Source organism: Ursus americanus, chromosome 11 (assembly GCF_024610735.1).
Source record: "Ursus americanus isolate L20-20 chromosome 11, mUrsAme1.1.p, whole genome shotgun sequence".
Classification (NCBI taxonomy): domain Eukaryota; kingdom Metazoa; phylum Chordata; class Mammalia; order Carnivora; family Ursidae; genus Ursus; species Ursus americanus.
This window is the reverse complement of record NC_142137.1, coordinates 32,683,169-32,827,347: the sequence shown is the minus strand read 5'-3', so window position 1 is coordinate 32,827,347 and position 144,179 is coordinate 32,683,169. Positions and strand designations below refer to the sequence as shown.

Genomic DNA, 144,179 nt, shown 5'->3' with positions numbered 1-144,179 from the left:
TACCTTATTTTCTTTTTCTTTCCCTTCCTTTACATTCATCTGTTTTGTTTCTTAAATTTCACATATGAGCAAAATCGAATGGTATTTGTCTTCTCTGATCTTTTCTGTATCTTACACCCTTTTTTATTTTTGTTATTTAGCCTCGGTATTTCCTACTGAACTTTTTTCAAGATCAAGAATATTCTTCAGCTGTGACTAATCTATTGTTTTACCCACCTTTTGCTTTCTTAATTCAGTTTTGGTTTTATTTAGTTCAAAATTTCCATTTGATGTTTTCTTGCAGACACCAGTTCTTTGATGAAATTATTCTCATCTGTTTACTTGAGCATAGTAATCATAGCTATAAAATTTTCTGGGGGGCTTGGCTGGCTCAGTCAGAGGAGTGTGTGACTCTTGATCTCAGGGTCATGAATTCGAGCCCCATGTTGGGTGAAGAGATTACCTAAAAAAAAATTTTTTTTAACTTAAAAAACAAAAAGTTCTAATACTGTTTCTAATTTTGTCTTTTGTCTTTTTCCACCCTTTTTTGCTCCTGTGTCTTGGTTTGCATGATAATTTTTTTATTAAATCCTTAGACATTGTGTATGAAAAATTCTAGAATCTCTAAATGTTAATATTTTTCTCTTTAATGGATTTGTTTAATTTCTAGAAGGAAGTTAATGTAGGTATATATTATCTTAATTTAATCAAGGATTGAGACAAGTCAAGACTGGCTTCCAATCTTGGTAAGACTTTGTCTATATCTCTGATTTACTATTAGAGAGTAGTCCCTTGGGGATCCCAACTGAAAGGTTTGGATTTTTACCCAGGTCTTCCCCCCCCCTTTTTTTTTTTGACAATCCCTGAAGTCCAATTTTTATCTCTCCAGTACTGTGATATTGCCAGTAGCTCTGTTCAGGTTCTCAGCCTCCTGACAGTTGCTTTATGTTTTCCTTCTCAGACTCTCAGTCTGCACTGCATTTGATTTCAATGAATGCCTCGGTGCACAAAGAGGCTCAGACTATTTGGCTTACTTGTCTTTTCTCCCCTTCTCCCTTGTGTCTTGGACCCTCTCCAGATCCATTATTCCTACTTATTCCTTTGAATCTCATCTCCCAAACAAACTTACTGCTTCCCATTGCCAAACATTCTCTTCACATCCCTCATATTTCCCTCACATGGCTCCCTCCACTGACTCAACTCCTATGCCAGTATTTTAGTCTGATTGTTAAACATGCAGTACTTGCATTTTAAGAAGTGTGAGCGGTAACTTCTCGGAGAATCTAACCCCAAGTAGACACCATCTGTGAACTGTGCCCATACCTAGTGTGTATTTCTTTCATAGAAATTCATTGAGATATTTGTATACATATAGATATAAAGCCATCCTCTACTAAGGATTTTACTAATCTGCAAAATCCTTGAGGGAAGGACTGTTTTCATCTTTACATACCCAGTACCTTATTATATTACATGACTTATAATGGAAAGTCAATAAATATTCATTGAATAAATGAACAAATTTCTACTGATATTTCTGTTCTAATATACTAAGTTGTTTCTACTCACATTTATAGCTCTATGATAGTTACCTGATGACTTGTGGACTCAAAATGCTCCTTAGTTCAATTTGCCAATTCTACTCCGTATAGATAATCTAAATAATCCATCAAAATTCAAAAGCATCTTGCTTTTTAAAAAACTGCAAGTCTGACTTCTTAAACCCATCATCCTATATGAGAAACAGGGAGACTTTATACACAGCTCTTTTGCTCTTGATAATTATTGTGGCCTGTTTCACTAATTAGTAAGATTACTGGGAACAACTTAAAATTTTTCTGCCGAATTTGTTCATTATCATGAGATGCTACCTCCTTAGAGAGGAATCACATACAGATTGAGTTTAATGGATCTCATTATTTTGAGGCCTTTTTCCTAATGTCTTTGTAAGAAATTAGTACTAATATGCTTTTGAGGAGCAACGTCTGATCCTAGAACCTGAAAATCCAAGCCATATGTATTCAATTCCTCCAGTGCGCTAAGGACAGTACAGATTATACCTCTTATATTCACTACTGAATTCCAAGAGGTTTTCACAGAGCTTGGCATATAGTAAGTTCACAATATACTTTTGTTGAATTGATGACTAAATCCATGATAAAATGTTGGGTACAAGTTCTATAGTTGTTAACACAGTGGAGATAATAATTTTCCTCTAACCCATCAGTTACAGAATTATTAAGAGTCCCAAAGACACAACTGAATGTGATGAATAATGACTTTCAGAAGCAAGATCGAATATAAAATCCAAATCACTGTTTTAAGCAGATATAATTTAGGATTTCTACAGACAATTCCAAACTACCTTATTTAACATGTTATTTCATCTTTTAATAATATTCTTGTTCAAGAATTAGGCTGTTTGCAGGAAACGTACTAAAATATTTACAATAGAACTACTTGATTGGTTGCTCCAGCCATTAGAGTTTTCTGGGCCAAGGTCAACTGTTCTATGCTGTCTGGTACATAACTTTGAATTTTAATAGAATACTTACAGAAACATCTGAGGAGATCCCTAAAGAAATATTCATTAGAAAATTTTGATCTATTCTATAATTGCTTCTGTAACAAAGATATAACTCAAACTAGTTGATTGTCATAACAAAGATTTCAACTTTTCCTTTTATTTATCTGGAATCTAAGAGTGATAGATATATGCTCAGTGACTAGCAGAACACATTTCTTGCCAGCACTTAACCATCTCGAACTGTCAGGGGCATGGCAGGCCCTGCTGATGGATGTTAGGAGTGTTCGGAAGCTGGACATCACAATCACCTGCGCAGTGATCTGTATCAATGCAGATCTCAATCACGCCGTATCAGGAGAGATGCTCGGGCTGCCTCTGCGGAGGTTCTGATCGAGGATTGCGCAGATGTTTATATATTTGAAGTACTTCTCTGATACAGAGATTTGCAAAATCATGAAATCATAATGCTGAAGAGGACTTCACTCAACGTTAATTCATCTCAAATTTCGGGCAGAACAACTAAGCCATCACGAAGAGGTAAAACGCTTTCCCTTTTGTAAACAGAAACCCCTTAACCAATGTCCCTTTACAATGTATCATTTTGTTTATCACCCACTCTAAGATTCGCACCTTATGTATTTGCATACTCTACATGCTTTCAAATGGGATCAGAACATTTGCAATTAAAAGATGAAAACCTTTTCTTCCCAGATATGTTCATCTTAGTCTACATCCATGGAAATGGCGAGTTCTGACCATTTTAGGTCTACCTAAGAATATCCTCAAACACCTATCAGTCGATGAAGCACAGATTTGGGAAGAGCTTTTTGCCTCTTTGTTACCATAGTTGTTATTGTCCAACACAAACCTGTGAAAGCATCTGCACTTCAGCTTGTTTACTGTGCCTTCTCAATGCCTACCAATGCAAACAGACAGATTAGGAAAATAGGCAGCCAGTCCTTTTAGCGGGGCTTGTGAGTACCACACAAATTGCACCTCAAATGCCTTCAGGTGTGGAAAGAACTGCATCTTCTTTTGTGTAATTGTGAGGCCAATAATTAGCTTCCAGCTAAAGAGGGACTAGCAGGACTTCCTCTCTGATCAGAAGAGAGATAAGAGTGAAACACTACCTGACGGAGTTTGTCCGCGGTCCTCAGACAAAATGACCATTTTAATGGGCTATGGTAAGCTCATTTACCTTAGAGGTGAAGGAAAACCCTGCACGATGAAACGTTCCCAAGAACCAGGGAATTTAAAGCAAGTATCAAACATATTTATTGCACTTACTGAATGACAGGGAAATTGGTAGATAAGGGGCAGTGAGCCAGCCCCGACACAGAACAAAAGGAATGCTTTTTTCCCTCGGCGCTTAGGAACCCAGAGGGAGGGGAAAACCGGGGCCAGCCTTACGGTTGAAGAGGGGGCGTTGGACAAGTAGTGTGGAGCATGGCACACAGATTGCAACTGCTGACTTCCTTCATCGGAGCGTGTCCGCAGGCAACAGTTGAAACTTGCGCTGGGGAGGGGCTGTCTTGAAGCTGATGTGAGACACCTAAAACGCAGGCTCAAATGGCAGTCACCCCTGGTCGTGCTGAGGATGCCTTGTCAAGCGCCCTGTCACTAGCTTCCCCTCAGTAGCTTTCTTGGTCAAATACTCAGAAACCTACAGTGGAAATAGAATACCTCTGCCCTTTACGCTGCACATGAAAGGAACAGAAAAGAGGCAGGAGTGTTCTGATCCTTTAAAACAAGCTCCCAAGCACTCTACTGTCTTAAAAAGCCTCGTGAAGTTCCCTCGTGCACGTCCGAGGGGCACCGTGCGCGGTGCATTCACTCGTGCCGGCTCTGCTCTTCCCGGCCGCCTGCCGGGACAGCCGCTTCTCTGAGCCCCTTGTGCCAGGAGCCGCACGCTCCCGCCTGGCAACAGCGTGTCCGCAAGCGCCCTGGAAGCCAGCACTTCATGTGGGTTGCGGGTAGTCAGGGAGAGTCTCAGTTCGACTCCCTGCTTTTCCATAAATAGTCTTTTGTCCCAGGCATGTCACTTTTTTTTTAATTGGTCATTTTTATTTTTATTTTTTCAGCCATTTTTATAACAGATATAGCAGTGTAATACATTTTTTAAAAAGTTATTCACAACGTATTTTTCTAGCAAAAGTAAAACAATCGGAAATTTAAATTAATTTAAAACTATTTTTAGTGAACTTAATTTTTAACTGTTTCTTTTTTTTATAATAATTTTTTATTATGTTATGTTAGTCGCCAAGCAAGTCATTTTGCCTCCGGGCCCTCTGCGTCTCTATCTGTAAGTCAAGGGTGTTGCACTGGTTGAATTTTAAGATGCATTCCATCTCTGTAATTTTAGAATTCTGCATGGCAGAATCGTATCGGTAGGCAATATTTATATTTGAAATCCTCCCTTGTTCCTTTTGGCCCTTTTATATCCCTTCATGGAAGAAGCTGACTTTCCGTGTGTTATTCATTTCTTTTGAAAGAGTTCAACAGATTCTGTTCTTGTGTAATTTAACATTTTAATTGCATACAACTTGGCTTTTAGACATTCCCAAGAATTTAGTTACCACTTACACCTCATCAGGCTTAAACCAGCTCTGATTTTATTTCCAGAATTATTTACACCAACGAGAATACTTGGATAGAAAATGTAAATGATAGTTTTGAATAGAGATTTAAAGTGTGTTTTTGTCACTTACACCAGGAGAGACTGGCTGAGCTGTTTTGGGGAAGCAAATCCTGCCAGTATCCCCGCAAGGTGTTCTCCATTGTTTTGTAAGACAGCCCAGGGAGGGGAGATCAGCGCTTAAGCTGAATCACCCAGCTATCCAGCACAGAAGTGGAAGGATAAGGCTGGTCGAATAAAGGGGTGGGTGTGTGTGTGTGTGTGACTGTTACCTTTTTATCCGAACCAGTCCTCTGGATGTGTTCTTTACCTTTTCATTTTCTTTACAGTTTTTATTTTCATCAAAGTTATTTATATGATTAGTTGAAAAGATGAAATTGCTCTGGAAGTCTTATTATAATAAATTATACAGCCGTTCCTGGTTTCCTGCGCCCCTCCTGTTGATTCCAACTGCTCAAGCCAATTGCCTCCCATTCCTCACTTCTCCTGCCATCTGCGTCCATTTGTCCATGGAAGCTTCTATGGCTATAAGTTGATTATTCACCTGTGGACACATAAAGTTTGCTGATACTGACCGTGCTCGTTTCTTCTCTTCTTCCCGGGTTCATGGGGAAGAGTCCTAGTCTCCCCAGGGGTCACATTAGGACCAAGAGAGATCTCATGTGAGCAGAATATGACAGAGCAGATAAATCTACCCCTTTTTAAAGATCTTTTTTTTTTTTTTTCACCTCAGACACATTCCACCAGATTGCCCCTGGCTTGCTCCAAGCAGTGCTGGCTGCTGCTCTTTCGACTTGTTGCCGCCATCCTAATGCATCCTTCCTTAGGGTCCTGGAACTTCCTTCACCTCTTTCCTGGGCCGGATGCCCGATTCCAGAATCTCACAGCATCTTCTCAATTTGAGGGTTAACACGCTCAAGTAGCTCCCTGAGAAAGGTGCCCATTCTCTTGGCCCTTATAGACTTAAGCACTTTTCATATTTTTTGCCCTCATTTTAGTCAGGTTTTAGAAGGAAACCAAGATTAGTATGTCTATTCGATCTGTTTCGCTCAACCAGTAAGAGGCAGGCCAATGATTTCTTTGTGATATCAAACTCAACTTTAGATAAACATCAGCACTAGTGTGAAGTGAGCAAGGCTTACTTGACCCGTTGGGGATACGGCCATGTTGGTTTCCTCATAAACAATGGTACAGTTTTGTTCACAGTTATTTAGATGTTAGATTTTTTCCTGTGTTTTCTAACCCCACACCAGAATTATACTCTGTGCTTTCTGCCCTCAAACCTAGTCCTTCTCTCTTATCTTACAATCAATCAGATTGTAAAGCTCACATATCTTTGGTTTCTCCTGCTCTCCAACCCTGCATGTTCAGAAGGTTCCTTTCTATCCTACCTTTTTGCATTTGGTCTCACCTTCTTCTTTTTTTTTGAAGTTGGAAATATATAAATATATTAAATGCCTTTTCTCATAGGTCGTTTGTAGAATCAGTTTTTAACCAAAATTATGTAGATGCCTTTTTTGGGCCAACATTTGTTTCAAGAAGCCATTAGAAGGCCATTTTCAGAGTTGTTCTCTCTCTTTACTTATTTTTATTTGTGTGTAGTTGAAACACAATGGTACATGGGTTTTAGGTATACAATGTAGTGATTTGATAGGTTTACACATTACGCTGTGTTCACCACTGGTGTAGCTACTGTCTGTACCCTTACATCACTATTACCCTATCATTGACTGTATCCCTTATGCTGTGCCTTTTAGTCCTGTGATACAGTCATTGCATAACTGGAAGCCTGTGTCTCCTTCTCCTCTTTACCTATTTTGCCCAACCTCCCACCCCACTCACTTCTGGCAACCATCAGTTTGTTCTTTGTATTTGTAGGTCTGACTCGATTTTATTTGTTTATTCATTTGTGGGGTTCTTTTTTTTTTTTAGATTCCACTTACGAATGGAAGCATATGGTATTTATCTTTCTCAGTCTGATTTATTTCACTTAGTATAATACCCTCTAGGTTTGTCCATATTGTCTCAAATGGCATGATCTTATCCTTTTTTACGGCTGTGCAATATTCCAGTGTGTGTGTGTGTGTGTGTGTGTGTGTGTGTGTGTATCATATCTTCTTTATCCATTCATCTACTGATAGGCGTTTAGGTTGCTTCTATGCCTTGGCTATTGTAAACAATGCTGCACTAAGCAGAACTGAGGTGCATATATTTTTTTTCAAATTATTGTTTTCATTTTCTTTGGGTAAATACCCAAAAGTGGGATTAGTGGATCATATGCTATTTCTATTTTTAATTTTTTGAGGAACCTCCATACTGTTTTCCACAGTGGCTATACCAATTTATTTTCCCACCAATAGTGCACAAGGATTCCTTTTTCTCCATATTCTAGGCAACACTTGTTAGTTCTTATCATTTTGATTTTAGCCATTCTAACTGGTGTAAGGTGATTTTGAGGTTTTGATTTGCATTTCCTTAATGATGAATGACGTTGAGTATCTTTTCATCTCTCTGTTGGCCATATGTACGTCTTCTTTGGAAAATTGTCTATTCAAGTCCTCTGACCATTTTTTAAACTTTATTTATTTATTTATTTATTTATTTATTTGTTTGTTTGTTTATTTATTTATTATGTTAGTCACCATACAGTACTTCATTAGTTTTTGATGTAGTGTTCCATGTTTCATTGTTTGTGTATAACACCCAGTGCTCATTGCAATACGTGCCCTCCTTAATACCCGTCACCCGGCTAACCCATCCCCCCTCCCTCCTTCCCTCTGAAACCCTCAGTTTGTTTCCTGGAGTCCATAGTCTCTCATGGTTCATCTCCCACTCTGATTTCCTCTCCTTCATTTTTCCCTTCCTTCTCCTGATGCCCTCTGTGTTATTCCTTATGTTCCACATATAAGTGAAACCATATGATAATTGTCTTTCTCTGCTTGACTTATTTCACTTAGCATAATCCCCTCCAGTTCCATCCATGTAGATGCAAATGGTGGGTATTCATCCTTTCTGATGGCTGAGTAATATTCCATTGTATATATGGACCACATCTTCTTTATCCATTCATCTGTTGAAGGGCATCTTGGCTCCTTCCACAGTTTGACTATTGTGGACATTGCTGTGACACACATTGGGGTGCATGTGGCCCTTCTTTTCACTACACCTGCATCTTTGGGGTAAATACCCAGTAGTGCAATTGCTGGGTCATAAGGTAGCTCTATTTTTAACTTTTTGAGGAACCTCCATACTGTTTTCCAAAGTGGCTGTACCAACGTGCATTCCCACCAACAATGTCAGAGGTTGGGGGTGTAGCTCAGTGGTAGAGTGCGTGCTTCACATGCCCAGTTTTTAAAAAGATTTTATTTATTTATTTGAAAGAGAGAGAGAGACAGCTAGAGAGAGAACTCAAGCAGGGGAAATGGGAGAGGCAGAAGAAGGCTACTGGCCGAGCAGGGAGTCCAACACGGGGCTCGATCTCAGGACCCCGGGATCATGACCTGAGCTGAAGGCAGATGGTTAATGACTGAGCCACCCAGGCTCCCCTCCTCTGCCCATTTTTTAATCAGATTTTTTTTTTTTTGGTGTTGAATTGTATTCCCTTTTTATATACTTGAGATATTACCTCCTTTCTATTTTTATTGCAATTCCTACACTTTGTTCAACTCTTGTTATGGCTTAGCCAGATTTCTGGGCCCTAACAACAACAAAAAAATAGGGTGATTTCAGCTGTAAGAACTGAAGGATGGACTGAAAGAGGCATTATCTTAATTACAGTTTAAATTTAATTAAAACTGATCAATTTTTTTGTCTTCCCAATCAAGAAAGAAGTCTAGATGTAGGTAGTTGCTGGATTGGCTAGCAGCTCAATGATGTCATCAAGGACCCACAGGCTCTTGCTATCTTTTATTCTACTATTTCAATGTGAGTAATATCTCCCTAGTAGTCACAAAATGGCTGCAACAGTACCATCATGTATTCTTCCCAGTTCCCTAGTCCCAGTTTGACTTATCCCTCCTGTGTTGAGGGAAATAACTGCATTCTTCCTTCTGTTTTATTTCATAGTGGATATATTTACTCTTTAGGATCATGAGTTTTTTAATGGCAGCAACTCATAACTGTATGTATCTTTGCAGTGTCTTGCTCATAGGAGGTGTTCAATAAATGTACACTGAGTTAAATTAATTTATATTGTTGAACTCAAGGTACTTGAAAAGAACTGTAACTCCAGACATTCCACCAACCTTCAAAGTGTCCTAATGAACTTATCTCTCACTAACATGAGCTAATCTCATTCTTCTTGGAGGGATTTTGCTCTGTGAATGGTATATTGATGTTTGGCTGGAATGCAATTTACAGATTTGGAATTCCAAGAAGTTCAAAGTAAACAGAATAGACCAATTGAAGTGATTTAAAACAAACAATATTAGACATGTGCTTGCATTCTGAACAAAGTCAAGTGCTGAAGGAACACTTACGGAAGGTGTTGATTTCTCATTCTTCTCATCCTTAGATAGCTTTAAATGTTGGAAACAAGAACTGTTCTTTCATATTACTTTACTTTTATTAGGTCATTCAACTGATTTACTCATTCACTCAAAGGGCACTAAACACATACCAAGTAAAAACAATTTATTATTTTTAATACAGGGACATGTAGATAAGTGTATTAAGAGCTATGACAAGTGCACCAATAGCTATAACTTAAGTGTATTTGTCCAGTTACTTGAGTAGGGTTGGCATAAGATATGAGAGACATTTCTTCAATGCAGGGTTTCTTATGCCAGGTATGAGATCTCAGTTTCTTCCTGAGCTTCCTCTATCCACAATGGATCTTCTGACATGGAAAATTGAGCCCCACGGAGTTAGGTCTTTGTTTGGTTCTAGATGTTTCCCACTAGTGACTTGACTTTCCTGAGCTAAAGAAAAAACTGGTGTCTGCTTTCCTGTAAACCTTTGGTAGGATTTTCATACAATTCTCCTGGTCTGCCATTGCTGCTTGCACTCATCAGAAGTAATGACTTACTTCTCAACCTCCATCTAATTAGAAAGACATCTACTCTATGAGATCATAAAGTTTTTTTGTCTTTATTCCTAGCCACTGATCATTCACAATAAATCATTTTCTAATTAAATATTATGTAACAGGGAATATCTTTTCATTCAGTATTCTTTTATTATATAAACTTCCTTTGCCTCAGTTTTCTCCTCTGTAAAATGAGAATAATAGCCATACCTAGCCGAGGGTTATTGAGAAATTAAGACATGTAAACCATTAGAACACTTCCCTATAAATGGTACATGCTCAATAAATGCTGGCTAGTACTAGATTTTAAATCATAATTAACATATTTTTAAAATGTCTAATTTCCTACAAAATTAAAGTCAAACATCATTGAATTAATGAGAGACACTGATTAGATTTTGTATCTTTGTCCCATCTGAAGATTTAGAGTGATGTTATTAAGAACTTGAAAAATAAATAGGCTTTTCTAAAACTTTCTCCTCTCCGAAGATCCTTTTGGTCTTACATCATGTTTGAAGCAAGTATACATTGCTACTATATTTTTAAAGCACTAATGTCATTTTCATTTTTAAAATCGCTATTAGTATTTTATATGTAAAAGATCTTAGGTACATTTATACATGAGCTACCAACATTGTAGCCAAATTTGGCTAAGTTTTTTAATCAGTTAAATTTATTTTTCAAAGGAATACAACTTAGTTATTAAAAATGCATTTGGTTGTTGTTAACAATTTTCATTTGATTCATCGTAAGACTATTATTTAAACTATTGGAATTCTGTAGTTTGGATTTTTCATAATTACAATTAGGAATTAATAGTAGATTTTTATATTGCAAGCATCTCAAGTTTACATATTTCTATCCTGTTTTTTTCCTGACTTCTCTGCATTTTGAGTTTTTTTTAATCATTTTAATAGAAATAGAAAATATCATTTATAACAGAAGAAACTTATTGAGATTCTCCATTAAAAGGAAGATGTCAGCTTCAAGTAAAATGGAAATTTTGAGAATGAATTTTGTCTATTTAATGTAGAAAAGGGTATTTAGTCTTGAACATTTAAAAGAACAGGATTGTCTTTCTAAGCTAGTCACATTCTTGTAAAATAGCCACTTTTTGAAACAGAAACATCAGGATTGTTTAGTTTTCTGTGAAGCAGCGTGTTTGGTAAACAAATGGAGAGACTGGGAACCTTTTTTAGCTTCCTGCAAAACCTTTAGATGCATGACTGCACATCATCTCTCCAAAGAGAAAATACAAATGAGATAACAACTTAAAAACTGTCGAAACACACACATTTGTCAGAAACATGAAAATTATGGAAATGACCTCTTACTACTATGAGTTTTTTATCCTTCATTAGACTTTGACTTTATTTGAAAGGGTAGATTTTTTCCTAGCTGTTTCAGGGCTTCTTTGATGTATCAGTGGGGGGAAAAAAAAAGAACAATAAAGTTTAAAGTTAATTTTTCTGATTCAGAGATTTATCTGAGTTTAAAGTGCAAACTCCCAATTTTTTCCAACGAAATGCAAATATACAGCAAAAGATAAAAAATCATATCAACACTGAAATTAAGATTGATAACCCATTTCCAGGAGATGGTCAGAAATTTTATTTCCTTCCATAGAGGGGAAGGCACAGGATTAGGAAAAACAGCTGGGGAGCTTCCAAGTTGGTGAACCCGAGTTGGAGACCAGGGAGAGTGATATGCCTGGAGGTTGGGGAAGCTCCATGCTCTTTCCCCATGCCTTGCTTGTATATCTCTTCCATCTGGTTGTTCCTGAGTTATATCTTTTTATAAAAAAACAGTAATCTATCTGAGAAATTGTGCCCTGACCTCTGACTGCTGGCAGGATATGGCCTCTGCTCTTGATAAAAAATAAAAACCCAAGAAGTTCGGTTTTAATAGCTTGAAAGACAATGCGGTTATCCTGCTGTGATGCCCCCAAGGAACCCTGACTCTGACCTACAGATTCTAGAGCTGGAAAGATAACTTACCCCTCTGTCTTCTGCCAAGGTATGACTTTCAAGCTCCTCCACAGCCAAAGTCTGAGATATTTGGACTTGAGGAAGAACAATATTGGGTTCAGTGGCACACTGCTCTACCATGAGGCTTTTCTGAAGTGGAAATAGAAAGCAAAGGTCATCTTGGAGAAGAAACAGAATTATTGAGTGGATGTGATGACTAGACTGGAGTGCCCAGCAGGGAAAAACAAAATCGTGGAAGTACTACAATCGTGATGATCCTGCCTCATCAAAACACTTGGAATTGATACGGTGATCCCCTCGATATTTTTTTCCTAATGAAAAGTTGAGAAATGATTGTCTATTCTGTGAGTGATTCTGAGTCTAGAATGGCTCAGTTAGTTCTGGAAAGTGGTGCAGGGCATGACTTCCAAACAGCTACCTTGGAGATATTGAGGGTCCTGTAGACCTAGATTAGTCACTGAACTGGGGACACTATGTATGGTAAGGAGAGTTCCAGCTCACTTCTACTCCTGGCTTCTAGATGTCTTTGAATATGTCCTGTTAATGTTGTTCCTGGGAAATGTCTGTCTCATCTACTAAATTATGGGCAGAATTTAAGTTAAAATGTACATGAATACAATTTGAAAACTGAAAAAAAAAAAAGCAGTTGGAAGCTCACCCATCCTTCACTAATTAAAAATATTTACCTGCATGGAGAATTTTATACCACTCCCTGAATTTTGGGATCTGCACTGACCAACACTGTAGACACCAGCCACATGTGACTATTGAGCATGTTTTCAGTGTGGCTACTAGAAAATATAAAATTACATTTGCAGCTGTCATTATATAAGACAATGCTAGTCTATAGTCTATATAATGGCTTAGATAACCATGGTCTGTGCTCACTGTAAAACTAAGCAGCATATTTTGACTTGGTAGAGCTTCTGTTTGAAGTGGCTAGAGTAGTTTTCTTCCTCATTCCCTAGCGACTTGGTCCCAGAAAACAAGACAGAAACTGGGGAAGGAATAAGGGTGGTGATTAACTACTGATGGTTTCTTACCTCAGGAAATTTGCGGAAAAGGATAACAAAGAAAAAGTCCTGATAGCAGTAAATATGTTGAAAATGGTAGTTTTTCATTTATGACATCACTGCAACATGTTTTAGAACCAGCTAGGGTAATAAGAAAAGGGCCATGCTACACAAAATACTTCTATTCAATGGGAAGTAAAGTGAGAGCTATGCCTTTCAATATACTTTTTAATTATAAATCTGAGAAGTAGGTTTATCAGTCCCCACAGAGAGAATAAGAACTAAGAGTCATCCTGGTATTCCATCTGTTGGTAAATTTCAAGTCCAGGTAGATTTTTCTTCATTCAAACATAATTAAAGATTGGAGAAAAAAGAAAAGAGAAAAAACAAACCACTTGGACCAATAGAAGAAAAATCCTGTAGAACAAGAGAGTAGAAGCACCATACTGAAGGCTTAGTGGAAGAGCATAATTCTGAAAAAAAAAAAAAAAAAAAAAAAAAACAACTTCCAGAAGGTTTAAAATTCACTTCAAATACTTAAGTTTCACTGGAGCACTTCAGGAACAAATGACTATGTGGGGCCTTTAAATTCGGAGCCAAAGACAAGCTAATAATAATAATAATAATAATAATGGGAAGTTTCTACATTGGCTCTAAAAGAGATTTTTCCTTCTTATAGTCACCCAGTTGATGTCACTGAAAATGAGATTCTGATCCTACGGTTGATAATTACATGGTTGATTGACATTACAACTTTGTCAGGTTTCACGCGAAACCTTCACATGATTTGGTTGGAAAGAATGAAACACTGAGATTTGAAATGGCTAAGTTTTGAAATGGCATAGCTCAAAATGCCTCAAACCTCAATCCCTCTGGGCTTCCTATACCAGTAAAAGTAGTCTCTGTTGAGTAGCTGATCTTGCCTTGCTTATGACTTCATCCAAGGTAGCTAGTTTGGAAGAGAATGCCAAGTTTCCACATAATCTATCTTTATTAACCTTCAGTGTCTTCGGATCAATAGTAAGAGCTAGATAGCAGCATATTCCAAGGGGCCAATTACAAGGCAACCCAGGAGGAAAAGGCTTACATTCCAAGAGAACCGTAACATTTTTCTAATTTATTTTGGGTAGGACCTGGGAAGTATGGCTTCCAGTACGAAAATATGAAAGTAATGGCTTCTAAGAATTCTAGACCAGATAGAATAAAACACAATTTTAGAGTTTATTGATATAGTTACACTTAACAGAGATTTTGGATTTTGTGTTCTAGCTTGGGGAGTTTGGAATTATCTTAATTGTTTGCTTAGTTGGTAAGCCAAACGTGGACTCAATAGTGGTTTGAAATGGATAAACTTGAGATATCAAACTGTGCCCTAATTCAGAAGATGAAATACAAATGATTAGGGATAGAAAGATGAATATAAGGCAGATTTATCATGTTATACATAACCAGTTCACCTTCCAACCCCATCCCCTGAGAGGGCTTAGAAGACACACCCTTCATCAAAACATAGAAAAATGCATTAGATAACAAAAGCCGATTCCCTAGAAAAGTGGTGTACTAGCTCCCTTTGAGGCTGGAAGGAAGTGTGATACTGCCTTCGAAATATGTTTTCAGATTTCAGTTGAAATAATGGGATCCTGGGGCAGCAGAAGCTTTGGATCAACATTTAACTTCAAGTATCAAAATGGGTATGAGTACCATAATAGGCATCAGGCCTGGGATTTTTATAACAGCTAATTGAACACTAAGACTGAATTTCATGGATAGCCCTCCAAAGTCTAAATTAGTCCTCGTAACCAAAAGAACTCTAGACATAACGAACCAAGACCTGACTTGAGTCAATCGACAGACTCAGAGATTTCAGTAAATCTACCTCATAGTCTTCCTGAAAGGGATCTGAAACCACTTCAAGAATCAGAAAATACTGATGGTTAGATCAGGATCAGAGGAAATATCCAGAATTTTGGAGGATTGCAGACCCCTAGTTTGGAATTACTTCCTGGGAACCCAGAATGTTACCTGTGCTGGGCTATCCCATTTAGAGTGGAGGCTGATAGAATTCAGGTGATAAGTGGAGAATAAATCTCACAGTAGCGGAGAGATTCCATGAAGCTATTTGGTGTTTGTTTCGTCAGTTCCTAAATGTGTAGTTGGAACATACTTCTCAGCATCTTTCAGAATCCCCAATTCCTGTCTTTGTCTCTCTAACGTGTGGAGTAACACAGTAGTACTGATAGAAAGCATGAAGTGGAAGGCCCTGGAGTTCCCATTAATTGAGAAAATAGTAAGCCAAAGCAGTATTTATTCCTAAGGAAATCAGGTGATAGTACCTTGTGAAATAATTGAGTGATGGATCTTAGAGAATAAGAATAATTATTACAAGTTTAGGGGCGCCTGGGTGGCACAGCGGTTAAGCGCCTGCCTTCGGCTCAGAGCGTGATCCCGGCGTTGTGGGATCGAGCCCCATATCAGGCTCTTCCGCTGTGAGCCTGCTTCTTCCTCTCCCACTCCCCCTGCTTGTGTTCCCTGTCTCGCTGGCTGTCTCTATCTCTGTCGAATAAATAAATAAAATCTTAAAAAAAAAAAAAGAATAATTATTACAAGTTTAATCAACTGTGACTTCAATTCTAGCTGCTGTTGCATTGGAGACTCTCGTCCAAGATAATCCTCAATAATCTTAAAAGTGGCTTGTTTTATGTGGCAAGGGTAGCTATATACGTCTACCAGATTACTTCAGGGCTATGTCAACACTGTGATTCTAGAAATTAGTCTAGACTGAGGGGCTTGATAATTTTTCCCTATCCACTTTTCTTGAAGGACAATTGGTCTGAGGTACAAATTTGTATTGATTCATGAACAATAGCTAATGATTTAGGCACATTATCAGGGTATCAGAAAGGGCAAGATTGGAGGATTGGTGACAAGGAGGTCTAGTGAAAAGATTTGTGGATGGATCTATTCGGTTGGATCTAGAACATGACAGTGTTTGCCTTGCATGTGGACCCCACTGCAGAAGAGTCTCTCGGTAATCAGGTGAAAGGTTAATTTACTTGCCCAAGTTCACACAGTTCCTACATGAGGAAAATGAAATTGAAACCTAGGCAGTTTAGCTCCAAAGTCAACATTAGGTATGCTGATGCCAAGCACCCTCCAAGCCTTCCTGTAAGAAATTTAGTAGAACTGTTGGTGATGCAGATTCCTCAGTGAAGGGCATTGGTGAGGAGAGTTGCCTCAGAAAGGAGATAGGGGAAGAAGAAGGCGGGGGTAGGGAGACACTCCCTTTTGCTATGTATGCTTTGAGCACTTGGAAGGAGTATAAAAACGTGATTAAAGAAAGTGTGTTTAGATATATGAGCGGGAGAATGTTTGGCCAAATCACAATCCACATGTTGTTGCCTTTGTACCAAATTCACTTTTTGGACTCTAGATCACATCATGCCCGAAAGTCAGAATCAGGTAAGGGTTTGGCCAGAGAAGTGGAGCCATTTCTCTAGAAGTCACTACTGGGAAGAAAGAAACTAAAGTTCAAGGTTCAGTTCCTGTTCTCCCGGTGCTGGATTCAACTCTACTGTTCCTGGAGTTCAGCTAAGTAATTCTTTGCTGGTTTATCATTTGGGAGTCCAGCACCAAAGTGAATTAAAGATTTCAACACAAAAAATGACACTTCACCACCCACAAAACTGGAAAAATATATCACAGAATATCTAACTAATCTCAGAATTGACAAGGAATTTAAAATCATAAAAGCAATTCAAGAAATAATAAGATGTATGGGATGGTATACATGTCGCATATTTCTAAACATCAAAAACAAACTTCAAAAGAAAATGGAAAACTTATAAAATGTATTCATGACAAATAAGACAGGCAAAATGTCCTTAATGATAATAATAATAATATTTAATGACTAAGAAAAACCAGGATTCTCCATAGTGAAAAAAAAAGGGAACTAAATCAACAGTTAAATGCTTCACCACAGAAGACACTTGCATGACCAAAAAATGTATTTTAAAGTAAACTCATTCATAAGAAAAGAAATGTGATTAAAACATTGAAACTCCATTTCTAATTAATTAATCTAAGACTAAAATAATTCTCAATGCTGGCTTGGTTTTGGTGAAACAGGCATTCTTATTTGTAGTTGGCCCAAGTATAAATTGGTTCAGTTTTTCTGGAAAGCAGCACAGCCATGTGCTTCAAGAGACTTACACCTAATTATTTGACCTGGTTATTTCATTTCTAGGAATCCATCCCAAGGACATAATCGTAAATATGGACAAATATTTGAGTACAAGGTTATGTGCTATAGAATTTTTACTGGGAAAATTATAGACAACTCAAGGAGTAAACCACAGGGAAATTGTTTAATAAATTATGGTCTGGCCACGTAATACAAAAATATATGAGGCCATTAAAACTTATATTTTTAAATAGCATCCATAAATAGCTTGAAAATGCTCATGATAAATTGTTAATTTAAAAAATCAGTAAATAATCTAAACAGATACAATTTAAGCAAGTAATATAGATACAAATGCTGACATGGAACTACATTTAAAGTTAGCACTGTTTATATCAGACGGTGGTGTGCTGTAGACAATTTAACTTTTTTATAACTCTCATATTTTTAATACAATAAACATATGCTGCTATTATTACCAGGAAACAATATGAATTTTAAAATTACCTGACCTGTTTTATTCATCGTTGTGATGTTCCTTATTCTTACCTTTTTTTTCTTATTCTTAGCTTCTCCAATATTTTAGAGTACTTTGGGGAATAGCCATGAGATGAATGAATATGCAGAAGTGCTTTGAAATTTCTTTGGAGAGGTCATCGGTGAATTATCTGTTTTTGAAATGTTTTAAAAATAGTTTTGCTCTTTTGGCCCGTGTCATCTTTCCATTATTTGATATTTATTTTTTTTAAATACATAGCAGCTTCTTTCCTAAAATATTTTAAGGCAGTTTGTAATACAGAATATATGCAATAAGTTATTTTGTAAGTAGAGGAAATGTTACAGGCAAATGGAAACTTAAGGCTAGGAGAAAAAGGAAGAAGCACGTAAGCTATTGGTAGTCATTGCCATAATTTCTGTGATTGAGCCTTAGACATGACTCGTGCGTGTGACTAGCGTAAAAGAAAAACCATTGAAAATGTCGTAGGTCTTATTATCAGGAAGGAAATAGCATGCTTGGAGAACGGGCTAGGAGCGGGTGGAGCAAGGGGCATTAGAATGTTTGGGGAGTGGAGCATGTGTAGTTTGAAGTCCTCCTTCAAAGGTGATTACGGTTAATGCTTCTGTGCCAGACATTCTCTCATAATTAATGTCTGGCAGAAATGGGTGTTAGGAGAAGACTCTCCATGGGCCTCTCATGTTTCTGCGAGTTCTCCAACTAGAGGTGCTGATTACCTTTATCTTTACAAGGATTTTTGTACAGGAGACAGCCTTTCAATAGAGAGATAGTGTCTCCCTCTGGAGCAGAAGACGGGTTTGCTTCCTGTCCAATATGTTAAAGATAGTTTCTTCCTCCGGAGCAAAAGTCACATGGATTTGCTTGGTGCCCATTATAAAAGATTAGGGCTCTCTAAACATGGGGCTTTTCAGCTGTGATTCAAATTCACTGTGTGTGCCCCATCCACCTGCACCCCTGTCTCATTTCCCCGGGACTTGGGAGGCGAAGAGAAGTGTGGCAGACAGGGTGCTAATGCTGCCTGCTGCGCCGTGAGTAGTAAAGTCCTTGCATGTTGACCTAGGATGCGTGTCTTTCGCTGGCATCTGCTGACTTACTAGCTTAAAAACGGTAAAATTGCAGGCTCTCCACAGTTTTTGACACTGATTTGAAAGAGGAGGCTTTTCTTGAAGCCCCAAGGCTCACAGGCTTGGGCGAGTCTGAGAATGTATGCGTCCTGAAGTGAAAGTAAGAGAAAGGAGAAATCATTGATAGCTAGTGAGGGCCCCAAATAGATCGACTTAAAGGAAGCCAATTACGGGGCACGGTATATGAATTAATCAAACAGGTTAACAAGGTAGGTAGTAAACAAACCCTAGTAATTCCTAAAGATCGTTTACTACCAGATATTAGATAATGGTTGAAGCAATGGCTCAAAACTATGATTATTTTTAAATATCTTCTTATTCACGCTGAAGACATCAAGCTCGAAAGATGTCTTCTTTTTGTGTAACATTTTTGTACATAATGACACCAATGCGAGGCTTGCTTAAGTCTTCACACTTCAAAGAAATGACCTTTAAGCCACACTTAGGGAAAGTAAGCTAAAATCAGTGGGCATTCCAGTTGCCAAGGACACTTGTAATCATTTCCTTAATTGTCTTTGACAATCTTATCATTAAAGTTGTGGGACATTAATTAATGATGGAACATCTATCCTGGAAAAATAGGCCTTGGAGGCACAATAGAGAGCTTATTCTCCGTACATTCTTGGGGAACGCTGTTTCTACAGTGTGGGTCATCCATGTTGCAAGCGTTGCCCGGATGGCATGTAAACATTTGGAGCACTCGATTGTATGAGAATTGGATTGAATAAAATCAATGCTGATAATGCTGAAAATATGTTCAAAACCAATGTTCCCTAAAGAAGCTTTTATGCCTAGATTAGTATCAGTGTTTAATTGACAGCCTCTTCACTTGGTTAATTACTTGGTCTATTGTGGCAGGGAGAGGGAGAAAAGGACAAAAAGCATTTGTGTTATGAATAGTTGCCAATAAGGGAATCAAATGAGAGAAAGCTGAACACCCTGCCACAGAAAACTATATTACATAAAGTCTTCCTTGTATACTGTATGAATTTTTTTTTTGAATGACTGTCCTTAGAAAAAATGGAAATTGTTGAAATAGGCCCTGTCTTTCAAAACACAAATGAGCACCTTTGTGTTTTTAAGATATCGTGGAGGACAAACTCCGGGGCAAACTTGTTGCCTTCAGGTACCTTCTGCCGTGAATAAAAGGATACAGAAGCTGAGATATAAAAACATATGTTGAGGGTTTATTCTTTGTACCTTTGAACTTCTTTATAAATTAAATGGGGTTTTTTTCACAAAAGGAAACAAAAGAAGTTGAGATATTGTGAAAACATATGCACACATTTATTCTTTATACCGTTAATTTATAATACTAGAGTTTATAATACTAGATTTTTTTGGAAAGAATTTACAGCAATCCCTATTTATTCTGCAATAGTACGTTGATATTCAAAGGCATTGAAAATATAAATAGATTCAGAAAAGGAGCCAGTTTTAGTCGTCTCCTTTCCTGGTACATCCTCGTCACTCTGACCTCGAAATGAAGTTGCTCCAAGGCTGAGTCTAAGGCTGAGCCTATGGTCCTCTGCTCCTCTCTTTTTCCAAATACTTCTTTGGTGACCTCATTTAGTCTCATGGCTCTCACTATCATCCATGTACTGATGATGCCCTTCATTGTATTTCCAGCCTGTGCCTCTTCCCCGGACTCCTCTTGGATGTCTGTTGAATATCTTAAACTTACTGTGTTCAAATCTAAAACCCGCGCAGTCCCCTTCGGCTCCGCACCTCCCACTGTCCTCCTGTTTATTGCTCCATTTTCTCTCCACCACCCTATCACCCCTACCACTGGAATAGATCCCAGAAATATTGCGGGTTATTAAAAAATCTCTCACCACTTTAGCATTTCTTACCTATATATTACTATAGTCCTCTAACTGAGACCCCTCTCCTAGTCTCTTCTCCCTTTCATACTATTTTCAGTTGCCTTTCTTTAAAACCTAAGCACTTTACACACGCTACCTCATTTTAATTCTCATAAAACATTCTGGCGTGAGTACAGTTATACTAATTTTATAGATAACCTGCAGATCAGAGAGGTTAAGGCATTCATAAGGAGCAGAACCCGACTTTAAGTCCAGCCTTCCTGATTCCTATGTTTATGTTCTTTCTATTAAACCGCAATGTGTATGATATTCAGGATATTAAACACCTGTTAACTTAATGAAAACATTAGTCAGACCAGTTGTTTTCTGTCATCAGATACTGATGGAATGAATACTTCATTTTCAGGCATTGGTTTTGTTAGAAACAAACCTGTATCTAGACTTTAATAAGCCTTTTGCTTCATGTGGGCTGGAAGCTGAGCAAGTCACTGTTCTCTGTGGGAAAAGCAATGGGAACATTGGACAGGGAGCCAAGGAAAAGCAGAGGGAAAGAGCATGACTTGGCGCTACCAGTCAAAACTTGATCTGTGCCACGGATACTCATTCAAATGAATTTATGGGCTTTTTAAAAAGATCATCATTAGTGCCAACAGTCAAAGCCAAAGAGTCATGCCATGCTGACGGATGTGAGGGACACTACAGAACTAAGTGGCCAGGCAAGTCCTACAGTTTTATCCCAAAGTGCATCAGACTTGGATTAATATTTGGGCAAGATGTTTATCTTTGTTTCAGCTGAAAAAGGAAATAGACCTCACAAGTCATCTAATTTGTCCTTTTTAATTTAGGCCTAGATTGGTCTGTGTCCAAATGAATATCTTCTGTGTGCTTAGAGATTTCTAGACCAGAATTACCCTCCATTGCCTTATTCCACCAGAACGGCAGGGATCATTACACTGATTGTATGCTGATCTCTGCACATAAATGTGATATCAGAAGAAAGTCAAGATTAGAAAACATTTACTGAGCACTTATTTTATGCAAAGTAGGTGTCATTATTCCCAGTTTGCAGACGAGAAAATTAAGACTCAGATGGGCTAAATAACTGTCTAAGGTCATACCGCTAGTTCGTTGCACACATCCTCTCTGAGCTCTACGCCACCTGCAGCCTAATGTTCTTTTCTCTTTGATTATTAAAATGAAAATCTAGGACAACAACAATAACAAAGTAAACACCTTGCATTTTGATAATGACATTTTATTTACATAGAAATCTAGTCATTCTACCTTTGTGAAAACAGGACCTCATACACCGTTGACATTATATCATAATGCCACTTCTGCGGACTCACGGCTGTCACTTTATCCATCGAGAATATATTAATCAGACAAAATAATAATTGAATGTGCTTACTTTGTTTATTTTCTGTGTATCCCCACTCAGAACATTCTTTTTAATCCATTAAAATGAGTTTATTCTTACTGAAAGTGTAGTTTCATATCCACCATGCTTAAAGTCCAGTTTAAGAATTGGAACCACCAGCCACTTTAATAATAGAAACATAGCAGAATGTTATAGGACCAGCCAATTCTCTAAAGAATACATTGATACCATAAGATCTCTTCTTAAAACTGGTAGATGCAAACAAAACTGCTTATCTAATTTGTTTATAATCCCTGTCTAATGCATCTAATTTGACTCTCGGATATCCTCGGATTTAAGATTTACTGTGCCAAGATTGCAGTGAGATTTCCTAGACATTTATCACCAATGAAAGAAACGCCTGTAATGTTTATCCCAGAAATTCACACACAGAATTACAGACCTGCTCCTCATTACAGGTTAAGAGGCACGTACATGGGGAATTCAATGCCTCCGTGATATCAGGGCCAGTCTGACAGACATGGCTGTGTTCCTGCCAAAGGCACAGGTCTCTATTTCAAAGCAGGCAAAGAGAAGACAAAAGTAGAGAAAGAAAAGAGCTAGGTAAGAAGTCAAATGAAAAAATGATTAATAACGTTTGGTGGGTAGCAAAACCAATCACATACCAGTTCTATGATTAGTACAAGTTATAATTTGAAAATACTAGTCGGTATCTGACTAATTTGACTATAATTGTCTACATTATTCATTACATAATTCCTTAAGTCTAGAATTTTATTCAGTTCCTACACATACATACACACACACGTATAACAAATAAAATTCTAGATTTTAAATATAGAATTCTCACCTCCTGGTCACTCTTTAAACCTTACAAATGAGCTGATTTTTTCCATCTGAGGAACTGCAACTGTTCATGTCAAGGTCACCAATGTTCTCCACGTTGCCAATCCCAGTTGACACCCCCATCCTCATCTTAATTTGATTTATTAACAGTGTTCAATACAATTGACTACTCCCTCTTACCTGAAACACTTTCTTCTCTTAACTTCTATGAAACATATGCTTCTGATTCTGGAGATGTCCTATGAAGGGAATTAAGACTGTGGTGCCTGACTGTCTGGGTTTGAATCTTAGCTCAAACACTCACTGACTCATGGCAATTTCGTTTCTTTGACTATAATTAACAATCTCATATGCAAAATGGAATGATACTAGCATTTACCTGGTAGGGCTGTTATAAGGATTCAATGAGTTAATATTTATAAAGCATTTAGAAAAGTGCCTGGCACATAGTAAGCACTGTAAGAATGTTAGCTGTTACTATTATGAGCTGTTCCTGACTACTTTTTCTTGGTCTTCTTTGCTAGCTCAACTAAGCTACAAACATTGGCATTCCCTGATGCCAGATCTCTACCTATGCCCTCTTCTAGTCCCAGGGCTTCAAATTTCATTTATTTGTTGATGACTCTCAAATATAGATCATCTCTCCTCTGGACTCCAGAGTCCCCTATTTAACTGCCTAACTCAAAATAGCCTAAACCATAGACAAATGTAACAAGAAGACCTAAGGCAAAGTTGTTATAAGGAACACGTTGGATTTAACAGCTGAAAGATACCAGTACAACCTCAGAGTCTTTACATTTTTTTCACCTTTTCATCTTTAACCCATTAGCTAATTTCCTGGTCACCAGGTAGCCATCACATTTACATCCAACAATGTCCAATGCAGGGTTTCTCAACCTAGGTGATATTGACATTTGGGTCTGGATAATTCTTTGCTGTGGGTATCGTCATATACATTGTAGGATGCTTAGCAGTATTCCTGACCTGTAATCACTAGGTATCAGTAGCGTCCAGATGTTGCCCAATGTCCCCTAGGGCACAAAATTGCTCCCAGTTGGGAATCACTGGTTTAATGAAAGAAGAAACTAACTCTTTTTGTGAGTCTCCTTTTAAAAATAAGGGAACCCTTCCCAGAAAACTACCCCATAGGTCTCATTGTGTGAGTCTCTGTCTCTTGCCTTTTCTTGAACCGGTCACTGGCCAGATAGATTGGGTTGCTATAACTGGTTTATAGAGACTAGCATTTACTCTAGGGTAGGAGTAGACACTTGTACAGAATTGGCTGGGACTTCCGGAGAGAAGAGGGTGTTGGTAGGAAGGAGCAGTGGCCGGGTCTCACCTGCTTTGCGTTTGCACTGAGATTAAAAGTTAGTCCGTGCCTTTCTTATCTTGGCCCCCGTGCCTTTCCTCATCACTCTCTATTCCAGCCACACGGTCTTCTTTCTGTTCCTCAAATACACATTTCCCCTTCCCATTTCAAGCCCTTTGCTAGTTGCTTTTCTCCAGTGCTTTTTATTGGTGGTCATTTCTTGTCATTTAGGTCTCAGATCAAGTGTCACTTCCTCAGTGACTCCTAACCCTAAATCAGCATCCTTCTGTCCAGTTACTCTCGATTTATTTTCTACATGGTACTTGTTATTTTTTAAAATGTACTTGTGCATTTTTGGCTTCCACCAACAAAATGTAAACGCTACAAGCAAGAAAATTCTTCTTTTTGTCTTTCATCGTATCCCAGCACTGAATACAGGACCTGGAATATTATAAGAACTCAATAAATATCTGTTGTGTGAATAAAGGAATCAATGAATGAGTAACCTGAGAAATGTGTTCTGGAGCATATGGGAGAAATCACCCGAGAATCTCTCAGAAAGAGCTGAGGGACAATTCAGTGTGATAATTTTCAGTACTCAGTCTGGAATGGGCTCATTCCATAGACTTTGGAATATAAAAAAATATATAACCTGACCTCCACTTTGTGCCAAGATGAAGTAACAAGGACAGAATTTAACGTCCTACCTTAAACAGCTAGAAACCAGGTAAAATATAGGAAACAGTTGTTTTTACACATCGGACGCCAGGCAGCACAGGGCAGCAACTCTTAATAGATGGGAAACAAACCAGAGGAGCTCTACCATGCCCTGCTTAATGCCTGGGGAGACTCTGGGTCACCTTTCAGGGAAAGGAAGCCCAGGCAGACCCCAGTAGTTTCCCATAGTTGAAGAGACGGAGTTGGGAGTTCGGGGATACCAAAGTCAGTAGAGCTTGCAAGACAAAATACTGGAGAGGAAAATGCTGCTTAGAGACAGAATTTGGGAAATCTGCAGAGTCCCTCTGCCCACTATGTATACCTGAGGACCGATCAGTACATGTGTGTAAAGAGACTGAAGCTTTCGGGGGGGAAACACCCTAAAAGAGGCAGGTAGAGGAATCTTAGGAGCTGTCATTCAGAATAGTATATGTTCCAACAACCACAGTATAAAACCCTTGTAATATATACGGCATCAGGTAGACGGCTCTGAAGCGTATTGCCTCAGTAGTGCAGAAAACTTGCTTGAGTCTGAAGGCTGCCCTTACCCTAGCTTAGTGGCAAGCCTTGAAAGGGCAAAATGATTTCCAAGTAACTTAAGTGCCTATCAGAATGGAAACGGAGAATGCTTAATGGAATACAAGAATATCCAACACTCAATAAGGTGAAATTCACATCTAGCATCTAATAAAAAATACTAGGCGTGCAAAGAAGTAGAAAATGTGACTCACAAGAAAAGCTATCAAAATGAATGAATTCTTGCCATTTGCAATAACATCGATGGAACTAGAGAGTATGCTAAATGAAAAAAGTCAGAGAAAGACAAATAGCATACGATTTCACTCATATGTGTAATTTAAGAAACAAAACAGAGGAACATAGGGGAAGGGAAGGAAAAATAAAATAAGATAAAAACAGAGAGGGAGGCAAGCCATAAGAGACTCTTAATTATAGGGAACAAAGTGAGGGTTGCTGGAGGAGAGGTCGGAGGGGGATGGGGTAAATGGGATGGGCATCAAGGAGGGCACTTGTTGTGATGAGTACTGGGTGTTATATGTAAGTGATGAATGACTAAATTCTGCTCCTGAAACCAATACTACACTATGTATTAACTAACTTGAATTTAAATAAGAACTTGGAGTAAAAATAAGAAAGAAAAGCCGATGAATACAAATAGATTTAGAAATGCCACAGGTGGCAGAATTAATAAGTAAGGACACTATGGTTGTTATTACTATAGTCCGCATGTCCCAAAAGGAAGAGGAAAGCTAAGGCTGTCAAGAGACATGGAAGATATTTTTTAAAGGCAAAACTGGCATTTTTTAATGAACACTATAATGTGTCTAAGATGAAAAATACAATGAATGGGACTAGAAACAAATTAGAAACTGCATAAAATTAGTAAATTTGAAGAGATAATAAAAAATAATTATTAAGAAGGGAAAAAATCCCGAAAAAGCTCTACGGCTTTAGCGATCTTTGGAGCAACTTTCCACATCCTTACATACATATAGTTAGAATGCCCCAGACAGAGGGGGCAGGTAACAGGAGGAAAGGTTGTGAACAAATAATGCCTGAAAATTTAAAAATTTGATGATAAAAGCAATAAACTCACAGATCCCAGAATTGCAATGAAACCCAAACACAAGAAACATGAAAAACTATACCAAAGTACAGTACAATCAGATTGCTTCATACCAACCAAAAAAAGACAATCAGTTTTTTTTTTCAAAAAAAGATACATTTGCATTCAGAAAATAAAAATAAGAGACAGTGCACTTGCGATGAGCACTGGGCAATGTATGGTACTGTTGGATCCCTATATTGCACCCCTCGAAATAATGTAACCTGTATGTTAACTATACTGGAATTAAAATTTAAAAAAAGACAGTGGAACAACATTTTTAGAGAAACTTTAAAAAATTAGGATATAATTTACAAATTCATCCTTTTAAATTGTACAATTCAGCGATTTTTAGTAGAGTCACCATTCTGTGCAACCATCACCACTATCTAATTCCAGAACACTTTTATCACCCCAAAACCATTTGGTACTACTTTTTGTGTGGATATATATTTTAATTTCTCATAGGTAAATACCGAAGAGTGGAATTGCTAGATCATTATGGTAGTTCTGTTTAATTTTTCATGGAAGTTCCAAATTGTTTTCCACAATGGCTACATCATTTTATGCTCCCACAAACAATGTATGAGGGTTCCTATTTCTCCACATCTTTACCAATATGTGTTACTGTTTATCATACTGATTACAGCCATGCTAATGCTATGCAATGGTACTTGGGTTTTGAGTTGCATTTCTCTAATGATTAATGATGTCGATGATCCTTTCATGTGCATATTTACCATTGGTATATATTCTTGGGAGAATTACCTATTCAAACGCTTTGCACAATTTTTAAATTGTGTTGTCTTTTTATTGTTCAGTTGTAAGAGTTCTTTATATATTCTGGATACAAGTCCCTTATCAGATATATGATTTTTCTGAATATTTTCTCCCATTCTGTGGTTTATATACAAACATTTTTTGATGTTGTCCTTTGAAGCACAAAAGTTTTTAAGTTCAATTTATCTATTATTTTTCTTTTGACACTTTTGCTTTTGGTCATATTAAAAAACCATTACCAGGGCGCCTGGGTGGCTCAGTCAGTTAAGTGTCTGACTCAATTTCAACTCATGTCATGATCTCAGGGTTGCGGGAATTAGGCCCCACATGGGGCTCTGCACTGGGCGTGGAGCCTACTTAAGATTCTCTTTCCGTCCTTCCCCACCTGCCTGCCACTAAAAAAAAAAGAAAAAAAATATTACTTAATCCAAGGTAATGATCATTTCTGCCTATGTTTTCTTCTAAGAGTTTTAAAATTTTAGCTACTATGTTTAAGTCTGATCCATTTTTGTGGCAAAATACACATAACATAAAATCTGCTACCTTAACCATTGTAAATCTGCAGGTTAGTGGCATTAAGTACAGCAACATGGTTGTGTAGTTATCACCATCACCCATCTCCAGAATTCTTTCCATCTTGCACAATCAAAACTCAATACCCGTTAAACTATAACTCCTCATTCCCCGTTCTCCCAGCCCTTGGCAGACACTGTTCTACTTTCTATCGTTATGGATTTGCTTACTCTAGAGACCTCTATGGGATCATATACAATTGTACTTCTTATGACTGGTTCATCTCACTTAGCATGATGTCCTCAAGGTTCCTCCATGTTGTAGCATGTGTCAGAATTTCCCTCCTTTTTAAGGCAGAATAATGGTGTGTGTGTGTGTGTGTGTGTGTGTGTGTACCACATTGCATTTGTCCATTCATCTGCTGACGGACACTTGAATTGCTTTCATCTTTTGGCTATTGTAAATACTGATGCTATGAACATGGGTGTACAAATATATACTTTAGTGTCTGGTTTCAATTCTTTTGCTTGCTCATATGGTAATTCAATTAATTTTTTTTTGAAGAACACCATACTGTTTTCCATAGAAACTGCCTCATTTTACATTCCCAACATCAACAGTGCACAAGAGTTCCAATTTCTCCACATCCCTGTCCGCACTTGTTATTTTGTTTTTGTTTTTTTTTATAGTAGCCATCCCACTAGGTACAAGGAGCATGAGAGACTATGGACTCTGAGAAACAAACTGAGGGCTTCAGAGGGGAGGGGGGTGGGGGAATGGGATAGACTGGTGATGGGTAGTAAGGAGGGCACGTATTACATGGTGCACTGGGTGTTATACGCAACTAATGAAGCATCGAACTTTACATCAAAAACCAGGGATGTACTGTATGGTGACTAACATAATATAATAAAAAATATTATTATAAAAAAAACCAAGGTGGTATCTCACTGTGATTTTGACTTTCATTTGCCTAATAATTAGTGATGTTGATCATCTTTTCATGTGCCAGTTGGCCATTGATAACATATCTTCTTTGGAGAAATGTCTTTCCAAGACCTTTACTCAGTTTTGTTTGGTTTTCTTTGTTGAGTTATAGAAGTTCTTTATAAATATTCTGAATATTAACCCCTTACTGGATGTATGATTGCAAATATTTTCTCCCATTCTGTGGGTTACACTTTCACTTGTTTGTGTTTTTTGATGCACAGAAGTTTTTAATTTTGATGTAGTCCAATTTACCTATTTTTTCTTTTGTTGACTGTTGTTGTTGTTAAGTCTGATCCTTTTGAGTTAATATTTTATTATGGTGTGAGACAGAGTTTCAAATTCATTCTTTTTCATGTAGCTATCTAATTGTCTCAGTTTCATTTGTTGAAAAGATTGTTCTTTCCCCCATTGAATTGTCTTGGTGTTTTTGTAGAAAACCAATTAACCGTAAAAGTAAGCGTTTATTTCTGAACTCTAAATTCTAGTCCATTGATATATATATCAATCTTTATGTCAATGCCATACTGTCTTGATTATAATGGTCTTGTAATAAGTTTTGAAATGCGTGAGTCTGAGTTCTCTAACTTGGTTCTCTTTCAAGATTGCCTATCCTGGGTTCTTTGTGTTTCCACAGGAATTTTACAAAATCTTGTCAATTTTTGAAAAAAAGAGTAGCTGAGATTTTGATGAGGATTGCATTGAATCTGTACATCACCTTGAGGATTATTGCCATCTTAGAAATTTTATTTTTTTATTTATTTTTTTAATTTTATTTATTTATTCGACAGAGATGGAGACAGCCAGTGAGAGAGGGAACACAAGCAGGGGGAGTGGGAGAGGAAGAAGCAAGCTCACAGCAGAGGAGCCTGATGTGGGCCTCGATCCCATAACGCCAGGATCACGCCCTGAGCCGAAGGCAGACGCTTAACCACTATGCCACCCAGGCTCCCCGCCATCTTAGTAATTTTAAGTCTTCCAATATATGAACATGGTATGTTCCCATTTATTTAGATTTGCTCTAATTTATTTCAATGATGTTTTATGGTTTTCAGTGAATTTATTTTGGTAAATTTATTCTTAAATATTTTATTATTTTTTGAAATTATAAATGGAATCACTTTCTTACTTTTAAGTTTGTTCACTGCTACAGCAGAGCTGAGTGTGGAGCCAGACATGAGGCTCAATCTCATGGCTCTGAGATCGCGACCCCAGCCAAAAACCAAGAGTAGGTTGCTCAAGCGACAGTGCCACCCAGGTGCCCCTCTAAGAAGTTTTTAGATTGCTAACTCAACCTCTTTACTTGATACAGATCTATTCCGATTTTCTTCCTTAGTCAGTCAGTAGTTTTTGTCTTTTTAGTAATTCATCAATTTCATCTAGGCTATATAGTTTGTTGGCAAACAGTTGTTCATAGTATTCCTTTATAATACTTATTATTTCTGTAAGGTCAGTAGTAATGTCCCCTCATTCATTCCTGATTTTTAGGAACTTAAGTTTTCTCTCTCTCATCACTTTAGTTAAACTTACATAAACCTTGTTAATCTTTTCAAAGAAACAAACTTTTGGGGTGCCTGGCTGGTTCAGTCAGTGGAGCATGCAACTTGACCTCAGGGTCATGGATTCAAACCCCATGTTGGATGTAGGAATTGCTTAAAAATTTTTAAAAATCTTTAAAGAAAAAGAAAATAATAAACAACTTTTGGTTTCAGATATAGCCATTTATGGTCAAACTTCCCTCTAAGCACTGCTTTAGTCGCATCCCATGGGAGTTGGTGTGTTGTATTCGCACTCGGTTTATCTAGAAGTTCTTCCTAATTTTCCTTTTGATTTCAACTTTGACCCATTGATTATTTACAAGTACGTTGTTTAAGTTCCCCATATTTGTGAATTTTCCAGATTCCTTTCTGTTACTATTTTCTAATTTTGTTCCATTGTGGTCATAGAACATAGTTGGAATGATTTCAGTACTTTTAAATTTATCGAGGCTGTTTTATGGAATAACATATGTTCTCTCCTGGAGAATGTTCCATGTTTACTTGAGAAGAATGGGTACTCTGCTATTTGGGGTGTGATGTTTTATAGATGTGTGTTAAGTCTGGTGGTTTATGTGGTAATGAAGTCCTCTAATTCCTTGTTGATCATCTGTCTAGTTGTCCTATCACTGAAATAGAGTACTGAAGTATCCAACAATTGTTGATTTGTCTGTATCTCTTTTCAGTTCTGTCCATTTTGGCATTATGTATTTTGGGACTGAATTGTTAGGTGCTGTGCTAATAGTTATTATATCTTCTTGATGAGTTAAAGATCCTTTTTCATTTTTTATTATTGATAATTGGGATACCTAAAATATGTAAATTCACACACGGACATATCACTATTTGTAGTTTCGACAAAAGCTTATGCCCTACCAATATAAAAATTCTAATAAGTTCTATTTCATGATTCCCGTCAAAAAAGAAAAAAAAATGTGAATTTGCAGTACTCTGCACTGTATTACCAAGCACATTCTCCAGGGGGATAACTTCTTTTTTGATTAGGTATTAATGAAAATTGAAAACTTGGCTTATAATTTCACACATCAGATAAGAGGAAAAGTTTTCTAAAAACTAACTTCTTCCTCTAAATACTTAAGACCCCATTTCTCTTGTACTGCACATTCCTTGGGTAGTGGGGTTATGGAACACTATTAGAGAATTTTCTCTGCCAGCAGGCTATTTTGTTTGATATTTCCTCTGTTCCTGGCCTTTGGTGTCACAATACTGGGTGAGTTGTCCCAGCAGGCAGAAGGAATATTTGTAGGACTTAGCTGCACTCAAAAATGAGTCTACATCCCATAACTCTATCTCACTAGACCACAGCTAACTGCATCTTCAATTCAACTTCCTGTTAGCCAGACTCCAAAGAGGATCACATCTACACGACAATGCCACCCCCAAGCTGAAAGTCAGAGTGACGGAGGGAAAGTCAGAATGGAAAAGGATAGTACTCACCTATTGTGGTTAAATTATCTTCTTTTGATGATTCTACAAAAAGAGAGGACACATATACACACTGCTAGGGCCTTCCAGGATCTTGGAAGGAGACCTGCTCAAAAGTGAGGGACCTGAAATTGAAGCTTACGTAGCTTGTTGTAAATCCACTTCTGGTCCCAACTCAAGAAGCTTTGTAATAGGAACTGTCATTCACGCACAAAAGCCATTCCATAGCTGAATGTTAGTGCTCTTCTTTAAACCATCACCCGAAACTCTTTTCTCTTACACCCTCATTTTGTTAACCATATTTACTGAGCACCTACTGTCCACCATTGTTCAGTACTCAGCCCTGGACATGCAATGATGTGTAAGGTACACACAGCTTCCACTCAAAGAGCTTAGAGTCAAAGGCAATGCCTAGCCCTCCCTAGCTAGAACACCTCGGGTTTGCCATCAGCCGTCTGCCTTCTTAGGCCTTGTCCTGCTGTGACTAATTCTTCAGGCTACTTTCAGGCTAAGCCCGGCCTGCATCACCACCCCACAGCCCAGTTCACAGAACCAACGTGCCTTCCTATCACACCGGACTTTAGGGTCGGATTCCTTACCCTCAGTTACAAGGCTCCTATTGCACTCCCCGGAACGATTCAGCGAGTTCATGTCACTGTGTTCCTATCCCATTACCCCCGTTCAGCTCCGAGAACTTCCTTCTGCCATGTGCCCTTTCCGTCCAGATACTCCTCTTTGGATCTTCGTTACCTCACTTGCAGAATTACTTCATTCTGCGCAGAACGCTCCTCACACTGGTGAACTATTTCACTCAAAGCTGCCTGTGAATGCCCCAAGTCCTCCCTGGATCAAGTGAGATAGCATATCTTCATCACTTACCCTACACTGCGGGGGAAAATTATAAATTCACTTTCCACATGAAATCAAATCACTCATTATCATTTAGTCCTGAACAGGGGCATGATATAATGCATTTAGTAATCATTTTTTAAATACATGGTTTTAGGTAATACTTTCAATGCTCACTTTCAGCTAAGAAATCATTGTTTTCTAAGTGGAATTTTGGAGGAAAAAGACTTAGAAATGATGAAGTCTGGTCATATTCATGCAGAACAGCAATCTTTATTGTATGATTCAGAGCTAGAGTTCATTGAGGTGGTGTTTGGCTGGCTGAGTTAGGCTGCCTCCCCAAATTAGCTTTGCTTTCCAATCCAGATGTAGACGTGTGAAATGGTCACCAGCCAAACGCAGGACACACTGTCTGGCTGCAAAACATGGTGACCTATCTAGCGGAAAGATGAAACTCGACACAGACCTGGAGATGGGCTCACACTCCACGCCAGGTGCTTAAGAATCTGATAAGAAGCACCTTTAAACCTTGAGGGGAAATAGTGAACTTGAAAACGTACTAGCTGAAAGGTGCAAAAGGCTCCGCCCAACCTTCTTTGGGAAGGCAGTCTCCGTCCTTGAGGATTTCGTAGAGTAAATCTCTTATCACTACCACGGCCCTGCTAATGATAATCGGGGCTCATGCAGACTGAGCCAAAATCAATTATACGCAAATCAAATATTCCAAGTGCGTAAACAGTCTCTGTGAATCGATGAGACATGTGTGGCCCTGAGGATGAGGGGATAACAGGTGTATGGTCGTTGTTTTCTCAGGGCTGGTCACATGAAAGGAGAAAGCAATGATGCGTGAGGCTGTATTTATATCCTGTATTCAATCATGGAAAATGCAGCATTCAATTTCATTGTCCACCCATTGAAAGTAAGTCTGGAATAATTCTTTTAGGAATCTCACAAGTTATCTGGACACAGAATTTAGCCCTTAATTATTCAGCTCTGTTGGCTTTTAAAATGTAATCCTGGTCAGGAAATAAAGTACTCTGAGATCCGTGAAGCGGGGATAGTTAAGACACATATATTTTGTGAGAGTCTCTTAGAAATAGTGGCACGGTCCCATCTGAGCAGGCACAATGCCTCTCTTAACAGATGGCTGGGAGAGGAGGCAGCCAAAAGACCATGTATGAACAACAAATGTGCTTGCTAAGGGCAGGAGTCCAAGTGGCGAATGTCGAAATTGTTTTCCATCCTAAGCTTGCAGGCCTGTGGCAAAGGGAGTGGGGAGTCAGTTGACTCTCGTACGTTAAAGTAAAATGACCAAACAGCTCCCATGACTATAGGGAAGGAGACCAGCAGACTTGGGAGTGGCAGAGCGTTTTGATCGTGGCATTACAAACGCTTATCGTCCTTGTACCCTGAGATGGAAGTTCCTCTTGCTATCTGTTAGCATCGTACTTTATCTGGTTTTTATTTATATAAGCTAAAACGTGAGTGTCGCACATACACAGGCAATTTGGCATCTCTAGAAATGAAAAGTATTTCCGCTAGAGGGATCGGGTACAGAGTTACGTTGCTCAAAAAGAGAGAGATTATTTTTAGGAGGGGAGCTGGCTTTGAGGGTTTCTACCTTTCTTATTGTGCTCTAAGCAACTTCCCTCCAAGTAAATGTGGGAATGACTAGTTTATTATCTTCTGTCTTGTTCAAGTGCTATAAGGATGTAGTGAAACATCTTAAGTTGTGCTTGCATATGTCAAGACCTCTGGTAAAAAAGTGCAATTTATGTGAATTTTAAGGCTATGTTGTTGAATGATAATTCTTACATGAATGAGAATTTTTCAATAGAGTCTATGGATGGACCCAAAATTGTAATAGAAGCAGCATTTTATTGAAGTCCAGTGTCAACAGGTGAAGGGAGGGTGTGTGGGATGTGCATGTGTACATATGAGGATGGGCACTATATGCAAATAACTGTACATGCATGAATAGGAGAAAGTGTTAGTTTTGCTGAATTTAGTTATTTTAATTCTTCAAACAGCTAGATTGATTGATTTTATTTTTAGTATTCACCAAAACATGAAAAAAGAGCAAAGAAATAGATAACAGGTCCCATTGTAAAACGACACCCTTTATTTTTAGACTTCCATTGTGAGACTTTTCAGTTCTTAGAAGTGGTCCTGCTTTTTTACAATATTATATAGTCACAGTGAGTGAAGGGAAGAGGGAAGGAAGATCCATTTCGTGGTATCTGTGTAAGTCTGTGTAAATAGGCCTAGTACTGCTTCTCTAAGTGTTACCCTCCCAGCTGATGTCTACACCCTGTCCCCCCCCAAGAGCATTTAGGGAATAATCAGTTTCAACCTATTCTTTATCAAATTAAGTACACTCTCTATGATATTATTACTGGGCTCCATTCAGGTTACATACAGGGTAGAGATAAAGGCATTTTTAAAATATCATGTACTTTCATGTGTTTTAAATAAATGAGAATCTTTACACAAAACAGGACTGAGTTATCTGCTCAAGAATTCTCTCATCTGTGGAATCTAAATAATGCAGCAGACACTTACTGATTATCCTAAGATACTGAAGCAGTTTAGTGAAATACTTTCACAGGACTTCTTTCCTGATCTTGTTGCTGCATTTCGTACTCTAGGATTGAAAATCAACCATACACGGGGCGCCTGGGTGGCACAGCGGTTAAGCGTCTGCCTTCAGCTCAGGGCATGATCCCGGTGTTATGGGATCAAGCCCCCCATCAGGCTCCTCTGCTATGAGCCTGCTTCTTCCTCTCCCACTCCCCCTGCTGTGTTCCCTCTCTCACTGGCTGTCTCTATCTCTGTCAAATAAATAAAATCTTAAAAAAAAAAGAAAAAGAAAAACAATCATACTGACAACTCATGTTATTTAAAAATATTTGATATAATTTACGCAATCCAGATATTTTCTCTAACTTTTCTCAAAACCTAAGTGTTACTTATTATGGTAACAGTACTGAGTTGCTCATCTCTGGTTTAAAATAATGTGGCTTGAAAACAATGTAGTTTAAAGTGACCTCTTGGTCATTGTTGAAATTGCTAACTTCTGTTCAGAATCTAGATTAGAAATTTAGGTTTTTAGTTACCTTAAATTTTATAGAACTATAAAATAGCGTTAAAGCTTACATAGTTCTGGAATAAGAATAGAGGTTTTATAAAAGTAGGCTATGTAATTTAAAATGCTGAGAAAAATCTGTTTAATACAATGAAGCATCAAGAACCAGAACTTGGATTATTTAATTATTGAGGCAGTGCTGCCCCCTATTGGTAGTATTAGAAAACTTGATTTATTTGTTTATTATTGTCACTACCTAGCACAAAGCCAGTTAATATAGGCTCAAGTTCTCAATCCTGCTTGCACATTAGAATCACCTGGGAAGCTTTTTAAACAACCCCCATTCCCAACTCCTAAAAAATACTCTTATGTATGCACGTAGGGCCTGGCATCAGTCTCTTTTGTAAGCTCCCCTGAGATTCGAATATGCATCCTATTAAGAAATGCTAGTTACAGCACGGAGACCAAATATTTACAGTTAGAAAAAATTGTACCCTTGCCCCAAGAGCATTTAACACACTCGTAAACACTAGTCTCTGCAACCTGTTCTGCACTGACATTTTCAGAGACATAGTTTCTGGTCCCCAAATGTCCTGATTAACCATCCGCCAGTTCAGCACACATGCACAGCAGTAGACAGAAATGTACTAGCAGAAACACATGCATTCCCAGTGGCAGAAGCCAGCTTATCCTTCTGCTTCCTCTGCACCTCCTCTTACTGCCAACTTCCAACCCAAACACAGCTTTATTACTATAACCCGGAAGGCTCTAAACCAGATGCCGGTCCTGTTGGGAAGAAGGAGAAACAAAAATAGGAGGATGGTATTGAAATTGAAAACAGGAGGAGCTGTTTTTTGTCTTGAGGTGTGTGTGTGTGTGTGTGTGTGTGTGTGTGTGCGCGCGTGTGCGTGGTCTGTGTGTGTGCACATTTGTGTGTGTGTCCACGTCTGTGTGTGCATTTCTGTGTCGGTGTGTGTCTGTGTTTCCTGTCTTCTTCACTGGAATGGAATTCCAAGAAGAGAGGGATTTTTATCTATTTTAGGACAACGTTTGGCATGCAGTTGTCACTTAACAGGTATCGTTTTATAGACAAACAAATGAATGAATGCATGACTGAGTAGGCTTATGAGCGACACAGGGTGAGAGAGAGTTGGATTATAAATAAATGCTCAAGGTTGTGCAAGAAAGAAGAGGGAAACCCAAGCTGCAGGAAAGAAAACACCTATCCAATTGAAAGACTGAAAATACACATCGCTGTTTGATGAAAATGATAGAATGAAAAAAACAAATCTATAATTAATTTGTGGAAATCTGTGAATTATATCAAAACCCAACCATTCCAAGCCTTAGAGGTTATTTAAGAACGCATGGCGAGGAACAAAACTAATGGGTCACCCCTGGAGGAGACTAGAGAATCAACTCATGATTTTGATAACTGGCATTAAGAGAGAAATAATCAGTCGTTTACCTTGCCTTTCCTATCCAAACTCTATCACTGGGTAACCAAATGCTAGTATACTTCCATAGAACTACTCCAATTAATAAATGAATAAGAAGTTGTAGAATTAGGCTATCATTGTTTTTCTACTCGCAATGAATGAATGGTTTAGGCACTGAGCATCGACAGCTGGCGACAGGACAAAAGGAGTGATAATCAGATATTAGATGCTTCTAGATGGAAGAACACACCGCTACCTATGAAACAGTCTTGGTATAAAGAATTGAGCCTAAGTCTGCCAACCTCTAGGTCAAAATAGCAATATTTTTTTCCAAAAATGCAGTATTTTATTTTTACCACAGTTACACAATATTCAGAAATGCAGAGGAACAAAAGCACCCCAAGCCCATTAAACTATACCACAGTGATGCAAGCAGCAAAATGCTGTCCTAATTGAAGGAAATTCCATAGGACAAAAACCTGGGTTCATAAAAAATAAACTGCAAAAAAGGAGAGTCAGTGGAGGAATCCATACATTAAAATCTCTTAAAATGCACCCTGTGTGGACCTTATTTGGAACTTAATTCAAACAAACGGTAAAAAATTAATGACATTTATAGGCAATTGGGATTTGAACACTTACTGGATACTTATTATTAAGAACTTATTAATTTTTACGTGTAATAATGATACAGTTATGTTTTAAAAAATCATCCTCACCTTTTAAAATAAATACTGAAATATCTATGGCTGAAATAATATGTATGAAGTTACTTGAAAACAGTACAACTGAGGGAAGCTACTGGGGGTGTAGACGCCAGATTGGCCCCACAGTTGAAGTTAGATGGTGAGTATATGGAAGGGAGTACCATCTTTTCATTTTGGTGCCGGCCTGAAACGATCGATAATAACACTTCGAAAAATTCTCATGAAAAAAGTGCTTCCCCACGAGGATAGGAGAGGGATGTTCATCCCAGAGCTATTTTAGAAATGGAGAACGAAGAAAGAAAGAAGGCAGAAGGAAGGAAATATTTTTAATAGTTTCTATTGTGGCCCTGGTGGGCTATTTATTCTTACTGTTTTTCTCTGAAGGTCCATTTAAATAATATAATATTGCCATCGAAGTCAGCATGCCACGAGCATTTTCATTTGCACTGAGGGAGAAAGAAGCATTTTCTGTGCTCGGGGGTCGTGGGAAAGAGAAAGAGGAGAGGAAGTTGTGTAAGGGTTGCTTCACTAGCACGTGGAGAATATTTACTCATTTTTTCCAGGAATATTTTTATATTGTTGCTATTTAGAAGGTGTTTCTACTCGGGGCCCTTATATTTTTCTTTCCGGTGGGAAGTAACTTAGGCTGTTGTGCTTTTTCATCCTGTCCTGTGCCACGAACGGTCAGCAGGCTGTAAGGAGGCTCCGCTCTCCCATCGCATCGAAATGCCATATCGCCCTCCCCAGCAGGTGCTCGGCTCCTAGAGGACCAGATAAGATGACCGAGCTGGAATTTCGATCTGGTCCTCTACTCCAGTGGATCCAGCAGAGGGAGCAGTGAGCGTGGATTTGCAGACCCGGGAGGACGGGGCTGCTTCAATGGGCTAGACTGTAGTTAGACCCACTGTTCCTTTAAGCGCTGGTTCCCTGCTTCACCTCTACTTTGCAGACCCTGGAGCCCCGGCGTGGTGAGTATCCACAAGCAGATTCTATTCAGTCTTTACTCCACAGTCGTACAAGATTCTTGTGCTAATGGGGAGCCGGGGACATAAATCCAAGATTTTTCTCTCTGTGTGTGATTTTAATTCTTCCTCAGAGCTGAAACTTCCATTCTCTCCCTTTATTAATTCTCCCATACCCTTTTCCTCTTTTCTATCTCCGTTTCCTTAAAGCCTGGCCAACAGTGAGGCAGGAGTTTACTTTTGTAGTGTTCACGTCAGGTTAAGGACAGAGGCTCAGATGGGAAATCTGCTGTGTCCAACCGGGCGTCCCTTTCCAGGCCTCCATGATAGAGGGTGCGGGCATAAACCTTTCCCAGAGAGGCCGGAGGGCAAGTGGGGCAGCTGCTTCTTCCTTTGCATTCAGTCAGCACAGGTAAAGCCGTAAGGCGTGCTTTCTGTGCAGAGCTGCGGGGCCACCAGCTCGGGTGGACAGGCTGAGACACTTGGCACCTTCGCCACTCCCAGCCTTTGAAAATGAACCAAGCCACAGAGAGAAAGGCTTAAAGGGACCATGAGAGCAGCTGATCCACTCTGGCCTCGCCGTAACACTCTAAGAACACACCAGTCGAGTTCCGTCAAATCCTCACTCTATAAAAAGCAAGAGAGACCAGCACGAGCTTAGCTGCTTGGTGACAATGAATGTGGTTTAACTCCTGGGCCTCAGCTGCCTCCTCCCTTGACCATTCTGCCCGCAGAACGCAGGGAGAAGAAAACCCGAGACAGTGTATCCCATTAAAATCATTTTGTTGTTGTTGTTTAGGGCAATGTAAATTAGTTCTCACAATGTCTCTTGTAGAGAGAACTTTCCCTCTTGCATCAGAAAATCTGTATTCTAGGTTGGGGCTGCTCAGACTTCAGCGTGCATAGGAATCACTTGGAGATCTTGTTGGACTGTGGTTCTGGAGGAGGACCCGAGGTACCGAAAGGGTCCAACCTGGCTTCTCAATGTGTGTTCCACGGACCAGCCCCACTGGCGTCGTCCAGGAGCTTGTTAGAAATGCAAAAATAAAGATGTGCAGCCATTTTTCTTCTCTGTATGTTCAAAGATCTCTGATCTGAGATGCTGCTGACAATGATAATAATAATAATAATTTAAAATTTAAAAATAATAATTTAAAAGTAGCTCTCATTGGGTGCATATTGCATGCTAGCAACTATATACTATTCACTGTAATGCAAATACCGTTGTCTTTATTTTACATATGAAAAGCTAGGGACACTGGAACTGGAGCACCTGGGTGGCTCAGTCTGTGGAGCCTTCGACTCTTGGTTTCTGCTCAGGTCATGATCTCAGGGTCGAGGGATCGAGCCCCGAGTTGGGCTCCGTGCTCAGGGCAGAGTCTGCTTGGGATTCTCTCTCCCTCTGTCCTCCCCCCTCACTTGCACGCAGGTACGTGCTCTCTCACAAATAAATAAATAAATCCTAAAAAAACAAAACAAACAAAAAAAACAACTAGAGCTCAAGGAGGATAAGTAATTTCTCCAAAGTCACATGGCTGGTAAGTGCCCCCATCCAATCTATCAGTGCCAAAGCTAGAGCTGCCTTTACCACTCCATGTTGCACTAACTGAGATCTTTTACCGCCCCCCTGAGCCCTGGAAGATTCCCTGACTGCTTGCTTCCCCAGCCTCACCCCTTGCTTGATCTTCCCACTAATTTTTTTCCATTACACTTGCTTTGCCTGCAGCCTCTGCATGTGACCTTGTGCAACACAGCTGGTTACAGCAGTCCTTCATTCTTGGGGCATTCTCTATACTTGGCTAAAGTGGGAGAGATCACTGTGGCCCCCTGAGCAGTTGACCAACTGTCTAATCTTAATTTTAGAGGAAATAAGTTTCTTTCTCTAGTGCTTTTCCCTACTCTCTCCCCAAATGCCTACATATATTCATCCAATAAATACTTCTTGAGTGCTCACTCCTCACCAAATATTGTGTTAAGCCTAAGGATATAGTTTTTTGTTTTTGTTTCTTAAGATTGTATTTATTTATTTGAGAAAGAGGGAGCGAGAGAGCACGAGAAGGAGGAGGGTCAGAGGGAGAAACAGACTTCTTCCCCTCCCTGTGGGGCTCGACCCTGGGACTCCGGGGTCATGACTCCAGCTGAAGGCAGAGGCTTAACTGACTGACCCACCCAGGTGCCCTCTGAGGGTACAGTTTTAGTAAAATATACATGGTCTTTGCCTCCATGGAGCTTTATTCAATTATGATTTCTTGGTAAGTTGGCTTCTGTTCTGGTGGGTCTTTCTGCATGACAGTGAAATTAAAATCTCAGGTGTAAAGTGTGGAAAAAAAAACAGGACATTTTAAGTTTTGGGCAGAGTATGGTACAATAATGAGAATAGATTGGGAGTTTGCATACCTGACTTCTCTCTTTCTTCTCTTCCTTTCCTCCTTCTCTCCTCCCTCCTTCCTTTTTCCTTCCTTCTCTCTATTCATCTCATTCTTCTGCCCTTCCCTTACCCCTCCTCTCTTTCTCATTAAATATGTGCCCAACGTCGTGGATACAGCAGGAATCAGGTATAAGAGATCCCTGACTTCACAAAGCTCTGAGCCCAGTGGGGAAGACAGACATTGCCCCGGGCTGGATGAAGGCAAAGCATAAGACACCATAGGCACAGGTCATAAGCAGACCTTAGTTTGGGTCTCACATGTGGAAAAGATAGGTCCTGATTAAGCTGCCAGAAAGTTGTGACAAGTCATTCAATTTCTCTAAGACCTTGTTTGTCTGTTTTTAATTGTAAACATTTTGTGTGTGTGTGTGTGTGTGTGTGTGTGTGTGTGATAGAGTTGAATTTAACAGTCCTTTTAACCCTTGAAGTTCTCATGTTCTATACAAAAGCTTTACCACGAAATAGATACAACGATCATTATACAGAAAAATCATGCTTTTTGTTCATATATAAAAATTTATTGTACAACATTATAATAAGAATGCATGCTTGTAGTTTAGAACTCTTCAGAATTGAGAGAAGACACTATGACCCCAAGATACTCTCCCCTTCAAATTCAGAAATTTTATTTTTCTTATTTTAGAGAGAGAGAGCAGGAAGAAGGGCAAAGGAGGAGGGAGAGAGAATCTCAAACACACTCCCTGCTGAGCACAGAGCCCAACTCCGGGCTTGATCTCACAACCCTGAGATCATGACCTGAGCTGAAACCAAATCAGAGGCCCAACAGACTGAGCCCTCCAGGTGCCCCCAGAAATGTTCTGATACCACAGTTCTCTAAGTAGTGCCACTTTCCCTTCCTTCTCAATTACATGACTGGACTATAATCACCTGTCTGGTGAAGATAGCAGTCAAATAAAACGGTAGAATTGCATTTCTGAAACTTGAATTATAATTAAAAGTTATTCTTAAGGATTCCTTCCCCAGTGTTAACTTAAATCGATTTTTTTATGTAATAACATTAGTTATGCATGTCAAGCCACGATACTAGATACAAATCTTAATAAATAAAATGAAATTTCAAATCATATATAAACAAAATTACAAAACCAAAACGATTCATAGTAACATTTAATTTAATGGGACACATGGTTTTGTTTTGCTGAAACCTAGGGTCTACTTGAAACATGAAATGATGCTGGCGGTGGGGCTGTGGGCTCTGGCCCTGGGCGCACGGCCACTGCTGAGCCAGTGCCAAGACTCAGTTTTCCAGGTTTTTTTGGTTTTCGATCTACTGTGATACTTTTCGTTCATACAGCATGGACATCGCTTGGCCTTCACCTGGCATGAATGAATCATTTAGGTCTTCTTCTATTCTGTTTTCATTAAGACATAAACCATGGAATCACATATGTACACCAGCTGTAGGCACCAAAATCCAATGGCAATTAGATTAGACAATCTGGATCGTTTAATTGAAAGTGATCATCCAGATGACTCAGAAAAATTTTCTATTATATTTGAAAGATATTTATAAAATCATATAATTTTATTATGTATAACATATATTTAAAATTTCATATATGTATAGTTACATATATGTATACATACACATAATTATATGTATGATTTAGAATTTATATAATTATGTTTATAAACGTATAATTTTTTATATACAACATATGTATGATTTTATATATGTGAACATAAATATGTATTATATTATAAATGCATAGATTACGCATGTATAACTTTTAATATACACGTGTATAATTATGTCTATATGTGTATACTTATGTGTTTATAATTATATTATGATTTTAAATGTGTAAATATGAATATAGAAATATATATAAATTTTATATGTATACATTTATATAAAATGGAGAGCTTACTTGAAGCCATGTCTGAAGTTGCCAGTGTGTAAATAATCAGCAAAAGAAAACACTGGAAGACGTTAGTCAGTGAGTGATTCATAAAAGCCAATCTGAAGAGTGAGATCAAATTTACAAATTTTATCTCTGGAGAAATTAGAAAAATGAGGACCATGAAGACAGATTTCTGTTGAAATGATTTGCTATACTTTCTGCGCGGGGAAGGCCTTTTTATTCTGAAATCATTTGCTTCCTAACTTTTTTGGCAATGACACGGACTTTCAGCTGTAAGATGGGAGCACAGTGTTGTTGCTTGAAAGAAGCGTCGTCACTGCATTGAAGAGTTCGAAGCCCACTCTGAGTCGTTCCAGATCAGCCTGACAATCGGTCGCATCTCCGTGAAGCTTTAAAACCTGGTCAACCCGGAGAATTTGCACCAATCCTAGCACTGACTCCTTGCGCGCCACCACCAAGCCTCGATGACATCCCCTCCCTGCGTCTCGGGGTCCTTACCGGGAAAGTGGAACCCCTTTAACAACCTCCCAGGACTGCAGTAGGATTTGGGGAGAGGGCAGAATTCACCTCTCTACAAGGAGCAGCAACCCAGAAGAGTTTGGACGGCCCTCCTCTCCTCCCCTGGTCAGCCTCTGCAGGAGAAATGTCACTGAGACAAAGTTTCAATCCAGAATCCTTTTACTTCAAACTTGAGACGCCATCAACCAACTGGCACCTGCAGAAACAAAGGGTATTTCACGTTCGTTCAGTTATTCCCCACAGGATCTCAAAGTGTTTGCACGACTATTTTCTCGAGAGGGGGGCAGGTTCCACAACAACGCTGGGGGCTGTAATTCCTCCAGGACTAACGGTGTAGTGAGAGAGCAGTGACAGCACCGTGGTCCCCACACCCGGAACACCGCCCAGGGGAAGTACTACGGTCAGGATTTCATTACACGTCCTCTCTGCTCTTGGATTCAGTGAAGCACGAGCCCGCAGGAAGAACTTGAGCACAGCCCTGCTCTTGCCTCCCAGTGACTTTTTTTTTTTTTTAAGATTTTATTTATTTATTGACAGAGATAGAGACAGCCAGCGAGAGAGGGAACACAAGCAGGGGGAGTGGGAGAGGAAGAAGCAGGCTCATAGCGGAGGAGCCTGATGTGAGGCTCGATCCCATAACGCCGGGATCACGCCCTGAGCCGAAGGCAGATGCTTAACCGCTGTGCCACCCAGGCGCCCCATCCCAGTGACTTTTTTGGTCCTCTGTCCAACCTCAGCTTCCTTCGCTCTGTCCCAACCAGGACTGTGACCCTCCATATGACGACGTTCTCCTCTCGGGGACCATGACAGTTTCTTCTTCCTACCCCTTAGCAGTTAAAACTGCTGTTCCTATCAATGTTGTCAGAATGTCCTAACCACATGAGAACATTATATTCTTAGCCAGACTCAGGCTCAGCCCCACTTCTTCAAGGTTTCTGAGAGGAGGAATGCCCTCTGACTTCTTCTGAGACAGCCTTCTAACTACGTCTGGCTTTTTAGTTACTTTAGTCAGTGTCATCTCTGCTTTATGCTTCAAGAATAACCCTGAGTTCCTGCTCACAGCTCAGCTCAGTTTGTGGCTTCTAACGAGGTCCTCTGGGCTGGGACCAGGTTTTCCTGTTGACACCACGGCTCACCATGGCTCAACACTACAGACAGAACAGCCCGTGTGAAGCCCTGAGTCCAAAATCGTAGCCCCAGTTCTGCTGCCCACCGACCTGCTGATCCTGACAAGGGGACCTTCTGAGGCGCCGTTTCTCATCTGTCAAGTGAGGAGAACTAGAGCAGGCCTAGATCAAGGGATCTCCTACCTCAGCACACGTAAAAATCATCCCAAGGATTGGTAAAAACTCCAAATTTGCCAGATGTAGATCTCTGTGTTTTTAAATAAACACAAAAAAATCTGATTAAAAATTGGTCATTGAACTTCACCTTGACAAATCCTGGATCTATAAGATTTTATCTGTGACTGTACTGAAACTCTCACCTTCTGGTCCAAGTTCAAGCACGCTCAGGTTCCGCATCTGAGCACCTGTTTGCTCCCCTCCCCCCCCCACCTTCCTTCCACCTAGGGGAAATCTTCCCAGACAGTTTCTGAAATGTGATTACCCTTTTCAGTTCTGGGGGTTTTCTTAGCTGATCTAAGCCAAGAATTGTATTAAGAAGGTCAGCCGGTAGTACTAATTTACGGGTGTGAATGGTTACTCCACAGTACTTACTGCTTGACAGAGGAGATTTTCAACATACTTTTGTTAAATGAATTACCAATTTAATGAATGGAACCATGATGAGAGGGAGAGCTGGTTTTAAAAAAGAAGGAAGAATTTTAATCAATGTTGATCTCTAGGGATATTTTGGACATTAAAATTAAATCAAGATCTTCAGACATAGGTGAGTGGGATAATTTGAAGTTGAGGATTCTCTCACAGTCCCTACCAAGAATTAGGGCATCAGAGCACCCGAGTCTCCCCCTGGGGACCTGAGACATTTTTCACAGGCTTTCTGCACAGCCACTTCCTCTTCCTCACTTGTTGGATCACAGACATGTTCACACATGGTTTTCTGTACAAGTTCCTCTGTTCTCGCAACAAACGTGGCCCTCACCTTCACTGCTATTCTCCACAAATCCCATCATGAGCTCCGGGCTCGGAATCTTTTGGTGGCTCTGGATTGTTCTTGGGATGAAGTCTGAGCTCCTCCATGTGGTACCTAGGACCCTTCAACATCTAGTTTTCTGCCCATCTCTCTAGCCTATGTCTTGTTCCACACCCTTCCCACACATAATGACATCCCAGTATTCCAGCTGTCTGGAATGACTGGCAAGAATTTTGTGATTCTCTGACTGGTTTTCTTTTCCCCCATTGCCAGCAATGTCCTTCACACTTTGTCTAATGAACTCCCAATTAATCTGAGAGACATAGGTTAGATATCTCCTCCTCGGTCGGCAGAGGAGTGGCCTAACCTGTTCCCTCAGAAATGTCCATGCCCTAAGCCCTGGTACCTGTGAATACGTTACTTGCCAAGAGGGACTTTGCAGATACAATTTACATTACAGACTGTAAAATAGGGGTATTAACCAGCATTAGCCAGGGGGGCCCACTGTAATCACAAGGACTCTTAAAAGCAGATAACTTTCTCTGACTGGAGGCAGAAGAGAGATGGAGCAGAGGGGGAGTTGCAGAGATGCCAAGCATAAGAGAGACTTGAGACCCCAGTACTACAGGCAGGCTACAGGAAAGCCTGAGAAGAAATAAGAGTACTATGTGGAAACGAAGACCAGAATCTGGTTGCCAGCCAGCAAAAAAGGGCCGGCTTTAGTCTGATAACCACGAGAAACTGAATTTGGCCAACAATTGGATTGAATTTAAAGTGATTTATCCCCAAAGCTTCCAGAAAGGAACACTGCCCTGCTGACACCTTGATTTCGGTCTGTGAGACTCTAAAATGAGAACCAGCTGAGCCCACAAGCTACAGACCTGAGATAATAAATGGATGTTGTTTTAAGATGTTAAATTTGAGGTAATCTGTGATGGCAACAATAAAAACATAATAAATCCTCTTCCGGAAAGTCTTTCCTCAAATCTCCTATAGCCACCCCAAGTCTATGTTACATGTCCCACCTAGATTTCTGTGGTTTCCATATGTTCCTCATTGAGAACTTAGCCCACTCTGCTTCACTTTTCTGTTTACTTGGTTGTCTCTTCCACTACATTTTTGAGTGGCCTGAAAGCAGGGGCCATATTTTTCAGATTTATATAAGTAGCACATATACAATGGCTGCTCAATGATTGTTTGCCAAGTGAGTAAATAAAGTAGATGTTCAATTCACTCCACAGATATTTGTTGAACACCTACTATGGGCCAGAAATTATTCTAAATGCCAGAGTTACAAGAACAAACAAGAAAAAAAATCAAAGAGGGGTTAGAGGAGGCAAACAATAAATGTGAAAATGAAGAAATGAGTAATTTCTGACAGTGATCATTTCTAATAAGAATATAAAATAAAATATAAAATAAAATAATGGGATAGAGTTATAGGGTGGGAGACAGGCTACCTTAGCTAGAATGATCAGGGAAGGTCTCTCTGAAGGGACCTTGTGCTGAGGCATGAGTGACAAGGAAGCAGCATGTGATGATCTGAAGGAAGGAGTGTCCCAGGCACATGAGAACACCCCGTGGGAGCAAAGTCTCTCAGGAAGAAAGCACAGACGATGAGCCAAGAAACTTAGGTGGAGAGTCCAGAGCCTTGCAAACCATGAAGGAAAGGCTTTAGACCATATTCTTTTTTTTTTTTAAAGATTTTATTTATTTATTTTTGACAGAGATAGAGACAGCTAGCAAGAGAGGGAACGCAGGCAGGGGGAGTGTGAGAGGAAGAAGCAGGCTCATAGCAGAGGAGCCTGATGTGGGGCTCGATCCCGCAACGCCGGGATCACGCCCTGAGCCAAAGGCAGACACTTAACCGCTGTGCCACCCAGGCACCCCTAGACCATATTCTAATCCAATGGGAAGCCTTTGGATGAGTTTAATTTACATGATCAGATTTATGATTTTAATAGTTTACTTTGACACCACTATGAAGAATGTGGGGAAAGGGTGGGAGCTAGAAGACCCTTCCACCCAAGTAAGAGCTGGAGGAGGTTTGAGCTAGCATTTTAGCCGTGGGGATGGAGAGAAGGGGTCAGACAGGAAGTATGTTTTGTAGGCAGAAGTGACTGGCCTTGCTGATGGATTAAATGAGGATATGAAGATTGAGAGGTACGAAAAATGACCTCTAGATTTTTGGCATAATCAACCAGGGGTGGCGGGTACAGACGGGGAGACTAACCAGATTTTGGAAGGAATGGAAGAGAATCAAGAATTTTTCACTGGACATGTTTGAGAATGACAATTTGTCACCCTAGTGGAAATCTCAAAGACAAACTGATGTATTAGTCCAGAATTCATTGGTCAGAATTCACTTTGAGCTGGAGATATAAACACGATATTAATGACATATCAATGGTGTTTAATGCCATCAGATAAGATATCATCTAGGCAGTGTTAGTAAAGAGGGTAGGAGTTAAGGACCGAGGTCTGGGATGTTCTAGCATCTGGAATAGAGGAAGGCAAGAGATGTAGAAATAAGATGGAGAAATAGTAAAGTGGAAGGAAAGGGAGAGTGTGATGTCCCCCAAAAACCTACAGGAAAAAGTGCTTCACAAAGGAAAGTAACCAGTTTTATCATGTACTGTACCGGCAAGAAGTCCTAAATATGAAAACCTTAAAAAGAATCGGCCACAGAATTTGGCAAGATATCAAAAATCATATTTTGATTTCAATGTAATAATGTTCTGATCCGGGTCTCTTCACTAGCCCCATTCAATTAATTCAATTCAATTCAAGAAACTAGTTTTTTTAAGTACTGTGCTGGGCAATGTAGGGGGTGAAAAGGTGACCAAAATAAAACTTTTTCCTCAAAGAACTTACAGATTAATTGAAAATACAGACTTATCAGAAACTAACTAACATAGTAATTAAGCAATTAATTCTGAAAGAGAAGAACAGAGAGAATTGGGAAGTCTCCAGGGAGAAAAACATTTCAGTTGAGTCTTAATTAGTAGTAGTATTTCAGCCAGCTGAAAGAGAGGGTTTTCGTTGCCGTTTGTTTGTTTTGTGTTTTCTAATTGACAAAATAGAGATAACGTAGATAAGGCATAAAAGTTTCTAAGCTAGAATGGTGACACTGGGAACAGAAAGGAGGAAAACATGAGAGATGATGCCATTAGTGGCCGTTGCTTATATGCATACTTCAAAGGGGCATCATCTACCCCATTTTACAGAGAAGGAAACTAAAGCACAAATTATCCAAGAAAAACAGTCTGAAAATGAACACAGAAATTAGATTGAATTGTCAAAGAATGTCCAAGACTTCAATATCACCACAACACACACCATGAATGCACACTAGAATGGAAAGTGGGTGCCTCTGATACGATTGCAACGGGGAAACTTGTCCAACTACCTCAAACTGAGGTCCGAGACACGTCTTTGAGTCACAATGTTGAGGCTGATGTTCAACCATAGAGTTCTACAGTAGCTAACGGATAATACTGAGGACCTACATAAGGAACAGGTAGAAAACTTTTCTTTCTTTTTTTTTTTGGAGTTGAAAAGAACAATTTCAAGGCACATGACATATCTATCATATGCGGAATAACAGAAGCAGTTGCACAAAACGATTTAGCATGAGTAAGGATGGCCCAGGGTGATCCCTATTAAAAGTCAAGTATATCATTGACCACCCATTCCATAAGCATGAGTAGACTGAGGCTTTGAATCTCAAATGGCCATGCTGGGAGCAGAGGCACTTAATAGAGGAGCTAGAAAATGAAAGTCTGGTCTCTCATGTCCCCGGAGGCACCTCTGCGAATGCTAAGTCTCTTTGGTGGAGAAAACAACATGGCAATATGGAAGGAGTTGAGACAGCAGCAAATAGGAGGCCTGGTTCAGCTTCACAGGGGGCTATAGACCTTATTTCATAGAAGATTAGGGACGAATGGTCTTAAAACAGGCAAGTCAACGGTCCTTTCAGTAGAGAACTTTTTATGCCATTATTTGGACTCTATAAATCTGATGAGACTTCCAAACAAGCACTCGATCACATGCCTTTTCCAAACAGAACAATCAGTTTAGGCATAGCAGTCGGGGACGATGGAGACTTCTCTGGTTGTTCTGTTTGGTTTTGCTTTGTTTTTGAGATCCTGTTTTATTTAGCTCTGTGTCCGTGATAAGTCTGACGTGGCACTTGACAATAACCCATAGAAGTGATAGACGAAGGAGCTGAAATTCTCCTTCCTGAATAACGTGATTCTACAACGCTGTCTCCTTCACCCCCATGTGCTGTTTTAAAGACTTCCTCTTGTGCAGACAGTAACACAGCCAGCTTGAGATGCTAAGTGATATTTAACCCTTGGCATTTTCTTCTTGGCATTTGATTTTTGTGATAAGTAGGTCTTTTTTCTCTCAATGAGAACTGATTGACCCTTATGTTCCCCCTAATGCAGTAGTAAAAGATTTAATAGAAGGGGAACATGGTTGCTACAGTATATTTTCAGGCACTAAAGTTGGAGCAAAATGGACTATGGGCCAGGTGGCGGTATCTACAACTGTGCTAATAGCTCCATCAACAGATGTTTAATGTACTTAGAGTTATTCTCCACATCCTACTGTTGCTAATACATTTCCTCCCATACCTCCTCTCAACACAAAAATTTTGAGAGGAAAGGAAACATTAATAACCCCAAAGTGTTTAATTTTAAAGGATATTTAAATCTTAATACTGGTCATAAGGTGACCTATCTGACCACTGGATGGCTTATTGCAGGCTCCAATAATTTTGTTGCCATCATTAGTAAAAGTTGTTAACCAAGGGAAGGCTTAACAATGTATAGGTCTTCTCCTTTATTTACCCTTGGATTGCACACTGCTTTGAAGTTATTTTTTGATGGATCTGAGATCTAGAGGGCTACACAGTGACGCTTTAGCCTTGGGTGCGGCCGAGGCCAGCCAGCGGCCTCACCATGTACGAGGAGGGTGCTGGCCTGCCAAGGAGAGCCCCTGCTTTCTGTCCAGAGTTTTCAGTTCTCTGGGCAGTCCATCAGGTCAGGCAACCAAGATGGAGTGGACAATTTTAGGGAGTCACCAGTCAATTACCGGGGCATGCAGCTATTGTTTTACTACAGCGGGGAAGAAAGAATGAAGAGGTGACTCCCACCTGCGGCAGCACCGTCCATGAATACCTTGGGAGGTTTCTATATGGGATTATCCAGGCTCCATGTTGCTAGATACAGAGAACAGGGGCTTGAGGGCCGGGGGTGGGGGGCTGGGGGGCTGATGAGGTCAAGGACAGAAGAGGCACTATGAGAGAGGAAGGTAAGCAGGCAGGATAGTTTGGGAGCATGTGGTGGTGGCCTTCTAAAAGCTTCCTAGAGCAATTCAAAGGGAGTGTGGCAAGAGAGAGAATGGACAAATGTGGGCCAGCCCTTACAGGAGCCCTGTACCCAGGCAGCTGTGGGATAGATCCTCGTGGTCATGTACCCCATCCTTGTCTCTCCATGTCATCGCCTTTATTTCTTTTCCTCACCTGATCAGATGGTCAAGTATTAGTATTTTTAGGTGGAGGAAGAGGCCTACACATAATGCTGCTGGCTCGTGAAAGGCACGGTGTAGGCGTGCTTGGGCATTGCCATTTGACAAATTTCTATCAAATTCGAAGTATTCTCAAGGTGGGTTAGATATAATTTGGTTCCTTGGTAAATGAGTACAAGAAAAGAAAAGGCATCTTAAAACAAAATTATAGCATGTCGATTTCTATAACATTCATTTTAATTAAGTTAGAGGTCAACCGCAATAGAAAGAGTAACTTCCTCTCTGAAATTAGACTGAAATAGAGACACCATAGGGTGGTTGAAAGAGTTTTGGAAAGGAAGCCAAGATGCCATCTCTGGCTTGTTCCTGATGAGGCCTTCAACAGTTATGAAAGGTTGGGAAGGTCACCCAACCTATGTGGTCATCAGTGCAAGTCCACGGCCACTACTGTCCTTTCTAAACTGGCAAATGTCTCCAGATCCTAATCATTAGGTTTTGTTTCTGCTTGAGGGAATGCCCACTGACATTTCTGCCTGCAACTAAGAACAAAGGACAGGTTAAAGTAGAAGCAAAATCGAGTAACAAGAATCCTTGTGCTAATGCAGATTAAAATTGTAGAAGGGCTCTGTTGTAGGCAAGATCCTCTTTCTATTTAGTAATATTAGCAATTATAATTTAAAATATTTTCAATGTAGTGTAGACACAATGATTTGCCTAATTAAGGCATGAACTTGAGAAGAGAAAAGACATCTTAAAACGAAGTAGCAGGATGTGGGCTTTCCATAATAATTTAATTCCACAATATGAAAAATATCAACAATTAGCTCAGCAGGAGAGCCTGCTCCCTTGAGAAGCAAGGGATGCGCTGACTCTGAGTGGGTCTTTCTAATGAAGAAAGGTGCAGAGTAGAAGTAGAGAGGAAGACAAAGATATTGAAACAAAGTAATATTTGAAGAGATTACAATATGACTTAGCTCAAACCACAAATAATAATTATAAAAACAATGATGTGAAATAGAATGGGAAAACGTGATTGAGATATAAAAAAGTAAGAATGTTTTCTAATCCTTTTTACCTCATGTCAATAAGACAAAATTCATAGGCTACATACTCTCTTTCTTCACTTAGCTTTTTCTGGTTGTAATATCTTGAAAAACACAGAAAATATAAAGAAAAAAGCACCCTAAATCCTATATCATAGTAACACTACTTACATCTGGTGTATTCCTTTTCAGATACATACATCTAAAAATAAAATTGGGGTCATACTTTATAAATGGTTTTATATACTTCTTTTCCTACTATTGATTTCCATGAATATTTCCCCACAAGATCAAATAATATTTAAAAGCCTAGTTTTAAGTGGGCCTATGGTATCTGTTGTCTGCATGAAATCGTTCCCTTATTGTTATAAAAATGTCACTATTTGGGGCGCCTGGGTGGTTCAGTTGGTTAAGCATCTGACTCATGATTTCAGCTCAGGTCACAGTCTCCAGGTTGTGAGATCGAGCCCCGCGTCGGGCTCCACACTCAGCATGGAGTCTGCTTGAGATTCCCTGTCCCTCTCTCTCTGCCCCTCCTCCCCCCAGCTCGTGTGCTCCCCCTCTCTCTAAAATAAATAATCTTTAAAAAATAAACGTCACTATTCATCATCCCATGGTAATGGGCAGTTAGAAGCAACAGACTCGATATTCACAGAGCAGCGTGCACAGATCTTAATCCTAAGTGGGAAAAAAAGTAGGAAACACGATACTAGATATAACATAAAACCATTCGTGTAAGTAAAAACGTGCATTCAAAACAACAGTTCACAGTGAACATGAGCAGGACTCAGCACAGTCATTCTGTGACAAAGCCTCAGGCGTATTGACTGACGCTGAACATATTGTACCCGCTGTGACTTACAGTTCCACTCCTGGGCAAAGACCTGACAGAACTATGGACATATGTTCACCAAAAGATGAACCAGAAAGTTCTCGGCAGCACTATTAGCAAACGCAAAGCCAGAACGTACACAAATCCCAACCATAGGATGGAAATGAACAGTGAATAGTCACCAACTGCGATGTTACACAGCAGTAAAAATAAACCACCTTCAACTGCACACAAAAACATGAATGAATCTTGAAAAACACAACGTTGAGCTAAAGAAGCCAGATATGCAGGAGAGCAAACGATTTGGTCCTGTTTACAGAATGCACAAAACTAGCAAAAGTAATCTCTCCTGCTAAGTCAGGAGAGCGGCTCCCCGTAGCAGACAGTGAATAGCAGGTGCCCAAGAAAGGCTTGTGGGGTGCTAGCCACAGCGGCTCCTTCTCCCGGGGCCGATGGCACAGGCGGGCTCAGATTGTGAAAATTCGCCAAACTGCACACTTAGGATACGTGCAACTATCTATATTTTTATGATATTGCAGTACAGAAGTTTTTTGTTTTTTAAGTTAGACATTAAATACATTAGAGTGGCTGTCTACCGAGGAGGAAATGAAAGAACGAATGAATCAACTCTAAACGTATGGTTTTCAAGAATTTATTGCAGAGGAAGAACGAAGAATTTCTGAATTTTATTATGGGTTTTAGAAGAGTGGGTTGTTCACTCTTTGCTTCAGGGCTTTTTAGAAACCGTGTGGCAGAGGATAAATGACGAAAGCAGCTAAATAGAAGTCTTGTTGCTAAGAATTTGGGTAATTAAATCTCAATACTTCTCCAAAAGTGAAATCAAGAGTGGTAATTGTGATTCAGAAAGCAACCTCCTTTGCCTAATGTAATGTTTGAAAAATTGCACTTTTTTAGTCATTTTCATTTTTAGAACATGGTATTTATTTCCCTTTGCTTTTTCTTTTCTCCACATTTTAACCTCAACACGAGCCTTTCCAAGTGTTGAACATCATCACAGGCACTTCCTACTGGAATGGGACATTTTTCCTTCCAGAACAACCTAAACAGATTAGAAATCACAAAAGGCTTCTGGTTTTAATTCCCTGCAGAGAGTTGCTAGAAGAGTTGTTTTAGGTTATCCTGGTGACATTTATTAAGATCAGAAGGTGCAGAGATAAGACCATCAGAAATGTTTATCTTATTTAACTATTTAGATCCTCGCACACCTGCTTAGCTCAGTGACCCTAACTATCCTATAATTGCCTATATTAAGTGTTTGGTGGGTAGGAGGCAAGAACATACCAACTGAGGCAAAATGCATATGGTTTCCTTTTACATCAGTTTTTGTGGATGGTTCTAATTCCATTTCCTGGATAAGATGAAAAGAATTTCACTAACTGAGTCACTTATTATATGAGTATATTGCTAGGCATGTAGGAAAGCTTTCACTAGGCACTCTAATTTTATTTTTCAGTAGTATAAATGTAATTGGAATCAAAATTTAATCTACAAGTAATTTTTTGTCTCCTCTAACTCTTTCTGTTCTGGAAAAAAGGTAATAATTTTTATAAAGAAGCTCAACTTAAGTTTTACCCTCTCGTGTGACTTTTTCAAAAAGCAACTTTATAAAACATCTAGCAATTGAATCATGTCTTAATATGCCATTGCTTTTTCTTTGAGGTTTAAGCCCAAACTGACAATTTAATGTTGGACATGTGACTTATGAACATATAATTTCAGAATGACGTCTTTTTTTTAATGACATCCTTTTTAAATGAACTGCAAACTCCTCCCCGTGACAAACTCCTTCTCTGTATCCTTATTTTTTTCTAATTGCTCATTTTTGCTAAAATTGCACACTGTGCCGTAATATTGGGTTCCATAATACGGGTTCCTCTCGTGTATGTCCTCTACTGCGTGGGGAAATAGAGGCACATGTATACGACTCTTCGTTCCGAGGACATGCAAGGAGTAGGAACACAGAACCGTGCTGTGTAGTTTACTGAAGCCCACGGAAAACCCTACTGCAGTAGCTATGCAAAGTTCTGGTTAAACATTGCCCCAGCGTTTGCACTGCTCCGTCTGTTGTTTTTACGCTAGACTCAGCCCAGGTTGGAGGCAGTATTGACTTTGTAATTAAACCATTTTACCTTCAGAATTTTGTAATCACTGCATTTAAAGCCATCTGTTGTGGTAAGAGGGTAAACTTCTTTTTCCTTTCTACCTTGAAAGAAAAAAATCTACAGTCGCCTTTTTTTTTTAACTTTCAGAGTCCTGATTTTAGGGCTTTAATCTGGTAACATATCCGTAGGGAAAAAAAGGAGGAAATTCTCTCTGAGTGATAGAAAAGGAAGGCTGTCATAGAATTCACAGTAAATACAGACAAAATACCCGCTGCTCTTTTCCAGGAGTCTATTGTTGCCTCTTGTACAAGCAGAGCTATTGTGAATTTATTAGAGGAGGCTTGGGAGATATTAAAGACAGGTTTTGACATATTTCATAGTGTTAGAAATTTTCCTTGCTCACTTGCCACGATATCATCAGGACTCTAAGAGTGTCCCTTGCCGTGGGTAGCGTGGTTCTTATTACAGTTGAGTAAGGAGGGCTCATGACACAAGCAGAATGGTCAAGGAAGGGGAAAATACTCGTTAAATAAGTGGCTTATGAATTGTATTGGCTTTGTGGTGAATGCGGAAGCTCTAGGCCTTGCCTTTCTCTTCCCCGAAAGAAGAGGAGGAAGAATGGCCTAATGTGCACCTCTGTTAACCCTTTTTAAGGGGCCTGAAATGAATCCCATCCCTCATACCCACATGGTGCAGCGTGTCTGAACTACCATAAATCGCACCTTTTGCATTTAGGAAATGTAGCAAAAAAAGGGAAAGTCACTTACCTCCCTAACCTGAGGTCCTGTCATCTATAAAACAGTGAAAATAGAAGTATTTCTGCCACAGGGTTGCTGTGGGGTCTTTACAAGAAAATGTGGTAAAACGCCTCACATGGGGCCGGGCGTGTGGGAAGCACAGAGAAAATCTGTCTGTCTCAATCAATTTCACCTGTAAGTTACAGTGTACGTTACAGTGTAGCTCATCAGTCAAAATACCTGGGTATGTGGTTTGATAGTGGACCGTGGGGGGCGCCTGGGTGGCTCAGTCGTTAAGCGTCGGCTCAGGGCGTGATCCCAGCGTTCTGGGATCGAGCCCTGCATCAGGCTCCTCCGCTATGAGCCTGCTTCTTCCTCTCCCACTCCCCCTGCTGTGTTCCCTCTCTCGCTGGCTGTCTCTATCTCTGTCAAATAAATAAATAAAATCTTTACAAAAAAAACAGTGGACCGTGAAAGCAGTTTCATAGATCTCTTTGGCTGACATCTATTATGTATGTCCATCTGGGGGGAGAAACAGAACAGGGAACTAACTGCAACTATCATAAGATTCATTATTAACTGACTAGTTCTTCCCCCTCCCCCAAATAATTTGGAGACTGAGCAAAAAGTCCAATTCAGAGATTCCTCTTAAATGGCCCATGGCAAGCCAGCAACAGCTGACTATCCCTCGGGACTGGGTGCGATGGGGGTGAGGAACAGGGCACAGCGTCAATCCCAGGCAGACTGTATTGTCTCAGAATGCAGGCTCTAACCTCATGATGTCTGGCTTTAACTCAACCCCGCTGCTTACTAGATACGTGACTTTGGGGACCCCAACTCCTGTCTCCAGTGTCTGGTTTCCCCATCTGTAAAATGGAGAGAACAGAAGTACTTACCTCCGAGAGCTAATGCGCAGATTTACTACGGTGATGCCTATAACCTGCTTAGCACCATGCCTGGCACGCAGCAGACACTGAGTAGATTGATTTTTTATTTATTTTTATTACAAGAGCGCCGTAATAAATATGTGATGACTGCCTATTGAACATCGGTTGCCACTGACGTCATGAAGTTTCAGAAATAGTTAAGAGAGGGGCGCCTGGGTGGCACAGTCATTAAGCGTCTACCTTCGGCTCAGGGCGTGATCCCAGTGTCCTGGGATCAAGCCCCACATGAGGCTCCTCCGCTATGAGCCTGCTTCTTCCTCTCCCACTCCCCCTGTTTGTGTTCCCTCTCTCGCTGGCTGTCTCTCTCTGTCAAATAAATAAATAAAATCTTAAAAAAAAAAAGAGAGAAATAGTTAAGAGAATCCAATTTCTCTTATACATTTACTCACCCTCTGCCAAACTCAATGATTATTTTTTTCTTTTATAGAGTTATCGTGACCATATTAATAGGAGCTATTATTAAAACCATGCTTATGTCAGACAACCAATAGGTCAATGATCCTTTTTACCCTAGAATGGACAATGAGTGATTTACCTTTAGCAGCACATAAAAATTACTAGGCACATAGAAATGACTTAAGGAGGGTGCATTCAGTTGAGTGTATCAATAACATAGTTGACCCTTGAAACCATGGATGTGAGAAAATGTTTATAGGATGGTTCTGATTACAAATAATATAAAAAGACCAGCAAAAACTTCATAAAAATGTATCCTATTTAAGTTAAGGAAAACAAAAGATGTGTAATTTTATTTGTCATCTGTTATGATGGGCTTGTAAGTATTCATAATAATCCGAAACAATTCCGATACCTATAAAAAGTATTGTTATATTCTCATAACAATGGATATGTAACTGTTTAATGGGTAAAAAACTTCAGAAAATCTATGAAAAAAAAGTAAAAGTATGTAAGCTTCAAAAGAAACTAAAGCTAAGATGAGGAAAAGAATTTCTAAGAAACGGAAATTATTTTGGCAACCACCAGGATTTCTAACTGTTCGAACATTCCGTGGATTCAAAACACCCTATTTCACATGCCAAAATCAGTTCATGAAACAATACCTTCTAGAACCATGAATATCAAAGAATTTCTATCTTCCTTAGAACTCAATCTGGTTTCCAATCCCCATGGAGCAGGAAATTTCTTCTGGTTGAGAAATAGGTGCTTTCCCCAGCCAGCCAAAGCTTAGCAACAGATTCACGGTGCCCCCTTGAGCTGGGGACACACTGCGTCTCTCCGAGCACGGGAGGTAGGGAGAGGTGGGATGGAAAACCTCGAAGTCTTTCTGGAGGGAAAACTGGGTGTCCAACACAAATCCCAGCCGAAGGGTCAATTTGGCACTGCTTGGGGGGGGGGGTCCAAGTATTCCTTCAGGCGTTTCTGTGAACATATTAATAACATGCTATCATTAGCCTTTGTCCAGTTCAAATGCTTTTCTTATTCTTATCAGCACAGATAAAATGAGGTAAACCAGATGTGAGGGAAAGCACGGGAACCCATCAGCTGTGCCTCAGCCACCCGATTGTTCTTCTGCAGTCGCGCTCCTCTTGCCAGTCAACCCGTCCCAAAGTCCACCGCTTTGATCTCAGCCTGACTCTGTTTGACAAGGCCAGCTGCAGATGCTCTTCATGGAGACAGCAGATTACAGACAATACCATGGGAAAGGATAGCTATCTTCTGGCCGTGGATACACTGACAGCTATCTCTTTAATCTGGGATCTGCTTGTTTCGAGGAGTCGGAGTAACGAGACGGCCATGGAATGGAAGGCATCTACTTAACCCAGTTAACAAGATCTCTCTGAGAAAGACCAAATCCAGCAGCAACAACTAAGTAGAAATTGTATACGCCATAACATCATAGAGACTCATTTTCAAAAAGTGGCTAGAAAGACCGATGATGCCCCAGCAGCTAAATACGCCCCACTTTGCTCCAGAACACATCCATTTTCAGCTGTTGCAAGGGAGCAACAGTAACAGAAGCAGATGATGGGGAGTTCACTGGCAGGCATGTGATAGAAATCTTAAAAATCCATTTTGACCTTTGCTATCCCCATGACTTAGGAAAGGGGTCTTGATTTCCCTTTGGCCAACTGCTACGGAAGGAAGAGTGTCATTTTAACAATTTAGTTCAAAGTGATCTTTACTACAAGATGTAAGTCTTCAAGTTGTCAGAAAGTGCAAAGCCCTTTTCTTGGTTGAAATTATACTATCAGAATTGAGCAAGTGACTTTGTGGATGTCAAAAGAATGACCTTTGAGTTTGATCCTCCTGTGGAGATGGGCATGTTGCACACTGCTCAAGTCCCTCCCTGCCTCAGCAGCCCTAAGATGTCAGATAAAACAGCATTGCGTCCATGCTAAACTCAAAATCTCAGTCATTTTTTAAAAAAGATTTTATTTATTTATTTGACACAGAGAGAGAGCACAAGCAGGGGGAGCGGGAGGCAGAGGGAGAGGGAGAAGCAGGCTCCCCATGGAGTAGGGACCCCATATGAGCTCCATCCAAGGACCCTGGGAACATGACCTGAGCCAAAGGCAGACGTTTCACGTATTGAGCCACACAGGCGCCCCCAAAATCTTAGTCCTTAATCTTTTAAAGTTAATGAATAAAACTGAAGCCCTTTCTCAGTTTCACTTCCCTTTAAAAATTGAAAGAAGATACACTTATCTTTAAGACACGCAATCTCATGCTGAGTGACGTCCCTCTAGAGCTAACTCCATGCTTCTCCCCCACTCTTATCATTCCAGCCACTCTTCTTGTCGTTCAAATTTAAGAGCTTCTCACATTCTAAGCTTCCTATTTATTTACCTCTACCAAACACATTCTCCAAAAACTTTTACTTGTCCAAATTAAGCAGTTACTGTTCTAATTCTGGTTTCATCTGGAAAGGTACAAATAGTCTGGTATGTTTTGGTTTTCATCTTGCCTTGGGCAATTGCAACAATATCTCTAAAATTTACTTCGTGCATATCTGTCATCAACTGATCATTCCCCTTGACTTGGGACCAGTACAATGGGATAATGCAAAGAGTTTCCTTAAGAACAAGTCAAGTATTCAGGGTTTTCTGTCTACATATCTGGTTCATCAGGTTCAAACAGGGCTGCTCAGAGGCAGAATTGTCAAGAAAACACAATTTAGCCCCAGGCCGCTAGCAAAATATTCAACATTTTTTGTGATAGCCACTGTAACTACACTTTCATTACCAACTCCTAAATCTTGATAGTGTATACATTACAAGATGTTTTATATTTTTTCTAATTACAAGGTAATAAACAAAATTTAATAATTATAAGAAATCGTAAAACAGAAGGTCACTTGTAATTTCCCCCACCCTGGAAAAATCACTATCAACAAATTGAGGCCGAATTCCCTCCCCAACATTTTCTTAGTTATAGTTATAACCCCCTGCAAAATATATGTTTTCAAGTAAAGTGTGATATCGTGTACAGTAATTTGCGATCCGCTTCCCCACCCCCACCACATGGAAACGTTTTCATGTTTCCTTGTGTTGAGGAAGAGCACTAGGTTTGAAAACTTGTTTTGGAGGGGGTAAAAAAAACATCTCATTTTGTAGAGTGTTTGCTTTCAGAAATATCTAATGTTACTCCAAATATCTACTGAATGTGTTAAGCTCAAACGCACAGCGAGAAGACATTGCTCAGTGAAATGATAGCATTTCCAAAGGCTCAAAGAATATGGAGAATTCTAAGCGTGACTTCTCATCCTTACTGCAGGTGGGCAGACGGCCGCGTGGTTGCATGGATCCCGGGGAACTGGTACCCTACCAGGGATCCCCGTGAAGTCATGAGGAATAACTGCCTCTGGCTCTTTCCCTGTTCTTTCTTTTCACCCTCATCCTTTTCTTCTTTTTTCTAGGTACATATTAGATGACGTTTCTAGTTTGAATTCATTGCAGGAGATTATCATTTCCATGACAGTAAGAGTGAAGGATTTATTGGGAACCACTTCCATCCCACGTTCATGCTCTTTTTAAGAAGTGAAGAATTTGAACGCATGGAATGCACTTGTACTCAGAGACGATATGCAAATTCATATAAGAATATCTATCTTGTCTTAAGTCTTCTTTCTGTTTCTCTCTTTTTTTTTTTTTTTCCTTTCTTTCTCTCACTGTGGTAACCAGGGCATAAGGGCAGCTGGAACATGTGGCCTTTTATTTGATCAAGGGTAATGATCAACCAAGCCCGGAGGAGGGTAGGCCAGCTTTCCTAGCTCACCTGTGAAATAGAATCTTTTACATGCTCTCCAATTGTGAGTCCATCTGTGCCACCATTAAGAAGGAAAAATGTACAGAAATAAAGGGGCCCCGAACACAACAGGAATGAATATTTAAAGTTCATTTGAATATGCATATGGAGGGGCTGCCACTCGATGAATGGAAATGTGTCCTTTACTCCTTTCTGTGAATCAAAAGAGCCATGGATGGGTTGCTTTTGTTGTTTGCTTGCTTATTTTCATGTTCCTCTCTTGCCTCATCATTTTTGTCTTTGCATTTACCTTTTTTTCTTTTTTTAGATTTTAAGCAGGGGGCACAATTCTCAGGATCATTCCAAGAAACATCGACACATGCAGTTATATGCTTGCTAATCATAGTTTCCAGAACAAATGGTCTTCGTTTGTTGAAGAAAGACAAAGGGGAATTCATTCCTGGGCTTTCTCAATATTTGCTGCCCTAATATGTTTCTTCCAGCACTTGAGGAAAATTTGTACAGTATCTAGGAGTTCCTATGACTCCTGACTATTTTTCAAATACAAGTCATTCAAAATGATGTTAATACATCAGATTTCCCAAGTTTCTGATGCAACAGCTCATTAAACACCACTGAGCTTCCGGGCCATTCTGATGCTACAAGCACCTTTCTTGCTCATGTCTAATTCTAGATGCTATTTCTGGGGCTTAAGACTCAGATTTTAATTATTAGTACTGCTCTCTGTGCAACAAGCACTGGAAAATAAAATGAAGTGTACCTGCCAACGGCTGTTGGCTCTGGAAACCCCACATTATCACACGTCAGGGCAATAGTGCTTGGTGCTTAACAAGACTTGTTGACAGACATACTGATCACTTCAGAAAAGGCTTCTAGAGCTGCTAGTGGAAAGAAGTGATAGTTGGCTGTGGGATGAGGGCAGTGAATGAAGAATTATCTTGTCAGCTATGAGCTTCAGAAGGGAAAGATGGGGAAACAAACAGGAGAGGGTCATCGTTGCAAAGTGAGATGATTAGGAATGAGAAGAAACAGAACAAAGACATCAAGAAAAATCACATGTCATTCTAACAAGACTGTTTTGATGTTACTATTTTCATATTATGACTATTCTAAATTTTATATGCACTCATGAAATTAAGAAGACAAAGTGTTAAATTTCCAGGTGAAAAGAACAAGCACATTACAAGCATAGCGGACAACTTCACCACACTTCGAAGCCTCCCTCTGTCCTCCAGGTCGCGCATGGAGATGGAGGTGTGAGTCTGAGGGCCGGACTGGGGTCAGGAATGGAGTAAGTATATCTACTGTGTACTTTATAAAAAGCTGAAAGTTTAATATCCCCCTCTAGATTAGCCTACATATGTCTACGTCATGTTATTCCTGTATCAGAACTTCCTACTCCACCGAAGGACCAGGAGAACAATATATCTTTGCATGTTCTCTGTACATGTGTGTAATGCATTGGCTTAAAACCTACCCTAATTCAATTCAGGAAGTCAGAGAATCCTATGAGATGTGCCCATTAACTTGGATTTTGCAGAAATCTCCACCTCATCGTAAAGCTTTGTGACTGTGTTGCTTTGATAACTGAGCTTGACTTTTGGATGAGGAAAACCAGATCATGTGGTCATTTTATTACTGATGTAGCAATTAAGAAAGAAGAACAAAATCCAGTAAAGAAGTCTTTCTGGATAGATTCTGCTTTCACTCACCAGTCACTAGGTCCATCCCATCTTTCTTCTGCCAAGATTTTGTAGGAGAGCTTGGAAGAACAAGACTCACAAATGGCTGGGTCCTGTTGCCAGTACGGCCCACGCATGTGAACAGATAAGGACCAGCATGTGAATAGAGAATGTTAGGCGGGGTAGTAAGGAGACAAGACGAGAACATCTCTTCCAGCACGTCACTCCTTCATTACCTCCACCTCTCCTATACCTTCAATGCCTCCCACTCTGCCGGTTGCTTCCCTGTAATCCATGCTTAAACTTTTCCCACTCAAAAAGAAGAAAACCAAACAGCCTTCTTTTAACTCTATAGAAAACGTTTTTAAAGAATGTTCCTTACTCACTGTCTTCGTTTCCTCACTTCCTATTTACAGCTCAGTCCAAATCATACAAGCTAACTTTTGCCCAGAACCCTCCACTCAAATTGCCCACCGATTTCCACCTTCCCAAACCCAATAGATATTTTCCAAATGTTTCTAACGGAGCATCTACACTGCATTTGTCCCTGCTGACCATCACATATTCTTGAAACTCTTCCACTTTCTTGACCTCTGGTCACAGCTTTCCCCTTTCTCTGCTCCCTGCTCTGACCATCAGTCTCCTTCATGAACATTCTCTGTATCTTCTCTTTGAATGCAGGATTTTTCTCAGGGATCCTCTTTTGGCCCACTGTTCTGCCTACTTATGATTCTCCCTGGGCAAAAACTTTGTCACTTACAGTTTTAAGTAACACCTTATCTTAATGACCAACAAGTGCAAATTTCCAGTCTTTGTAGTTCCCCCAAGTTTCAGGGCAGAAACAGGCCCGTCCCGGCATACTTCAAAAGTACCTCAGAATTACTTTGCATAAAATGATTATGTTTCTTGTGACCCTTCACCCATATATCCCTCACAGAAACACCACACTTGCTCCTATTTCCTAATCCCTTGTTGGCGGTCACCACAAGCCAAGTCTCAGATCAGCTCTTCTCTTTCCCATCACCTTGCCCACCAAGTCCATCCCCCACAGCCAATTAATCAAGTCTGTCTTCTCTTGTTTTGAAATCTGTTGAATTCATCACAAGAGTTGAGGCCTAAACCACCTTTTACCTGGAATATTGTAGTATCTTACTCACTGATCATATACATTGTAAAAACCCAAAGAATCCCAGGCACGGCTTTTATATGACACACAGGGCTTTATCCCATGAGTTATTCGTACTCCAACAGAAGCACAAATGCATAGACCTGCCTCAGAAAAAACAGTCCAAGCATGAGTTGGTTTCCTTAACATAACTTAGAAAAGTCCTTAATTGTTGGACGCTGCTGTTTGCACTGACGTTGGCTGGAAAATTGGATTTTATTCCTCCATGGGGATGTGTGGAAGATTCGTCCAAATCATTGCTTCTATCCAAGGGAATGTGTGATGCATCTAGCCTGGAGAGCAGAAGGCAGATAAGTTGCTAGGCTATTGAGAGGTGTGTTTGCATGGATAAATGCTTTCAAGGGACGGAGCCCTGTGTTTATAACCTCATCAATATTAACTGAACTTGAAAAAATGAATTGTGACATTGACATTGATAGGGGATCAAATCATGACCTCCACAGTGCCTGAATTTCACTCAGCATGGCTGCTTGATTTAGCCTGCTTCATTCTACTTGCTTGTGTTCTCCATTGGGCATTGCGTCCATCGTCTCCTGCGTAGACCACTGGCATGTCCTCAGGGATAGGCAAACATGGATATTCACATGTCAGAAGTTCTTTTTTGACGATGAGACCAACAAGACTGTTTTGTGACTGTCTATTCTAAAGGAATCATAAAGCAGTTTCTCTTTACCTTCATCATGAATGTTAATGGAATTTGTTTAAGAAATGATTAGAGAAGGGGCGCCTGGGTGGCACAGCGGTTAAGCGTCTGCCTTCGGCTCAGGGCGTGATCCCGGTGTTATGGGATCGAGCCCCACATCAGGCTCCTCTGCGATGAGCCTGCTTCTTCCTCTCCCACTCCCTCTGCTTGTGTTCCCTCTCTCGCTGGCTGTCTCTATCCTGTCGAATAAATAAATAAAATCTTTAAAAAAAAAAAAAGAAATGATTAGAGAAGACAATTTCGGTGGTACAAACAAGCTTTATTTAACACTTCATGAAACAACAGTTTCCATTCAGAGAACTGCAGAATGGAATGGAAGGCAGGAAGCTTTTACGGGATAAAGAAAAAAGAGCAAGGAAGGGAGCAATAAAGGGCAGAGCTGGCCTGGTGTTTAGGGATTGGCTGACTGGTTATCCTATGTTATTGGTCAAGTGCAGCATTTACAGAAACACTTAGTAATCTAAGTTTCTGTTCGCTGACATGGAACTCTGGGCAGGAGCAGCTCCATCTTGGGCCTGGAAATTTATTTCAACAAATATATTATATAAGGTTGTTGTGAGGCTTAAAGTTCATATCTGGTATCCATATGGAAATAATTCCCATTTAAGAATATTTAAATCATGTAGTCATCCCCTAAGAATTTTCTTTTAAACACTTTCAGTATGACATCCCTTTTCCCCACTTCCAAAGTAGGCACGTAAAAATCATTGTGGGGACATAGTCATAGGCTAGGCACGCCAACTCCCAGACATGCTAATAGCTGACCGAGAGGTCGCAGGGCTTTTGCCTCCTGGATATTGACGTGCGAAAAGCACCTGGGAAATTTAGTTCATCATCTGGATGATTTTGTATGTTTAAAACAAAAATCAGCTATATGTGGTTCATGCTGGGATTCTGTGAAAACAGTGCCAGATTAGAAAAACTTCTAGACCGTGTTATTTCCGGTGAATCAGGAAATTACTATCTCTTTCTTAAGTCTAGATGTCTTTTTTCAGTCTAAATTTTCACCTGTAGGAAATTGATTCAGTAAATTTACCGTATAGCCGTCTGAAGAAATTCTAACAGCTACCAAAAATCTTCTGGCAAGGGAAACAAAAGAACAGGAAAAATGTTCGTCATCTAATACCAAGTGTAAACCAAATACGCACAGAGATGCTCTTAGGTCACACATGCAAAAATTATGTTTATAGACTTTATTTGTAAGAGGAAGATTCTATGTGGATTTGCCCTGGTAGTTTGCATTTTTGAACATCTTTTACTTTGGAACTAGAAAAAAATATTTAAATTTCTGTAAGGGAAAATCTTATGTCCCCATCTTATCTAACAAAACCATTTATTACTACCTAACTGCCTCCCCAGAGATGGGAACATTTGCTAATGAGACCTAAACTGCCAATAATATACTTCTACCACATACGTATATCCATAAACAAGAAATACTTTATTTTATGGTTTTTTAATTTATATAAATCTTAGATTTTACCTATTCTCTCAAACTTGCTTCTTTCCACTCAACATGATTATGTAATGAGTTATTCTTGTTAATATGTGTAGATTTAATTCATTCATTTTGCCTAAAGTATAGTATTACATTGCATGAATTTTTTTTTCGTATCCACCTATTGATGGTCACTTAAGTTCACTCTAATTTTTTCTTCTCTTACAAATAATGTTAACACCCTACCATCTGTCTTGTTAAGCCAAAGTGCAAGCATTTATTTAGGATGTGTATGTGGAGCTCGTGACTTCCAAAGGCATGTTCCAGTCAACCAATTAACTAATCAGTGAGTTAATCAATGTTTACTGAGGGCCTAGACTACTAACATAAGTAACTAGATCTTAGCTTTTAGAACAGAATTGCATTTCAATTCTATGATTCAAAATCAAATCAAATCTAAAGACAAAAAAAGCAGCACAACTTTCTTCTCCAAGGAATGCTTCAGATTGGTGACCACACCAGGGCAAGCCCAGTCTCGGTAAATGTTCCTACTTTGTGCAGTTCTGGGCCCCTGTGGACAGTGATCGTTGATTCACCCTGGCTCTGGCTTCTTTGTGTTGGTGGGTACACAGCATCTTGAGCAATGAACCCAAAGGTGATTCATTCTATGTTCAAAATGTTCCTTAACATGCAATTTTAATCAAGCATGTGTTTATTGTAGAAATGCATCAATAATCCTAACAATCACCTCAGCCATCCCAGAATTTAGAGTCAAGTTCAAAAGACAGAAAAATAACATGTTAAGTGTCATGTTGGAGAAGTAAGTCTAGGATCTTAAGGGAGCTTTTAGGAGGGACACTAACCTGGACTTTGGGGTTTCCAGGGAAACCTCTCAGACAACGCAACATCTACACTGGGAGGTTGAGTAAGAATCATCCATACGCAGGAGAGGCAGACGAAAAGGAAGAGAGTTTATGGTGTTTATTGAATTCTTGTGTATTAACCTGTTTTAAATCTCCACCTTAGCCTCAATTAAGCCTCTGTCTGCCATACGTCATCGAGGCCTATCAAGGTCTATTTCCTCAGCCTTTCAATATCACTTTGTCACACATTAGAAAGGCAGAGGATTGAGCCAAAATTTTCCATTAAATAAGGTTGCCTTCAATGTTGTTTGTGTCAAATGCTAATGTCCTGAAATATTTTAAGGCCATTAAATCTATTGATTTTTATAAGCATTTTATCTCTATTGACCATTTATCATTCATATTCCTACACTTTCTACTCTGACCATAGAACATAAAGGAAATCCCAGTACCTACATGATGATTACCTTTGACATCTAAAAATCCTATGAACCTGCCATCTGCAGACAAAGTTCCAAAGAGCATATGCACTATATTGATTCATATTAGGTCCAAGCAGGAAGAGTGCAAAAGCCCTAGGCCTATGCTAATGAGTTTGGGCCTTGTTCTGAGACCAAAGAAGAGCCGAGAATGGTCTTGAGCAGCGGTGTAGTCTGTTTAATCACTTCTGGAAGTGATGGAGAAATGGACTGAGTTGGGGCTAATACCATCATCCTGATAAGAGATGCGAGTTCGCATTGGGATGTTTTCCGTATGAGGAGGATGGGAGAGCTTAGAAGGGTAAGTAGAAGGACCAAAGTGACCGGACAAGGGGGCAAGGAGAGAGAGGTGAGGATAACTTCCCGGTCTCTGGCTTCCCGAGCACTGTGATGACAAGAGGGAAACCACGGTGAGAACCCAGTCTGGGTGGGAGTGGAGCAAATGGCTCCCGTTCCCTACATGCTGAGCCTCCGGGGCCTGCGCAACGTCTTGGAGAAGATGCTCAGTGATCAACGGTTGGTGTTCAGCTTCGTGGCTTGGGACAGTGCTTCTGGCTAAGGTGAAGGGTTTCCTGATAGAAGTGAAAAAGGAACAGAAAGCACCTTGTCCCCAACCTTGCAGTTGTGAAGGCATTAGAAATGTCCAACACTTAATAATTTTTTATTATAAATGTAACCATGTATATTTTTTGAAATACTAATTTAATTGACTTTTAAGGGGGAATAAAAATTAATCGATGAAAAATATTTTCTTCCTAATATAAATTTGCACAGCAAAATTATTTAAAGATTTTATTTGTTTATTTGAGAGAGAGTGAGAGAGAGAAAGCACGAGTGGGAGGAGGGGCAGAGGGACAAGTAGGCTCCCTGCTGAGCAGTAGAGTCTGCGCATGGAGCCCTGACAGGGGGCTCGATTAGGGGTTCGATCCCGGGATGCTGAGATCATGACCTGAGCCATAGTCAGCCGCTCAACTGACTGAGCCACCCAGGCCCCCCAAAATATCACATATTTTTATAGCTGTTTATTACTGGTCTGTGAAAACAAAGACAATCAGACTGAAATAAACATTGACAGCTCACTCCCAGCATTACTGATTAATTGAGGAAGAATTTACATCATTGCATGAAACTGGTAAAATATATATAAACACAAATTATTTTTAAATATTGCTTGTAATAACATTTTCATATCTAACAATCACACCATATTGTATCCTGTGAGTGTCACTTCTATGTAACCATATTGGAATAGTTAATGATTTACTACATTTTGCTTTTTTCCTTTACTTTTACATAATAAATTCTTATTTAATTACACCAGCTTAGGCTATCTTGCTAGACAACTCCAGCCGTACAGCAGTCTACCGTACACACAGGCACACAGAACAGTTTGCACTGCGTTCAGTAACATTACTGATTCCATCAGATTTGAGGAATAACGATAATTCAGAACAGTTACCGCTTGTTTAGCCAGTGCAATATGACAGAAACTATCTTGCTAAATATTTTATAAGCAGGAGCTCAGTTAACCCTCACAAAAACCTTTTGTGGTAGGTAGTATTATGAAGCCCATTTTACAGATGAGAAAAATGAGTCTCAGGGAAGTTATTTGTCACACAACTAGTGTGGTTGCAAACACAGATTTGTCTGACTCCATACTAAGCATTTTAATTGCTTCATATTAGTCTCTACTTTGAAATTATAGTTTATATTAATTCCGCCTTCATATTTTAACAAAAACTTGAGGAAACACTTCAATGCTCTGTATAAAGGCAAATCCATGGTTCTTGGGCCAGTGCCTTTCCTAGAACTCAAGACTAGGATACGTCTTAGTCCTTACTGCACCCTGTCTGAGTCTTTAATGGTCTTACCTTTTTAAATGCAGGGAGCCCAGGAAAAGCTGTACAGGATTTTCACTAGGGCAAGCCACTGAGCACTGAAGCCTGTGATAAAGACAAGCTATTCTCTTTGGTTTCCCCAGTTCACTTGTCCATTCTTGGCCATTTTCGCCTTATAGTCCGCGGGGAACATTAAGATGCGAGAGAACTGCTAATATGCCAACGGGTTATCTTTCATCGAAGGATCAATGAACTCTCAGAGGGCTTTTTTTTTTCTTTTTTGTAAAGATTTTATTTATTTGTCAGAGAGAGCGTGCGCAAGAGAGCGGCAGGCAGAGGGAGAAGCAGACTCCCTCAGCGGGGAGCCCGATGTGGGACTTGATGCCAGGACCCTCGGATCATGACCTGAGCTGAAGGCACATGCTTAACCCCCTGAGCCACCCAGGCGTCCCACTCTCAGAGGGTTTTCTTTGCTAGTTTGTTGTCAAAGTGCCCCCCAACCCCCCAGGCAACTGAAAGCTCAGCTTCCTGTGAAAATACATCCGGTACCCTCTTCAGGCACACTTTCTAAATGAAGTGTCTTTAGGGAGCAGAGGGTTGAAATGAATATTATAAATTGTAGAAGACAATGCGTAATAAGTAAAAAACAGTGTATGTGCCGGGAGAGGGGATGGCAGATAGCACAACTATATTACCTCCAAAATTCAAAGGCCAGAAACCTTGCCATGCTGCAATATAAAGTATGGAAACAATTTTATTTTCCACAGGGATCACGTGTAAAGCATTAATAAGCTAAAACACACAAAGCTGAATGACAAATCTTGATTAACAAACTGCCCACGAAGCTCATATTTGCCTCGGTGTGTTTAAAGATGCTTGAAGGCTGTAAATCTCTGACCCTCATTCTCACTATTGATTGGTAAGAACACCGCCCTTGTTTTTAACTAATAAAAACAATGGTTTCTCTTTACTTTAGAGCAGGTATCATATTGAGTAGTTAATTTTTCACTTTTGTAAACGTGTTCCTCACCCAATTCTCACTTGAAGCCTCTATGACATCTATTTTCAGAGGTAAAGTCACCACATCACACTGAGAAATCTTGGTTTTGACCTTCTCTTCACCTTTAGCTCCCTTCAACCTTAGGGTCAAAATTAATCACATAGGCAATTCAGAAAAATGCCATTTAAAGGCAATAAAATATTTTTTTCTTACCTGATACTTAAATACCTTCTTCAAGGGAGGAAGTCTGGGATGGAATTTGTGGAAAAGGAATAGAGAATTCTATTAAACCTCGTTTTATTGGCTGAAATAATCATTTTTGAAAAGAGAACCAAATTGAGACCTGCATGAACCAAAGCAACACCTAACACTAATACAATGTTACGTGTCAATTATATCTCAATAAAAAAAGAAAACCATGAGATTAATTTCCTTAAGTATGTGTTGTCATGGAACACATAAAAGGGGCTTAAAGGCCATTTTCAGTAGTAGATTCCAGGAAAGCAATGGTGTTCATTGAAAATATTTTAGCATTTCAGAGTTTATAAAAATCTCAGTTTGACATTCTTACCAGTCTCGTCTAATACTTTTTATATATTCACTATCATGTTTCTTATGTTTCAGCAATAAATCACTATGATCATCATTAAAGTCTGAAAGCTTCAGGAGTTTCCCTCTAGATTCATTCAGGCCACTCTTCCAAACTCTCTGGGGTCTGCCACATCTTTTTTTTTTTTTTTAAGATTCTATGTATTTATTTGAGATACAGAGAGAGTGAGCGAGAGAGCAGGAACAGGGGAGGAGAGGGGGAGGGAGAAGTAGGCTCCCTGCTGAGCAAGAAGACCAATGTGAGACTCGATCCCAGGACCCCGGGATCATAACCTGAGCCGAAGGCAGATGCTTAACTGATCGAGCCACCCAGGCGTCCTCTGCCACATCGTTTTATCTTTTACTTCCAGTCATAGGTTCCTTATAGGCCCTGAACACTCATCCTGCCTGCTCGACCCTTCACCCTCCACCACCTCCTTCCCCAATCTCACCTGCTTCCCACTTATTCTTCCAGTCTCAGTATGTCACTTCTTTTTTTTTTTTTAAGATTTTATTTATTTATTTGACAGAAATAGAGACAGCCAGCGAGAGAGGGAACACAAGCAAGGGGAGTGGGAGAGGAAGAAGCAGGCTCCCAGCAGATGAGCCTGATGTGGGGCTTGATCCCAGAACGTCGAGATCACGCCCTGAGCGGAAGGCAGACGCTTAACGACTGAGCCACCCAGGCGCCCCTCAGTATGACACTTCTTGCAAGAAGTTTCCTGACCAGCTCTCCCCACCCCATTTCTGCCCTAAACACATCTCCATGGGCTTGACTCTCATTATTTCTCTGAGCAGCCTTTACTTCTTTTCACAATGTCAATAAATTATTTCTTGGTTGTAACCAGTTATGTAAATGCTTAACCTAATGTAAGATCCATGAAGGGAGGGACCTTGTCCTTGTTATCAGTGTGAACAGACATTATTTGTTAAAATGTGGGCTAAAATGAGTATCTCTTGGAATCTTCAACATATTAACTCCTTAACAAAACTTAACCGAGCCTAAGAACATGAACAAGACATTTCATTAAAATATTCAAGCTATAAATAAATTTTAAGTCTTGACATTAAGTGAAATATTTACAAATAATGAGATAAAGTTCTTAATAGGAACAGGAATCCAGAAGTATTCTATATCTATATATGTGTCCGAAGCTGCCATGCTATTAAACGGACAGAGAGAACTAGAACCTTCTAGTTATGACAGAACTTCTAAATATGACAAGAAAAATGGTCAAACTAATGAGTGGTCATTTTTATCCCCATAAACACCTGCATGAATATGATTTAAATTATAGATATTACAAGAGAATTTTGAGGAAAAAAATCAAAGATCTCTCCAACTGGATTAGATTCTACCAAAACAAACAAACACCTAAATAAATTACTTGGCTCATTCTGGAAATAAACTATTTTTATAATGAGAAACATTTCTACCATAATACTATATGCCCAAGATCAATAAAAATTAGCACTATTTATATGATTTTGATATTAGAAAACTGAAAAGCTTTTTACCAGTCAGAACAGAGATAGGACCTTATTTGTAATGAAATATCTCAAAATTAATGAATAGAATACTCATTGCAACTACCAATCTTTTCCAGCCATTGTTAACACCTGTAACGAAGGAGTAACCGAAATTTATTTTCTTTTCATTTAATCAGTGTGCTTTTGGAATAGACAAGTTGTATTCTCTGCCATTTACAAACTTGAGGATTTAATTTAGAATTCAATAATTGAATGAGATAGTACAATAACCTTTTATACAAACTCATCATTTCTTATCTTTCTCAAAGCACAAAATGTTCTGTATGCCATAATCACCGTTGTTTACTTTTCTGGAAGGTTTTTGTTTAAATTTCTATAACTCACCTGGGATTATAAGTCTGCCTTCAAAATATAGTATGACCAGTTTGCTACTCCAGGCCTTAGAAGAGTTCATAGCTGTTAACATGAGACTTGCATGACAAGTAATTAATATCCCTTCCAGGGAGTTCAGACATTACTCTCGTTTGTCTCCTGTTTTTTTTAAAGGTTGGAACTTTGGGTTTGGGTTTCAGAGTTCATTTATTTCAAAGGGTTTTTCTTTCTCTCTCTCTCTTTTTTCTTTTCCTTTTCTTTTTTTTTTGGGGGTGGGGGGTGGTGTGGGTGGGTGGGTGGGGGAGAATGCGCTACCTGGGCTCACTTTCAAGAATTGGCAGTATTCTTTGTCCTGTGTGTGGACTGCGTTTGTATGAGCATAAATTCCATGGTTGAAAAACATCACCAGTGAGCCTCTAATTTACTGTCTATCAGGTTTTTCTGAAGAAGAGGAAATCCGTGCTGCTGTGGACTGGTGGTGTAGACAGAGCAGGTGTACTCTGAGCGGCTAAATGAAGATCCTGTCAACAGGGCTCTGAGGGTAAATCTGAGAGGACAGAGGATAACTGGGCATTGTGCCTCACTGCTCAGGATGGCGCAGTGCCAGCTCTGGTGTCTAGAGATCTAGCTCTGGACACCTGTCGTCTCGGTGTCCTGTTAGAGGGACCTACCCATTGTTGCCTGCTGGACCCCTCTCACAACCCAGCTTCTCTCTAGCTCTCCTTCTCTCTTTCTGCCCACCTCTGCTCATACTCTACTGCCTGTTTGCTTTTCTAGGCTGTGTGTATGAGTTTCATAGTCACCGTTCCTGAAGAAATCATCTGATAGGGTTCAGTAGATACCATTTAATATAGAACACCACTACTGGGCAAAATGTGGCGACATTCATCTCACAACCTACTGGTCTACCTCCGTTTCTCCATAGAAGTGTTACAGTTCTTCATCGTGCAAATCTGTTCCACACATTGCAGGATACTCACATCCCTGGTCCTGACACTAAATGCCAGTGTGCCTGCTCTCTTTAGGCATCATGGCAATAAAAAATATTCTCCTTCCCATTTCCAAAATGGGCTCTTGACCTGGGTGACCTTGAGGGTCTCATGGAAATTTCTCTTTCAAAGCAGAAACAGAAAGATTTTACATCACAACTATAATTGGAATTTAGCTTAAATAATTAAAAAAACATCTTTCTAAGCTAAAAGCATACTTGGGAACATATAACTGAAGAGAGCTCTAACTTTTCTGAGTATAGCACTACATGGAGAGAGGAAAATAAATCAGATCTCTTCTGACCTGTAATTCTATGTTAATGATATACCTGGGTTTTAGTTTCTCTTCAAGCTGTTGTAAAACAGACTCTTGGTGCCTGAATTGTATTAAGAATCCACTGAATTACTTGAAACATTCATTTTTCATTATGCCATTTATCTATAGTAACCATTATAACACAAAATTTGAAAGGTAGCACCCCAAGAACTGAATTTATAAACCTCTAGCTTTTTTATTTCTAACCTTACTTTTGGGCTTCCCATAAGCATTAGCTTGAACAGGTCACTTCTTTATAATTGATACTCCACAACTCCTAAAAATTACTTGAAGAATCATTTATTTACAGAACACTACAGAAACACTAAAAAACAAAGCAAGATCCTTTAACTATATTAAATGTATTAAAATTTATTAAAATTAACCTGAAGAATAGCAGAAAATGCCTTGAGCATCCAAGCTTTAGATTCATGGAGGAAACAATTCTCAAATGATGAGGGTAGCCGAGGGGCAGAAAGGTATTGAATGTCTCAAGCAACTTCGAGGTAAAATTAAAGATGCTGCCACTTTTAATTCATGCAGGACTGGCCCTGCCTCTCCAGGGGCATTTGGAAATGTGGAAGATGTTTTTAGTTGTCCCAAGGCTGGGTGAGGGGAGTGCTTTGGTATTTAGTGCTTGAGGGCCGGGGATACTCAGTCTCGTGTAATATGCAGACTAGTCCTGTAAAACCGAGAACTGTCCTACCTGACAGCCAAGAGTGCCCAAACTGAGAAAATTATTCTACGTCCAATAGAGATAAACTCAAGTACCCCTGCCTGGGGAAAGGAGCAAGTTAGTCTTCCTGATGTCAAAATGTAACCCTTGTCGTCAGCCAGATACACGTGAAGCCCAGAGACAAGATTCACTTGTCTTCTGCTCTGCTCCCTGCTCCTCATCTACAAAGGGGCTCTCAACTTAGGGTCAGCTGTTTACACTGAAATACTTTGCAAAGAGGGTTAAGGAACACCTGAGACACACTACTAACATGTTCCTTTTTAATCCCTTCTTTCTAGTCAGTCACCGATCCTTCAGTTGTACTAAATGATGCTCGTGCCTCTTCGAAACGATCTTTGGGCTTCTTTCTCCCACTCCTTTCCCTCGCTTCCAGGTAGTCTCTGCACTTACCTGCTGGACATCCGGATGAGAGAAACAGCCTCCGAGATAGCCCGTTCTGGGCCTCGTCCCTCTTCTGCCTGGTCCACCTCCCTTTCCAGCCGCTGTTGGCTGTTCCCTCAACATCACTTCCCCCATATTGCTTTTTACTCAAAAATCTTCGGTGAGCTTCTATTTCCTATCATATCACATGTTCATCATTACATCAGAATTTAGGAAAGGTGTTGGCAGAGTTTTTCCACAGTCATTGTATTTTCATTTTCATCTTTTTCAACTTGCATTTTCCAATGCGTCTGTTACAAAATAGCTGCTGAATATTTATTTAATTACTATACAGTGGAAACTTGGTTCTTAATTTTCAAGACTTCTGTCCAAACATTTCTTAAAGCTGTTTTGTTTTTTACTTCAGTCCAAGCCCTTATTAATTTCACTTCCCTTTGTACTCTTACCATATTATTATAGCAAATAATAGAACACTTATTGCTATTTCTCATGGTTTGTTACTGTTGCAAAATTTTTCTGCCAAATTAATTAGCTCATAAACTACATACTACTAAGCAAATGGTAGCAACACTCTGACAAGTTCACAATTCATTGTTTATTGCTTGCTGAAAACAATTCCACAGTTTGTCTTCACCAAATTACATCATGATGTATAATGGGTATTTGGGGCTTACAAATCCTTTAAAAACGTACCCGGAGATCACAGTATAATCCAATCCTTAATACAAATAATCTAAGGCCTGTCGTAAGACTACAGGAAAAGCCTGTGAAGTTAATAGAGGTTCGCCATTACAGGCCATGAGTCTTACAACAGACCTCACAGCTAAGACTTTTGATAAAGAAAAAGAAACAGAGTTAGGTAGATGGCGTATCAAATTCTATTAACTCATACGGAATGAATTCCTCACTTCCAAATTTCTCTTTGCATTCGGGTGATCCCTGAACACTCATTCACTCTCAGTTTCTAAGCCAACTACTTGATTAAAGACTGCTTCCAAATCTGTAGAAGTTTAAACAGCCTGTCAGCCACAATTTCCTTATATTTCTATGCATGGATACGATATGCAAATATTCCTGAATTATGATGTTTTGGCCAACCAGCTTTAGTCTTTAATTCAATATCCAAAGGAGCTTTGCCTGCAAAAACCAAGCATTCTTCCCAAACAGTAACAGCTCTGAGAGCAATCAAGCCTTTGAAAATATTTTCATACTTTATTTCTTTCATTTCGTCTTATCTTTCTTAAATAAAGAGGGAAAGCATTCATAATCTCCATTCAGTTACATAGAATCGGAATACTGCTACGTAACAGTAATCATCACACTAATGCACAGGATTGAAAGTCAAGCAACTTTGGTCTAGGCTGAACTGAATTAAGTCTTGACCCTGTAAACATTTCCATAGGAGGTAGAACATACACATTTGACTTTTGGTCAAATAAGGGACAGTAAACAATGATTCTGAGACCCTAATAAATTAAAGTTATTTTAAAGGCATTAAATATATTTTTCCTTTTACAGACCAAAGAAGAAACAGCAAACAGATTTTCAATAAATTAGGAAGCAAAATATTAAATCTTCATAGTTGAAATGTTTGCATCTTTACAGCTCCACTGGTTCCATCTGATAATGTTTGAAACTATAATTAATAATGAGATCACATTTTAAAGAATTTGAGTGTAAGACAGAGTCTGCAAGTGTCTCCACTCATTATGGTATTGTCCATAGTTCTGTACCAGTGACTTGAAAAACAATGTCCTGTCACTGTATATTTCATTTTCTTTGCCCTGATGGCAATCTGAGTGAATAATATTTGAGCAGTAGAGAGTTTTGGTTTCAATCCCCGCCCAACATTGTTAGTTTAAGTGCCTCCGGCTGCTGTTCCCATGAACACAGTATTGATGGGTGGTAAAGAGGACACCATTTCTCTACTATTCGCTCCATGGGAATCCAGGGTCTCTTGAGCTGGATACTGATTGGAAGTTCCATACATACACTGAGATGAGGAGGAAGGAATTGACGTTTGCAAGCTGGATGCTGTAAGCGAAAATATAAACAGCAATTGAATATTGACCAACATTTTTTTTCTTCGCAAGTGTCTCTCACTTTAAGCCTCTGTATTTATTTTTGCATTTATCACACATATCTATGCTATTTTCCTAGAAATTGTTATTTCTTTTACACATTTCACAAAGGAAACTCAATTTCAAACTCAAATTCAGACAACCTTATCATCCAAATATATCCCAAATCTACCTCATCTTCCCATCCACACTTCTTCCATTATTCATACCACCATCTTCTCCACCTTCTTACACCATACACAAAAATAAACTCAAGATGAATGTGAGACAGGAATCCATCAAAATGCCAGAGGAGAACACAGACAGCAATCTCTGTGACCTCAGCCACAGCAACTTCTTGCTAGACACATCTCCAAACACAAGGGAAACAAAAGCAAAAATGAACTATTGGGACTTCATCAAGATAAAAAAACTTCGGCACAGCAAAGGAAACAGTTCACAAAACTAAAAACAGCCTACAGAATAGGAGATGATATTTGTAAATGTCTTCTCAGATAAAGGGCTAGTATTCAAAATCTATAAAGAACTTATCAAACTCAACACCCAAAGAATAAATAATCTAATCAAGAAATGGGCAGAAGACATGAACAGACACTTCTCCAAAGAAGACATACAAATGGCCAAGAGACACATGAAAAAATGCTCCACATCACTCAGCATCAAGGAAATACAAATCAAAACCACAATGAGATACCACCTCACACCAGTCAGAAAGGCTAAAATGAACAACTCAAGAAACAACAGATGTTGGCAAGGATGTGGAGAAGGGGGATCCCTCTTACACTGTTGGTGGGATTGCAAACTGGTACAACCACTCTAGAAAACAGTTTGGAGGTTCTTCAAAAAGTTAAAAATAGTGCTACCCAACGATACAGCAATTGCACTACTAGATATTTATCAAAAGGATACATAGTGATTTGAAGGGGCACCTGCACCCCAATGTTTATAGCAACAATGTTCACAATAGCCAAAATATGGAAAGAGCCCAGATGTCCATCGACAGATGAATGGATAAAGAAGACGTAAAATTATATATATTTGGCTATATATATATATATATATATATATATATATATATATATATATTAACTATAGAAACAAACCGAGGTTTGCTGGAGGGGAGGTGGGTAGGCACATTAGGTAATTGGGTGATGGGAATTAAGGAGGGCACGTGATGTAATGAACACTGGGTGTTATATGCAACTGATGAATCACTAAAATCTACCTCTGAAACTAAATAATACACTATATGTTAATTAGTTTATTTTAAATTGAAAAACTTTAAACACGAAAACAAAAAACCACCATCTTCTCCTACCTGGACCAACAAAGCAGCCTCCTCACTGGTGTCATGACCCCCGCCTTTGCTGCACCCTCACTCTGCAGGGAGCAGCCAGGATGATGCTGCTGAAGCTGCAGTTGATTGTCACCCTCCTCAAATGCTACAATGACTCCCCATGACTCTTAGAACAGAATCTAAGCTCCTCGCCCTGGTTCACAACAACTGCTGTGAACTGGTCTCTGCCTGCTGATTTTCTTTAGTCTACTGTCTTCATTCACTGTGCTCAAAACACACTGGCTTTCTTTCTGCCCGCTGAACTTTCCTTGTTCCCATTTCAGAGATATGCACTTGTCTTTTCTTTTGCCTAGAACTCCACCATCAGATCTTCATGTCATTGCCTCCTCATCACTCAGCTCTCAACTCCAATATCTTTGCCTCAGGATTCCTTTCCCAATTATCTTACCAAAAGCAGTTTCTCCATAACTATTTGTCATAACTATTAAATAGTTACCCTATTTCACTGACTTTAGAGTACCCAACATTATCTTTTTACTGCATCTGTCCATGTCTCCATTGCCTTATCTCTCCTTTCTAGAATGTAAACTTCTTATAGGTAAGAACTCCATCCCAATCACCACTATAACTTCACACCTAGAATGAAGTTTGGCATATAGTCGTAGGTTCCCAAGAATTTGACCAACTGGCTCTCTGACACTACATTTCCTGCATGTATGGTTGGTGACTCCTCATTGCTGTTTTTCAATTTTTTTAACTGCCTGCTATGTCCCTGAAAACCAGGCTTTATACCTAAGGAAAGAGACAGTGGGTCCTACCTTCCCTTGCACTACTTACCCACCTATTCTAGTCCCTCTCTTCACTCAGAAGCCCTCTTTGCTCTTTACCTGTAAGTCAGCTCTGACAACGAAAGCTTAAAATCCATCCTACACCCAAGCTATGTTCCAGCAAAGCTTCCACTATCTCTATGAGTAAACAGAACTAATAGTAACAATAGCAACACGGTACATTTTAGTCTCATGGTGAGGAAACTTCCTGAAGTGGAATTTTCTGCTTCATTAGAGTAACCTAGAAGCAATGACCATCTGCAGATAGCATGAGATGAGCTGCTAGGCTCTGCTCAGGGAGCATCTGTGATGGTCACGGGAAGGGAAGAAGTGCTTCCTATTGAGTTATTGGAAAAGCACACTGAGAGGGGAGAGATGGAATTTATCTCATGTTCCCTTATGATCCAGTTGGGTGTCAATGCCCTTTACTTAGGCTAGCTTGAAATCTAGACCATTGGACGATTTCAACCACTGCATATAAGCGTTAACACTCTGCCTTGGTACTCACATGCACATGTACTTGCCCTGTGATCCCTTGTTAGTAATATGGGAAACTCAATCTATCCATATATTGTTGCCCCTTTTTCTCAACTCCCTGATGCATGGAGTTCCTACTACGTGGCAGACTCTTGGCTGGGTGCTGCTGATGGCATCCAGTACGTCGCCCGATTTTCCCAGGGAGAGCAACCTGGTTGCAAGAAGATGTTAGGGGACTTCACGGCAAACACACAGTTTTGCTTATTTGTACTCAAACTGTATGTAGCAGAACAATAAAAACAGCAACATTTTCTACAGAGCTGTCTAATCACATTTTACATATAATTGAGAAAATGCCAGTAACCTCTATCACAAATCACCACTGTTTTAAACCTGGAGTGGTTTTAGGGTATTGCTGGAGACAATGGGGCCAAAGACAGCTCTTGGCTCTGCCCCTGGGGCCAACAGTGAACAAGAGAGAGTGAGAAAAAGACACCATTCCTGCCCTCGTAAAACTTGCAGTCTTTTAGACTGCATCCAACGGGTTCTATTTATTTTTTGCAAACATAAAAAATGCCAGCTATTCTTTTTGAAAGAATAACAGATTTAGCATTAGGTTGCACAGTGACATATATCCTGGGACCAGGGGAGACCGTTACTAACACAAAAATAAGACTTCAGATCCAAAGTGATGAATCACCCTGGGAACACGAGTGCCCCGTTCACCTCAACAGTCACCCTCCAAAGTAAAACTACATACCTGAGGTCAGCAGCTTTGTAAAATGTTTTCAAGAACTACTAATTTACCTACTACCGGAGTTCGACACGCAACTGAAGGTGATGTGTCTGCGTAAAACGAGCTGGTCTGCTTTCTACTACTGTCGTCTAAAATGTTAAGAGGATCATGGATGTCACTGTAGGGAGGCAGTGAGCGAACACTGCTGATGACGGAAACATGTTGATTCACCATCGATCCAAGTCGATGAGACTCTGGGTAGTTTATGTTGCTTCCATAGTATCCTGTAACAGAAAATGTCAAGAATGTACCGTTCACTTACTACAAAGAATATTCCAGGAAGGAAACAAAGGACAAGTTAACAGGGTAGAGTCCTAAAGATACCATGTTATAAGTATGACTTTCACATCTCCGTTTACTAGAGAGTTGGATTCGTGCTTGTATATGGATATGGTTCCCTATGCTGGTTTTGTGTTTTTAAAACTATAAAGGAGTTATCCTACTGTTAAGTTTCAGATATAAGACTACAACTCTCTCATATTTTCCTCCTCTAAATTAACAAGATCTTCCTATAAAGAAAGAAAGTACTGCTAACCTCTCACAAAGACTACACTACTCAAATACCAATTTTATCTATAGATTTATGCTTCTGGAAGAAGGACTGACCTCCACTTAGGACAGAGAACACAGAGCCTGTTTTGGTGACTGAAGAAGTCCACAGATCTTTCCAACTCCCTAAACTTTAGGTGCTTTATCAGACTAATAGGGGCACTGTTTGGGTCCTAACCTGTAAGATCTGCTAGTTCTCCAGAAGAAACATTATTCACTAGAAATATTTTCAAAGAACGAAACATTCTTCTTTGGGGCTTACTAAGGGAGATCTCAAACACAGTTCAACATAATAGTTTTTCATCATTTGTGGCACTTAGAAGGGCAACTTTAAAAAACCACGAGTATTAGGGACATGTTTGTATATGGAAGAAATGAGCTCCAAGTGTCTAAGATTCCATGAGCTTTAGAAACTTTACGTGGGATGACACGCCGCTCAGCAGAGGTGGAGCTCAGTGTCTGATTCTGCCTTATTGCCATCTCAAAAACCAGGAAAAATGCTTTAAAATTTTCAATACCATTAGGTGAACTAGGAGGCAATGTTGCTCCTTGACAGCTGGCAGCCCCTGTGCTGCTCAGGAAATTGAAGCTTCCTGTATTTAAAAACTGCATACTGTGTGAATCCTGGCTGTGTGAGGACGGTCCGTAGCTGGAAGGTGGTCGAGAATTATACGGAGACCCAGCACAGCTGCCACTGAAGAAGTCTCTAGAGAGCTGCTGTTCACTCCAGGCCATGCATCGACCATGCTCGGGGCGATGAGGATAGAGTCCTGATGGGGGGTGAGGCTGTGCCCTAAACACAGTCTGATAGTTAGAGTTGGTCCCATAAAAGTCTTGGTTGGTTTGAGGATGGGTAGGATAAATGGACTCTGGGAATGTTGAGCAGTGTGAGGGGGCTGACAGGACCGGGCCCACGCTTGGAGGTCTCCCCGCCATTGGTCCCTGGTTAATGACACTTCCTCGGCTTGCCATGGCTGGAGAAATGGGCGGTGTCATCAGATGACCAGTACTCTGGGAAAGCTCCATTTGACCTGGAAAAAGATTCACAGAGCATTCACCAGCGGCATGTTAAAATAAATGGGCACACATCTTTAAAAATTATTTAAAAGATGTGTTAATATACTTTTTTCTAATTTGGTTCCTTCCCACTCTCTGAAAATAACAGAACTGGGGAACACTAAAAACCTGGGTTTAAAAGATACCATTATGATAGATAAATACATACATGCATACATACGTACATACATACGTACATACATACATACATATGTACATACATAACACCATTGCAATACATGTATATTTCACAACAGTGAAGACTTCTGGTGTTTGTAACTGTGGAAAATAGTCTGGGATGGCTTCATGCTTCCATGGGCATGAAGACAGAGCTCAAGCTTGGGAGGGTCAAGGGATCTGCTCTTCACATTTCCCCATAATTAAAAAATAAGCTGAATGCTAAATGCTTTGAGTTTTAGGGTAAAAGGAAAAGGCAATAAAGTCACTCCTTCAAAGCAGCCGATTCAAAACGTCATGCAGACACCACTGATGAACAATGAGTTATGAATGCCATCAGCTCCCTGGGTGTCTGATTTTCCATGGGTAGAATTGGGCCCCTGAACTAAAAGTCCCTTCCAGGTTTAAAATTCTGTGTGTCCAATGAAGTTTGTCTATGAATTTCAGGAAACACAGAAGACAAGCAGCAGACTTAAAATATTACCTAGTAATGAGTTCAAGCCACTAACCATTCAGATTGACACAAATGAGTCTCTAGACCAAAGAGGAGAATTATTGTAATGGTTATCTTAAAATGACCAAATCTACTTTTTAATGGAGGAGAAATAAAGGCTCCTCAAAAGCCAAAAATAAATAAGAAGCCCATATTTTGACTCTCAAAGCATCTTCAACATTTTATATATACCAAATCTAATTTTTTCTTCCACTAAATGAAAATAAGTATTTGTGTTACCAATATAACTAAGAGAGCACGCCAGAGCGTGGTACGGATGTTAATAATGGTATGGATAAAAGTGTGAATGACAAATGCTGAAAATCACAAAAATATAAAGGTTTAATAAAAGTTCATTGAGACAAGCCTTTCTTATCCTTGGAATGGCTGGATGTTACCAGGTTTGAAGAAAACAAAGGAACAGGCTCCTGAGAGATGGAGTAAAGCCTGAGTGTTTCACTGCATACCTGTGAGCGGCATGGTGTCTGTATTCCCAGCAGGGAACGGGTGCAGAGCAGAGGGGAAGGCTCCAGGATGATTGGATGACAGAGGAAGATAGGCTGTCTCCACATGGCTTTCATTCTTCACAGTGTCGCTGGAAGCAGTGCTCCCTTTATTACGGTTGGCCAGGAAGCAGGAACTTGGAGAGGCAGTGAAGGCAGCTTTACTTGCATCTAGAAAGATTTTTCTTTTTTTACTGGGAAGGCTAACATTATTCCCATGTTCCCAATAAATAAGCCCAAGGAAAGGAAACTGAAAATGTTTTAGGGTTGCGTCGTAAACCTGGAAACTCCAGAGAAATCTCTTCCATGGGAAACAAGGCTGGCAGATCTTTGGTCATGGCAGTGGTGCTGGGGTTTTGTGGTCATTGTTACCTGTACATTTGTGAGTGTGAGGTGTGTTCTGAGGGAGCACCAAGGAATCCACTCTGGAGTGGACAGTCTTCAAAATGCAAGTCATCACATCCCAAATAGACATGTTCTCTTCCTTCTCCAAATTCCTATAGAACTTATTTCTGGGATGCCTGGGAGGCTCAGTCAGTTAAGTGTCTGCCTTCGGCCTAGGTCATGATCCCAGGGTCCTGGGATCAAGTCCCACATCAGGCTCCTTGCTCAGCGGGGAGCCTGCTTCTCCCTCTCCTGCTCTGCCTGCTGCTTCCCCTGCTTGTGCTCTCTCTCTCTCTCAATCTTACAACTAACTAACTAAATAAATAAATATCTCTAAAAAAAAAAAAAGAACTTATTTCTACACCATGTATAAGGTGGTGTTCCACAGGTGTTGTCTTGAATTATGGTTATTTTTTTATTACAATCACCTCTCCTCCTTCATCTAAATTCTCACAAGAATATCAATTTTATATCTTTCAGAGCTTCCAGTAAAGTCCCTTGATTACACTATGTGTAAATTGTGGAAAGAAAAAAATAGTGCTCCAACAGTGCTAATATCTTGTGTTAGTTATGCCATGCGTGGGAAAAAACATCAGAGGCTGTTACAGACTCACTTATAAACTCTTGAATTTAGGTTTAAAGAAAGAAATATGCAAACAAGATATACATTTTAAATTACCTGAATTCTTCATATACTTGTCCAATAAATTCTGTAACTCCTGCTCTTTGTCATTATTGAACTGGGTCTCCATGGCGAGGAGAATGTATTCATCAAGAAGCATTCGGATCAAATGGAAAGAACCTTGTTTGTGGATGGGAACGGGGAGAGGGCAATGTCAGATGAAAGGAGGGAGAGAAGGAGAAGCAAAGAGAGAGAGAGAAGTCAAGTTATCTTTGTGACCATCTCACAACACTTTACAAGGAGCAACTGAAATCAACAAATACTTGTTGGACTTTAAATGACCTGCTAAGACCAACATGCTTAACTTGAGTCTCTAATCTCTCTGTGTACCGCCTGCCCAGCTTACTGTGTGTACTGTCCTGCCAGCTCTTTGGCCACTAATTACATCAAAGGAAAATACGGATGAAAGTGAGACATGCTTTATGCTTTAAGAGGGCACACACTGGAGTGTGATAAGCTTTAACCTGGGGAGAATGAGCTCCACTCTGCTCTATTTCTGTTTACTTTGTACTAAATAATTAGACAATAGCCACCATGGTCTGAGAAAAGTATCAAGTAAGATGTCTTTCCAGCCTGAAACAAAGTTCTCTTTGGTTTGGACAAAAGCACAAGAGTCATTTTCATTTGGAAGTTGTCCTGGAAAACCTTAAACTTTTTTGAACTATTCTACAGACTTCCCAACAAAAGTCTGGTTTGAGCATAAAGTCAGGCTTCAATGTTGTATATTTTAAGAAACCTTACAGATAAGCAAGAGATTTCAAATAATAGGCTCAAGACATTTTGTTCATCCTTCAATGCAAGTTCACTGATTTTATCTAATATCACTGAGAACTAATTAAAAACAACCTAGTTAACTATAACCTATTTATAATGTGAAGATTTCTCGAAAAGCAACTACTAAATGCAGAAGTACTGTTCACAAGTTCACATTATGGCTGCAAAACTAAGAATCCCAGAAATTTTAGGAAAACGAAGGTATTCAATTTTTGAAAGCGCTAACTTGACTCAATTTGTTTCACAAGTCAAATCGATCAGGAAAGATGTTTCAGAAACATATGAGAGTATGTCTTCTCAGCTGCTCTTTGATTCTTGGAGTGCAGCTATGTGGTTCCTGGAAAAGACGCAAAAATTTGCCATACTGCAATGAGTAGTGCCTTTGCATAGTAACGTACTAATTACTGTTTACTTGTTTGTTTAACAGAAAAAAAATTATCCAAGTACTGATGGAATGTAATGATAATAGCTGCCATTCATTAGTGTTCACCAGGTACTAGTGCTTTCGTAAATATCATCTCACTAAAGTGCCTACACAACCCAGTAACAGGAATATTCATCCTCTTTTTTTTTTTTAGTGCTTCAAGTTTTTATTTAAATTCTAGTTAGTTAACATATAGTGTAATATTGGTTCCGGAGTAGAATCTAGTGATTCATCAGTTACATATGACACCCAGTGCTGAACACTAGTGCCCTCCTTAACGCCCATCCCCCGTTCAGCAACCCCCCCCCTTCCCCGCCACCAGCAACCCTCAGTTACTGTATAGTGAAGAATACTCTATATTTAAGAGTGTCTTATGGTTTGCTTCCCTGTCTCTCTTTTTTCCTTCCTTCCCCTATGTTCATCTGTTTTGGTTCTTAAATTCCACAAAGGAGTGAAATCACACTGGAGTCATTTCTCTGACTGACATTTCGCTTTGGCATCATACACTCTAGCTCCACCCACGTCGTTGCAGATGGCAAAATTTCATTCTCTTTTTGGCTGAGCGATATTCCATTGTATATATACCACAGCTTCTCTATCCATGCATCAGTCGGTAGACATGTGGGCTCTTTCCATAGTTTGGCTCTTGCTGATCGTGCTGCTATATAAACATTCATCCCCTTCACAGTAAGCAGAGCGGCTTGGGTTAAAACCAAGCCTGAGAGAAGCAGCGTTGGGATTTAAGCGCGTGTGGTCTGACCCCAAAAGCCAGGCTCATAACTACCATTCTCTACTGGCTTGATAGTCAGATTTGAGAAGTGACAGCGCCCCATGTTTAGAAACTGACAGGAACTGTGACTGAAGAGTGAATGGTGTCTTCAGGGAGGAAGAGCTTTATAAAGCACACGAGATACCAAAACTGGATGCGTTGTTCAAGGTGAGGTTATGCATTACTCGGGCACCGAAAAAGCTCCACTTAAGCAGAAAGTCTTGAGCCCTCTTCTTTAATGATCTTCCATTTTGTTTGCTGGTCTACAAGTAAAGGAACAAAAGGAAACTATAAAATCTGTCATCTCCTTACTCGATGCGTCCTACATAAAATCAAGAAGTTGATAAGCTGTCTGACAAATGGACAGATGGCATGACATGCAATTTATTTTATCAGATATAATGATCTGTCCAGGGATTTTAATGTTCATCTGTCTTTGTTGTCATTTTTAAGGTTTAATAGATCTTTATTCCATATGGTTTTGTTACCTAACAGAACTGGACAACAAAATAAAATAATTCACAAAATATTTTATCTCATTTTCCCTTGACAGAACTTTAAAAAGAACAGAAGGTGAAGTGTCAAAGAAGGGTTATATATGTCTGTGAATGATTAACTCTGACTTCTCTGGTCCTGAATGATAATCTGTTTTCCTTCCAGGAGAAAAAAAAAGTCCCTACACTACAACTGGTTTCCTTGACATGGAATGGCTAACACCAACTAGTGATGGATCTATTTGTCCTTATTGCCTTGTTTCGTGATGGATGACTTGCACGGTAACAGAAAGAGTTGAAAAAAAACAGAGAAAACAGAAAATACTGCGCTCCAAGAATTAAAAAATGGAAATACTTAAAACCACATTTTTTGTCCGCATTTATGAAAATTTACTTTTTAGAAAAGGGCCAAATTTTTCCAGTTTTTTATTTTCTTTCACACTATTGATGTTACTCCTCTGTAATATTATGGACTGACAGGGAAGGCACAGTGCCTTGTAGTCCTTTCTCAAGAAATGATAAATAGAACTGAATCTATGCTCAATGCTCTCGAATCTGACCTATTCCTAATTTTGATATTTGGGCCACCTTACTGGCAGGTCTTCAAAAGCTTTTCAAAGCATTTTTACACACAATCACCCCTCCCCCACCATTCAAGAAATTACAGCCAGGTTAGCATTTACTATTAATAAAAATTCGATTTTGTGAATCTGTCATTGAAAAATACCTTAATAACTCTCTGCTCCACCACGGTATCCAACCATTCAATAAAAGCCTCCACAGTGGCATTCTTCTTAAGAAGATCTTTCAGTTCTTGGAACACTGTGATAGAGTCATCTACCATATTAAAAAAAAATACAGTATTACTCTATTTTGAACCCAAGAGAAAACCTAAAACTAGAAATCATTAAGAATTTTATAGCATAAAAGGGAAAGACAATTAACAATTAAATATGTTAAAGGAATTATTTCATCTCCTGAGAATAAGTAACAAAAAAAATCCTTAGCTTTTAATCTTCAAAATTTTAATAATAATTGTATGTATCTTGGTACATATTGAAATATAGGCTTATGTATTATATAAGTATATATATATATACACAGGGGAAGAGTAAGTTGTCATTTGTAGTTGATTATTCATTCTGAATTCAAAGCTTTCATTAATTGCAACAGATTCATTGAAAACGGATGAATGAACTAAGCTAAACTCATTGATTTCCTGCTTTCGGTCCTAACCTTTAGCAAAAATTAAATTCTACACTGCGAAATTGAGCCACTTCCATGAATAATCTTTTATCTTATAAAAGTTAAAGGGGCCATTTAGGTCTATCATTTATTAAAGAGTTTGAAGCTTACTGAGTCCCAAAGTCCCAAAACTTTTTGCTAGGAAACAGAAAACAAGGCTGGTGTTGGACCACCCCGGAGAGCAGCTCGTCATTTGTGCAACAGCCTCTCGGAGGCTACACCTGTCTTTTCAGAGAGAGGGTGGGGGAAGAGTGGATTGCTATCCCCTGAAAACAGAGCCTGGTTGTCTAGTCATGCATATTGCCTTGGTAAGTTCTGTCAGATTGTCCGAACCAGGGCAGGGAATTACTGCTTTGAAAAACAGTATTGTGTTGAGATATCACTTCGACATATATCATATACCATATGAGGCTAAGAGTGTAAAACACAGGAAAATGTGTATCCATGTAATATAAAACTGGAAGTAAACTAGGGTGCCTGGGTGGTTCAGTCGGTTAAGCGACTGCCTTCGGCTCAGGTCATAATCTCAGGGTCCTGGGATCGAGTCCCGCATCAGGCTCCCTGCTCAGTGGGGAGCCTGCTTCTTCCTCTGTCTCCCGCTCTCCCTGCTTGTGCTCACTCGCTCTCTCTCTGACAAATAAATAAAATCTTTAAAAAAATTAAACAAACAAAAAAACTGGAAGAAAACTCACAAAACTCAAAAACATTTCCATTATTTCCAGGTTATTTCTAGGCAATGCGATTATGAATGGCTTTTTTTTTTCCTCTTAATATTTTCTATATTTTCCAGGTTTTCCACAATCTGTAGCTATAATTGTTTTTTTTTTAAAGATTTGATTTATTTATTTGACAGAGATAGAGACAGCCAGCGAGAGAGGGAACACAAGCAGGGGAGTGGGAGAGGAAGAAGCAGGCTCCTAGTGGAGGAGCCTGATGTGGGGCTCAATCCCATAACGCCGGGATCACGCCCTGAGCCGAAGGCAGACGCTTAACCGCTGTGCCACCCAGGCGCCCCTGTAGCTATAATTGTTTTTAAGTAGAGGATGATTTTAATTTAAAAAGTTTCTATAAACTAAGGTTTCTCAAACAGATATTTTGTGGTCCAAGGGGACTCCCACCCCTAGCCCTCAAAGAGTTATCCAGCCCAAAATGTCAATGGTACCAAGGTTGGGAGACCCAGCTCTAAACAGAGAGAGGACTTACGTTCAGTGTAGATATCAGATTCGGTATCTGTGCTTCCAGAAATGGTAAGAAGGGCCTGTGATCCAATACTATTCAAGTCAACCTTTTCAATATCAGATACCATAGAATTCACAACATGCTGGTCAAAGAGAGCCGGTCTGGCAATCTGCAGGAAGTGAAACGTAAAAAGACACTACACCATATTATTGACGGTCTATCTAAAGGAAAGTTTTGGCTACTAGAGAAATAGTTCCTTGAGGGAAGAGCATCACAAATATCTTCTTATTTTAAAACTAAAAGCAATAGCTGATACTCCTAATCATCTCTGTTAAAGCTTTGAAAACTATTTTTGAAATTAGAAAATGAATTTTTTATCCATGGTCATACAATAAGGATTTCACAATCTTACATTTCTTATCTGGAACTATCCCAACCAAGTCTTTTAAAATTTAGGGGACTAGAAACTTTCAGAAAGCAAACAATCCTTTGGGAGGAGGGGAAATGTATTTTAACAACATACAAACATACAAGCAGTAATTTAAGAATTACTTTTTTTCTCCCTGTTTAAGAGAGCCAAATTAGTAGGTAGTTTAACATGTGTTGTTTGTGGATTTCACAACATCAAATATCACCTGGGCGCAGTCCCCACAACCTTAATTTTTATTAGCGGGATTCATGTAGCAAATAACAGTTTTGCATTTTACACTGCATTCAGAAGTTTTGTGGTTTTTTAACTTTTTATTCTGAAATAATATTAAATTTACAAAAAAGCTGCAAAGAGAGTGCAGAATATTTCCATATACTCCCTATTCAGCTTCTCCTACTATTATCATCTTACTTAGCCATTCTTTATTGCCAAAATCAGGAAATTAACATTGCTATAACACTAGTAGTAATTCAAATTTCCATCAATTTTCCACTAATGTCCTTTTTCATTAGCATTTCGTTAGCATTCACTCGGGTCTCATATTGCATTTAATTTTTGCCTACTTGGTCTCCAATCTCTGAAAATTTCTTACTCTGCTACCAGATAATTTATTTTTTATTTGGTGACTCAAAGACCAACGTACCTGAGCAAGGTGTAAGAAAGATGTTTGTCGTTTCAGGGAAGATACAAATCTTCGCACAATAGGTATCTTCTTATCGGTTAAAGCTTCTGGCAAGTTTTCCAAGGATGAAACAACCCACTGTTCCCAATTTTTAGCAAAATTCCTTATATCTGCTAATAAGCTACGCACACATACAAAAAAAAAAAAACCTATGTATTAAATGCTAAATTGTTCAAAATGCATTACATAAACGTAATTTAATGGAGGTATACTGTTATTCTATGATTCCAAGAACATGACTTTGAAGTCAGACAGATTCAGCCTAGATCAGCCATTTATCTCCTTGGCCAAAAATAATCTCCTCAAGGTCTGGCTTCATCTATTAAAAAGGAATAAGATTAGTATCTATGTCACAGGATTATGATGGACTACATAATTCATGGAAATTTCTCTGTCAAACCTGGTATGCAGAGGGTAATCAATAAATAATACCTTATTATTAACATTAGCTCATGGTTCATTTTCTATAAAATATTTCTGGGGAAATGTACGTATGCACTTGATGTCAGATATCTTGGCTTCTTGAGAGACATCACAGAGGGTTCATAGTGTCATTTCAGGTATTTACTATTAGTTTGTAGTAACCTGTTCTTATAGTCCAAATATAACTTTATCAAAAATGTACTATAGAACCCTATTTAGAAAATTGCAAATGTTGGCTGTGCATATACACAAACATTTATATATAAACACAAAAATTTAAAAATCAGTCAACAATCTACACACTATATCTCAACAAAAGAGATCTAAATTTACATTTGGGATGGCGCCCACGCTGGTGAGCAGTAACATAATACAGGAAAAAGACTAGAAGTGGAGTTCAACAGCCCTCAGTTACAATCCTGGCTCTGCTTCTTACTAATTAACTGACTCTGGGCAAATAAATTAATTCCTTCTGCTTCCACGTTCCTTGTTTGTGAATGTGGGGTCATAATAGCTACTGGGGGATAATCTGACAGGTTGTGTTTTAAAAAAATCCAATTGTCCAATGATAAGGAATCGGTTAAATAAAGTATAGTATTGTTCAGGTGCTGGAAATCAATGCAACCATTTAAAAAGATAATGTTGATCTGTATTTGTTGATATGAAAGATTTTCACAGTATACCGCACTAGTGTGTATATTATGGTTCTGGGGTTTTTTTTAATATGTATATTTACAGATATTCTTAGAAAAAAGTCTATGAAATACTAACCTAACACATTAGGAATGTGGAGAGATTAATAGGGGTTTTTTAAATGCATTTATGCATGTTTTTCATTTTCTACAAAGAACCAGTTGCATTCTTAAGAGATAAATACATAAAAAATCACTTTCAGGCTGGTTGTAGGAATTAAGTGAAGTACTTTATGTAGTCTCAAAGCCCATGCTGTGCTTAATAAAGGCCAGCTATTATTACATCGGTTGCATGGCTGGATGTCTGCCATTAAGTAAACGCAGCCATTCTGCTGTGACACAGAAGTATTTAGGGTTTTTTAAAGATTTTACTTATTTGTTTGATAGAGAGAGAGAGAACAGGAGCAGGACGGAGGGAGAGGCGGATTCCCCACTGAGCAGGGTGGGAAGCCCACCATGGGGCTCGATCCAGGACCCTGAGATCATGACCTCAGCTCAAGGAAGACACTGAACCAACTGAGCCACCCAGGCATCCCCTGTGACACAGAGATGTTAAGAGGACTTAATTCAGAGCTCAGATTAGATGTTTGAAGATTACATATTGATAATTAAAAGAAACTATTGATTAGGACAGCACCAACTATTATATAAATAAATAAAACAATCTAGAGGAAAAAGTAAATTAAAAAATTTGTTTTATCGATCATCATGCATTTATTGAGCCTCAACTATGTTATCTAACAGCTGTTTGTGCCCCAAAATACCAAAATAAATTTCACTTTTTCATTAACTTTGTTTACAAAGAAAAATCTGGCTTTTTATTTTCCAGTTTCTATTCACACGTCAGAAAGATTTTATGAAAAATCTTCAGGTATTGTTTCATTTTGAGATTTTTTTATTGAAGTATAACTGACAAACATTAGTTTCATGTGTAAAACATAGTGATTTGACATTTGTATACGTTGTGAACTGATCACCACAATAGTCTGGTTACCATCTGTCTTCAGTTGCCAGAGAGGATGAGGGTCACCAGGGGTGGAGGCAAACTGGGTGAAAGGGATCAAAGGCACAAAATTCCTTGGACCTAGACAGGGAATACAGTCTCTTTGAGGTCTTATTCCTTCTTTAAAAGAAGGTGGTAATTCCGTTACACTGCCTTCTGCTTTTGCAATTAAGACCAAAGTTAATAATAAAGATAAAATAGTTCTTCTTTAGATACAGACGTAGTGAAGAGAAGGGCCATATGCACCCCAATGTTCACAGCAGCAATGTCCACAATAGCTAAATCGTGGAAGGAGCCGAGATGCCCTTCAACAGATGACTGGATTAAGAAGCTGTGGTCCATATATACGATGGAATATTACTCAGCTATCAGAAAGAACGAGTTCTCAACATTTGCTACAACATGGACGGCACTGGAGGAGATAATGCTAAGTGAAATAAGTCAAGCAGAGAAAGACAACTATCATATGATTTCTCTCATCTATGGAACATAAGAACTAGGATGATCGGTACGGGAAGAAAGGGATAAAGAAAGGGGGGTAATCAGAAGGGGGAATGAAACATGAGAGACTATGGACTATGAGAAACAAACTGAGGACCTCAGAAGGGAGGGGGGTGGGGGAATGGGATAGACCGGTGATGGGTAGTAAGGAGGGCACGTATTGCATGGTGCACTGGGTGTTATACACAACTAATGAATCATCGAACTTTACATCAGAAACCGGGGATGTACTGTATGGTGACTAACATAATATAATAAAAAATCATTTAAAAAAATAGTTCTTCTTTAATTTTTATCGCTGTGGCTATTTTCCATCGATTATCCCCGTTTATATTCCTTTAGCCAGCTTTCATTGAAGAACTTTCTCAATATTTCAAGGTCAATGACACCTAAATCATTATTTTTCCCCTGGGCATCTCTCATATTAAAAGGATTTCAGGATGGTTCCATCAATTTTCTTCATTGAGGTTTGAATATAAGGATTGAGGCACATCTTCTAGCTACTACAAAGGGACAGAAGCAGGCAAATAATCTTGATAAACAAATGAGTTTCTATTTAATGTTTTCCTTTAATATAATGGATAAGATTAAACCCTACACTAAGAAATCATCACATTTTATTGACTGAACCTACCTTTCAGGCATTTCTTGCATTGTTGCAGGAATGAGTACGTCCGTAAGAACCTTAATCACAACAAAAGAGAGTTAACATAGATCCTTACTTAGTATTTTTGTAGGAAGACACATATTTGTCAATTACTTTTTATTCCTAGCTTTATAGAGAATAATGTGTTAATTCATTTCTGGAAGTTATGTTTTTATCTTTAAAATGAATGTATGTGTGAGGTGTGTGTATGTGTGAAAGGCGGGCGTGGGATCTAGGAACATTGCAATACTAGGTTAAGCAAGTAACACTAATATACTGGGTCCAGAGAGTTAATTATCAGAATAGAAAGAATACTGAAAGAAAGGGCTATACTGAGGCTAAAACATGGATGAGATGGGTAGGACCCGAATGAGAACTAGGAGACAGAAGAAATTAGATAGTGCTGACTGATCCCAGCTCAGGAAAAACTACACTATATAAAGGAAGTGGGGACCAAATAAGATATGAGCAACGCAGATCCACGGAGCTGGCTGATAAACTGAGTGGTCCAGCCTGACAAAGAGGACCAAGAGGTCTAGAGGAGAAAATATTTCGAAATGCGGTTATACACAAAGGCCTGTGTATCTTACCACATGTATTCCATGTGTATGAGGCAGTAATGTATATGGCCAGTATGTTAGTTACCAATGAATTGACCTTGGTAATCATGTGCTGCTCTATAGACTAAAAGATGACCACTCTTTAGAGATGGAATGAAGACTAAAAGATGACCACTCTTTAGAGATGGAATGAAGATCTTGCAGAAACTCATTCTACTGTTCCTCCCTAGGTCCCCTATGAGGAGGAAAACTTAGTTCATTTAAAGGTACTTAAACTCAGGACTTCTATGTTGGGCTAAAAAAACCCCAGACCATTTGTAAAGAAAACAATAAAGAATATGCTTTAAGGATATTTCTGGGAGGTACTGAATGGCAGTCCAAATAGCTTTACCCAGATTGCAATGCAGTTTTCTCCCTCAGCTTGGACCTTACTGTTGCTCTTACTAGGGAACAGACTGCCAGGGCATTAGTGTCTCCCTCTTCCCAGATAAATGTTTGGCTAGAATGCCAACCAGCTCATCCTTGTTCGTGATGTCTTCATGATCCCTCTGTAGACACTTGTGGACTCTTATTTGGTTTGAGAACAGAAATCGACATTAATACATTAAAGCTAGAGACTTCCAGTATTTTTAATTTGTTAATCCCATAAGAGTGCTTCATTCTGCTTTCCCCCCAGAACACCGATAGTGAAAACGTCATTATGGTACTCACTCTGAAAACACCTTAAACAGTTAATAAAAATCAACTGAATTTTCATGTATTATTAGCGAGCATGGGACATTTAGAATCATTCTTAACTGTAAACAAAAATTTTGTTTTCATGTAAATGTATATTAAAATACACACCTATTAAATATTGCTTTCTCATCAGAAAAAAATAACATTGTATCTCCAGCCAGAAATAACAAATTTATTGAAAATATAATGGAAAAATGTAGACAGAACGCTCATTAAAACAATACATGGTTCATGTTTAAGACACCCCAAAGAGCTCACCTTATAAAGAATTGAGTCACAAACACAGAATATGTCAATGATAACGGGGTTTTCAAGCAGGGGAAGAAGATGATCCGGCATTCCTTGCCAAAAGTGTAATAAGAAATGCTGAATCTAGTTATAAAGCAAAAAGCATATATGTTAAGATTCTTCCTTAACGTGAACTCATAAAGAACAGGACGAGAAAGTACACATGGTATGATCAGCAAAGCGTTCTGGGTCACCCTTACCTCTTCGAAGTTTCCATTAATTGCATTGTCCAGGATGCACTGGCAGTGAGTTTTATACATCATTATGAGGGTGTCAACCTATTTCAAGGAAGAAAACACTTAACCAAAGAGTCCTTTCAACCCTGCCTTCATTTGTTCATTCATTTACTCAGCATGCATTTTTTAAGTTCCTGTGATGTACCAGGCGTTGTGCTCAGTGTCGAGGAATCAAACCCAAAGGCACAGTTCTTATTTCCAGGACTTTACTGCCTTGTGAAGGGAGAAAGGCAAGCAAATAGACAATTACAATATAGCGCCAAATGAACAATGAAAAAGGTGACTGTGCAGGGTGCTGTGGGCCAAAGCAACGTTGTGTTTGTCTATCTAATAAGCAAATGACCTTTGAATGCAGAAATAAACATAAAATGGGAAAACATGTCACCTCTTCACAGCTGTAGTAAGTGGGTGCTTGGGCAGTGTGGTACAGCAGCTGCCAGTGTGGGGTCTGGAGTCGGCTAAAGTCAAGCGCCCAGTTCCCCTCCACCACTGTGCACAGAATGCTCAGTCTCCGACCCTAAGCTTTCTCTCCTTAAGTAGGGTAGGAATAGTATATTAACCGATTAAATAAGATATGATGCACCCAGAGCAGTGCCTGGTACACAGTAAGATCTTACTAAATATTACCTGAAATTAGGAATATCAAATGACCTGAAAATTTACCCAAAAAAGATTTGAATGGTGAGTGTCTATTCTGAAGATGTCCATGTTACCACAGACATTTGGCGAGCATAGCTAAAAAGTTGTAAACATATTCTAAAATTCGCAATGGATTAGAACTAAATAGTATTTTAACAAACTAATAATATTCAAATTCAAATCTCTTTATAAGCTAGAAATATGGCTACCTGTTGCTGGTTGTGTAGTCCAAGTGAACGAGAGCCTGGCTTAGAGGTTTGCCCATGGACTACCTGGATTTGAATACAGCTTTGATCTGCCATTTACTAGCTCTATGATGTCAAGCAAGCCACGTAACATTTGTGTGTTTTAAATTCCTCATCTGGGAAATGGAGATGATAGTAACAGTACATTTCTAATAGGGCTGTTATGAGGACTAAACAAATTAACACAAGCAAAGTAGTTGGAATAATCCATCATACATGTTGAGAGAGAGATTGACCACTGGAACTATTTTTATCCCAACAGTATCTAGGGTGGTGATGGTAACGGGGGTGTCCTACTCTAACCCTCTGCTCTCTAGCCTTTATCCTTACAGCCTGGTGACAGCACACATCTTTGTGGTTCAGCTCAAGGCTGTATCATGGTGACGTGCAAATTACTAATCTCCCTGCAATGAGGTATGCTGACCACAGGACACCTCTAGTGGAATATGTCACCACTGATGCAACTGAGACACGCTCTATACTTTAGGAAATGATATTATATTTTTAGATAGGCTGCCAAGACATATTTTTAAAAGTAAGGATAAGGACAGTATGAAAGATAGAAAGGAATTCATAACTGCTGTCAAAAATTAACCCTTTGATCCCTAAAACCCGAAGTACAAGTAAGCTTTTATCCTCACAAGTATTTCCATTTATGTGTGTCAAAATTTATATTCTTTTATACACAAATTGGCAGAAGTTTTTAATCTTACTATGGTACTACATTTGCTTATTTAATATTTACATAATCTTAGGACAATAAATTTTTACTGTAGCATACTCTTATTTCTAAACATAATTTTGCTCAATTTTCTGAGAATAGACACCACATTTATAGAGGGCAGGAGGAGAGGCAAGGTTTATCTCCAGAAAAGTTAGTGAGTATGGCAACTGCCTTGAGTGACATCATGATGAGGCAGAAAGTGGCCCCTCAGCTTCGGCCAAACCCCACCTCACTGGGATCAGCTTCTCACTGGGAGGTCCCATCGTTTCTGCTTCAAGAAAGCAGGTGCATAAGGTGCTTAGCTTCAGCCCCACCCCTCTTGCTAGAAACTGACAAGTTACCTGGGGAACTTGGCTATCGGCTAAGAAAGTGAAAAGCGGGGTCCAGCTGTCTTCAAGGGGCAAAGAGGAGTGTTAGTCCCTGGTGCTCATGAGAGGACCACTGGGAATGAACTTAGAAACCAGGGTTATTTAAGCATCCTAATACCTGAGTGAGAAATGATCTACAGACCAGTTTTTCAAGTTGACAGGTAAGGAATTCCTTGGAGACCAGCAAAGAAACTGAAATAAACTATTGGAACATGTCCTCACTTCTCTTTTTTTCTTTGTTGCTCTCCCCATCCCCCTCTCTCCTACTGGCATATTTACTCAGCAAACATCTTCATGATATGTTTGCATGTAAGCAGTTCTCTCCACAAAGGGGACCCAACAATACCCTCCCCAAAGAACCACGTTCCCTGGAGCGTCACTGATTTCCACAGGTTTCCCCACAGACTGCCGCATGTTAGCATGTACTGGAGATGTCTCAGATCTGAAGTCATAATATCACATAATATCTATAAGGTAAAAAAAAAAATGTGATAACCTTGAGAAATGTGATGGGAGAAGAGAATAGTAGAAAGTGGACATACTTCAGGAGACTTACTTGGAATCAGCATCTGAGAATTATCTTCAATATTTTGCCTATTCTTAACAGGAAGAGTGGGTCATCAGAATGGACCCTGGAAGTTACTGTGCATCTCTACTTATCAGTCAATAGATCTTTTTATCAATGTGTTATTTTATTATCAGTTTCCACAGAAAGCCCACGGCTAAAGTAACCAGTTGGACATTAGTTACTTATATTCTTCTTGAGGTGCTGTCTTTGCAGCTCAAGAACACGCACTGACTTAACATATATTAAAGATATTTTCCCTAAGGGGCACCTGGGAGGCACAGTCGGTTAAATGTCCAACTCTTGGTTTCCTCTCAGGTCATGATCTTAGGGTTGTGAGATCGGGGACTGCCACCCCTCCACCCCGCTCCCTGCTCAGTGCAGAGTCTGCTTGAGATTTTCTCTTCCTCTCCCTCTGCCCCTCCCCCCGTTCATGTGCTTTCTCTGTCTCTAAAATAAGTAAATAAATCTTTTTTTTAAAAAAATATATTTTCCTTAAATACTAATGAAAAATTAACTTTGGTTAAAAGAAGAATGTAGAAATCTTTATGCCCTGATTTAATACTAATAGCAGGAGCTATTAGTCATTCAGCAGATACTTGCTTAGCAAATGACTTTAGAAGTTCAGAAATAGAGGAGGATTTACTCTTAGATTTTATTATATAAGCATTGAAAAGTCACATTGAGGATTATTTATGAACTAAATCCTATGAAACTGTTTCTTCCTTAACTTTCAAAAAAAGTGCAAATAAAAAGGAGCACAGAATTTTCAAATGGAAAGGAATTTTTGTCAACTTCTAGTACGGTCCTCGCATTCCTAGGTATCTCCCCTTCAATGCTTGGAACAAATTCTGTCCTAGAGAAGTGCCAGATGACTACTTACTGAAATTATATGAAGCTAATCAAAAACATAAAGCTTATAATTAAAGAAACTGCATGTGATAGACACATTATAGTATTTTTTTCCTTAATATTGAGTTTTAAATAAAAAATAATCTTTAGTCTTTTGAGGTTTATTTTACCAACTTCTGATTACACACTACCAGGGAGATGGTAAATAATTAATTGGAAAGTGTTTAATCAATGTTAGTAAACATTTGTCCCTCCTATAAATCAGTCGATTATGTTTGATTATGCAGATTTCTGACTGCTTCCTGAAAGTGCCATGAGATTCCCAGCAAATTGAGATATGGAACCAACATATCAGAAAATCAATAGAGAAGTATCTTTAATTGATACCTTGTCTTTAGAAATGCATCCTTGGTACACAAGGTGTTGAGCACTGGGGAATTCTGGAAGAAGTGTTCCAGTTTTTGAACTTAGTGAATATTTACGAGTGAAGCCACCCTATAATTGGAAAAATGAAAAGAAATTAATCGTTATCAACTATTTGGCTCCCAAATACAATTCTAATAACACAAAATCCCATACAATTTCATTCTTCATCCTGTAAGCCATGACAAATTAGGAGATTTTGATAAACAGTTTAGATCATTCAACTGAATAAATAAGACATGTCAGCAGAATTTCCAAGCCATAAATAATTTCATAGTCAGGATATTTTTTCTATTACTTTGGATTGAATATTTGTCAGTTTGCACTACTTTTAGAAATTTAATTTTAGTTCACATTCGTTAATGGCATAAGTTTTGAAAGATCCACTTTTAGAACTGTTGACATTATTTTAACTATAAGAGGATCAAGAATTGCCAAATCCATATATGGATTACCAAATCATTTATGGATTAAGTAAACAAGATGATAAGAAGTTAAGTAATTTATGTAGTCACAGAAATAATTAGCAGTAGAATTGTGAATGGACTCCAAGTCTTCTGATTCCCAAATTAGTACCTGGACTTTCACACCTCAACCTCCCCTACATTTAGATATAAGTGTTCTTCTTTTGAATCTCTTAGGGGGGAAGTACACCTTCAGTAGTTTTCAGAAAATTAGAAAAAGTGACAAACAACAAATAATATATAAAGCTGCAGGACTGACATATCTACAAAAAGTCCACACAGAAAGAGAGAATGCATATTTGTGATAGAACCAGAGTCTCAGCAAATCAGTCTCCCCAGGTCATAACTGATTGTTCCTGTCCCTCAAATAAAGTTTTAACAAACTGGTTTTTAATCAAAAGTTTGGGCAAAGAATGAAGTTGTGACTATGGCAAAGGAAGTAAGGTATTCCTGGCAAGGACAAAATTTCATTCTTTCCCACAGTTTCCCTATATTTTCTTCTAGTTTTTGTGTTTCTTTGTCTCTGTCATATTGAAGATTTGATACTTACATAGGTTGGGTTTCTACCCTGTCTTATCATTCCCAACCTTTGTAGACTTACAGACTTAGGTGCTCAATCAGGAAGAAGGTGAGAGGACTTTTCAGTCCTTAAAGCAGATATTTTAGATATTTTGATTTTTTATTGACTGATTTGATACAAACTTTCCAAAAATTTTATATTAAAAGTGCAGTAGAAATCTATTTCTTTCAGGTTAGGTTTTAGTTTTCATCCTTGCTACCCTCTATTTTCAAATATGGTTAGAGAATTATTCTGATTAAATCATTTTTAAGAAATTATAAAGAACTACTATATACATGATTAACTACCATGAACTGATATATTAGCACAGTTAACCCCAATCTGCTCTATTTAATCAGTCTTAATAATTCAAGATATGCACTCAAATTCTAATTTCAGGAAAGTTTACACTTTTTTCTTATACCTTTTCTCATGGGTGAAAAAATCATGTTTATTTGTCCCAAGAAGTAATTTAGTGAGATTGGAAAAGAGAGAGAAACAGAAACAAAAAAATGTCAATACATAGTGTTGTGTTAAATCTAGGTTAAGAATAAGAGAATAGTCTCATTTCCATTAGCAAATATAATTAATAATCAAAAATCTTTCAACAAAGGGGGGAAAACAGGTTCAGAAGATTTTTAATAGGTGAGTTTTATCAAGCATTCAGAAAACAGGTATTTTCAAACTTCAAAGATTTTTTTTTCAGACAGTGGAAAAGAAGAAATTTGTCCCAGTTCATTTGAAAACTTTTATGCCAAAGCTGAACAAGAACAGAAAAAGGGAAAAAAAAAATCATAGGCCAACCCTGTTATTACCATACTTGAAACAGTACCAAACAAAATATTAGCAAAACAAATCCAGCAGTCTATAAGAATGATCACAGCCAAGTTAGGCTTAAACTCATCATATTGACAGAAGAAAAAAAGGGGAGTGGAGAACACCATATATAATCATCTCAATTGATACAGAAAAAAACATTTGTTAAAAATCCAACTACCAGGGGCGCCTGAGTGGCTCAGTCATTAAGCGTCTGCCTTTGGCTCAGGTCCTGATCCCAGGGTCTTGGGATTGAGCCCCGCGTCGGGCTCCCTGCTCAGCGGGAAGCTTGCTTCTCCCTCTCCCACTCCCCCTGCTTGTGTTCCCTCTCTCGCTGTCTCTCTCTCTCTCTGTCAAACAAATAAAACCTTAAAAAAAAAATCCAACTACCATTCACTTCTCTCTCTCTCTCTCTGCCTGTCTATGCTAGAAAAGAAGAAAATTTCCTTAATCATTCAATAGTCAAAATATCAAAAAAATCAAAATAATCTATCAAAAATCCATAGCAAATATTATACTCAATAGTAAAATACTATAAATATTCTCTTAAAAACCATAAATGAGATAAAGTTGCCTACTCTAGCCTCTTTTGTTCAATACTGTATTAAAGTTAATAGCCAGAGCAATAAGGCCAGAAAAAGTAATGAAAGAGTAAGCACTGAAAGGGAAGAAACTAGCATTATTTGCAACTGATGTGGTTGATTACATTTAAAACTAAAATAAACTGCACAAAAATTGTTTCAATTAACAACAGAGATATTTTGGCAACGTTACTGGATACAAGATCAATGAAAAAATCAGTTGAATTCCTAAAACCAAGAAGAAAACATTAAGAACATGCAATAAAAAAGACACTGTATAAAATGACAACAAATATTAGAAGATACATAGGAATAAGTCTAACAAAAGAAGGGCAAAATATTTATAAGAAAATGATTAAACTGTGTCATGTGGGTGGCTCAGTCAGTTAAATGTCTGACTCTTGATTGCAGCTCGGGTCATGATCTCAGGGTTGTGAGATCGAGCCCCATGTTGGGCTCCACACTGGGCATGGAGTCTGCTTGAGATTCTCTCTTTCCCTCTTCCTCTGTCCCTCCCCGCTGTTCACCCTCTCTCACCCTTTCTAAAAAAGGAAAAGAAAAGAAACAAAAGAAAAGAAAAGAAAAGAAAATGATTAAATTTAATCAAAAGATATTAAATTATGAATAAGAAGATTCAATGTTGTGGAAATGTCATAGATTGATCTATTTCTTCGATGCAATTCCAATCAGATCCCTTCAGGGTTTTCTGTGAAAACTAATAAGCTGATTCTAAAATGTGTGAAGAAACACAAAAGACCAAGAATAAACACAATGCTTGTGATAAAGATAAACCAGCAAAAAGAAAACTGGAAAAATTCACAAATTTGTGGAAATTAAATATACTCTTAAACAACAAATATATCAAAGGAGAAATCAAAAGGGAAATTAGAAAATACTCAGAGATGAATGAAAATAGAAATATAACACATCAAAATTACAGGATGCAGTAGAAGTGGTGCTAAGGGGGAAATTTATAGCTATAAATGCTTACATTAGAAAATCTTAAGTCAATAATCTAAATGAACAATTTGAGGAACTAGGAAAAGAACAAACTGACCCAAAGTGGGCAGAAGAAAGGAAATAATAAAGATCAGAGCAGAGAGAAATGAAATAGAGAATAGAAAAACAATAAAGAAAATCAATCAACCCAAAGGATAGTTAAAGTCAAAACTGACAAACCTATAGGTAGACTGACTTAAAAAAGAATAGAGAAGACTCAAATGCCTAAGATAAAACATACTGACTCCACTGAGAAAGGATTTTAAGAGAGTACATGAACAACCATACATCAACTAGTTGGATAACCTCGATGAAATAGATAAATTCCTAGGAACATAAATTCTACCAAGGTGAAGTAACAAAGAAAGAGAATATCTGAATCAGTCTATAACCAGTAAGGAAATTGAATCAGTAATACAAAATCTGACAAAGAAAGGCTCTGATCCTAATGACTTCACTAGTGAATTGTACCAAACATATAAAGAAGAAATAATATCAGTCTTCTTGAAGTTTTCCCAAAAATTGAAGAAGAGAGAACACTTTCTAACTCATTCTATGAGGTCAACATTATCTTGATACCAAAGTCAGGCAAAGACACCACAAGAAGAAAAAAAAAAAAAAACAAACAAACCTCATGAACATTCATGCATAAATCCTCAGCAAAATAATAACTAAGTGAATGCAGCAACATATTAAAAAGATTATACACCATGACCAAGTGAGATTTACTTCTTGAATGCAAAGATGGTTTGACATACAAAAATTAGTCAGTGTCATATACCACCTTAACAGACTGAAGGAGGGAAAAAACACATGATTATTTCAATTGATGAATTTGACAAAGTTTGACACACTTTTATAATAATAATAATCAACAAACTAGGAATAGAAGTAAAGTGCCTCAATGTAATAAAGGCCATAAAAACCCACAGCAAACATCATATGCAATGGTGAAAGACTGAATGTATTTCCTTGAAGATCAGAAACAAGGCAAGAATGTTCATTTTCAGCACTTCTATTCAACTTACTGCTGAAAGTCCTTGCCAGAACATGTGGTAAGAAAAAGAAATAAAATAAATCCAAATTGGGAAGAAAGAAGTAAAATTATCTCTGTTTTCAGATGATAGGATCTTATATGTAGGAAATCATAGGGATTCCACCAAAAAAACACAAAAAACAAAACACAAACAAACAAAAAACAACCCTATTAGAAATAATAAATGAATTTAGCAAAGTAAAAGGATACAGTCAACATGAAAAAATCTGAAAAGAATTTAGAAAACAATTTATAATAGCATCAAAAAGAATAAAATTATGGGAATTAACACATGTATAATGGAAATTACAAAACAATGCTCAAAGAAATTAAAACGTAAGTGGAAAGACATCCTATGTTCATGAATTGGAAAATTTATTGTTAAGATCTCAATAGTACCCAAAGCAACCCATGGATTCAATGCAAAATCCCAATGATGGTTTTTGAAGAAATAGAAAAATATATCCTAAAATTCACATGGAATCCAAGAGACCCCAAATAGTAAAAATAATCCTGAAAAAAAGAACTAATTTGGAGAATTCATACTTCCTGATTTCAGAACTTACTACAAAGCTACAATGATCAAAATAAACTAGAGCTGACACAAAGACAGACGTAGAGATCAGTGGAACAATACAGAACACCCAGAAATAAATCCTCACAAAAACTGCCAAATGACTTCTGACAAGGTTGCCAATAGCATTCAATAAGGAAAGGGCAGTCTTTTCAACAAATGGTGCTAGAAAAACTGGATATTCACATGTAAAAGAATGGAGCTAGGCCTTTACTTAATACCATGTAAAAAATTAACTCAAAATGAATCAAATACTTAAAATATCAGACCTGAACTATACAACTCTTAGAAGAAAAGACAGGGCAAAATCTTCATAACATTAGGTTTGGCAATGATTTCTTAGGTATGACAACAAAAACAAAAATAGACAAATCGGACTTCATAAAAATTAAAAGCTTTTGTGCATCGAAGAACACTGTCAACAGAATAAAAAGGCAATCAGTGCAAGAGGAGAGGTATTCTCAAATCATATATCTGATATGGGATTAATGCGCAGGGCATACAAAGAACTTGCAAAACTTAACAACAAAACAAACGACCTGCTTCAAAAATGGACAAAGGACTTGAATAGACTTTTCTTTTAAAAAGATATATATTAGGGGCGCCTGGGTGGCACAGCGGTTAAGCGTCTGCCTTCGGCTCAGGGCGTGATCCCTGCGTTCTGGGATCGAGCCCCACATCAGGCTCCTCTGCTATGAGCCTGCTTCTTCCTCTCCCACTCCCCCTGCTTGTGTTCCCTCTCTCGCTGGCTGTCTCTATCTCTGTCGAATAAATAAATAAAAATCTTTAAAAAAAAAAATAAAAACAAAAAGATATATATTAATCAACAAACGCATGAAATGATATTCAACATTAGTAATCATCAGGGAAATGTAAATTGAAGCCACAAGGAGATACCACTTCACCCTCATTAGGATGACCAGTATTAAAAAAAAAAAAGAAAAGAAAAAACAGAAAATAACAAATATTGATGATGGGGCGCCTGGGTGGCACAGCGGTTAAGCGTCTGCCTTCGGCTCAGGGCGTGATCCCAGCGTTAAGGGATTGAGCCCCACATCAGGCTCCTCCACTATGAGCCTGCTTCTTCCTCTCTCCCACTCCCCCTGCTTGTGTTCCCTCTCTCGCTGGCTGTCTCTATCTCTGTCGAATAAATAAAATCTTCAAAAAAAATAACACAAATATTGATGAGGACATGTATGATTACATACTGTTGGTAGGAATGTAAAATGGTGTAGTTGTTGTGTGAAACAGTATGGTGGTTCTTCAGAAAATTAAATAAGGAATTACTATATGATGCAGTCATTCTTCTTTTGGGTATATATTCAAAATAATTGAAAGCAGAGTCTCAAAGAGATATTTGAAACCTATGTTCATAGCAGCAATATCCAATTCAAGTGTCCATTCACAGATGAATAAATAAACAAAATGTTGTATATACATGTAATGGAATATTACTCAGCCTTTAAAAAGGAGAATCTGACATGCTACAACATGAAAGAACCTTGAGGACATGATGCTAACGTAAAATAAGCCAGTCACAAAAAGCCAAACACTATGTGATTTCACAAATATGAGGTACCTAGAGTAGTTCAAATCATAGAGACAGAAAGTAGAATGGTAGTTTTCAGGGGTGGGGGGAAGGGAAGGAGGAGGTATTGTTTAATGAGCATCATGTTTCAGTTTTGCAAGATTAAAAGAGTTCTGGAGATGGATAGTGGTGGTGATTGCACAACAATATAAATACAATTAATACCACTGAACTGTGTACTTAAAAATAATTAAGATAGTCGATTTTGTTATATGTATTTTATCACAACAAAAAATTTGAAAAAATTGCAGATGAAATAAGGACGTAAGTGTTAAGAGTAACTTTCTACTTTTAGAAGAATATATAGAAAAATATTTTAGGATCTGGAATATACACAGATTTTTAAAAACAAGATACAAAAAACACTAATCATAAAATTAAAAATTATCTTCATTGAAAGACACTCTAGGATGTTGAGCTGTGCCACCAACAGGGTGAAGTTATTTACAATACATAACCTACAGGATATTAGTACCTAGAATATATAAAGAACTCCAAAGAATCAAATTTTTAAAATAGAAAAATTATATGATCTGAGCAAATATTTCATAGAAGAGAACTGACCATTAAAAATCCAAAAAAAATGCAAGCTTATATTTGATGTAGTTATTAAAAACAATTTTCAGATGAAAATCACAGGTACCATTTTACACCCATTGGATTGGCAAGAACTAAAATATCATTCAAGGCCAAGTATCAGTGAGAATGTGGAACAAAAGGAACACTCACACACCAGACATAAATTAACACAACCATTTTGGAAAACAACTTAATCTTAACCTATCTTAATTACACATTAAGCATATCCTAGAACCTGGAATTCCATTTCTGTACATATGCCCCTGGAGAATGTTCATAGCAATATTGTTTTTCAGCCAAAACAAAAACAAAAACAAAAACAAGTCCACCAACAATGGAATGAATAAATGTATTGTGATATTTTCATACAGTGAAAAATCCGACAGCAGTTCAAATAAAGGTATTAAAACAACATATATATCAACATCGATGAATCACAAAATCTAATGCTGACTGAAACCAGAAAGTTGCAAAAACAATGAATCCGTTCTATGTAGGGCAAATAATAAACAATACATTGTCAATAGTAAGCAAAACATAGAACTATCTACCACTTTAAAGTATATAGTCCAGTTGTATTAAATACATTCATATTGTTGTGTAGCCATGACCACATTGTTTAGCTATATATTCATAAGTGATCAACTTTAAGGAAAAACGAAGAGGGGCGCCTGGGTGGCACAGCGGTTAAGCGTCTGCCTTCAGCTCAGGGCGTGATCCTGGCATTATGGGATTGAGCCCCACATCAGGCTCCTCCGCTATGAGCCTGCTTCTTCCTCTCCCACTCCCCCTGCCTGTGTTCCCTCTCTCGCTGGCTGTCTCTATCTCTATCTAATAAATAAATAAAATCTTAAAAAAAAAAAAAAACGAAGAAGTGATTAACACCAAATCGTGGAGAGCAATAACTTTTTGTAGGTCGGGAGGGGGAAGTGATTGGGGTAGGAGCACACAGAGGACTTCTCTCTGTTAAGTTATGGGGTAGGTCTTGAGTTTTTATCTTATGGCCATTTTTAAAATATGTGTGTGTGTGTGTGTTATGAACAATACACTTCTCCAAAAACAATGTCAGAGTGCTAAGGAAACATGTATTAAAGAACAAAATATATTATATGTCTTTTATTTAAATATCTATTTAAAACTCTCATCGTGATAAATAGTAGTTTTGTGTCCTAGCAGCTAGCAACATGTGGAACATCAGCAGGAAGCAAAAGTACTCAAAGAAAAATTTTAAAAATTAAATACGTTGGAAAGGTTAACAATGGTATGCAAAGTTGGTATAAATCAAGTAATAATACGCTGTCTAGAACACGCAGCACAAAAGGAAAGGAACGATTAATAAGCTGGGAAAAAAAGTAAAACATGATCATTTTAATTACACTAATATGTTTGCGATTTTAATGGCACTAGAATTGGTGCCAGGTCATAGGCCAGCTACAGAGGGGGGGGGGGTGTTGGGTGGGGGAGGGTTCCCCTCATCTGATGACTTCAGTACTCTTGGGTAAACTATTAAAAATCTTATTTCCAAAAGAAAACAAGAAGAAACCTAGACAATATGATTAGAAGGCAAGAGGGTCTGATTTATGAGGAAAGATTAAAGGCTTTAAGCAGCACAGTTTGGCTAAGTGATGACTAAAGGAGAGCATGATAACACTCTGCAAATATTTGCAAAGCATATACCAAGGAGGGAGGATTTGTTATTTATCTTGGTACAAAGTTGTTAAACTGGCCATGAATGGTCGATGTTGAGGAGAAGGAAATTCAGGCTATCAGGGAAACTTCCTGGTTGAAATGTATGAAGTCAAGGGGCTGACTCCCTAAGAAATAATGGCAACTTCACTACTGGGGCTTAGTTAAAACAAAATTTGCCTCATGCTACAAGATTCACAGGAAAAGAAAGGCTTTCTTTGATCAGGACAAAGTATTGAGTGAGACTAGGTTTTGTTAGTTTTATTCCTGAGGATTAAAGGATTCGGAAACATTCTCTAAGACATTTCTGAAATTTGAACCACTACATTTGTGAATAAAAATTTAAAATAATCAAAATTCATACCACAAACTATAATTAATTACTCTTACCTTCCTCTTCTTGTCTTTTTGTTGTGCTTTTCTTGTTTGTTCATTGTTTGCTTTTATATTATGAATGATTTAAAACTTAGGAAAGGTGTAGATAAAAAGTAATAAATAGCCATGTACTAACCAACCTAATTGAGACATGACACACTTGAAATATGAAAGCAGCGTCTGTAGCCCTCCCTAATCTTATGCCCTTCCTTCCCCACAAGAAATAATGTTCTTCGTTTAGTTTATATTATTCCTATTTAAACCTCTAGAACTTTATCTCATCTGTAAATTTCTTAAGCAATATATACCATTGCTTTAAAACCGGTACCATACAGTATGTATCCTACATTCAATTAGTTTTTTTTCACTCAACTGTAGGTTTTTGAGATGCATCTAATTTGATTCTTATAGCTATAGTACGTTCATTTCCAAAGCACTGTAGTATTGTGCCCTTGTATAGATATATTAAAATTTATTCTGTCACTGTATCAGAATGGACATTTATTTCCCAGCATTCTGAGGTCACAAACAATACTCCAGTGTGCCTGCTTGTGCACAGTGTGAAGGTTCTCTAGGATTGCAGGCATAAGGTGTGTGCACCTTCACCTTTACTAGTGACTGTCCCTCCTTCCTGAGAGGTCCTTTGCGCCACACTTGTAACAATGCTTATTTTCAGACTTTTTAACTGCTGTTATTCCAATAATAGTGAAATGATTATTCATTATGGTTTTAATTTGCATTTCCCTGATTAACATTTCCCTGGTTAAGTGGAGCCCTTTTCATATGTTTATGGGCAAGAATGGTATTCAAAATATTTGTTGACCAACTGTTATGAACCCTGGTCAATCAGAAGGGGCTCCATGAACACCAATACTATTTCCAGTTACTCTTTCTCATCTTGCATGAATTGCATGTTCATATAGCATGCTCTATTTCTTTTGGGTTGTCTTTTTATCGTGGAGTCAAATATTTTACATATTCAAAAACAGTGCTGTCCGACAGAACTTTCTGTGATGATGAAAATGTTCTATGTCTGCACTGTCCAATACCATATATGGACTTGAAGTGTAGCTAATGTGGCAGAGAAACTCAGTATTTTATGTAATTAACAGCTACATGGAACTAGTAGCTACTATATTGTACCGCATAGTTATACGTATTAATCCTGTCACTCATCTATGACATATAAATATCCAATTTTATTTACATATTTGAGGCCATATATACATATATTTGCATTTGTGTCCTCTTTTCTTCCTAATTAACATTTTTCCATGTCATTAAAAAAGACTCTTAATAAATGAAATAATATTCAGTCCCATAAAAGTCCTGTAAATGATGTAACCATTTCTTTATTAGTAATAATTTAGGTTGCACACAGTTTTTCACAATAACCAATTACGATTTTTGCATGATATTTTGTAAGCATTTTCTTTTACTTCTTATGTGAGATTCATACAAAAGTGAACCTGTGGGAGAAAGAGTATGAACACTTTAAAGACCTGATACAGACCTTCCAACTATTTTCCAGGGGGTTTGTTCAATGTTCACCAGAAGGATATGAAAGAGCTTATCTCACCAGACCTTCACCAACATCATAATAATTTCTTAATATTTGATAGCTATATAATTTAAATTTTTTTTGATTATTTGGCAGTCCATTTTTTCATGCATTTATTGGCTTTTTTTTCCTTATGTGTATTTTCTATTCATGTCTTTTACTCTTTCCTGTTGTCTTCATATTTTTCTATAAATTGATAGGATTTCCTTATTGGTAGAAATATCATCCCATTGTCATATTTGCTCAAACTATTTTCTCCAGTCTTTTTTTGACTTCAATTTTTTTTTAATTTTTTTAATTTTTATTTTTTAGATTTTATTTATTTCTGAGAGAGAGAGGGTACAAGCAGGGGGAGCAGCAGGCAGAGGAAGAAGCAGGCTTCCCACTGAGCAAGGAGCCCGATGTGGGACTCAATCCCAGGATCCTGGGATCATGACCTGAGCAGAAGGCAGACGCTTAACCGACTGAGCCACCCAGGTGTTCTGACGTCAAATTTTATATATGATGCTTTTGATACAAAGGAGTTTTCAATTTCTCCATTTTATATTTTTCCTTTGAAATTTCTTAAATTGTTTTCATCTTAGAAAATCATTCCCCATCCAGAAATGAAGTAGATACAAATGTTCCCTTCTAGGTATTGTTTTTACATTCAATAATTTGTATGAAATTCATACAAAGCATGAGGTATAAACTTTTTTTCCAAAATAGCCCATTTTCTAACATTATGCAAAAAGAATTTTATTTATTTATTTGGTACTACATCTTCCTCCAAAAGGGACTTAAGACAATTCGCTGAAAAAAATTTTTTTTCTTCTTCATTGGTTGTAATGTCTCTATCATGCATTAAATTCTTATGTAAATGAGGGTCTTTTTTCAGGTATCTAATCTCTTTTCTAGATTTGTTCCACTTACAGCTGAGTCCATATCATAGTGTCATAATATTTTGATATCTGCCAGACAGGTCCCTTTTGGCTATTTTTGCTTACATTTCTCTTAATTATTACTTTCTGTATATTATTCTAGATCAAGTGTGCAGCCATTTTAATCATTTCCAAAAATTAGTTACCCACTCAAAATTTTATTGGAGTATTATATGTCTAAATTAATTTAGGAAGAATTGGTACATTTATAATACCTAGCATAACTATCCAGGCATGTGGTATGCCTTTTCACTTAAAATTTCCATTTAAAGAGGTCTCTGCACAGTGAAGGAAACAATCAACAGAACTAAAAGGCAAGCTACTGAATGGGAGAAAATATTTGCACCCAAAGAACAAATAATCCAATCAAGAAATGGGCAGAAGACATGAATAGACATTTCTCCAAAGAAGACATACAGATGGCCAACAGACACATGAAAAGATGCTCAACAGCTCTCATCCTCGGGGAAATACAAATCAAAACTACAATGAGATACCACCTCACACCTGTCAGAATGGCTAAAATCAACAAAACAAGAAACAGCAAGCATTGTTGAGGATCTGGAGAAAAAAACGCTTTGCACTACTGGTAGCAATGCAAACTGGTGCCGCCACTGGAAAACTGTATGGAGGTTCTTCAAAAAATTAAAAATAGAACTACCTTACTATCCAGGAATTGCACTACCATTTATCCCAAAAATTCAAAAACAGTAATTCAAAGGGATACATGCACCTTTATTTACAATAGCCAAACTATGAAAACAGCCCAAGTGTCAATCAATAGATGAATGGATAAAGAAGATGTGATATATATATTATATATCACATATATATGTGTGATATTTATGTGATACATATATATGTGATATAATATAATATATATTAGATTATTATTCAGCCATTAAAAAAGAATGAAGTCTTGCCATTTACAACAGCGTGGATTGAGTTAGAGAGTATAATGCTGAGCAAAACTGAGTCAGTCAGAAAACGACAAATACCATATGATCTCACTCTTCTGTGGAATTTAAGAAACAAAACAAACGAGCAAAGGAACAAAAAGGAGAGAGAAACAAATCAAGAAAGAGACTCTCAACCATAGAGAGCAACGGGATGGTTACCAGCCAGGAGGTAGGTGGGAGGATGGGGGAATTAGGGGATGGGGATTAAAGAGTACACTTATCATGATAAAAAAAAAATAGTTTTAAAAAATAAATTAAATTTTCTTTTATGCTTGTATTCTTTTTTTCAAATAAGGAATACGCTTCTCTTATCGTGGTTGCTCCTAAATATTTTCCATTTCTGCTGGTTCCTTTCTTGTTTTTCATAGAGTCTGTTCCCACCTCTCTTAGTAGGGAATCTGTGAGAAAATTAAGTCCTACAGGAAAGGATTTGAATGACTGCTCTCAGAATCTTCCAAAGGATGGCATTTAGCCAATAACGTTCTATATGCCTAAAGGAACTGCTCCTTACATACCTACAATCCTTACATACAATGAGTCCCTTGGGCTATATCTCTGTGGGCATCCTGATTGAGAAGACCTGGGACTTTCTTTAAGCTCTTTAAACTCTTCTTCCCCCATGACTTTTACTCACTACAGATGACTTAACTGACTAATAATACCTCAGAGAGAAATATAAAACCACCAAACTACCTCAATTTCCTGCCACAAAATCTACAAATCTACTTGTATCTGAACTTAACCCTTTCCTCTTCCTGTTTAATGAGAGAAGTGTTCCTTCTCTCTAGAGCCACCTCCTCCACTCTGAAGCTCTTCCCTGGACTCTCAGCTTTCCCCTCTCTTTTATATCTCCAGTTTCTACTCTTTACTGGATCTGTTTTACCAACATAAGAATGATAGTCTAATCATCCTTCAAAACTAAATTTCAAGTCCTCCTCCAACTATCACCCTCAACTTGACTAAATTTTCTACATTCACTGATACTTCCCACTCATTTCACAAACCAATCAAACCCCAGCTCTCCACTGAAAATGTTCTTCCTAAAGTCATTAATTCTCTCCACTTAACTAATACTATAGACCTTTTTCAGCCCTTATCTTGATGGCCTTTTAGCGCCATTTTATAGCAGTAACCATTCCCTTCTGTTGAAAGCATTCTTTTCTCTTGCTTCTGTGCCACTAAATTCACCTCCTTCTCTTCTTACCTCTTCGGTTCTCCTCAATTATCTTACTGACCCTTATCTTTCTTCCCCATTTTTCTCAACTCTTTCCTCATGGTCTCTTCTGTTATCATTTGGGTTTTTCCCTAGACACTTGTATCCATTACCATGGCTTCAATCCCCATCAAAGTAAATGTCTAGTTCAGTCCTCAGTTCCAGTCACATATATCTAGCTGCCCACTTCAGATTGATACAGGATATTTCACAAGCACATCGAATATGAGGAGTCCCAAATTGAGTTCATTATCTTTCTATTCTTTCTACCTGCTTCTTTTCCAATATTTCCTAGCTAAAATCAGTCACTTCTTTCCATCCCTAGAGCTGTTATCCTAGTCCAGATATTCTCTCACCCAGACTTATGCATATATCTATAACACGACATTCCTCTTGTTTGCCTTCGCATATGCCAATGGTTGACATTTGGTAACATCAGAGGCATTTTTGGTTGTCACAAGGGGGGGGGATGTGGAATCTGGTGAATAGAAACCAGAGACACTGTGATGTGGCTAAACATCCTGCAATGCACAGGACATGAACCACAGCACAGAATTACATCGCCCAAAATGCCAGTAACACCAAGTCTGAGAAAGCCTAACCTATGTTGTTCCATCTATTCTATCCACTGGTCCTCTCTTCCCCAACTCCACTCCTCCAAACTCCCACTTATTCTCAGTTCTTGCCTTAAATGTCACTTCCTCTGGGAAATGTCCTTAACCACTGCAACTAGGTTAACACCCATGACACCCTTCGTAATTACATATAATTACTTTTAAAGACATATTTTGCTGCTACACTGTAAAAGAGCAAATCTGTCCATTCACTGTTTGTCCCCTAGTACCTGTAACTCCGTATACCTGTTGATTAATATCTTGCCCTATTTCTATTTAAAAAATAGAACTTTATTCAGAATTTTTTAAAAAGCAAAACCACTCTTGTATATTAGCAAAGCTAACGCCTATTTTCCCTACCTCACAGTTACTAATGTTCAAATGAACTGAAGTATATGTGGGTTTACAGTGAAAGTCTCGTGTCCTGAGCAAACTCGGGTGGTTAATCACCTCAGCTACAAAATAATTTTTTTTACTTTCAACTTTGTTAGACAAATATTCTGTTATCGTTTTTAAAAGTATTTAGAGTAGTTCTGAGCCTTTAGAAAGCCCTCGTGTTCATTGCTATAATCCTCATCATAATGATACTCTATTATTGTTTCAGGTGTCTGGAAATATAGGCCGTGTAGCCTAACGAAAATATTTTATTTTAAATTTACTAACAAAATCTATGCCTGAATTTGTAGTGGACTCTTCTAAGAAGGGAACAGAACATTTGAGAAACATTTTTTCTTTTATTCTGAGAAGTGAGCCTCGCTGTACACATGTTGTAGCAGCTGATGGCTCCCTGGTACCACCAGCCTCATCAAAGGGTAGAAAGAACACCTGAGAGAAATTACTTAAATTCCCTATTGACATAAACTTCAGTCAACTGAAGTGTATTTCTAAGTCAATATTTTTGCACTTTCGCAATTGTTTATCTAATAAAGAGCTATTATTTCATTGATAAAAAGAGCAATCTAGAGGATTTTATTATGTAATTAGCCATTAACTGTATTAAAAGCACTGGTGGGAAGAAATTGGTCATTTCAAAGGGTTGGGGGCTTTATATTATTTCTTAAGATAATATGCTTGCATCATTTCACCAAACTAATGGGGTTACAATTTACCTCAGGTTCAGATTTACCACACAACACATTGTCATGTGCCCTTAGTTCTGTGGCACCTCTTTTTAATGATTAGATAACTTGAGGATAATGAAGGCCTTATCGTGGGCCTAATTAGCCATGCAGTCCCTAATGGTAGTCTAACTCATTTAGATAAAGGCAGTTTGCTGATCGGTCCCTTGGTTGGGGGTGGGAGAGGGAGGGGAGTCCAGGGAGAAAGTGTGTGTGTGTGTGTGTGTGTGTGTGTGCTAGAGACACATACCCTTTTTCCCTTGCTCCCACATCCGCCAATCACCCATCTCCACATTGCAGAAGAGATCAGCAAACTGACTACACACACACACACACACACACACACACACACAGTGGTTCAAACAGACCACAGCGTAACATCTGGGCTTCGTGATTAGTATTAAAGGTTTTGTCTAAATGGGTATATGCCAAATACCAATTCCTTCCAGATCCCCAGCTTTAGGCTTTCTCTTTATATTTCAATGGAAATTTCTTAGATCAGTAATGGTCTTTTTTTGCAATCTCTTAAGTATCTGATTTTAGGTAAAAATAATTGAAAAATTACCCCTCCTAGGCTAATTGGAAATTCTTCAGTAGGTCCATGTAAAGCAACATCAGTTGCCCCAAATCTAACTTAGCTCTGTCTGAAGTTCTCAATCATTCAACGGGCTCCTCGTAAATTGACATTTGTATATTTGCCAACAAGGATGGTTAGCACTTATCACTCAGTTTGTGGTACGTATTATGGCAGACACAAAATAGAAATGAAATAATTCTTACCTCGTTCTTCAGCTTGCTTCCAGAAAACCTTAAAAATCAGTACATTTTTCCATTAGTTAAAATATAAATATACAATTATAGCAAACAAAGAAATGCAGGGAATTGCAAAAGTGGAGACTTCATATCATGATTAGTGAAATAAACCTGGAGAAATCTGTTTGATTTTCAGAGACCCACACATCCTTCTCAATTTAATTAAAAAATAAGTTATTAAGGGAAAGTAAAATGAAGAATATTTAAGGAAGTCAGATAGGATCGGAGGCAAGCAAAGTACACTTCATATGAAATAGTCATTTTTGTTCCAGCCTATACGTTCACTGTACAGTGAGTTTGGCCAGTAAGCCACCATTACTTTCTTTACCATGTCTGAGTTCATCTTAGCATGACTCAGGTCATGCTAGGTGACTAAATGACTAGGTCATTTTAGGTGACTAAAATGATTTTTTTATACATGTTACTTTACTTTTCAAATTCATTTATTCCTTTGTGAGCTAAGAGCAGCTCTTGGTAAATCATACCATAAGGCAACCTCAGATGCAGATTTAATTATTCGGAGCTCCAGTATTTAAAAAATAATAATTGTATAGTATCACTGGTTTTGTTGGATGTCACCCCACTTATTCATGACCTCCTCTTGATAGCTAAGGGTAGATTAGAGAGGTGTGTTCTTTATATTCATTTGTGGTTTTCCTTTCATATGCACTCAAACAGGTCAATAGCTTTAACTCACTTAAGGCAAGCTGGTATTCAAAGTATGTATTATTAGACATGATTTATAATAAACTTTTCATCTCTGTAAGGTGCTGATCAAGCACACAGATTTTTATTATATTTAATTTTAGTAGGCTCCACACCCAATGTGGGGCTTGAACTCAGGACCCTGAGACCAAGAGTCGCGTGCTCTATCAAGTGAACCAGCCAGACACCCCAAGCACATAGATTTTTAAAACAGCTTATCTCCTGGGGGAAAAAAATACATTTTCTGCCTTTATTTGATTGAATCCAGCCTGAAAACAGACTCAGCCTTAGGAGTAAATACTAATTTAAAAGCAATTCTGCTTCCTTGATTTCTCCTTTTCATCTCTCTGGGACACCTTGTTCACTATTCTTTTCTCATTAATGACTGCAAATTATATAAACTGCCCAGGAATCTAGACCACATCATTGTAAATGCCCATACAAAGTTGAAATTAAGGTCTGATGCTTTAAAGAAAACATTTCAATAAGCAAAAGGAGAAAGTCTTTTATTCTATTGCTATTACGCATAGTTAAAGAAATGCAGAGAACTTGTCTTGAAGAAAGTAGAACTCTACCTTGTCAGGCCCTTTCCAGAATAAACCGAATGGTAATATGCACTGCTCTCCTTGATACCAATCCCATAATAATGATACCTGCAGCAAGGACAGAAACGGGTTCTGTGTTAATGAAGGAGTTATTTGAAGGGGAAAAGGAGACTAAAGGATAGTTGAGGGAAGCCACAAGTAAGAACTGCAACTCCTTGATCACCTTCCTTTCCTGATTTTTTTTCAAGTAGCACCTTAATGTGTTAAATACCTCTGATGATCATTAGTCCTACATATGGTCATATTTCTGGCTCTAGGATTAAAAAAGGAGAGCCGCCTACCGCCCATCCCCTGTCACCCCCTAACAAATAAGGTTTCAAAAACCAAACACTTGTCAATGTAGGCATTTAAATGTAGCCACTTAAATTTGTAAATGTCAGCACTGGCTCCAAGTAGACCAAGTATCTATCTGCAAATTGTTGATTCAATTTGAATGTAGTCAATTGAACAAAAATAAATGATAGGTTTCCTTTATAGGATATTTACTGGATGGAGAAAATAGCATGACATTGCATGGAGGAAGATATCAATGTCATGCATAGGAATATATATGAAACATGCGATCTTTCAAAAGTTATTTTCCTCATGAGAAAGGAGAAGCCCAATTCGCTGTCATTTTCACTCCAAACTTTTGTGCAACAATGAGGGGAAAGCTATATCATGAATCAACAGAAATATGAAACATAGAATGTAACAGTGTTACAAATAATTTGTTATAAATGTGTCTATGGACCCTGAGCCACAGACAAGTATAGCCTTTCATTAGTTCTCAGGCTACAGCACGTTCTCCTAAGCTGCAGACTTCTGACTTACTCCAAACCCAAGTACAAACGCTACAACGATTATACAAAAGCTCATCAAATAGTGGGGATTTAAGAAGAGTGGCCAATGCCTGCTAACTTCCGTCTCCCCTCCCCTTCCCCACTCCTCACCTATGCAGCAGCAGCACCTGCTTGGCTACCTATTGTTTCCATTTGCATTCATCTAAAACCAGGCAAGGAATGAAATAAAAGCAAATAAGGGGATTTCCAGTGGACTTCAGTGTAACCATATTTAAAATTTCATTACTTAGCATCATCATCTGAGTTTAAAGCGGACAAGACAGTGAAGGATCTGTTTCAAGGCCCCTTTTCTGATCTAGCGAGAAAGAAAAAAACTTGGCACAGCAAGTCCACCATGAAACATTTTCCAGGCCCAGGGCAAGAGTACAAATGAAAGCCCAATACCATATATCTAAATATTTCAATATAAATCAAGCTAAAAAACTGCTCAATAAAATACCCCTGTTCTCCTATCTTGACAATTTACCTCCATAATGATCTGGTAGGTGGGTTTGAATTTAGAATTCTTCCACGTGTGAACGTGGTGGGAGAAGAGCCAGCCTCAACCCTTCTCTTCCCAGGCCCTGCTCTTTTGTTCACTGCGAGGAGCCTCTTGTCAACACACAGCCTCCGTGTCCAAGATCAATCCAACTCCCCAGCCACCACCACCAAAGAGCAACTACCTCGGGGTCACCTCTTACGTCTATGTATACTGGCGGAGCACAGCACCCTTCTCAGGATGGATAGGGGAAGAGTCCCACGTGGGAGGGAGAAGGCATGCCTGGGGCTGTTTGGACAGAGAATTCTGGGGGCCCAGGGACCTGCAATGTGGGCTAGAAGGAGAATGTGGCTTTCGGTGGGCACATTTACTCACACTATGGACTCCTTGTCTCCTGGGGAGGAGAACAGTGGGAGGAGGGCCAGTATAGAGCCTCTTGAAGTGTAATGCCCAGTAATGCCCAGGGATGGGTTCTCTCCCATTAAACGAGTCACCTCTAAGGATCTCTAATGCTTCTCGACGTGGAGAGGAAAGGGTTTTTTAATATGAAAACAAAAAACTAAATATATTACAGTAAATGTTTTCAGAAAGAGGTGTTATATTTGAGAAATGGTAAGGAGAGAGGATCAAGGTAAATGGAGATATTTTAGGATTACTGAGGACTGGGAACGAGTTTTCCAAAACAAGGGCAATAAGCAGTCTGTTAACTTGAACAGAGAAGGTTTATAACTGCTCCCGTCTTACAGTATAGAAAATACTCCCATAGCAGATGAGGAGAAAAGAACCGCTAACATATACTAGAACAAAAGGGGAAATGAAGGAACGACAAAATGATGGAAACTCCAAAATATGGACATGGCTTAAGGCTCCAGTGAGAAACTAAAAGAAGGAAGCTTATTTAAGTCGCAAAGACCTTACCAAAAGCAGCTATATTAACAGAAAAAGATAAGGGAAATGCCTAAAAACCACACACAAGAAAGAGCAGATTCAGATGTTATTAGGCCAAGTATATCAGAATTAGTTAATGAGCCTAAGCGTCTGAAATAAGTATTAATATTTTCTTGATTGAATTTTGGAACAGAGATACCAGAGGGAATGTCTTTGTATTAGAAGAAATAAAGCAAGGGATGTTTGAGAACTAAAGGGCGGATTACAATGGAAACACATTGTAATTTCATATTCTCTGGCAAAGTTTTCCAATTATTCTGCAGACGCCAGAGCTTAAGTAACTATATTTTAGCCACTTGCTGAAGTAATATATGTTAAGCATTGCTTTAAAAGTTGATCGTTTTCTTTTATTAGAACTTTGATCCTCTTGCTTCTCCTCCATAATCCTTTTTTCAACATGCAGATAATAGATTATACCATGGTAAGGTGATTCATCACGCAGATTTGAGAAGAAATTACATTGCCTGGTGGTAGGTAAAAATCATAGGACAAGTCAAAAGGATAAGCAGGAGTTCAACAAATACTAGAAGACATACTGCACCTTGACTACTATGCTAGATGTCAATACTACGACAAAACAGACATGGGAAATCAGGTCAGGAATGTGCTTCTGAATTACAACCTTGTTCGTGGCATCCTGAACCAGACCACTTGTCCATCACAGAACGGTGACCACATTGACCAATACTAAGGCACATTTTACTTCCATTTTTTAAAATCACCTTATGGCCACTTTTTGTAAAAACTGCAACATCCTTTAGGACTCAATAATACTGACTAATATGAATTTGTAATTTTTTCATACTTATGACTTTTAAGGAAAGGGTATTCTCATGGCACAATTCATTTGTCCCTTATTTTTCTAAAATGACTGTAGTATTTTGCCCCCTCCTTTCCAATCATTAGGGAAAAATATCTTTAAAAACAGAAGTATGTAATGCTTCCAACTACAGTCAGAGTCAAGATTCTATATTTTACTGCCCCCCCACCCCGACCCCAGCAAAAGAAAATCTTTTTAAAATAGTGTAAAGATTTCATTTATTTATTTTTGCAAGAGAGAGAGCAAGCTTGAGCACGAGCAGGGGGGAAGGAAGCAGACTCTCTGCTGAGAAGGGAGCCCAACATGGGACTTGATCCCAGGACCCTGTGATCATGACCTGAGCCAAAGGCAGATGCTTAACGGAGCCACCCAGGTGCCCTAAAATACTGTATTTTATTCACGGGCCAAACATAAATAACACTATCTCCCAGACACAACTAAGCACGCTCTCTTTCAATTGGCCATGTAGCCTCCATACTCGAGAAGCAAAAGATACATATATCTTCTATATAATTTTTTCTCTCAATTTTGTTTGTAACTAGAAATTCCTAAATGAAGATGTTTTGAATAGGTTTGCACTCAGCATAAACACTCCCTCTTCTAGCTCAGCATGAATCATATTAAGCATTGAAAACTAACAGGAATCGCTAAGACTTATACCACTGATCTGGATTTTTCATATTTGATAATCCATATATAAACAAAGACTCCTAGAATTTAAACTCCCTATGATAGGAAATCAATAAACATTTGTTGAATAAATAAATAACAAGGAAAAAGTTAGAAACAACAATGTGTCATAAAGAAAACTTTCTAAACAGGAATTTTTCGGTTAAGGCCATGCATCTAGTGTCCTATACTTAAATATATGAGTATAATTTTAAATTTGGTAGAGATTAAAGAATTTCTTGTCTAACATGATATAAGGAAATACACTAACTCCTTTACCCCTGCCAGAGCACTGCATAAACTTATCTATTACTGTCACAATTACTTGCTCTCCATAAATAGCATGTTTTTCTCTCCTAGGCACCCTCAACTTGGTTGAGTTCTTCATTGGGAATGCTCTTCCTCCTTTGTGTCCTCATTTCTTATTTATACCTCAAGGCATAGCTTTTAATGCATGAAGCTTGCCTGGTTTCTCAGACAAATCTAATCTCTCTGTCCTTTAAACTTCTCTCTTGGTCATTTATCCTAGATAGCTTTATACCTCATAGCACTGGTGTGTGTACACATGGCTAACCATAAGGTTTAGAGGACAGGAACTGGATCTTTTCCTTCATTGATTCCCTCCTTAGAAATTACTATATAGAAAAATCCTCACTTATTGGAGGATGAATCAATGTCTCCTGCTAGAAATTTAGACACTTATAAAACACAAATTCTCTTAAAGCCAACAGTTTCAATAACTGCCTCATAGCACTATGCATTTGCAGGTCACCAATAAAATACTGGGGTTGTATAGCTAAATAATGTATACAGAGGGCATGAAATCAGTGCACTTAAGTAGGAAGATTGTTGCCAGAAATATGAATCTTAATATTTTGCAATGACCATTGTCATGCTTTAGCACTTTCATATCTAGTTTCTTCTGGAACCAATAAAATAAATAATCTTTCCTCCTTAATCTTCCTTTTAGTACCTAGTCTACTAGGTACATGTTATCACTTGAGTGATGATTTAATGTTTTTGAGAACGGAGAAGAGATAATAAATGAGCAGCTCTGTCTTCCCAACAGCTAAAGGTAAACCTCATAAAACTAAGGAGAGTAATTTCATGCAAAGTATACATGGATTTTTCATCTCAGGCCCAACATTTTACAACATTATTTTACTGTTAATATATTCCCCTAAAATAAACCTTGCTAGGAAATATTTGCCAGAAATATTCTAGTACAACAAAGACATATGGTTGGTGCATGTCAGATAAAAAAGTAAGGTCTGCGTAAGTGTGTGCTAACTAGTTATTTTAGTTTATACACCACTACCCAACGCTGATTCTGTAGGTTACTCTGAATAAAGATTCCCAAGCATTTCACAGTTCTTTCTCTCTATATGGTTCTTGTCCATTTTTATTTAAAAAGATATACGATTAATGCTTAAAAATCCTTATGTTTGCATAATACAAGGATCTTTGTGATTATCTAACAAGTTGTGTTCATTCATTGGTGTCAACTGACTTTTTAGCCTTATATCAAATGACAGATACCATTTACATTTTAGTAATAAAGATTTATTAGTTAGTTTTTATCTCCACATTTTAAAGTGAACATGATATAAAATATAAAAGATTTTTAACAGGACAAATGAAATTATTGCTGCTCTTACGACCAAAATATTTACATTGTGTCTAACATTTTTCTTCACTTGCTGATAAACTTCTACTTGCCCCTATAGTTCTTCTTTTCCAGTTCAGTCATTATATAGAATTCCTGAAACATATGTTTCCACTGCGCTAGTAGCCCCGATGTTAGTTTACACTACACAAAGGATCACTGATAAGGAAATGATGGGATTAAGCTGTTCGGGACTTGCAATAACTTACTATGATAAGAGCAGATGCCATATCAGTTTTATGAACCCACTAAATCACTACTAATAAATAAGATAATAGCTTTTGTCCATCATGTCTGAAAACCAAGATTCAACTGATCAAAGTCTACAAAGAAATTAAAATGTAACTTCAGATCAAACAGTCTACGGTGTACATGAAATCTACATGGTGGTCTCCAACTGTGTTCTCCCTTATTCTTCTGAGCTATTCTGAGCAAGGGGGAGAAACAGGTCCTTTTTCTTCATCACTATATCCCTATGGCCTAGTCAGCACCAGGACACTCAATAAAATGCTCATTAAATAAATGAATATTAGTAGTGAGAGTTTTTTGATAGCACATACCTTATCCCATTATTTGCATCTTAAAAGCTCTTTAGCACCATGCTTTGTACACTGATAAAAATATGAATGGCTTGATTATTGATATAATCCATTCATGGCATGAAATAGGCAAAAATTATTTTTCATTAGATACTCTTTTGTGCCTATCTGATTTTGCTTCACCGTTACTTTTTCATCCAGATTTGAAAATATTGCACAGAAGAAAAAATCAGGTGTTTATTTGGGCATGGGTAGTAAAACAAAGAGAAGACAGCAAAAAACTCAAAAGCCAAGTCAGTTTTTATCTTGGTTTTGTGAATGTGCAGTCTGCCACTGGGGCTTCTTGACAGGGAGGGGCTGGCGACTGTGAAGGAAAGGACAGAGAGCAGAGCTTTGTCCCTGTAAACTCGCTGGCTTTGTCCCCAAGGCTCACTCACGTTAGATGTTCTGGAACAAGGCTTCCAGCTGTTAACCTTTAAAGACCTTTTTCCCATAACCGTCAGCAGCAATGGCTTCTTATGTAGAACATGAGACGGGTCCGTGGAAACAAATTATTCAATTTTTAATTGTTTCTAATTTTTACAGTGTGTGATATCTGGTGATCTGTGATATCTATCCAATTCTGTCCATTTGGATTTTTTCTTTGCTTTTAATGTATCTCTTTTCTATATTTTGTCTCTTCCTTTTGGTTGAATAAATTTTTGCCTCATTTTATTTAGTTAAACTTTTTCATCTTTCACTTTTGTGAGGGAAGGAAGTAGCACCTGCAGAAATGTGTAGTGAGGACTAATCATTTTAATACCCAGTTATGTCAGAACTTAGAGAAACAGAACCTGAAAATAGACACTAAATTCCCTCTATTTTTAGATCCTACTAATCGATCACCTCTTCATCACAAAGATAAGTGTTTCCCCAGCTATTGGATTTTACACAGGGACTAAAATTTGAAGGGGTTCCATGAACCCTAAAGGCATATAAGGGCAGTTTTAGAAACAGTGGTGCTATCTTGTGCCCAGAATACAGAAGAACCTTTTGAGTTAATCATGATCTAAAATAAATTCTGTCTGAAGGATTCAAATGAAATGACTGGACATACTGTAGCTATTCTATGACATTTGGGCAAAAATTGAGAGTTTATGTTTTTAAATAACCATCATTAAGCAGTTATATAATATTAACATATGTTAATATATGATCCACAGAAGTCAAAATAAATTAATACTAAGTTTATTTATATTTTTGAAATAATTCAATAAATATTTACTGATAGTATGTTGAAGGCACTAGAATAAACACCACTGCAATAAAGTAGGTTTTGCAAAATTAATGGTAAAATTTGGAGAAATTATAGATTTCTCTTTCTCCAAAGTATTCTTACTTCTTCATTTATATTTCTGTGTTTCACCAATTGTTCATGTTTCTATAGACATGACAATATTTTTCATAAGATGTAGATTTTTGAAATATTAACTAGCCATTAGAAATGGTGATTGTAAAGATAATATACCAACATAAAGAAATGTTTAGGACAAAAATTGAAAGCAAAAAGCAAAAGTGTGGTTCTGCCACAAATTTGCTTTTATATAAAACATAAATATCTCTAAATAAATATAAAATAATTTAAAATGCCTTATGATTGAGGCTTCAGAAAATATTAGCCCTTTAAGATTGCCTGGGTGGCTCAGTCGGTTAAGGATCTGCCTTCTCCTCAGGTCGGGGTCCAGGATCCCGAAGCTCCCGCATCGAGGTTCCCTGCTCAGTGGGGAATTTGCTTCTCCCTCTCTCTCTGCCCCCCCCCACTTGTGCTCTTTCTCTCTCTCTCCTTCAAATAAATAAATAAATAAATAAATATTTAAAAAAAAAAAAAAGAAAAGAAAACATGGGTGCCTGGGTGGCTCAGTCGTTAAGCGTCTGCCTTCTGCTCAGGTCATGATCCCAGGGTCCTGGGATCGAGCCCTCCATTGGGCTCCCTGCTCCACTGGGAACCTGCTTCTTCCTCTCCCTCTCCCCCTGCTTGTGTTGCCTCTCTCGCTGACTGTCTCTCTCTCTGTCAAATAAATAAATAAAATCTTTTAAAAAAATAAAAAATAAATAAAATTTAAAAAAGAAAACAGCTCTTTGAAGAAGAATCTAATATATTTATAAGTTTTTAAAACAGATTAGGCAAAAAATGAAATATATACCTGAAAAAATCAAAAGTTCAATTAAATAATTATTTTGTTGATATGACTGATAGCAGAAAAAAATCGGTTCACTCGTTGACAAAGCACAAACTTCAGAGTCAGATAAACTTTGATTTAAATGCCAACACTGTGATTTTACAGTATGTGTGTGGCGTTGGGCAAGTCAAGAATCTTTGAACTACAGTCTTCTCCTTTGTAAAACACAGTACTTCCAATCTTGTATCGTCATTGTAAGGATTTGAGAGTGTGTGGTTGTGCGTGTGCTTGTGTGTGTGTGCTCAGTAAGTAATAACTTTTAATTGCATTGCTGATTTTTGGATGCACTGAGAGATGCATTTCATATTATTAAAGACAGTCAGTTTGAAAGATACTCATTTCTCCATCCATTCCTATACTTTATCTCATTTAATTCTCACAACAAACCTGTACGACAGATACTATATACCCTCTTTACTGATGAAACACTGAAGGATTCACCTGGTGTCGCACAGTGGCTATATGTGGGAGTAATGGGATTAAAGCTTAGAATTGTCCAACTCTAAACTGCATGCTCCTAACTCTAGGCAACTCTTCGAAATAAATAAAGATGGGAAACTACCTGGCTAAGAATAATCCCATCAAAACATTGCCAGTTCCAAGATACGCAAACTCTACATCTCCCCGTATCTATCAACATACTTACCTTTCCTATGGAAAATGTCTTTTCCCCCAGGATATCATAATACCATGAATATAACAGGCAAGTTATAAAAAGCAAATGGCATATCAGGAAAGTAGAAAAAAATTCAAATTATTAATGCTTCGCTCTTGGGCACATCTGCTCTTAGATATCAAACAAACTGCCTGAAGTTACCACGTGTTTTTACATAAACCTCAACACTGGAGCCTCACAGTGTCACAATGGACAGGGTTAATGATTCATCCCTAATCCTAAAGGCTCCTTCTAGGATTAATTGACTTTCTCTGCAGTCTACCTGCCTGCCCTCTTGTAGATCCCGTGAGAGGATTTCTCCACATTGCTTTGCCTCTTTTTCTGCTATCTATCTACGTCAAACACTCTCTGATCTTTCCTCCACCTGCGCAATTCAGTAGGAATCAAATCCAGTAGAAATCAGCCAGTTAAATTGATTCAACTTTGAAAAACAAGTCCTGACGTGGTTAGAAGGGAAGAACCAATTTAGTCGTTTTCAATCTGGCACTTCATTCCTCCTTCTCAGACCTCAGGTTGTTAACATTAACAGGAATCAATTAAATAAGTATTAACTGATCATCGATTATGTAGTGGACAAGCAAAAGGATATGAAAATGAAAGAGACAAACTTTCTATCCTCAAAATATTATCTTTTGAGGGGAAGAGTTAAGTTAATTTCATAATAAGATAGTAGCAATGAACTGCTGGGAGGGTACAAAGAAAGAGCCTACAAGAAATCAAGAGGCAAGTAAAAATTCAAAAGAAGAGGGAGCTCATGAGACATTCTTTTCAAGAGATAAGCTTTCAACCTACCTGCAGGGGAAAGGGTATTTTCCATGGAGGCAGATAGCATAAACAAACGAATGGTATTTGACGATGATATAGAGGTTACTGGGCCCTAATTTCATGGAAGCACAGGCTACAGGCTGAAAAGTGAGAAGTAGATGATGAGGTAAGCAAATGGTTTGCGACTAAATCGTAATGGGCCTTGAACGCCAAAGTGAGAAAAATTTGCCATGAGCTGGTAAAAGTTTCTGAGCATGAGTGAGATATGACTGGAAACTTCAGAAGGTCAGTTTGGAACAGTTGTACTGAATGGACTGGAAAGACAGAGTGAAGGCCAGATTATGAAAGTGAGAATGGACAGAGACCAATTCAAGAGAATTCATAAAGTAAGATTTATTCTTTTCGGAAAGTTGCTAAGGCTGAGCCATGCACCAGGGTGGCTCCTAGTCACGCGTGAGTATTGATCAGTTGAAATGTGACTAATCTGAGTTGAGATGAGCAATCGGTATAAAATACACCCTGGAGCTCAAACACTTAGCAGGGGAAAAAGGAATGGAAAATATCTCAATAATTTTCATTTTGATTACTTGGTGAAATGACAATGTTTGGGATATATTGGATTAAATAAAACATAAGAATCAAATAACATCTGTTCCTTTTTACATTTTTAATGTGGCTACTAGAAACATTGGAATTACACATGTGGCTGCGTTATATTCCATTGGGCAAAGCTGGACTAGATGTTAGGGCAGAAGAAGCACTGACTAAACTAGCAAACGAACGGGGGAAGAGGGAAGAGGACTTAGCGGTCCTGTGCCAGAGAAACCATAGGAGACACTTTACACACTGATTTATCTCAAGAGGGCTCTGTCATCAGGTTCACACACTAGATGGGTGCCAAGGAAGATGACTAATGGTAAAAGTGAGCCATGGAGCTGCTGTCCAGGTAAAGACATGGGCTAGGACACAGGCATGTGAACAATGGCAAGGGAAGTGAGCCGAGCTACTCTTTCAAGGAACAGCAACGAGAAGCAAAATAACAGAGCAACTGTGAAGAGTATAGCAGGTTTGAGATGATTTTATTTTTATCAACCTGAAAGAGACCTGAATGTGTTTGTAGGCAGAAGGAAAGGGAATGCTGCAAACACAGCAGACAGAGGCAATCATGGATGAATTAGAACCTGTAACTGGGGGTCCTACCGAGATTGCCACAAGAGAAAAGCTGAAGCTATTAAGAGAGAGAACTTACTTTATGTTTCTATGTACATGAAGAGATGACCAAAGAAGTCATTTGTGCAGGTCATTTGCCTTGAACGGAAGAGAAGAGGATATTAAGAAGTCATCATCTGGGACAGAAACCCAGAGGAAAAACCTGAATCATACTTCAACTCCTGGCTTTGGCCTTGCCTTTGGGAGCACTGTGGGTTCCACCTGACGGCTCACTTAGCCACACACACTCTGCTTTCCTGACACTGGTGCCTTTGCTAGTGGCTTTAAGATTATGACAATCATTCATTTAAATTATTTTATTGGAAGAAATAATATATTACGATTTTGCTTCTTAAACATTACTCTAAAATCCACTTTTTTTTTTTTCTTCTTAGTTCTTACGGTTGGTAAAAATCTGCTTCATCAAGAAGACAATACCTGCTTCCACTCACTGATAAAGACAACCCTTATTTTACATGCGTCAGTTCTCACGTACAGCGTATCATATGCACAGGTCAGATATATGCTCATCAGTGGGTCTTACTTTGAGTGGCCTCTTGTTCCAAGTCGCCGAGTTGTCAAGAGGGGAAATTTCTGGCGAATTGTCTAAAAAGAAAGTCAATGACTTTAGTTTTTAGGAAGTGTGTGGTTCTGTTGCAAGCAACTTGTAAACAATTAATTGGAGAAAGTAAATGTTAAACTTTGAGTAAATGTTTGGTCTGGAAGACGTAATATCATCCATATACCGTATTGATAAGCAGTAATACATCAGCAGAGGGGGGAAGATACTTTGTTGACGGCATCATTCTACTGCTCTTGTCTCAATTTCCAAAGTGGATCATACCAATATCTGCTTTTGCTTAACGTGACTACCAAAGCAATTATTACCTTACTTACGTACTTAAAGGAAAAATTTGAGTATCTTTATAATAATTTTATCCAGAGATTGGCCACAATTAAATCTCCATCTCCAACCCTGAGAGAACACAGGAAACTTTCTCTCCCTTACCAGATCTTCACAGCAGTGTTTTAAATTTTTTCTTTTCTATGTTCCTTTCTCTAAAATTTGCTAAAAATTAGTATTAGTGATTAAAGAACGAAATCTTTTCTACATGAAACAGGAAACTATATGATCTCCTAAGGGCTTCATATCAAGCTTCCTGTATATGTTCATTTCTTGGGGATGGGTTCCGTAGTTTTAATCAGATTCTCAAGGTGTTCCATGACTCCCCAGACAGTTAAGACGGCTGCCATAAGGTGGACTCATTAAATAGCAGTGAATAGCAAGGGAGTGAACTGAGTTTTGAAAATGTGAAGTGCTTTCAGAAGGTCTCACAACAAATTAGTGAGTCACTGTCTAGGCCAGAACCTAAATCATGGGATTATCATGCAGCATATTACACTGACCCCCAAAAGCAGGTAGGTTTTCAAAATAAATTTATAAATTATTTTATTTCCAAAAACTGAGAAGCCAGACTGTAGTATTCATTATTTTCTGGACAATGAGTCCCTCTACAGGTTAGAATTTGGATTTCAGTTTACATGAGATGCAATGTTTGAGGCTTAAGCTTCCTATAGTTTTTCTACACAATCCTAGGTTCTTAAGATTCTCAAAATAAGATCAACATACATAAATATAGTAATGCCAATTCTATAGATTCCCATCCTAACCATACAAGTTGGGCAGAAAGGAATGTTTTTAAATGAGCAATATTTAATCAGTCTTCTCACAACATCTTGGAGTTGCGGGTGTAAACACACTCAGAGTGAAATGGAGAATCAAGGGAACTATTTATGAAAGAAAGTAAAAATCCATTAAAAACCCATACACTTGGACTAGCTAAACAATAGCCACAATTACCACTTGCATCAATGAGATACTTGTCACCTCCATGTAATTTTGCTTCTCAATATAGGCCATAGCATACTTTTTAACATATTCCTCTTTGAAGGGAAATGTCACTGCTCAAAAGGGGCTTCCTTTAATGTCATGTGAAATCTTCTGATAGCCAGGGTTTTAATATTCAAAACATAAAGTAGTTCAAGGTAAAACCTATAGTAGGTAAAATCAAGATAAAACATAAAGTAGTTCCAAATACACCTGTAAGAAATTTCATTTGTGCTTGTGAGACAAATTTCTTAACATTCTGTAAGAAAACTTGTTCAGTTGAATGTGTTTCCACACCGTCTACCTGACATGACTTTCGTTATAAAGTAGTGTAGCCAACATGTGTCATTTACCTTTCCAAAGGTGGCTGCACAGGCTGGCTCCAATTTCTCTTTCCTGCAGAAATCTAAATAGTGTGCATAAAGGATGCACCGTGGTAAGCAGACTCCTTCACATACGATGTAATTCTCTTCAAGCCTAAAAAAAAAAAAAAAGCAAAAAATTGGGTCAGACCTTTTCTTTATTTCTCCTTTCCTTTTCCCTTTCACATTGGTTTAATGACTGTTTTGAATACAAACTCTATATAAATGAATTCATGAGCAGAGATGAGTAGACTTGCTTTATTCCGGTTATTATTAAAAGTCAGATCACAAGAACTAATGTTAGAAGAGCAACAGCCCCAGTGAACACCTGTTAGTGCAGTTAAAATACCATGCTGAACATAATACCACTCCTGCCTGGTCGACATCCCAAAGAACAGGTCTTACTTCTATGGAAATCCTCACTATTCATCATGGTTTGTCCCATGAGATACAAATGGGAATGGTGAAATTGAAGAGGATGTTTATTTAAGGCTATTCTCAACCCTAAAGGGCTGCCAGGTTGTAGGCCAGCAAATGCCTACAATCTCTAACCATCATTCACAAACTAGTTCTGAACCCTAAATGGTTAGGAAAGCATGATGATGCATTTATTTGCAAAATACCTAAGAGTAAACTCACTTCACTTAAGTCTGAAATGGTACTGATCTATTTCTCCCCCTACACCTTTTCCTGTCATCGGTACTATAACTACCTAAACCATACCATACACTTGAAAACATAATATACGTCTCTAGAGACGTTTCCAAATATGACATATATAAATTCAACTCTGTTATAAATATAATTATGTAAATTTTGAAAATTTAGACATAATTCTATTTAACTTGAATGTCTACAATCACAATTAAACACAATTTAAATAAATGTGTTAATATATATGTAAGTGTTACAAATATTCGAACAGCAATCAAGAACTCAGAATTGTAGATTGTATTCCCACTTTTCCTAACAATTCAGCGTGTGATTTTGACTAAAATTTATGTATGCCTATTTGATGTATAGTAAAATTATAATTATTCCTACACAGGAACAATGCAATATAGAGTATGCATTCAGATTAAAATTGAGTGCAACTATCTAAGATCTCTGATTTAACATATTCCCAGGACACAGGAGATAAAAGCTAAAAGAGATGTTCATCAGATGTAAAGCATCAAATGTCCATTTTTCTGGAAGAAGGAAAAAGAACCAAAACCCAGTAAGATTTGCATCCATAAAACCAAACACCTAGCTGACAGTTGAAAACTGGAGTTAATTTAGCCAGATTTTTCACTTTAATTTTCAGCTCTACACAACCTTACGGGAAAATTCTCAAAATACAAATAACTCACTTCATTTTTTAAAAAATATACATAAGGCTCTTTTTTAGGAAAAAGTGTGGAAAATTCAAACAAAAATTACAGCATTTTATTATTTCAAAAAATATGAAAATCACTAAGCAAACATTCAACTATTTAAAAATTATATTTTAATGGCATGCATAAAACGTCAACTGTTCACCTGCTGTTTTGATGTTGTTGTAGGCATTGTCATTATCTCCAGAATACTGAATAATCCCAGCCATGAGTACAATGTTAATTTGGGGTATGATATTTTTTTCCTTTAATTATAATGCAATCATATTTATAAAATAAAAAAGCAAGTTTGTTTCTACTCACTTGATTTGAACTGAAAAACTGGAAGTGATCATTCAACAGCTTTCCATAATATATCTTTAATCAACACTTCTGCCCCAATTATCCTAATAAAATAGTTGTATCCTGAATATTCCAGATAATTAACTCAAATATTTACTGCTCCAGTGTATTTTTAACCAGTAAGTGTGACAACGACTTCAACAGTTAAGCCACAACCTTAGAAGAATATTTGGTTTATATTTCAAATATTTGAAAAGGTTTAGGTATATAATCATAAAAATTTAGTACATGCAAATTGTAACTCAAATAACTGAAAATAAAATTTACTAGGATTTTTGGTAGTTTTTTAGATATTATTTTTTCTGTTGTATTTTTCTAAGGTTTAGATCATACTTTACACATGAACATATTATACAACTAATCAATGAATAGACCTTTTTAATTATTTGCTTGTTATTTGTAATTCAGGAGGAAATTTATATCCCTATTTCTTCATAGTATGTGGGAAAGCTTTGAGTTTTTACTTTAGATCCCTCTTCCTTTTAGATAATATTACAAAATACTCTCTATATGTAGAAAGCCTACTGGTAAACTTTTGGTTTTAAAAGATTTTCCACAAAATCCAATTCATGATATTTCACTATAATAAATCATATATGACAGGAGCTATAAAAATAGTTGAACATTTATTTAAGGTAATAGTAATATTTTAACTGATTTTTCTATGTCTTCTAGTTCCAACGTATTTCACCTAATGATCAATACACAATTATTAATTTGCCCTCATATGGGTAAAAACAATATTAAGATCCTTCCTCCTTATAAGTTGGAAGAATCGTGTTTTATAAACACAAAACTACCAAATAACAAATATATAAGGACCAAACTGATTGTTTGTTAAGCAAACAAGTCATAAAAACATGCATTATTGCTGACATCTGAGAAAATTACAGTTTGGGTCAATAATGAACAAAGTGATGGGTTTTGTATTGCAGATCATTTTTCATCAATACCGGAATATGTCTCCATACCAAATATTCAGGGAAAGAAAACAGATAAATTTCCTATTAGGAATTTAAACTCCCCTTAAAAAGTTTTCAAGAGAAGCTAATTGAGAAAAGCAGATTCTGAAGATACTTTTTTTTTTTTTTTTTAAGATACTGACTTTTAAGACTCAACAGGTGCTGAAAGGTACCCCTGTGGGAGTCTTACCACTGCAGGGTGAGCTGAGTCTGCTTCTTTTTATCCTTCATCATCTGCGTGATGGTTTTTTTCTGAGAGAGGTGTAGATCGGCCTCTTTGGTTTTGCTGTCGTGACTCTCTCCATCCTCTTCTTCAGAGGAAAAGTTACCGTTGCTTAAATGCATTTCTGATTGATTGCAAGTTGAAAGGATGATAAAGAAAATCAGAAGGTAAAATCAATTAAGCAATCTCGAAAGGTACCCTAGCGTCAAACGCGGTGGTCTAAGGGGGCAGGGGTGAGAGGAGAACCGTGCATAACCCCTTAGAGTTCATTTCTAGTGGACAAACATTTTCCTGGGGAAACTACAAAGCTCTGGAGTGAACATTCTACGTAGATGTCATGTTTGCGGTGTGTTTACTTTTATTATTGGATGCCCTTCTTAGAATTCGTCCGCTTCCCAGTCGCAGCCCCCGCGGGGGCAGAGCACTCACCGGATTTAACTCCCACCGGCAGCTCCGGGTGTTCCCCTCTCTCCGCGCTGCCCCGCGCGCCCCCGGGCTGCGCTTCAGCCGCCAGGTACACCCTTTCCTCGGGGTAAAGGAGCAAGCCTTTGCCCAACAGCTGCACGCAGCACTCCTCCTGGGCCTCAGGGGAAACTTGGGGCGAAGGCTGCGCCGGCAGGAAGGCGTCTTCCAGCACCGGGACCTTGGCCATCCTCCTGGCCGCGGGAGACCTGGGCACCCGCCGCTCGGCCGACGCCCGCGGAGCCCAGAGCCCGGCGCGGGGCGGGGCGGGGCGGGGCTGGGGACCTGCGGCCGCGGGGGCGGGGGCGGAGGCCGCAGGCTCCCCAGCCCCGGGGCGTCGCGGAGACTGAAGGCCGAGCCCTGGGACAGCTCAGACCTGGGGACGGTGTGGGCCGAGGCGGGACTGCCCTTCTCCACCTGTCTGAGGTCCGGGCAGATAGATGCTCAACTCGGAACTCACTTCCCCACCTGCTCCCGTCTGGCCGGGAGTCCCATTTCCCACATCTTAACCCTTCTTTCCTCCCTTTCTCACATCTTGCGCTGGGCTGGAGGACACTTTCCAAACGCAAAGTTCCCAGAAAGATCGGCGAAAACCCCCTCTCTTGTCCGAGGGAAGAGCGGCTGCAACCGTCCCCATCCCTAGTCTCTTCAGACACAAACGACGCCCCGGCCCGGCAGCCTCGATTCCGCGAAGCCAGGCAGAGGAGGACCCTGAGCACCGCTCAGTCTCTGCAACCCTGAGCCGGGTTTATTTATTCTCGGATTAATCGTAGGGGTTGGCGAAGGCTCTTCTCAGAAACTTGGGGACAGACGCCATTGCATCACCCGCGTGTCCAGACTGCCCTGCTCGCGGGTGCACACGGGCTCAGAATCCCAGGCCTCGCCTCTTTCGAGGATTTAGCCTTCAACCGTAGAGGAAACGATTCATTTTCTCCCTGCAGTATTTTGTGACTTAAAGCATCCTTCACTATTCCTCATCTGCCATACCTAGGGGTAGTGAAATGGACGTTTGTCGAGATGAAGAATGAAATCTCCGTATTTCATTTCCAATCCAAAATGACAAGAAAGTCATGTGGGGCGCAAAAAATGATAATTTGTGCTCCCTTTAAGAAGGAGAAGGCAGTAGAGAGTTGGGGTGTGTGTTGCCTGACTGCCACATAATCTTTCTTTCCATCTTCTGTTCTTTTGACAAATATGTCCTGTGCTTACTGTATGCCTAGTGCTCCCCAAAAAAGCAAGGAATCTGCTTTGGTTCACAGTGCCTCACCACAATCCAGCAACCTGCGTCTTCTTATGGAGCACCAAAACGAGAAATCACCCCTGAATTTGAATTTAATATTAAACTACATTACATCAAAAGTTTACTTAGGAAAAACAAAATGGGACTCATGGTGATGGATGGCTGAAGGGTGAATTATAGAGAAGAGTAATATAATCTAAGAGCATTACCCTGCTTAAGCAGCCGAGATTATGGATGTATTTGAACCTTTCCTTGTTTTTAGCACCACTTGTTGGGAAAGGCATCACTTTGCTGTCAAAGGTTTTCTCCCTACCTGGTACCTCCAGCAGCTGGGTCCAGGCTGGGGCCATGCACCCGTCCATGCACCCAGAGGTGGGAGGCTATTACCCACTCCCCTCCCCCAGGGAGAACTTTGTCTATCAGTCTCCTTCATGCAGTTCCCCAAAAGCACCAGAACTTTCTCAGTCCATGGAACTTAGCTCTACAGGTTTAGAATGTTCGCCTTTATAGAGACACCCTCAGACTCATTCTGTAAAAGTTCCAGTGATTAACTATGTGTACACAAAAAGACCACTACGTATATCACATAATCAGAAAAAAATATTCAGGAAAATTCTTGAGAATTCTTCTTGAAGTTTTAAAAAATACTGACCACTTGCTATCCAGGCTAATTGTGTGTGTGTGTGTGTATGTGTGTGTGTGTGTGTGTGTGTGTGTGTGTGTGTGTGTAAGTCATATAGACACTAAATGAATATCTGGCAATTATCCAGTTGAATTGATCAATGGAAACACAAACCAAGCTCATTTAATGCCCTAAGTGAACTTTTTGCCTTAATTTTAAGTAAACCATCTGCCTAATAAAATAACATTTCAGCTCTTTGTACTTCTAGTTAGAAATAAAAATTAAATAGACCTATAACAAGTAAAGAAATTGAATCAGTAATCAAAAACTTCCACATAGGGGCGCCTGGGAAGGCCAGTCTGTTAAGTGTCGTCTTTGGCTCAGGTTGTGATTCCAGGGTCCTGGAATCCAGTCCCTTAAGCCAGAGCCCTGTGTTGGGTTCCCTGCTCATGGAAAGTCTGCTTCTTCCTCTGGACACCCTCCCCCCCAACTTGTGCCCTCTCTCTCTCTCTCAAATAAGTAAATAAAATCTTAAAAAAAAAAAAAAAAACTTCCACATAAAAAAGCCTAGGACAAAAGGCCTCACTGTTGAGTTACACTAAATCTTAAAAAATAATTAATGCCAATTCTTCTCAAACTTATAAGAACAAGTGAAAACAGTGTTCAAAAGAGGGAAGGGGAAGTGTCATTATCCTAAATTTTTATTTGTAATTATTATAATTAATTTGAGTTCATGAGACCAATGTTTTAAAGATGTAATAATGATAAACAAGTCATAAGATCTTAGGCAGGAAAATAGGTAAATATGGAGAATGAGCTCTTAAATAGTGATTATTAACATTTTGTTTTTTAAAGTCCCTTTAAAAAATTTATGTAAGCCTTAAACTCTCTCCGCGGGGGGGGGGGGGGAAGCCCATGAATACACTCACATACATATACAAAATTCTGCATGCAATTTGACAGATCCCAAGTTTAAAAAAAAATCTAAAAAAGTTTATTCAGTTTTAAGAAAAAGGTGTAATGAAGTCTGAAACAGGAGATTCTTAGAAGTCCCCAATGACAGTGTCTTTGTGACTGGAAGCACCTTATTAAAGGGGAAAGAAAAGGAATTTGGAGTCACACACATTTGCACTCATTATTTTGTGGCTCTGGGTACTTAACCTTTGTTTCCTTCTCTCTAAATTTTCTGAGCACCCTTTCCCAGGTTCCAACTCCTTTTGTTTTCACTCACCAGCTCCACCACCACCACCTGAGAGCAGGGACCGTCCCTGGTTACCAGACCAGACCGCCATTGCCCATAGTCAGAGAGCCCAAGAGCCTCAGTGTCTGCACACTCCCTGGGCACCCCTTGGCCAATGACTGGTGATTAGGGAGAATGAAAGCCTAGTTCTTTACCTCACGGTAGATAAATCGGACTAGCAATTTACAACTCAGAGCTCCTTTGTGGAATTGGGCTGAAGCATCCTCCCCTGGCCAATTTCTGAAATTCCATCCTTGTTTGGTTTCCACCCCTTCGCTGTCCTGCTACTTCTACTTCCTTACCTGGTTCTCCTGGAAATATTTCCTCACAAATCACTTGTAGATGACTACTTCACTCAAGTTCTGCTGTCAGAGACATCACATTATAGAGTTATGTAAGAATTGAATGGAATATTATAAAGACAAACCTAATACAGTGTCTGGAACAGTAAGAGCTCATAAAAGGTAGCTAATATTTCATTCTGAAACTTTAGATCTCTTTTAGTGCTCATATGCAAGGAAAGACATTTTTTTCTCTTTCATTGGAAAATGATTCTGAAAAACACATTTCCTAGACTATTCCTGGCCTTAGTATGATCTGGAAGGATCATATACTATGAAACTGTCTTCTGTGAAAGCACATGTCTCCTTTAATTTTTCTTCTTTTCACCAAGATTACTTTTTAAATATAGAAAGTACTTCTTATTCTGCCTTCAGGTAATAAATTTCATGTAGTTGCTGCTTTCAAATAAAAGTAAGGACAGTTATGAACTAACAACGGAGCCCAAAAATATGTGAAGCAAATACTCATTTTGACAAAGTTGCCAAGACCCTTCAATGGAGAAAGAATAAACTTCAACAAGTTGAACAAGCAACAAGTTGTTGCTGAAACAATCAGATATCCACACGTAAGAGAAACCCTTTTCCACATGAATTTGAAACTCTCCTTCATGCTGCATACAAAAATGACCACAAAACAGATCAAAGACTTACATAGAAGAGCTAAAACTGTACCACTCTTACAAGAAAACCTAGGTTTAAATCTTCATTGTCCTGGATTAAGCAAATATTTCTTAAATGTGACACCAAAAGCAAAGGCAACAAATGAAAAAGTATACAAATTGAACGCCATTAAAATGTGCGCATCAAAGGACACTATCAAGAAAGTGAAGAGACAACATACAGATTGGCGAACAGTTGAAAATCATCTATCTAATAAGAGTGTAGTACCCAGAATATATAAAAAATTCTTACAATTTGATAATCAAAAGATAACAGCCCAATTTAAAAATGGGTAAAAGATTTGAATAGACATTTCTTCAGAGAAGATATACTGACAACCAATAAGCACATGAAAAGATGCTCAATATCGTTTGCATTAGAGAAATGCAAATCAAATATACAGTGAGATAACACCTCACTCCCACTAGGATTAGAATAGCTATAATTTTTTTAAGAAAGAAAATAAATATTGGTGAGGATGTGGAGAAAAAGGAACCCTCGCGCACTGCTGGTGGGAATGTAAACTGGTGCAGCCACTGTGGAAAAGAGTTTGGCAGTTCCTCAAAGAGTTAAACAGGGTTCCCATATGACCCAGGAATTCCATTGCTAGGTTTATGCTCAAGAGAATTGAAAACGTATGTTCACACATAAGCTTGTATGCAAATGTTTGTAGAAGGGTTATGCATCATAGTCAAGGTAGATACAACCCAAAAGACCATCAACTGTTGAACAGATCAATACAATTTGACATATCCATAAGAAGGAATATTATTCAGCCATAAAAAATAATGAAACACTGAGACATGCTATAATATGGATGAAGCTTGAAAATATGCTACGTGAACGAAGCCCAATATAAAAGGTCACATATTGTATGATTCCATTTATATGAAATGTCCAGAATAAGCAAATCCATCAAGACAGAATGTAGATCAGTGATTTCCAGGGGCTGGAGGGAGAAAGTGGTGGGGAGTGACTGCTTAATGAATATGGAGTTTCTTTTTTGGGTAATGAAAATTTTCTGGAATGAGAGGTGATGGTTGCATGACACTGGGAGTATGCTAAAAACCACTGAAGCATACACTTCAAAGTGGTGAATTTTATCTCAATAAAGAAAAATTTTTTTAATAAGCAAAGTCAGGTTATAAAGAAACTACTTAAGAATCTGCTACATACTTACCAGATAAAAATCACTAGTTTGGACAAACTTCACAGGCTTGTTCTTAAAATATGAGCCATTACTTTTGTAATTGTCCTGTAAATTTCAATGAATTATATCTTGATTCTTTCTTCAAGTCTCATTTCTTCCTCCTTCAAACTTGGTAGTGCCATGTTAATTTGATTTTCTCTTTCTCTCTCTCTCTTGTGTTTATTGCAGGTAGGATGAAAAGGAAATAGTAGGAAATGGGGAATGAAGAGGAGACGGGAGAGGAAGGGCTAAGAAATGATTGAAAACATTGAAGGAGTCAGTAAAATAAAAAAAGGAAAGATGAAATTCATCCAGTTGGTTAGACTTTAGGAGACAGAACTGATAGCTCCAGTCTCTGTATGGGCAGAACCATTTTTTTCCAGAACTGCAGATCAATGTAAAAGGTAAATTAATTTGGAGAGAATCCAGGAAAGAGGTTTTCTGGGCAGCTTCAGCCAGATTATATCTGGGCAGTGATCAGGGCCAGGAAAGGGAGTGTCTGGCTGGAAATGCAGTGCGTGGCAGGCACTAAGGTGATTTAAGGAAGAGTCAGCACTTCCTGGTGACTAATGGGCAGGTCTTGCATGGAACAGAAAAGTTATTTCCCAGATTGCAGTCTTTAGGAGCTATCAAGAAAAATAAGAAGGACTTTCTATGTAAAATAATTGCTCAGCAAGTGGCTCTGACCCTGCCCCAGGACTGATTACAGTCATTGCCAAACACAATGTTACCAGACAGACAACTCGTGAATAACAGTTACCTCTTTTACCACCATCATTCCAAAAACAGACATGTGTCTTAAGCTCAGAACAGGGACTTCAGCCCGAACTGGGCCCCAGAGCTAATAACTCAGCCCTGAACCACAAGTGTCTCTATTGAGAGCTGCTGAAACTCAGTCCAGTGTCTAGACATTTCCTCAGATTTTCCTCAAGACTATGAGAAGATGCTTTTCTTGATCGGTAACTCTCCATACTGTAAATCCTACTGAGTGACAGATGCAAGTATGTTTATTTGCCATTCTATGTGTTGTTTAGGAAAATAGAAATGGAAGAATAGAGAGTACGTGGGTGCTTTTTACATTAAACTCCTAACTTTTCTCGAGACTAAAATTGTTTCAAAATAAAATTTTAAAAGTGGAGTAAGCTTTTTATCTTTATTAAAAGCTGACCTATACTTGTTTATATAAAAAGATATTTACATAATTCTAGGCATGCATATGTATGCATAAAATATGTTAAAGCCAAGGAAATATATGTTTTTATTACAATGCTACTGTTAAAAATGGAGAATGTATTTAAAATATTTCAATATTCACTTCTTTAATTAAATTAAAGTCACTCTATCTTTTATGGAAAGTTATTTTGTTCAACATTTACATCTAGTGTCTACAGTAACCTTTATCCTTCACATATAAATAATCTCTTAGTTCTCCATTTCCAATTAAAAGATAGTCTAATGATCTTTTTTAGATTAATAGAAAACTAATTATATGTTTGCAATAGTGAAGAAAGAAAACAGTTTAGGTTAGTCTTTATACAAAAGTAAGTTATGTGGGACACCTCGGTGGCTCAGTTGGTTAAGTGCCCAACTCTTGGTTTCAGCTCAGATCACAATCTCAGAGTCGTGAGATTGAGCCCCATGTTAGGCTCAGTGGAGAGTCTGCTTGAGGATTCTGTCCCTCTGCCCCTCCCTCTACCCTCTCTCTCTCTTTCTCTAAAATAAATAAATAAATCTTTATTTGAAAAAAAGTAAATGTGCTGCTTTATGTGTATATGAGAACTTCTTATATTGTATTATGTATTGTATATATCGTAATAAGTAAATAGCAAAAATATGACTTGCAAATCAAATTAAGTATTAGATGTATATGTTAAATAGCAACTGACACACTGTAGATATCTACTGAATATTTGTTATAAAAAATGAACAGAAAGTAGTGGCAACCCTCCACTTCTCCTTCATTCAACCAAAAATAATTTATCATGACCTGGGGATTCAAAAATAAGTAAGACATGGTTTTTCTCCATTCAGTACTCTCAGTCTAGTGGAAAAGGCAGGTATATTAGAATACAAGATGATAAATATTAAAATGGTGGTATGCACAAAGTGCTTAAGGAGTATAGAGGCAAGAATGACCAGCTCAGGAGAGGGCATCCTTGGTCCAAGGCAGAAGGTTCCACAGAGAATATAACCTTTGACTAGTCTCTACTCTTTCCATAACTTACTGGTTTTGGGTGCCAGTAGAGGATAAATAATGATAGAATGGCATAATAAGTTAGATCAAGAGAAAAGATAGTTGGTTACATCTAACACAAGGATTAAGATGATACTTCTTGAGGGGCACCTGGGTGGCGCAGTCGTTAAGCATCTGCCTTCGGCTCAGGGCGTGATCCCGGCATTTTGGGATCGAGCCCCACATCAGGCTCCTCTGCTATGAGCCTGCTTCTTCTTCTCCCACTCCCCCTGCTTGTGCTCCCTCTCTCGCTGGCTGTGTCTATCTCTGTCAAATAAATAAAATCTTTAAAAAAAAAATGATACTTCTTGAGGTTGGACCATCTGCATCAGCATTATCCAGAGTACATGTGAAATATGCAGATAACCACCTCGGAACCACAAAATCACTGCATAAAATGGATTTTGCCAATACAGTGTCACGTATTATAAATTTCTCACATTAAGACAAGGAAAATTGACCTTCAGAGGACATGAGGAAGGATAATGCGTCTCAGCCTAAATCATAGTCTATAACCTTAGAGAGGTAATAGAGGATGCTTTCAGGCAGATTACAGCTCATTCGGAAAGGCAGTGTGGAGGAGAGAGAGAAAGGAAGGAGGAGGGGAGAGTGTGGTGCGCAGGCTGAGGAATGAGAAGGTGATCACAATCTCCCAGTGGCCTCGTTGGTGCTTTCCTGGTTTTTCATACCACGGCTCATGTAGAAAATGGCAATGTTCTATACAGCACATTGGGGTCAACAGATGAGTCTTCTCCTAGAAAGAGGGAAGCAGACCAGAGATTCTGAACCCTGCAAGAGACAAGGAATCAATGCCATCTCCGTGCAAACACTCTGTTGGGAAAATGCTTCAGGGACCATCCATCACTCGTTAGTGTTCAGCACTGCATGCTCTCAGCAATGCCTGACACTGGCTTTATGTTCTCGACTTTGAAGAAGAGGAAAGCTAACATCAGGATACTGCTGGGCCATTTTCCAGCTCTTCGTAAAGAAGGACATAGGAGAGTTTCTCCATTTCCACAGTCAATTATGGAATACTATTAAGTGGATAAGGCATTACATGTAGAACATTTTTCTTGATTTCTCCATGTTATTTGTATTTGAATGAATTTAATTGTTGTGTTCGAAAACAAGTACAATTTATTATCTTGTCTTTTCAGTTAGCCATCTATGATGATATGAAGTGAAATTTCAAGAGAATTTTTATTACTTTACATAACATATGAGACTATAATATAATACAAAATATAAAATAAGAAAGTACAAAACATATAGAAAGGCAATAGAACTTGTTTTAATCCTTAGATGAAAATTACTTGCATGATGGCATCTTAAAAAAAAAAAAAAACATGTATTCCAGATTTAAAAAATGAATAAAGATGAGAAGAAATCAATAAGAGATGAAGAAATCAAAAACCAGCTTTGATATTAACTTTTATAAAACCAAACATAGCTAAAAACATCAAATGATTAATATTTCAAATTTGATCACTTTCCTAAATTATGTAGTACTAAAAATGTAAGTTTCCATATATACATGTCAAACTAGGTTGAAATTTAGTTTACATTATCTTTCAATATTGGGTGCATCAAACTAACTCAGAATATATAACTTTGAAAATAATGCATCAAATTAAAAAAATTAAATGGCACATAGTACTAAAAGTAAACTATAGTAACATTTACACTAACATGGAAAGCAAATAATGATCACACATTTTTGGTTGATCTACTTGTAATTTCTGTTTACTCACGTCTCCAGAAACCTAACTCACTGATGAGTAGGGCAACTTAAAATCAGATGGAAAACCAAGTTGCATATTAAGCCTACTCACCAACTGACAGTAATGTGAACTAAGCTTCAGTTTTATGAACTGAATAAATAGTCACTTCATCCATACAGCATAGCTATTATAACCACTAATTTTTAACCTAAATCACATCAAGAAGGTGGTTGATGATCTGTTTCTAACTATGAGTTAATTTTGAAGGGAGACATGAGAGATATAAAAGTTAATTGATCCCTCCAGAGATAGTAGGGCAATTATCAAGGTCATTATATGACTTGCTAGTGGACCACATAAGGAAAATTAGACTAATGGAAAATTCTCCTACAATGTTTCCATTAAATAACCTATGGGTTGCCAGCTGCCTTCAGCATTCACTTAAAGTTAGAAATAAGAAAATTGAAAATGACTATAAAAAAAAAGGAAATTGCAATGGTTGAGACAGGAAGTGATTAAGGTAAAAAGAAGAATTTTAGTTGAGTCAGGGTCATGGTAAGGATGATTTCTGTTTTGACCCTGTTCCAGTGTATTGGTAATTACGAGCCTATGGAGAGAAAAAGTAATTCCACAGTGCCAACATATGGCCTATATTAGACTTCCAATTGTTTCATCATCCACTTTGATGTGAATGAATCCAAATATTAAGCTAGAAAAGTTGGTGCTCGAAATGTGAATTTGTCAAAATATGAATGCACGTCATAGATAATGAAATTCGGGGTTTAACTTTATTTATTTTTTATTTTTTTAAGATTTTATTTATTTGTTTGAGAGAGAGCATAGAGGGAGAGGGAGAGGGAGAAGCAGACTCCCTCGCTGAGCTTGGAGCTTGATGCAGGGCTTGATCCCAGGACCCTAAGATCATGACCCAAGCAGAAGGCAGATGCTTACCCGACTGAGCCACCCAGGTTCCCCTGGGTGTAACTTTTTTAAAGTTAAGATTATAACGTGATTTTTTAAAAACTCACGACCTTCCAATGTCTTATTAAGATTCACTGCGGGGCGCCTG

The 144,179-nt window shown here is 38.5% G+C and overlaps 1 protein-coding gene across 1 annotated transcript; it reads right to left on the bottom strand.

The window, feature by feature from the left end:
• Positions 1 to 77,289: 77,289 nt before the first annotated feature.
• RFX6 (regulatory factor X6) lies at positions 77,290 to 134,075 on the bottom strand. Its single transcript, XM_045798421.2, has 19 exons — positions 133,832 to 134,075; positions 133,370 to 133,526; positions 130,491 to 130,614; positions 128,794 to 128,855; positions 117,389 to 117,466; positions 116,076 to 116,103; positions 99,618 to 99,725; positions 95,802 to 95,879; positions 95,572 to 95,685; positions 94,004 to 94,053; positions 90,712 to 90,871; positions 89,663 to 89,807; positions 87,942 to 88,051; positions 86,866 to 86,983; positions 84,751 to 84,873; positions 83,652 to 83,858; positions 81,977 to 82,489; positions 80,921 to 81,133; positions 77,290 to 77,465 (listed from the first exon to the last, which is right to left on the bottom strand). Exons 1-19 carry the CDS (start codon positions 134,052 to 134,054, stop codon positions 77,290 to 77,292), a joined length of 2,787 nt encoding a protein of 928 aa, XP_045654377.2. The 5' UTR covers positions 134,055 to 134,075.
• Positions 134,076 to 144,179: the final 10,104 nt, after the last annotated feature.

Coding starts and splice junctions, on each gene's coding strand:
- RFX6 (XM_045798421.2), bottom strand. CDS start 134,054: ATGGCCAAGGTCCCGGTGCTGGAAGACGCCTTCCTGCCGGCGCAGCCT. Junction 89,808..90,711: donor CTTTCTTACACCTTGCTCAG/GTACGTTGGTCT, acceptor CACTTCCTGCAG/ATTGCCAGACCGGCTCTCTT. Junction 84,874..86,865: donor GAACAACGCATCCAGTTTTG/GTATCTCGTGTG, acceptor TCCACAAACAAG/GTTCTTTCCATTTGATCCGA.